The following is a 144,179-nucleotide window of genomic DNA, read 5'->3' on the forward strand; positions in this document are numbered from 1 at the left end:
CACCTGGAAGGAGGAAATGGGAAGAAAAGGACCTGTTCCTCTCTTTGGGACATGACCCATCAGGACTTCTCAAATCACTTCTGCTCACACACTAGTGTCCAGAACATAGGCATAGGGAGATGCTAACAGGAGAGGCAAAGGGAAATATCTTTATCCTGAGTATTTTGGTGTCTAGGCAAAAATTACAAATTCCATTAAGGTATAATAAGATAATAGATACTGTGGGGAAACCATTAGTCTTAGTCAGTCTGCTCCTTTTGTCATTTAATTATCAATGTGCACCGTCTTTTCTACAATAAAAACATTTTCGCTCTCTTTCTAAGAGAGACAAGCACCAAGTCTCATCACCTTAGTGCATCCAGCAAGAAATCCAGGAACCTATAGTGATTCTTCCCTCTGCAAATGTAGCCCTTTGTGGATAATCAATCTATAAATTAAACCTATCTGCTCCCAAAACAAATACAGGATAAGAGTTCATATTTAGAAAGGTGTCATGGCAAGTTGTACATCCCATTGGACAGCAGTAGCAAACATGCTCTTTTCTGCAAGTAGAATCAATTTCTTTATTAGCTACTTGGCAGCTGCAGGTTCCACTTTCTGCAGATAACTCTTTGCCCATTATCTTCCATAGCTATATTTGACATGCACTTTAAAAAGAATGGTATTCTTAAGGGCTTTTACAGGCCACTTACTGCTGGTGCAGGTTTAGGAATCAGACATTGTGTTAAGTCAGGCTTGCAGTGTCATTGGCAAGCAAGTCCCTCAAACACTTGATAGAGTTGAGATTTGTTTCCAGTTAACTCCGTGTGCAAATTACCACAGGCAAAGTTCTCATGTAGCCACAACTTTTTCAACCTCAGAACACGTACTGGCCTCTGTATTGCACTCATTCCACTGCATCTCAACTCTCTTGAGGTTCTCTGAAGGTACAATTATGGATAGTGTTTTAGGCTAGGTCTTCCCTACACCCAACACAGAGCCCAAGATTTTTCTTTGTTCAAGTAGCTTATTGAAGAATCTGTTTGCAAAGTGCGAACATGAGAGGTTGGAAATTGAATAGGGAAGGAAGAAAAGATAGATATACAGAAAGATATAGATGTATATCCTATTAGTTTTATTTCCTTGGAAACAAAGTAAGATTAACACAGAAATTTTCTTTTCTTACACAGAAAATCTTACACAGAAATTTTCACTGTAGCAGAGGCTGGAATCAGAAGTAAAATTAAGAGGAAGTGAAGCACATGCAGAGGTTAGGACTGACAACAGTGGTAAAGTACTATCCTTAATCTGATCTTTGCTGCTGAAGTTGCTCCCATTGTCTTGCCTTACCTTTTAAAGGAAAATGCTTGAAAAAGTCTTTAGGCCAAAGTGATATTTCCTACAAAGACTACAGTTTGTAGCCATGGCATGTAACTGCTTCCACTCCACATAGCAAAACAGTCAGATTTTTGTTCCCTGCATGGTCCTGACTTATCATACTCCCAATCAGTTTCAATTACAGGCTGCAGGCAGATAGTGCCTCCTTTTATCAAAGCAATATTCCCTTTCACCTCTGTTTGCAGGTTGGCTAGCTCTAGCCTGAGTTCATCTCACCACTGAAGAACTTGTTGAAAGCAATAAGAAACAGCAAGACAACAGCATTCTGAAGATTTCCTTCCATATAGGGAATGAGAGTTAAATAGGCCTATTGCTATCCTTTAAAATATGGGAAGCAATAGTTTTACTAACAACTTTGCCACAGAATAACAAATATCATGAACTCTTCAAAACACTGTATGAGTTACATAGGGCAGGACCTCTAGGTAAAGAGAAGAGGTCTAACATTTGGAAGAGGAGAACCAGATGAAGTGATTAATGAAGTCAGAGGGAAACTAAGAGAGAGTGGAATCGAAGTTATAGGTAGCAAGTGCTTCAAGGAGGGAGAAAGTGACTGTGCCAAATGCTCATAACAGGTTGGAAAGTGAGTTCTGAGAGCTACCAGGTTCAGCAATGAGACGGTCATGAGTGACAATAATGGGGAATGCTTCTTATGAAGTAGAATACTAGGCTCCTTGTTTTTTAGTGAGTATTCATTAATCCCATGGAAACTTTCTACACAGTCTCCTGAAATATAACAAAAAGCGTCCTTGCTTTTCAGCATAATTTGAAACAAACACTTCTACTACTAAGATTAGTAAAAAAGAAAATAAAATGGTCAATCTTTAAGCCTAATGGCAAAATTTACTCAAAATATAATTTCAAAAGACTTATATGTGTAAAATAAACTATTGCTAACAAAGACATTCTTTAAATCAAATATTTGCCAATAACAGGAAACAGCATCAAGTTTTAACTCTTAAAATTATAAATCCATTAATATAATCTAAATGAATCCAGTCAATACTTAGAAAATAGAAATTTTAGTGATAATATTAACTTTATGAAGAGTTAAGCAAACATGAACATAAATTCTGACTTTCTAATATTCCTCTAAGTAGCTCGAGAATCTTGTGCTATTTACAATTTTTCCTTTAATCAAAAATTAAAAATAATTATCAGTCAGTAGTTGGAGAGTGGGGAAGGGAAATGTGTCAGGAGACTAATCAAAGAACTGCGGATTGGATTCCTTGTTGACATTGTATACATATATAAATCTATATTGCATTTATGAAATTATACATATTATGAAAAAATGATAGACTTTGAATAGGACCATTAAATTAGTATGATTCAGGCAGTTAGTAGATCCGCCCTACTACATGCAAATAACCCCACTGGTCTCTCTACTCTTTTTATGTAAAGGACAGACCAGTTAGTTTTTCCAAGGGGAATTCTTAAACTCATTAGATATGTGGTATTCATTCTAATTAGTTTCACTTAACACCACAAAAAGGACTTGTTCACAGGCTATTTTACCCTCTTCTTCCTCTCTAGTTGATTAGCTGTGTTCATTTTTAAATGGAAGATATACTCTAGATATTTAAATGTAGGGCATCTCTCCCTTTCAAATCTCAGAAAGAGAGAAAGGCATGCTTCAGTTTCTGTATGGAGAGCTCTGATATCCTGTCTCTCTTGTGAAGGAGGAAGGAATGCTGCTCCCCCTATTCTTCTTTGTCTTCTTCCTTTCATCAGCATTGAGCCTCTCTATGCTTTTTCAGATCAAAAGATAGTTTGTCTCATTCCAGGACATTCAATATTCGTACTTTAAAAAGTAAAAGAAAAAGGTTAATCTTTAATAATAAAAATAGAACAGTGACGGTATTAGTTCTTAAACAGTATAAAACATAGATGCCTTACTACATCAGAAAGCCTTCTTAGGATTTCAGGTTCAATGAATGGCAGTTAACAAAAACATTTTGGCAACTTACTTGACAGTTGTACCAACAGGTTTGGATTCATAATGATGAATCTAGGGCATATATTGGTGCCAGGCATAGAAAATTAAATAATATCAAGACATTTTAAATTGCCTTATTAACAGCTTAAAACTCACCTATAAGGGAAATTATGCTTTTACAATTTATAACAAGAAAATCATGGAAACATGCATATATGCAAAGAAAATGTAATTATAATACCAACTAATGTTAACTAGTCACTTTGTTAATTGCCTGATGCGTACTAAGCACTTATATGCATTTCTTTCATTAAATCTGAATAATACTTCTAACATATCCATTTTATAAATGAACTAATTAAGGCATAGAGAGATAAATGATTCAAACCTAAGGTAACCTTGTAAGGAGCAAAGTTAGACTCAACCCAGATGTCTCTGATTGTAATTCCAATGCTTTTAATCACGATGATACACTGCAGTTGATTAAAGTTATAATTTGAATTTGAAAACTTAGATTCCAATTTCTACTATGACTACATCACCATGCATTTATGTTCCAAGAAAAAAATCTAATATGTACTGACATTAATGACAATATTACATTAGAAGAAATGTTCCAGAGAAAAAGAATACTATCCAAATGTATTTTTAAAGCTTACTTGTTTTTGGTTTGACTGTGTTTCCTAAGTTTCTCACACTAGAATAAAAGGAAAAAAAAAGACTAAACAATTAACAATCGTGGGTCGTGTGTGTGTGTGTATGTGTGTGTGTGTATGCGTGTGTATGCTTACAAATATGAAAATTCAACTTGCAAGAAAAGACAAGATCCAAGTTTGCATTTGTACAAATAGTAAATACCTGGAAAATCAGTAGTCTCCAGTACAATTAACCACCACTTTCTTCTTATCATGAATCAAACTGAGTGTATTTAAAATTTACTGTATTTCAACTGAGGGAAGTAATTCTATGTTAGAATATTTATGAATGTAAAGTATGTTCATTTAGAAAATTTCATAAACATTTAAAAATAAAATAAAAATTATCTCTTAATGTCCACAAAACATGCTATTGACAACATATCATACATATTTATATGTATAAACATACATATACATACTTATACATTATAAATATATTTATATTTTTAGATACTAAAGTTTTATATACCTACACATTTTAAACTCATATTTATTGTGATTTTATCTTATTTTTAGGATATTATTAGATGTGATTATTTTAAATTTCTATGTAAGAAATCACTTTTAGAGATGACTTTTAGTAACTCCTGTATGCAATCTAGTTATGAGCCCTCATGAAGATGTGTTTCAAATGTTAAAAAATAAAGTTTTCTAACTAAATACCTGTTGTATAGATCTGAAGGAAAATAAAATAGTCAGTGGCTCTTGATCCACAGGAGTAAATGCCTAAAGAGCTCTAATTTTTTAGGTTGGTTGAGCCACAGACAATGGTTATCTGTGGGAATAAATTATATGAACACTAAAAATTGCAACACTGGGAGTCCAGTGACTCTTGGTCACTCAATAAGAAATAAGCAAAACTCTGGAAGCTCAATGTGATGCACAAAGATCTGGATCAACAGTGAGGGCTCCATCTGTTGATAGCATTACCTAACTGGTGTGTAAGACCATATGTCTGCAGCTACCAATATGGCATCAATAAGAAGTGACAGGAAGGACCTCATCAGAGTTCATCCTTGTCACAGTTAAGCAAATATTGGCCTGCTAGCCTCTTGAAATGCATAAAGTCCGGAGTTTTGAGATCATTCAGAAGAGAAGGTTTCCATAAGAGAGGAATATTGACATATACAATCTGGCAAATAGGAACCTGAGTTCATTTTAATGTGAAAAACAAAAGATACATGATGGTATTTCCCTCTCAAGTTAATGAACAGTTCAGAAAATTTATCATATAATGCTTTCACTAATATCATTTTTAAGAAAACTTTGGCTACATTTTGATATTAAAAAGTCTACATTTTATTGGTGGCAATGTAAAGTAGCAGAGCCATTATGGAAGACAGTATGGAGATTCCTCAAAAAAGTAAAAATAAAACTACCATTTATCCAGCAATTCCACTGCTGGGCTTAGATCCAAAAGAAAGGAGGCCAGCATATTAAAGAGATACTTGCACACTCATGCTTATTACAGCATGATATTCACAAGAACCAAGGTATGGAATCAACTTAAGTGGCCATCAATAGATGAAAGAATAAAGAAAATGTGGTATATCTACACAATGGAATACCATTCTGCCATTAAAAAAGAATGAAATTATGTCATTTGCAACAACATGGATAGAACTGGAAGACATTATGTTAAGTGAAATAAGCCAGGCACAGAAAGACAAATATTGCATGTTCTTATTCAAATGTGGGAACAGAAAAGATGGTATCCTGGAGGTGGAGAGTAAGAATGTTTACCAGGGTATGGGAAGGGAACAGAAAAGGACGGAATAAAAATAAGTTGGTTAAAGCATACAAAAATACAGTTAAAGAAATATATTCCAGTATTTAATAGTATAGAAGGGAAATTTTAGTTAGTAATTTATTGTATATTTCAAAATAGCTAGAAGTGAAGAACTGTAATGTTTCTGACATGAATAAAAGTTAAATGTTTGAGGTGATAGATATCCCAGTGAGAGGTGACAGCATGCTGGCAGCCCTCACTCGCTCTTGGCGCCTCCTCCTCCTCCGTGTCCACTCTGGCAGGGCTTGAGGAGCCCTTCAGCCCGCCACTGCACTGTGGGAGCCCCTCTCTGGGTTGACTGAGACAAGAGATGGCTCCCTCTGCTTGCAGGGAGGTATGGAGGGAGAGCCCTGGGCAGGAACTCAGGCGGCGCGCGGCACTCACTGGCCAGCGTGAGTTCCGGGTGGGCGTGGACTCGGTGGGCCCTGCACTCGGAGCAGGGGGCCAGCATCCCTGGCCCGGGCAGTGAGGGGCTTAGCACCTGGGGCTAGTAGCTGCAGAGGTTGCGCTGGGTCCAGCACGGGCGGCCCACCTGCACGGCGCCCGAATTCTCCCTGGGCATCAGCCGCCTCCCCGCAGGGTAGGGCTCTGGACCTGCAGCCCACCGTGCCAGAGCCCACCCCACCCCCAGCCCCACAGTGGGCTCCTGCCAGGCCTGAGCCTCCCCAACAGGTGCCACCCCCTGCTCCACGGCCCCAGGTCCCATAGACCACCCAAAGGCTGAGGAGTGCAGGTGCCCGCCTCAGAACTGGTGGGCAGGTCCGCCCCTGGCCCTGGTGCGGGATCCCCTAAGGGAACTAGCTGGTCTCCTGAGTAGGGTGGGGACTTGGAGAACTTTTATGTCTAACTAGAGGATTGTAATTGCACCAATCAGCACTCTGTGTCCAGCTCAAGGTTTGTAAACACACCAATCAGTGTCCTGTGTCTAGCTAATCTAGTGGGGACTTGGAGAACTTTTATGTCTAGCTAGAGGATTGTAAATGCACCAATCAGCCCTCTGTGTCTAGCTCAGGGATTGTAAATGCACCAATCAGCACCCTGTCAAAATGGACCAATCAGCTCCTGTAAAATGGACCAATCAGCAGGATGTGGGTGGGGCCAGATAAGGAAATAAAGCGGGGTGGAGGGGGTGGAGGGGGTGGGGGGGAAGTGGGAAGGGGGAAGGGGGAAGGGGAAATCTGCTCCGGTTTCTTTCCTCGCTGTGGAAGCTTTGTTCTTTTGCTCTTCCCAATAAATCTTTCTGCTGCTCACTGGCTCCACACCACCTTTATGAGCTGTAACACTCACCACAAAGGTCTGCAGCTTCACACCTGAAGCCAGCAAGACCACGAACCCACCAGGAGAGATGAACAACTCCAGACGCGCCGCTTTTAAGAGCTGTAACATTCACCACGGAGTTCTGCAGCTTCACGCCTAAAGCCAGCGAAACCATGATTCCACCAGAAGAAAGAAACTGTGGACACATCTGAACATCTGAAGGAACAAACTCCAGGCACACCATCTTTAAGAACTGTAACACTCACCGTAAGGATCCACAGCTTCATTCTTGAAGTCAGTGAGACCAAGAACCCACAAATTCTGGACACACCAGTTCCTCTGATTTGATCATTGTACATTGTACGCAAGTATCAAAATATCACATATACCCCAAAGTTACGTACAACAAATTACATATCAACCTAAATTTCTACATTTTATTACTTATATGAGTTGCTGTGAAGGACACAAACTGATTAAAGAATGACTGAAGGTGTGGTAACCTATTTCAGAAAAGGTGGCAGCAAAGATCTTTAGGAGGAGGTGACATTAAAGCTGAAACAAAATAAGAAGCAGCAAGATAAAGAGGAGGAATAAGAATATTACATGAAAAAGCTAGCTACTAAAAAAGTCCTGCAATGGAAAATCTTAGAGCATATCTGGGTAAACAATCGAATACCTGCATGAAGGAAATGCAGACAAGATGCACTTGGGAGGATTGATAGGGGCTAAAATCTACAAGGCTAAGGATTTTGATTTTATTTTAGATGCAAGTGAAAGCCATTAAATAGCTTTGAAAAAATAGTTGAAATGATCAGATTTGTATGGTATTTTACATAAAAATTTCTCAAAGTAGAACAAGGAAGAAATTATAGTAGCATAGACTAAGTTAGTGACTATGAAAATGAAGAGAAATAATATATATTTTATATAATATATATACACATGAATACAGATTATAGAGAACTCACTGATGTATTCTATGTTAAAAATGAAAAAAGTAAAGAATAAAGGCTTATTCCTAGGTTTTGCTTTGAGTCAGTATACAAACCGTGATGCCATTCACTGAGAGAAAAAAGATTTGCAGAATATCAAATGATATAGAGTGCCACAATACCTTAAAGGCAAAGTACATTTGAGTATCTACAAATATATCACCTCCCATGTAACAAAAAAGGGAATGTAAGAAAATGCACATATATCTGCTCTTTTGTGCAAAAAGAAATGTAGAAAGGATAAACCAGAAATTAGTGCAATTGATTATCTGCAGGAAGCAGATAGAAACTGGGCAAAAAGAAAAGTAGAATGGGAATGGAGTAGAAGGAATGAGAAGGAATGACATTTCTATGAGTATACCTTTTGGTATAATCCTGACATTAAAACAATGGAAAATCTTACATTTCCAGGTAAATAAATATTTAAAATCAAGCAGTATTTGGAAAGATCTCAACATGGAACATAAACTGTAACAAGTGAGCCTAACTTTATAACAAACAAATAACAAAATTACACTGAAATGCAGAAAAACTAACCTAAACTTTAGGAAACAGTATATTGACCATACAGTTTTGAGCTTACACATACTGTAAGGCTAAAGACAAAAAGAATTGTACACAAATACTGTAATTGTGTGTTAGTTCATTTTCACACTGCTACAAAGAGCAACCTGAGACTGGGTAATTTATGAAGAAAAGAGGATTAATTGACTCACAGTGCCACAGGCTATACAGGAAGCATGCTGGGAGGACTCAGGAAATTTCCAATCATGGCAGAAGGGTGATGAGGAAGCAAGCACCCTCTTCACATGGTGGCAGGAGAGAGAGAGACAGAGAGAGAGCAAGGAAGTGCTATACACCTTTAAACAACAAGATCTCGTGAGAACTCACTATCACAAGAATGGCCAGGGGGAAATCTGCCCATGATCCAATCACCTCCCACAGGCTCCCTCCCCAATACTGAGAATTACAATTCAACATGCAATTTGCATGGGGACACACAGCCAAACCATATCAACTTATTAAATGTATTTTCACAATTCTTAAATTATCATGTGTATTCTAGGACTGAACAAATAAGTAAATAGAATGTGGATCTTGAGAATCAGTTTCTCACTGTTAAAGAAAGAAGTTTGTAAGGTGTAAGGAAGGGCTCCAGTTTCAGTTTTCTGCATATGGCTAGCCAATTCTCCCAACACCATTTATTAAATAGGGAATCCTTTCCCCATTGCTTGTTTTTGTCACGTTTGTTAAAGATCAGATGGTTGTAGATGTGTGGCGTTATTTCTGAGGCCTCTGTTCTGTTTCATTAGTCTATATATCTGTTTTGGTACCAGTACCATGCTGTTTTGGTTAGTGTAGTCTTGTAGTATAGTTTGAAGTCATGTAGCATGATGCCTCCATCTTTGTTCTTTTTGCTTAGGATTGTCTCGGCTATATGGGCTCTTTTTTGTTTCCGTATGAAATTTAAAGTAGTTTTTTCTAATTCTGTGAAGAAAGTCAATGATAGCTTGAAGGGGGGGGATACCATTGAATCTATAAATTATTTTGGGCACTATGGCCATTTTCACGATATTGATTCTTCCTATCCATGAGCATGGAATGTTTTTCCATTTGTTTGTGTCCTCTCTTATTTCCTTGGGCAGTGGTTTGTAGTTCTCCCTGAAGAGGTCCTTCACACCCCTTGTAACTTGTATTCCTAGGTATTTTATTCTCTTTATAGCAATTGTGAATTGGAGTTCACCCATGATTTGGCTGTTTGTCTATTATTGATGTATAGAAATGCCTGTGATTTTTGCACATTGATTCTGTATCCTGACACTTTGCTGAAGTTGCTTATCAGTTTAAGGAGATTTGGGGCTGAGATGATGGAGTTTTCTACGTATACAATAATGTCATCTGCAAACAGAGACAATTTGACTTCCTCTCTTCCTATTTGAATACCCTGTATTTCTTTCTCTTGCCTGATTGCCCCGGCCAGAACTTCCAATACTATGTTGAGTAGGAGTGGTGAGAGAGAGCATCCGTCTTGTGCCAGTTTTCAAAGGGAATGCTTCCAGCTTTTGCACATTCAGTATGATATTGGCTGTGGATTTGTCATAAATAGCTCTTACTATTTTGAGATACGTTCCATCAATGCCTAGTTTATTGAGAGTTTTTAAAAATTAACTCAAGATGGATTAAAACCTAAGACCTAAACCCATAAAAACCCTAGAGGAAAACCAAGGCAATACCATTCAGGACATAGGCATCAGCAAAGACTTCATGATGAAAACACCAAAAGCAATGGCAACAAAAGCCAAAATTGACAAATGGGGTCTAATTAAACTAAAGAGCTTCTGCACAGCAAAAGAAACTATCATCTGAGTGAACAGGCAATCTATGGAATGGGAGAAAATTTTTGCAATCTGTCCATCTAACAAAAGGCTAGTATCTAGAATCTACAAGAAAGGTCAACAAATTTACAAGAAAAAAAACAACTCCATCAAAAAGTGGGCATGGATATGAACAGACACATCTCAAAAGAAGACATTTATGCAGCCAACACACATGTGAAGAAAAGCACATCATCACTGGTCATTAGAGAAATGCAAATCAAAACCATAATGAGATATTATCTCATGCCAGTTACAATGATGATCACTAAAAAGTCAGGAAATAACAGATGCTGGAGAGTATGTGGAGAAATAGGAATGTTTTTACACTGCTGGTGGGAGTATAAATTAGTTCAACCATTGTGGAAGACAGTGTGGTGGTTCCTCAAGGATCTAGAACCAGAAATACCGTTTGACCCAGCGATCCCATTACTGGGTCATTCTACTATAAAGACACATGCACAAGTATGTTTATTGCAGCACTATTCACAATAGCAAAGACTTGCTATCAACCCAAATGCCCATCAGTGATAGACTGGATAGAGAAATGTGGCACATATACACCATGGAATACTATGCAGCCATAAAAAAGGATGAGTTCACGTCTTTTGCAGGGACGCAGATGAAGCTAGAAACCATCATTCTCAGCAAAGTAACACAGGAACAGAAAACCAAACACCACATGTTCTCACTTCTAAGTTATAGTTGAACAATGAGAACATAGGGCCACAGAGAGGAGAACATCACACACCAGGGCCTGTCAGGGGGTGAGGGGCTGGTTAAGCATAGCATTAGAAGAAATACCTAATGTAGATTACAAGGGAAGGATAGCATTAGAAGAAATACCTAATGTAGATGACGGGTTGATGGGTGCAGCAAATATCCATGGCATGTGTATACCTATGTAACAAACCTGCACATTCTGCACGTGTATCCCAGAACTGAAATTAAGAAAAAAAAAAAAAAAGGAAGTTACAAACAGAGAAAGAGTGAGAGAGGAGGGCAAAATAAACCCTGAGTTGGACTGGAATCCAGGTATCCGTTTGAACTCATACTTTTATACAGATAATCATATAGATATCTATATATACACATACGTTCATATAAATTTAAAAACAGATGTTTATGTGTGTATGCTAGTTTTGTCTGCTTATATGGCAATTGGGTAACGTGGGCAGTAATGAATATAACTCTTGCCAAGATGCTGGGGCTACAGGTGTGTTCCACCACACCTAGATTTTTTTTTTTTTTTTGGTGGAGATGGGGTTTTGCCGTATCGCTCAGGCTGGTCTCAAACTCCCAGACTCAAGCAATTTTCCCACTTAGACCTCCAAAAGTGCTGGAATTATAGGCATGATCCACCATGCCCATCCTGTAATTGCTAGTATCTAATTCAAGGAACCAGAACTCCTTGGGGAAATGATGGATTAAGAACTGGGACAGGAAAAGTAAAAGATAGGCCTGGATCATTCTGTGGTGTGAGAAAAGAAAGTACTACTAAAAAAATTGTACGGCCCTGTAAAAAAAAAAAACACAGATGACTTGAGGGAGTCCAGTGATAAAATCTGGAATAAATTGAGCAATGATACAATTAATAATTGTAATTGATTTTAACACAGAGAATAAATATCCATAAGCATACACTGATATAAATAATTAAATAAATTTGCAAATGAGGGGAAAGGAACAGTGCTTCCTTATAGTTAACTTATAATTAATAACTGTTGAAGGAATTGTGGGAATAGAAAATGACCATTTGTGAAACACCAAAGTAACTGGTGGAAGCAGGAATTATTGGCAGTTGCTAAAATTGGTATGGGAGGATGAAATAAGAAATAGAATAATTGAACAATCTAAAATTATCTCCCCAGAAAATGCATATTAAATGGTAAAATAGTAATTTTGCTGCTATCCTTATAAACAAGTCATCAAAGCTAATACCACCCAGTAATGAGACATACGGATTTCTTGTATTCCCTAATATGGCACACTGAGACGGGCATAACATCATTCCTTTGGTGCTCCTGCCAGGTATCGCATAACCTCAGTCTAACCATGAGAACATATGAAACTCAAATTGAAGGAGATTCTACAAAATAACTGTCTACGATTCTCCATAAACTCAAGGTCATGAAAGACTGAAAAACTATCCTAGATTGAAGGAGAATGAGGAGGTATAGCAGATAACTGAGATAAGTGAACCTGGATATGAACCTAGACCGAGAGACAATAGGCAGTACTTGAATATAGTCTGTAAAGCAGTTAACAGAATGGTATCAGTGCAAATTTTCTGACTTCCATAATTGTACTGTGGTTATGTAAAATATAAACACTGAGAAAGCTGAGTAAAGGCTATATGGCAACTCATGACTTTATGTATGAAGTGTTTTGGTACATTAAGCTTAATAATACAGTTAGTAAAAACTTAGTTTGAAAATTTCCTATGAAGAAAAGCATCTTGTTTAGGAATATTACAAATTTTATGTAGAAGATAATATTTACAAAAGATTCATAAGGTGTGGCAGAGGAAACAGGCAGCTTTGAACAATGGCTTTTCAAAACCTTATACAATTAAGTGTCATGATGAGTGGAATGCATGAACTACATAAATTTATGAGGAGTTAGAAAACCATAGAATTTTCTCACTGCAAATGCCCTTAGAATTTACTTTCTCAACTTCTTAGCTTCAACCTCTGCTGAAATATTCAGAGACAGGGAGTTTATAATTTTAAAATGTGGTCTATTTTATTTCTTGAAAGGTTCCAATCATTAAAATGTTCATCCTTTTATGAACTTAAGCCTGGCTCAGTGGTCTAACTTCTTCTGTTTGAAACAGCCTAACCTTTTTTCCACAGGACAATGCTTCAAACATTTTAGAGCTGCCACCAAGTTCCCACCTGGTCTTGTCTCATTTCATCTATTCCCAGTTCCTTTAGCTACTTCTCATTTATTTTAGATTCCAGACACATTATGGCATTGATTCCTCTCTTTAGCATAACAACTCATTTGTCAGATATGGTATTTTAAAACTGGAAGAGGTTGTTTATTGTTATCTGTAGAAAATTCAAACATAGTATCTCCAATCAGGCAGTAATTCTTCACCTAAAATGATTCATATATACCAGCTGACAAATAAAATGAAAAAAATCCCAACGGGTTTTATTCCTAAAGAGTTATAGTGTGCACTTATCTGCAGTGTACGGGTAATGTCAATTTTCTTTCTATGCATCGACAGCATTGCCCTGTCACAAAGGAGAAGGGAACGCCCCATTGATGTTGCCTAACTGTGTTAGTATAAATATCATGCTATGAACTAGAAATTAGATATTAGAAAGGATTCTTTTTTGCCACTATACATGCATAATACAATTTTCCCTATTATTTGAGCATTTCTCATCTTGATTACTCATCTATAAGCCCTTAAGCATGTTCGCTAACCTGCATCATAAACATCAAAGTGGAACACTTTGCTTTGCTTTTTATGAAATTATTATGCTTACTAACCAATATTTGAGTTCTTACTATGGGCAAATCATTCTAGCTAGCAAAGTGCAGAGGTTCAGAGCATAAAGTTCAAAGTGTAACACCTAAGCTCAAGCAAGTAACTTAATCTATCTAAAGTTTCATTTTCTTGTGTGTAAAGTGAGAATAATTGTAATATAAAGTGGATGGTAAAAAACATTTAGGTACTACATAATAAGAGCTTATTTGACTTGTGGCAGTAAGTTTGTATTCACTAGTGCCAGCATGATAACGATGATGATGAAGTTACCAGCAGGTGTACACAATAAGAACTGGTGAATAAACCACATGATTACCTCTGTGTATATTTCCTTCCTCAGGCTAAACTCCTCTGCTTTGTATCCCTTGGCTCTCACTCTTCAACTATTAAACACTTCACAAGGCAGCTCAGCTCTTCTCTTCTGTGATGCTTTCCTTAAGTACTCTTCTAGAATTAACTTAAAATGTGTTGCTTATACTCATATTATGTACAAAATTCTGCAGCAAAATTTATAACACTTTATTGCGATTTGTTCCCCATTGGATTGCAACTATTTTGAGGAAAGAAACTGGGTCTTATTCCTGGAATATAAAATAGTTCCAAGCACATAGTAAGTGATCAATAGATAATGTTTCATAAATAAAATAGTAAATAAAAATTAATGATTGTTTTATGCTACTTCTTGCTCTCTAGGAGCCAAGTCACAAATGCTTAGTTAAGTGCATTAATTTTTTTCTAATATGGAACAGAAAACTATTAATAAAAGGTCAGACTCATTGATGTATGCACAATATCAAGAATGGGATTTCTCATAATTTGTAGAGTTCCATATGCAACCCTAGCAAGTGAAGATTAATCAATTGCGGCCTGCCTTGTATTTATATTTATATAATCTCAAGCTAATTTAAAGAAAGCCATCATATCCTACTAAGTTGAAAAGTTTGAGACTTTTAATGTTTAAATAATGTTGAGACTAGCTCTCTTTTGTCATTCTGTATTCTCATTTTTTAAGATAATTTTAACATTTTAACTTCTTTGAATATCATCATTTCCAAATTCAGTTAGTGGGGGCCTTAACATAATAGCAAATTTGAAAACTAATAGAAGAGAGGTAAATGTCCAACAATTTGAACCTCTTTTGGTTAGTCTCCACATTTCTTTAAAAATAATTCCCGTTTACCACAATATCTACACTTTCAATCTTTTTTCCTACTAAAAACAAGAAAAAAAAAAAAATCATGTTGATGGTTCCGGAATCATCCACAAGGGGGCAAACTTACAACACATGTACAAGGCAGGGAAAATGAGCAATAATAAACTGGATTCATTGGAGAAAAAAAATGGAGTCACTAATGACATTAAGTCCATATTAGAAAGAAAACAATGCTAGTATAGCTCTTTGAGGACAAGATTTGTTATTCAATTTCTACTTTTTATTCCTATTTTCAATGCCAGAGGAAGTATGCATATCTGAAAGTTGGAGTCAGATGTAACAAAATCATGTAAATGTCTATTTAATGATAAGGAAAGGACTTGAAAACACTGTAAGCTCTCTTATACTTATTTCTATTCTGACAGCTTTAAATTTTATTTTTAAAATATATTTCTGAGATTGCTTTATCAAAAATGTATACCTCACCTAAGATGCTATCATTGTCTTAAGAGTCAAGAAATTACAGACAGGAATTCAACTAAAACAAAAATGGAAAATTTCTGTACAACACAGCAAACTGAGTTCTAGTTGTGTTTGCCCTTAACACACCCTGTTATGAGTCAGGGTTTTCAGTCCTTGTGATTCTTAAAGTTAAAATCGAGTATAAGACTATTGCTCACAGTCTAATGCTTACCCAGATCAGAGTCCATGGTTCCTATTAGAATCACTCTGCTGTATTCACTCCGAGCTCTGACGGCCATCACTCTCGGTTGTTTTGGCTGTACAAAATGCCAACCCCAGCAAAACAGAACCCTAGGCCAACTCAGCACCCGCACCAGGCAACTAACCATGGCTGGAGAAAACCCAGCAACTTTGCTAATTTGTCTCGTTTAAATTCATAATGATAAGCCTGAGTGAACTTGCTAGTACTTATTAGAAAACTCAGTGCAAATCAGTTCTCTTTCACTCCCTTCTAGGCAACTGTTTCAAAACTTCTCTTTCCTCACATCTCAAGTACCAATTCATCTTTCTAAATTCTCAGCTGCTTTTTATTTCATTGGGAATGCAGATGAGAGCAAGGCAAAATTCCCTAGAGCTCTGAACATCAAGTTTACCAACCTATCTGGGTCTACTTGAAGCCAAATGCTCTGTCTCCCCTCTCTTTTTGGGGAAGAAATACTTGTCCTCTGATCTAAGGCCAAATCCTCTCTCCTGCACTAGATCCCTTCTGAGTATGTCTTTTTTCCTGCATCATCAGTTACTTGTTCTCTACTAGTTGTTCCCACAGCATACAAAAATGTCCATCTCAAAGAAAAAAAAAATCCTTTTTTATTCCTATATCCTGCTCTAATTATTAGCCATTTCTTGCTTATTTTTATAACAAAACCACTTTTAAAAGGCTGCCTTTTATTTTTTTCACTTCATTTACTCATTTACACTATTTTTTGTTCTTTGATAAGGACACACAAATTCTTCTTATCAAGGAAATTAGGTATCTCCATGTTGCAAATCCTACACTCAATTATCACTTCTCATCTTAATCTACTAGCAGTGTAGGAGCAATAAACCCTCCCTCTTCCTTCTAAACCCTTGTCACTTTGCTTCTGGGGCAGCTTTCCCTATCTCCCTGCTCACTTCTTTTTATACCCTCTGTTAGATCCTCTGGCATGCCCCATGGCTCAGTCATCAAACATCATCTATTCTCTTCCTACACCTACCTCCAAAGTGATTTCATCCAGTCTAAAGACTTTATATATCATGATGACTCATAAATTTTCATCTACAGCAATGATCTCTCTCCCATGAATTTCAGACTAGTACATCCAGTTGTCTACTTCACATCTCCACTAAGATCTGATCAGAAACGCATAGCTACCAAGTCCAAAAACAAAGTCTTAATCCCCTAAATCTCACTGCCTTTTTAGGCTCTAAATGAACATTCACTCACCTACCTTTCTAACCCCATCTCCTAACAATTTGCCCCTTTGATCATTTCACTACAAAGAAACTAACCTTTCAGTCCCTGGAACACGCATGACGTATATGCTCACCTACTTGCACGTGCTAAACCTCTTCAAGTGTTCACACATCTTGCTTCTTTTGCATTGTCTTTAAATCTCTGCCCAAGTGTCCCTTACCACCTTATATAACTACCCCTATACCTGCATTCTTTTTTTTTTTTTTTTTCAGATGGAACCTCAGAGTCTGTTACCCAGGCTGGAGTGCATTGGCACGATCTCCACTCACTGCAACCTCTGCCTCCTGGGTTCAAGCAATTTTCCTGCCTCAGCCTCCCGACTAGCTGGGACTACAGGCATACACCACCATGCCCAGCTAATTTTTGTATTTTTAGTAGAGATGGGGTTTCACCATGTTGGACAGGCTGGTGTCAAATTCCTGACCTCAGGTGATCCACCTGCCTCGGCCGCCCAAAGTGCTGGGATTACAGGCATGAGCCACCACGCCCAGCCCTGCATTCCTACTCTGCTCCTTCATGGCCCTTTCCACCAACTAATATTAGTAAAAACTCTGTCTCCTTTTACTTGGACAAAATATCCACGAAGAAGAGCTTTATTTGTCCATTTTTGTATCTTCAGTGATTAGAACAGTAGTACTAGTACCCTGTACTCCATAAATAATCCACTGAATGAGTGTCAACTTGTCTGATGAACACAGGTCATTGAAGCTTATTTTTTAATGAAACTTAAATTTACCTTTTTAGTAGCCTAAATTGTATATAAGAAATGGATGAAAAAATTTTTCATTCATGAAGTATGACAGAGACATAATTCTTTATTGAAAGTATTTGATAATCTACTAAGTTGTATATGGTAAGAAATTGATGAAGAAATTTATCATTGATGAAGAATAATAGAGACATAATTCTTTATAATTATTATTCGATAGTCTACTCATTGCAGTAGAAAAGTTTTCATTAAACCATACTTTTCTTGAGAGGGGGATTTTATTGGTTTCATCATATTCTTAAAATAAAAGAAGTGAAAAAAAATGTAAAGTATTACCTAAGTAGATTGTTTTATCCTATGCTTTCATAATAATTTTTTAAAGGTTTATTTGAGTATTACTTACACCACAGTATGAAATGTATCATGTGCCATTTACTAGGTATGTCATCTAAGCAAACAGACATTTCACAATTAAATATAGAGTTCTGATTACAGCATAGTAGCTGTGTTACATAGATCTAGAATTTTATGTCAACTCCTTACAAGTATAAACAAAGTGAATTCTTCCTAACGTCAAAACAGTTTCTGTTCTGTTTATAGTCACTTCCCCTTCTTGCATTGTCCTGTTTCTGTTCAATCTGCTGTAACTCTTCAAGATCTAATACCAATCTTCACATAAATGATAGGTTTTTGTTCCCTGTATGATATATCAAAATGTTTTCATATTAGTATAGAAAATTCTTAGCCTACCTATGATTACTTGAATGCAACTCTTTCTATTGCTAGCTTTGCATTACATTTGTATGTATTTTACATGATCCACTTTCTGACCTCATTAAAAGAGTAGATGCTTTGTCATAAAATTGTAAGACTTCTGTAGAGCATGATTAATCAGCCCAAGCCTAGCAGACACAGACACACACACACACACACACACACAGAGTACCATTACCATGGAAATCCTTCTCCTACCCTTTCTCTTAAGTCAAAATTATGTAAAACAATATTGATTATTATTCATTAAGCGCCCAATTCTTTCCTAGTAGACCAAGTTCCCGGTTTCAGGCAGACCCCTACGGAGTGATGAGAACAGGAGACCTGGCAGGCAATGGGGTGACAGATGCTGGGGCCAAATCACCCTGACAACTCCTCTCAATAATAAATCTGAGAATCTAATCTCTGCTAAATTGTTAATGGCTGCAAATGAGATACTCAGTTACTCCTCTTGATAGTGTATTTGCATTTAAATGAGTTCTTTCTGGAAAGACTCCCTTAACCCAAAGGACTGGTTCTAAATGCTGACAGCTCCCAGCACACAGGGCCTCTGGCTCTGGTTTCACATTTTCCCTTGCTGAGACTCATGACATCACTAGGCCATTTGATCTCTAATTTGAGAATATCAGAAAGGAAGCATTACAGACCTCAAAGTCAAGGTCCAAAATTTAGGGTTTTTATTAAAAAATTTGTGCAAAGACAAGCCATAGGTTAAAAAAAAATTACATATCGCTGTATGTCAAGTTCCAAGAAGACAGATTCAAACCCTATATGTTGACATAAGACATTTCCCAATATCTTTCCCCTTTTCTTTCTGGTTTCCTTATGCCTCTTACCATGCTATAGTATCAGAAGCAGTTCAATCCTGCCGTTTAATGTCTTTGACCGTTGTCTTTAACACTATGAACACACTGATTCCTTTCCATGAATAGAAAGTACCTGGTAAGAATACTTTGATAGATGAATGTATCTATATTATCACAAGAAACTATCTTCAGTGAGTCTGGCTTTACAGATGGAAACTACCCTGGGAGATCAAGAAAACATGTTCTGGGACTGTCCCAAGTCGCCACAGTTGCATCCCTACTGCCTCAGGCAACTTGAAGAAAAAGATCAAACATCTTTCACAAACAATTGCTGTCTTCATTTCAGAAACAAGACAAAGTCAGGCTGTGAGTGGTGGGAATCCAGGCCTAAGTCTGTTCAACTACAAAACCTCTAACCTTCACAGTCATCTCAACCTTCTGGTTCTCTTCACCTTCTCAACCTCCTGCCTCTTTACTTTATAAGGACTTTTATCTTCAACATGAGATAACTAGCAAATCCTTCAACTAAATGATAAATTATGAAGGTTGAGCATGTTCTCTCATTCAAGGTATTTAGACTTTCAAAGGAGAAAGGAGACAGAAGCCTGCCCAAGTATGCAAGGATAACACTTATACAGTATCAGCTCCCTGAAGTTCCGCAGTGGCAATTTCACACCATCTCATTATAGCCTCACAGTAACAGTCTACAGTTTGTATCCTAACTTTTTGCCATGGCTTCCTTTGACAATCTGCAGCAACCTACATAACTCTTCTTAAAATAATGCTTTTAAATGCATAAAATATGTAGAATTGCAAAGGAAACTAATTACCAGTTTAAAATACTGTTTTCAAAATATTTAAAAACAAAATTCATGATATACAAAGGTATGGGCATTTAAACTCACTAAACAAAGTATAGGAGAGTTATATGTATTACTATACTTAAAAATTGTGATACTGTGGGAAAGGGTTAATTTTTATACTGCTTTACATGTACACTGAAAATGAACAATTATAGTAGTGAATGGTGGGAGCCATGATTCTCACTATTGGAATAGGAATTTATAGACAAGCAAAGGGAGGAGGCTAGAATGATCTATGTGTTAAAGGATTAAAGTTGGAGACATAAGTATGTGTTCATATTTAGCTTAATACAGATACAGAATGGTCACATATAGAAATACTTATGTATAGAAGCATGGGTAAGTATACACATATATTTCTTCACTGTCTTAGTTGAAAGGTCTAAGCAAAATGACCCGCCAATAATGACCATGTCTAGGGCCCAGGTCTTGATTTGTATTACCATTCTCCAGTAAAAGGAACAAGGGCTCCATGAAGAAATGGCTGATTCTAGGAATGAATCAGGAAGTATACAAGTTGAGACTGGAAGAACTTATAATACTATAAAGTAAGGGATTGTTAACGGCCCCACCGCTCCCACCACACACACACACTCTCACTCACTCATACATCAAAAGTCAAAGGAGCACAGGAACCTACTGAAAGAGCTTCCAATGGGCAAAAGTAGAACAAATTGAACAACAAAATAAAGTAATAATTGATTATTACCAAAAGCATAAAATATAATAAATCTCCATGAGTCTATAATATTGATATCAGTAAGTAATTCAATACTTGGTAGAGAATAGACAGATCTCCTGCGCAGAATTCCAAATACTTTACGTACACACTCTGCCTTCAGGGAGGTAGAGCCAAAGTCCCACTCCTTAGGTTTGGGCTTCATGTAGTTACTTCCTACAAGTACAATATAGAAGGGATGGGCAATAATGTTACAGTGGAGAAACCTGACAAACACTGCCTCAGTCAGACAATCAAGGTCAACATCACCAGTCATAAATCACATCGACACTATGGAACCTTAATATGATGTGAGGAAAATGGGACTTTACCTCTTTCTTTCTCCTGCCAATAGTTTACAACTCCAGTCTTGTCATGAGAAAAGCATCAGACAAATTGCAACAGTGGGGCCTCCTGGAAAATACTTGACCACTAGTCCTCAAAACTGTCAAGGTCATCAAAAACAAGAAAAGGCTGAGAAACTATCACAGCTAAGAGGAGCTTAAGGGAACATGACAACCAAATTTAGCGTGGAATCCTGGATAGATGTCTGGAACAGATTTAAGGATATTCGGTAAAAACCAGGGAAACTCGAATGTAGTTAGACTTTATTTATAGACTAGTTAGTAATAATGTATCAATATAGATTCATTGATTGTAACCAAATGATATGGTTCAGATTTGTGTCCTAACCCAAATCTCATGTCAAATTGTAATCCCCAATTTTGGAGGAGGGGCATGATGGGAGGTGACTTGATCATGGGGGAGGACTTCCCCCTTGCCTTTCTGGTGATAGTCAGTTCTCATGATATCTGTTTAAAAGTGTGGAGGAGCACCTCCCCCTTCTCTTTCTCCTGCTCCAGCCATTAGGGCCTGCCTGCTTCCCCTTTGCCTTCCATCATGATTATAAGTTTCCTGAGACTTCCCCAATCATGCTTCCTGTACAGCCTACAGAACCATGAGCCAGTTAAACTCCTTTTCTTTATAAATTACCCAATCTCAGGTAGTTCTTTATAGCAATGCCAGAACGGACTAATTACACCAAGGTACCATACTAATGTATGACGTTAATAGGAGACACTGGGAATGGGATATATCGGAACTCCCTGTATTATTTCCTCAATTTTTCTGGATACCAAAGCTGAAAAATATAGTCTATTAAATAAAAAATGTATGATAATTTGATTATAACACCAGTGTAGTGATATACTGAGATATCTATAAAAACAGCAATAAGGAATTAGCTATTGTTTCTATTGGTAACAAAGTCACAGGTACTCCTAACATTCTTGTGGTTTGTTGCCTGCATTTATGTTTAAAGGACATGCTAAATGCTAAATTTCAGAGGTTAGTGAAATTAAAAATGAAATTTTCCCATCCAAATTCCACACTCTGGAATTCTATTCATATACCCCTTTTATACAGATTAAGAATCTCCTGCTCTATGATAATATTAATGACCTAATGTTATGAAAGTGAGTCTCAGAGCGATGAATTAAGCTGTTCTAACTTTCAAAGAGCATACATTCTATGGCCAAGAATTCTAAGTTTTGTTGGAAAGCTCTTGGCTACATTACTACCTAACTTTTGGACTGATAGAGGGATAGAAACATTTCATTTAGCAAAGGTGCTTCCCTGGCCTTGTGCAATTGCACTATTTAGGTTGCTGGACAAATCTATAGTGTAAAACTGGCCTGTATCAAGTGATGGTCAATTCGAACAGCAAGGCAAGTTAAAAGAGGGAACTCCATTCCACAGAACCCTAGTGTCAAGGAACCTCCCTGCTGGAAAATTACTCAACAGCTAGGGGGAATCCCTGGCTCAGCTACAAAGAGAGCAAATTTAGGCTCATTTTTCCTTAAACATTCAACCCTCACACCAGAAAAGATTTGGGAAAGAAGCAAAAGTGGAGGGTGGGGGTGGGGGTGGGAGTGGGGGTGGGGGTGGGGGTGGAATGGGGAGAGAGAACAATCTTGTTAATAAGGGCTTATATGAACACATGCTTGTTTCATTCCCAAGGCAAATTTCATAAATCCTTAGGGAAAGAAAGAGATACAGTCATCTGCTAATGTAGATTCTGCATTTTGATTTCCAAATGTTACAGCTGTCACCACAACGGTTTGTCCAATTATGTGGCAGGGAAGGGAGGGGGTCCAGAGCAGAGGGAGTAGGAGGAAGAGATGTTAGAGGGAACATCTGTGCACAAGTGCACCATAAACACAACAAAATCATGGGGCCACCCTGCTGCTTCTTTGAGCACTTTCTCCGGTTGGCCCCACTTCTCCAGTCTTTTGGGAGATTCCCGTTCTATTCCGTAGACGAAAGGTTCTAGCTTTCAAAATTGTGAGTGGTTGGGCTGTGTGTGTACGTGTATGTGTGTGCGTGTGTGCATGTGTGTCTGTTGGGGGGGGGGGCGGGTGATGGAGCCAGCTATGAAGGGCTTAGAAAGCTTAATTACCAATTTAAAATGTTCTTGTAGTGCTTGAATGTTTATTTTAAAAGACATTCCTGCTCTCAAATTCAGCCAAATGAACAATGCTGATAAGGAAGATGAAGAGGGTGGGAAACCCACACTGGCGAATGGAGCAGTCCATGCAGCCGGGGTGATGGGGGAGCGCTCAGAGGAAGGACGCTATGCAGAGAGAGCCCCCCCTGGCTCTTCTCTCTCGGTCCATAATCCAGCAATGCTGCAACTGTAAAAGCATTAACAGAAAACCAACCCACAACCTCGGGGGGCAGCGACCGTTGGGTGCCAGTTTCAGGCTGCCTTCCGTGGGGTCGGGAGCGGCCCCGCTCCCCCTGCGGCTGGCGCGGAATGTGGTGATCCGGCCCGGGGCGGGGATGACTTCATGCGGCCAGAGCTCGGCGGCGGGAGCGACGGCTGCAGCTGGCAGGTGGGGCGCGGGCCGGAGCGAGCGGACCGAGCACTCGGCGGGCGCGGCGGGACTCCGTCCCGTGGCGGCGGGCGCGGGAACCTGCGCTGACTAGGTCCGGGGAAGGTAAGCAGCCCAGCCCCGGTGCTCCCTGGCCACATTGCGTGGAGCTTTCCGCTTGATTAATAATAGGGTTTGCAGCTCGGAGGGAAGAAGGGGAGAACCCCGCTGCTTTCTGCAATGGGAAAAGGAGCAGCAACTAGGATGGAAATGTTAGGCGACCAAGTGCAGAGGTTGGAGGAGCAGTGTTACTGGGCAAACAAAGAAGGCGTTCTTGCCTCTATACACTTTTGAACGTGATCTACCATTTCAGTGCCAGATTCGTGTAGACAGTGAAGAGGACTCAAAATGTAAAATAATTTGAATTACTCTCTTCCTTCTGTGCCCCTCTCAATGTCAAAACACCTGCTTCAAGACTGAACCTTTAGAAAGAGCCTGTATTTGCAGGGGAAACTTCTCTTATCTCCTGGAGTTCAGCTTGGGTTGAGCAGCACTTGACATCGCTTCTCCCTTCATTTGCCATTTTCTCTGTCAATCATTTCATTGATCTTTTTCGGAGATGCTGTGCCCATTCACAGGCCAACTCTTGTCAGCTCTTATCCGCTACCTGGGTTCCATGACTGATTTTGTCAAGGTCCCAAAAAGGGCATTGCCTCACACAGATTTCTTATTCAGTATTCTACCTGTATACTGTTACCTGTGTCCTTCCCCCAAATGCATGGAATGAAATATCCTGTTTGTAGCCCTGTACCAACATGGTAGCCCATTAACTCCGTTCGCTGTAGTCACTGTGGCTACTTGCAAGCTAGAGAGGACACACAGAATCCACTGGAGTGTGAGGGATGTTCCCTATGCATAGGCATAGGTAGAAGTAAAAATGTGAATGCCAGTCCATCCAGTTTTTCTTGAAGCAATTTTAGTCCAGCTGGGTTTTGAGACAGCTAACTGTTAAGATTTGGGACAAATCGTTTCCAAAAGGTAGGGGAGTCCGTTTGCCTCTAGGATTCCTCAATAACCTCAAAAGAGTTTCCAGTGAGGCTTTCCCCGTAGGCAGTCAGAAAGCCAATGGAGCTGCCCAATCTAAGCCCCTGGTTATTTGAGTATCCTCTAGTTTGTCTTGCCATTTGCAGGTTCCTATCCTTCATCCTAGGATTTTCCCTACAGACCCCTTGCTACTGAGCCCAAGTGCCTATCCTTGTTGCCACCTAGAGATGTACATTTGAATAATATGCTGTGAAATGGTTAAGATGGCTGTTATGGGGATTGCAAACGTGCTGCCACTTCACCAACAGAGAACAGTTGCAATAAGCCAGATTGTGGGGTATCTGTGTGCCAATGTTCTATTTAAAAGGAGATCTGTTATCTTTAAACTTGAAATTAGAGAGACTGACTCAACAGCCATGCAATTTTATTTCAGTAAATTAAATTAGAAGATCAATGAAAAAGAGGGGCAGAATTGGTAGCTTTAAAATTTTACCTCTGCTTATTTTCCTCTTTGAATATTATTTTTAAACAAAGATACTAGTATGGAAAATCATGTTAATCATATTATATATCATTCTTGCCTTTCTGATTGCAAATTTCTTTTTTTACAAAATACACTTTCGAAATATTTGAATTTGTTTCTTTGTCTGCATCTTCAGTATATGAGGCATAGGGTGTGTGTGTGGCGAGGGGGGCAAAGCCCACTACTGAGTGACCCACTCCAGGAACCGTCCCTTGGGGTCAGTCAGGTCCCTTTTTTGTTATTATTATGTGTCAAATAGGGTTTTGGTTTGGAATATTAACTTCTTGAGATTCTAGAATTTTTACTCAGTCACATTAAAAGGTAACAAAGAACAAGATCAACAACAAACCCTCTATTCTACCACCTTTCTTCTAGTATTAAAATACTTAACCATATACATCATTATGCTGAAGAAGAATAATAAATATTAATATAGAAGAATAATTTTAATATAATTATTCTAAATAAACCTAAGGTATATGACATGCAGATTAGTACAATTGATCTTAGAAATACAATGCAGTTTCTGTAATGTTGACAGTCACCTTTCTGTTGAAGAGCAAGTGCGTGAGAATATCCTAATGATGGTTAGAAATTCGAAGTGTCTATCATTTACTTTCTGAAGAAACAAAACTCTTTGGCAGGAAATAGTTTCAGGATTAGGAGACTAGTGCTGCCTACGGTGGAATAATACTTGCTAGTGATTTTGCAGGTGAGTTGAACCCAACAATTTATGAATTGGAGTTGGAGAAATCTTGTTAAGAAGAAAACAAGTTAGAAAATTTAATTTTCATTTTAGTACAACTGAGGAAGATAATCAAACTGAAGGGATTTCTGAATTTGGACTTTGTTATGTTTAAACAAGTTTGAGGAAAGTTTCTAAATTTAGAAGCCTAAGCAGGAATGTATGTATGATTTTATGTCTGAAACTGATTTATGACTTTATTTCCTTTCCTTAAAATGTTTCCTAGGGAGAGGAAAAACTAATTGGCTGGTGTTCAGAATTGAAAGAGGAATGAAAAATGGAAGGATGTGCATGATTAGATGCTAAATGACTAGACACTAAATGAACTGCAGGCACTTTTGTGTTTGACAAGATAGAACTGAAGTCAATCTACTGCTTTCCAATTGTGTTAAAAAAAAAAAAAAAAAGTTTAGTCTGCTAGGCAGTGTTACCAGAAATTTAGAGAGTAAAAATTTAGGAGTCAAAGTTGCCCTCTTATAACAAAATATCTTTTTCTGGTGCTGCATTACTGCCATTAGCTACAATTGAAATAGCCTTAAGACTTGAGGCTGAGGCAGGAGGATTGCTTGAGCCCAGGAGTTTGAGGCTACAGTGAGCCATGATGGCACCACTGTACTTCAACCAGGGTAACAGAATGAAACCCTGTCTCAAATTAAAAAATAAAATAAAAACTTTTTTAAAAGTTATGAAATGTTGAAATGGAAAAGGAAAAAGAATAGCAATAATAAAGCTCAAATAGTAATATCATTTCTATTCAACCAGTGACTCCACTGAGAATGGGCAGAAAAAGGACTATTTTGAAAGTTGCCAATGACCTCTAAATTGCCAATATTTCATCCTGTTCATTTTATACATTCTCTTCTATGTTCTTCTTTGATTAAATATTTGTGTTTAAAAGGTATTAAGTACTATGTATCAGGCACTGTGATATCTCTTAATCTAATTTGTCACTAATTCCCTTAAAGTACCCCATGCCCAACCTCAACCAAGTGAATCTTCTTTCCAATTTGTACCCGATGGTGGCATGCCTATGTTTTCATGTATTCTTTTAGCCCATCCTGTTACATGTTGAAACCTTGTTCACCTCAGATACTGACTCATTTATGAAGCCTTCCCCACACCCACCTTCCTTCCCTCATCAGATGTGTCCCTCTCTTCTTTAAATTCCTATAGCACATTCTATTTTGGGTTATCCTTCATGTGAACATGCTTTGTCTGCTCTTCTAAGAAAGCAGGGTCTGGGAATAAGTTTTGATTTCCTGCAGCTCTATGGTGCCTAGCTACATATATGTATTATGGCTGTTCAGCAGTTTGATTTTAGTGAAGAAATAAGTTATTTTCCAGAGTTATAAATCTATCTACCTACCCTTCTCCACCAGCCAAGTTAAGCTCTCAATATATGTGCAAATGCTAATTTGTTTTTTAAAAAAATACTTATAATAATAGTAAATATACTATTCAAATCTTTAAATCTACAAAAGGTATTGTGAGCTTAAACGTCCTTAAATGTATACTAAAAGCATGGTGAGCATAGCAAAACAAATCTTTAATGAAGACGTTGTACCTGCTTTCAATATTATTGCATTCTAAGCAGGAGAAGGCACCTTATCCATATGAGAATTTATCTTGTTTCAAGCCACTCTTCTAGGGACTTGCATCTTTGGTATATCATTTGATGTTTATACTATATGAGAATTTTACACTGAGAAAACCTAGGCTCACAGATGTCACCTGAATGGCAGAGAATTTTTTTCCATATTACCACCCGCTCTTTGAAGTGTAACAGAGTAAGGGAAAGCATTGTAAAAACACAAAGTCAGAGCCATCAGAATAGTTTCAAGTTGTTTTGTGATTAATCTTTCCAGCTTTTTAAACTTTTAGGTTAACATCCCAAACTTTTGATAACTCAGTAAAATTTGTGCATCTTCTCCCCAAGTACAAACAGAAGCATACACATATAATTTTGCATACAAATGCAGGTGTTTGTGGATTCACTAAAGCTGTCTTTACAGAATGGTTAAAGAACATCTATTTGTGCTCCCCTGGACAATATGTGTGTCCTTTGTTAGCCCTTACATTTCCAGTACTTGAGGTTCTCCTTCTATTGTTCTCCCTGCTTTAAGATCTGAAATGACAGCCCTTCACTAACACTGACATGAAGACAACTGATGACTAGGAAGCAAGTGCTAGTGAAAATAGTGACTTGAAGAACCTTGATTCACAGAAAAGGCAGGAAAGGGAGCTCCGAACGTTACACATTCCAAATGACTTAAAGTTTTCCAATCAAAGCCATTTTTACAAAAAAGAAACTGTTCTCAGACTTAAGAGTATCGTACTGCCACGTATGTGGGAAAACATTGCCAGCAGTTCATTGGTGTAGTCCACTTTGGAATATATTCAGTTCTCTTAGGATGGACTTATTAACTGTCTCAATATTAATATTTCTTTATGGTAATGCCATCTGCAGTAATATATTTGTTTTTGCCAAGTTAAGGAAAGAATGATAATTTATGTTCATCCCTCCTAGGTTCTAAAACAAGCACCAGCCTGAAAGAGCTGCATATCATTTTAGATTCATAAAAATGCATTCAGATTCTCAGCTGATACTTAAAGGGACTGGTACTAGCAAGCATGGTTCCTGTCGATGTATTCAAAGAGCATTCCAAGAGGTGTGACAAGAACAACATTAGTCTGGAAAAAAAAAAAAACAGAAATGGAAAGATAGAAAACTCAAAAGGACAACTTAAGCTGTTACTTTCTTTACATTTCCCAAATACCTTCTTTTGTACCAAAATAAGATTATAACTATATAAGCATATAAAATAAGTAAAATGCTATGAAAACTTTATAATATGCTCGATATCAGGTAAGTTTATATTTTATAGATTTTATAATTAAAAATTTATTTCTGGTAAAATATACATAAAAGTTACTGTTTTAGCTATTTTTAACTGTATAATTAACAATGTTGGGCAACCATCACCACTATCAGTTTTCAGAACCTTCTCATTATCACAAACAGAAATTCTATACACATTAAACAATAACTGTTCATTTCCCCAGCGCCTGCTAAACACTGTTACACTCTCTGTGCCTATGAATTTGCATATTCTAGCTACCACAGAAATGGAATCACACAATATTTGTCTTTTTGTCTCAAGCTTTTTTCACTTAGTATAAATGTTTTCAAAGTTCATCCATATTTTGGCATGTATCAAAACTTCATTCCTTTTTAAGGCTGAATACTATTTCATTGTATGTATATAACACATATGGTAATTTTGAATTGCAAAACACTTTCAGTACATTCTTTCTGTTACATTAAACATGGCTAGCATATAACACCACCATATTATCTTCCATAGATGTCAAGTAATATATACTATGAAGGTGCCATAATTTATTTGGTCAAAACCCATTGAAAAACATTTACTTAATTCCAAATTGTTTTGTGACTTCAAGCTATGTGGTAATAAACAAAGTAAATTAATACATATGTCTTTATATGTTGGTACTTTTACTTTTGATCAAAGAATGCTTGGAGTGGTATTGTTGGGTCAAAGATTATGCCCAGATATTTATAGTTTGAATACTCTAAATACTGTAGTACATAGACTATAAAAATCCTAACATTCTGCAACAGATAGTATTACTGAATGTTCTGGAACCCTTTCATACTATCTTAAAAATCAATGCAGATACTATAATGAAATCCACGGAACATGATCCGAGCAAGGAAATATTCTCACTTTTTTCATTTCCAGTTCATGGAGGAAAAATACTATTCACAAGTATTGAGAGAATTAAAGTCTCTCAATCATGCATTTTGTCATCATAGATGACAAAGTGCATCATAGATGTCAGTTAAGTCTTGTAATAACAATGTGGAACAGTAGAAACATCTCCAAATAGTTTTTAGGGATTTTGTTTGTTCGCACCAGCAATAGGTTATTTGTATCAAACCTAATCTAAAATTTGGTCTGGTTTTTTTGTTCAAATTTATGTACCTACATTATGGTAAATCTTTTATTTTCTTAGTTTCTCTTTAATGTATTAATTTTAGTTTATTCTGAAATAGAATAATAAAGCCCAGTGATAAGAGTGCCTTATTTAAGCTAAACTAAAACATATTTGGCATATGTGAAGTATAAACAGAACTGGCAAGACTTTTAACCATCCTCCTCAGCAGAAGACAGTTTCTATTGCATTGGCCAGGAAAGGAGAAGCATAAGGCTTGCTGGAGATTGCATCAGTTTTTAATTAAACACTAAAATGCTAAAAGGGCAAAGATGGAGCAACATGTCTTATATATTTGAGTAGCTACTTAAAATTAAAGGGTTGCAAGAACATTTATTTAGTTGGACAGACACACTCCATAGTGTAGCTGACCCTAGACATGTCACAACTGCATTTTAAAGTATGCTTTTTCTTCGGTTTATTGGGGTGGAGGGAATCATCAATAAACATTTATCCTATGGTTTACCTCTATCTTTATGGTTGTCTGATTAAACCCTCTTTGAAAAACAGATATAAAACAAATCAGCATTCTGATCTTGGCCTGAATAAGCAACACCACGGCCACACCTTCTTAATGCACTGCTGTGGTTACGAGACCAAAGGGTAGAAGCAGCAGTGTTTTGGTCATTGCAATAGTCACAGCAACACAGCCTGCTGCATTCCTCACTTATATACTGCAGAATCTGACCAAATAAACACAGAAAAATTAGTAATGCCTTTAACGCAATTCTTGCACAACTCTCCATGATCTTTCATACTCAGCTTCTCTGATAATTGAAATGTAGGGGAAAATAACCAGAATGTTAAGATCCCTTATCCATTTACAAAATGTAATTTTGCTGGGACTTGCAGAAATAACATTGAATCTGAAATTGGTGGGCATCCAATAGAATCACTAGAAATAATCTGTCAAAATCACTCAAATACAAATTTAGATTTAAAGACCAGAAAATTCTAAAGAGTAACTATGGTAATATATTAACAATTTAGTAAAAGAACATTATATATATATATGAGTTTCTATTTATAAGATATACTCATTGAAGAATAATGGATTTTTAAAAAGGATTTATTCTGAAAAGACTATTTTACCACTTTTTTAAACTAGTGCCATCAAAAATAAATTGTGACAAGTCACTGTCATCCAAGTTAGTCTCTCTCGTGGCTCTCAAGGAAGTGAGTAGTTCTTAGGGAAATGGCTTTCTCAAATTTGTGCTTTTCTGCAGTGAGTCAAGCTGAAATAAAATGAGGCTGCTATTCTTAATTATTTGTTACATGCCCATATTTATAAGAATTACCTAATAATCAGTACAAAAGGGTTTTATGGTAACTAAAAATGTACCTATTGAGACTCTCCATTGATAAAAGTTGGCTAAGATACAGCTGGTGATCCTATAGAAATCTAAATTACATTTTTTTCATCTTCTCCAGATTAGAGAATAACTCAGGATTTCAAAGCAAAGCATGAAAAAGTAGCATTTGACATATTTTATCAATGTTAAGATTTCTGGGGAGCTTATCAGCATCATATACTCTAAGTACTCAATAAATATAAATTGTTATTTCATAAGTAAAATATCAACAGCATAAAAATTTCTGTAACTCAAGTGGCCACTATGGTATAGGGCTTTACTATAGGAGATTACAAAATATTAGTTGAACAACAAAATGAACTAATACCATTTATTTTTGAAAGCTATCCCCTAATACAAAATGATTGGTATTCTACACAAGCTCATTGTGATTCCTTTTGTAGATGTGGTAGGAGTGAATTATAGATAAAACTACCCTCTCCCCTGGTTCTTTTAAAACTATACTCTCGACCGGGCGCGGTGGCTCAAGCCTGTAATCCCAGCACTTTGGGAGGCCAAGGCGGGTGGATCACGAGGTCAGGAGATCGAGACCATCCTGGCTAACATGGTGAAACCCCGTCTCTACTAAAAATACAAAAAACTAGCCGGGCGTGGTGGCGGGCGCCTGTAGTCCCAGCTACTCAGAGGCTGAGGCAGGAGAATGGCATAAACCCGGGAGGCGGAGCTTGCAGTGAGCCGAGATCGCGCCACTGCACTCCAGCCTGGGTGACACAGTGAGACTCCGTCTCAAAAAAAAAAAAAAAAAAAATACTCTCGTCTCTCTGGGGTATTATAAGTTGAAAATTAGAAGTGAATCATATCTTACTGGAATTTTTCTAGTAAGTAGTTCAAGACACTTAACCATACACCTTCTATTTACCCAGGGCAGGAAAACATGACATGCCCCTTTTCAACTACAGCAGATGGGGACTTTTAGAAAACTCAGAATGCAAGACAGAGATTATAATGATAGAATATTAGTCAGCACTTCTTTTGTCTGCATCTCTTTTTCAGTCTCATTTATTGTAAAGAACACAATCATAGTTAAGTACAGTTACTATCAACTGAAAATGTTTTCAACCTGCATACAGGTGTGAGATAGTGGGCCGGTCTGTCACATCTTCAAGAGATGTGCTGGAGTGACATTTCACCACAAAATTCAAACCTGACACTAAAATTATCTGACATTAAACAGTCCATCAAATAAGAGGATGAATGTTGGCATCTCGCTCATCTATTTAGAAAAGAAAAATCGCTAACATTTTTAGGCAATACTTAAATGTTTAAATTTTTTCCTAATAAACAAAATGGAAAATGAAATAAAATGGCATTACGGTGTTATGAAAGCAAAGCAATTAGGTTAATCTCAAAATGTCTGACTGTAAAGTTGTAACAATTTTATTCTCAGAGCTCTCAGGCAACTTTTGATCATTTTCAAGTTCAATCAAGAAGCTCTAACCATTATCATGAATATATTCTGATCACTGGGCTTTCCTCCTCCCTTTTGCTATTTATTTTTAATTTATTTATTTGGGGACATTTTGGCTACCACTTATATCCAGATCATGTCTTTCAGGAAATGAATTTGGGCTTTGAATCATACCTTTACCATTTACTAGCTGTGTGATTTATACATTACTCAACCTCTGTGAGTTGTTTCCTGATATTTAAAACAGGAAAATCACCGAGTTGTGGTGAAGATGAAAGAAGATAACATAAAGGAGAACTTAGTGAAGTGTCTGAAATATACATCGTAAAGGTTAATATTTTCCATTTTTATCGTTTTTATTTCCACTGACAACTTATACAGTCAGACCTCATTACTACATCTTTTCCAAAATGTTCATGAATTATTTTTTCTACCCCTCCCCATGTAAGTTAAACTAAGCCTTGAAATGACCCTGAATCTCACTGGAAAATGTCTTAATGCAGATACTGCCAGTGTCAGGAGAGGTTGTTAGGCTCTGATCAGCAGTGGCTGTGGGAATTAGATCTAGCTTCTATTTTTAACTCTCAAGTAGTTGATTGGATCACCTGGCAAAAGTCAATTGGCTATTAATTCTTCATCTTATTTTCTTTGAATTGTACCACATGTCTAATCACTTGTTTCACTGGCTCATTATCAGAAATGATATTACGGGCATTAAATAAGTGTGCTTATTTCAGAAGCAAAGTGCCATATAAAATAGGAATGTCAAAAGCCTTTGAAGATCCTGCTATTTGGCTAACTCAAATAGTTGTTGTTGTTTCTAATGTGTAACTATTGGAGAAGTTTCATATTATTAAGTTGTCCAAAACCAAAAATTAAACTGTAACTCCATTGTAGGTCATACTCTTGTTGGTCTATAATACATTTCTATTTTATTGAAGCCCAAAGAATTTACAGAGACTGTGCAAACATTATTATTCAGGGACTTATTACTAGGTGCTACTGATTAGATTTGATGAATAGCAAAACTGTTAAACTAAAATTTAAAAAAAAAAAAATAGAGCCTCACTTAATGTGGAACCTTTACTAGGAGAAACACCAGCCTATAAAAGCTGCATTTTTAATGACATACTCACATTAGTATGATGACAATTTTTGTTGGGCTTGCAAAGCACACAATATTACATTTTTTTCTTATATGGCTTTCTGTTATTGATACGGGCCATTTGGGTTTTAAAAAACAAGTACAAAAACTGCCTGGGACCTTACATTTAATATGCCAATCACAGTTATTCACAGGGGAGAATTTTTGTGGTGAGCAAGAACTGCAGCCAAATTTGTTAATAATTTACTGCCATTAGTAGAGTCTCTTCATGTGTTCCTGAAAATAACTTCATTCTTTCAAGTAAAAAGTATAAATCATCAGTATAAGTTTGTCTTAAATCTCCAAGCCAATATTGTTAATCCCTATTTAAATGCTGAATTGATTGGCTGTTTGCCAAAAGCTTGAGGGGTAAATTTGGGGCATAGTCTGATTTTAAGATGAGATGTTGGAAACACTGAAAAATGTATGCTTTAAACATACATGTACATACAAGTACACATATATTTTATATTATAAACTATAATTATGTATATATGTATTTATGTATGTATTCATTAATATTTTCTTCCTATTTCAAGTATTTGATTCCTTGAAAGTCGGATTTGATTTAAAATAGAGACAAGTGCTTGGAAAAGCATATGAAAAATCTTTGTTTCCAGAACCAAGTTCAGCAAGGAAAACTTATTTTTTTCACTGGCAGTTTGTTTTTCAAAGTTACAAGAATATGTTTAAGATTTTTAAAGTGATTTATTTAATAAATGAGTATGACTATGAATTTACCTATTTCAGATTGCTATATTTGTCATATTAATTTTAAAGTTTATATTTATCTAAACTTTTCTGAACTAGATCTTACCAGGTTATAACTACTGTCCAATTATGTGAGAACAATAGCATAGTTGCCTTTCAGCTTGAAAAATGTACCTGTTTCATTTTGTTATTTTTTTAATCCATAAGTTATTTGGCCTTCCATCAGCTTTTCTGTCTTGAGGAATACATTGTCCAATGCATAATAAATTATTTTGTACATCTATGTTTCATGCCATAATTTTTTAGTGTCTCACAAAGTTCTAACTTGGAAGGTTCTCATTTAAATCAAGTTTTTCAGAATATAGACTTGTTCTTTGTGAATTGTCAGATCTGTTTGTTAGGTATTTCTCCCTTTTTATTTTGGAGAATGAGTAGAGAAAGGGAGGAAGGAAACTGTACCATGGGACATTTCAGTTCTTTTTCTATACTTCCTGATAATAACATGCCTTCTCTTAGGAAAGTTAGAAAGCTGAGAACTGCAGTTAAATAGCCCCAAGGTAGGACGTAGGCCAAAAATACTAAAATTTGTTCAAGTACAGTAAGAGAACCAAACTTGGTCTGGCATTTAATTTAGTCTTCCTCACTACCCTAACCCAAGTAGTATACATTTAACTAGATTTTTAAAAAATAGCCATTTGTTGATTAATGGTGCCTATTTTTGATTCTGCTTCATTTTAACTTTGTTTCATAACACTATTATACAGAGGCTTATTTTAACAAATGCCATGAGTTGGATCATTGAGTTTCTCTTCTGCTTTATAACTGATTAGCTCTACAATTCAAAAATGCTTAAAGGCCAGAACTGTCAATTAGAAGATATAAGCACAATAGAAGTGATGTTTCTAAATTTTAACTCTGGAATACATCTCTCTTAATGTTAAATGCTTAAAATATGGGACTGGGTGCAGTGGCTCATGTCAGTAATCTCAGTGCCTCAGGAGGCTGAGGCAGGAGGGTCACTTATGGCCACAAGTTCAAGACCAGCCTGGCCAACATAGTGAGACCCTGTCTCTACAAGAAAAAAAAAAATTACAAGTCCAGGCATGGTGACTCATGCCTGTACTTAGCACTTTGAGTGGTCACGGTGAGGGAGCACTTGAGGCCAAGAGTTAGAGATCAGCTTGTACTGTAGCGAGACCCCATCTGTACAAAAAAAAAGAAATTCCTTCTGGATCATTTCTAGAACACAAATATTTATGACATTTCTTTAGTGTTTTCATTTTTATTAAGTGTTACTCATATTTCATATAAACTTTGTATTAATTTTAATACTAGCTTAGAAATTTTAATTTAGTGTAAATATACCAACTAATGTTGAAATTGCTCCAATTTTAGGGTCAAAATTAATTTAAAGGTTATTGGAGTTACTGTTCTGGTTTCTAGTAATTGGTGTCTCCACTAAATGCATCAGAAAGGCAAAAAGAGCCATGGTTCAGAGTGTCTGCCCTATTAATAATATACTAAGATATAGCTTACAGATATCGATATTAACAAAATGATTTATTTTAGAACATCATTTATAGCCTATAAAATGATTTGCCAACTGATAGACAACCTTTGACAATAAAATATACCTGCTACTTCCTTTTTGCAAATTCATCGTACTACATCAGTGTTATCTCAGTAGTGTGATCAATAGATGACTAATGCTCAGTCATTCTCTGTAATTCTCATCTTACCAATTATTAACAAAATATGGAATGGGCAACAATTCTATAGCATTTAATCAGATTTTCATTTAAACTCAAGTATGATCTATATTCCTATGCTTTTATATCTACCACTTCACTTAAGTAAAAGAAAGCTTTCTAGAGTTTTTATGTCAGTTTTCAAGTGATCAGTCTTTTTAAATATTTTTTATATAAGAATACTAATTAAAATTTGTGCATGGTTAAATATAAATATTGAAATAGTCTATGAAATATATGAAATGATCAAACAAACAAAAGTATGGGAATATCCTTTAAAACATACAAGTTTTGAATATATTTAGATTATTTATGCTAAACTATTCATTTACATAACAGGTCACAAGTGTTACAAGATTCTTAGAGTAGAAAATCACATATAATTAATTTTTTTGTAAAATGTTAAGTGCTAAGACTAGACCATTAAACAATAAATGATGCATACATAGAGGAAAATATTAAAAGGAAATTTAGAAGTCAATTATCAATGGTTAAATCAAGAAGCAGAGAGTCAGTGAGATCACATTTATTTCCAAATTTATTCAATGTGTATATATTACTTGTAGAACTGTGTAAAAAGAAATTCACTTTTGGATGTTCTTTACCATCTAAACATTGCTAAGAGTGTGGCCGAAATGTTCACTTTTTATGTAGATTTCTGGAAAATCTAGGCTGACCTTGAAAATATTAAATATACAAGAAGGTAAGTTTTCTCTCATCCTAAAATTATGATGATAAATTATATTTTTAAGTATCACATAATTTTCAAAGCATTTTTATAACAACTGTCTACTGGACAATACCAACTCTCTAAAGTTGGTAGAACTAGAATTGTCCTTATTTTGCAGACAGTGAATTCGAAGTTCATGAAATTTAGTAATTTGCTCTGTTAAGCAGTATACACAATTACTAAGTGTTAGAGCAAGAATTCAAGCCAGTTTTGTGCCATGGCCAATCTAGTGCTGCCCTCTATCCTATAGCAACTGGTGTGTTTAAGAGTTAAGCACAAACATGGAAATAAACCTGGTCTGCTTCTAGTTACAAATTCACTTACAAACCTCACTGGATCATGAACTAGGAAAATCTGTAAGGGTTATTTACTTTCATCAACCCAAAGACGAACATGTTAAACAGATTCTTAGATTTAATTAAACTTATTTTTTTTCACCATATCTTTGTGTCTAATCAACAGCTCCTTTTGAGTATACCATGGCTTCATTTAAAGAGTTGGATTGCTTAAAAAATAAACATTGACATTGCTGATCACTTACCTGTGGTTAAATATGCCTGTCTGGTTTGCATCGACATAATGCTGACATTCATGAGATTATATCATTTTATTATACACACACACATTTGCTAGGTCTAATTTAAGTAGTAAGTTTTGGTCCTTACTAGAACATGATTTATATAATTGGCAACCTAAGTGTAAGATGCAGTAATATAATCTATTATTTTAAAAGATAAATGAAATTCACAGAATTCTCTCCTATAACTACATTGGGAAGTTTCAATGGATTTCTACCAAGCTTTTGTTAAGGATAAAATTTTTTGAAAACAGGTCACTTATAAGAGCTGCCTTAGATTTATAATGCTTCTGAAATACCACTATAACCTGCTTTTTAAAATAGCCTGACACCTACTAAGTACCCTTTCACCGCCTACAAGAAAGCAAGAAAAAGAAAGGATTTATATTTTTAATTTCAGTGAAGAGTTCTTGATTTAAGAATTAGTCATTTGCTGTCATTTGAATTCCAAGTATGTTTTAAGTACTTGAGGTTCTTTCTGTATGAATTCTCAGTGGAGTTTTTACATTTTTCATCATTAATTTCATCTTTCACTTGGGATCAGCCAAATCAAAGAGTTTATGTTCTACCCTTTCTTAGTTCTCTTCATGGCAAATATTCAGAACCTTCTCAAAAATATCATGGCTTGATACTGTTTACTGACAACCGATAATGCCAGAAATTAGTGATTCTGGTTTTTCAGTTGAAAAAGCCAAATGAGAAACTGAAGAAATAGCATTTTTCCTCCATTTAGCTGACCAATTATTCACATCAGTGATCATTAGCTTTTGAGGCTAAGGATACAAATGTTAATGTTTTGTATATTCACAGAAGTGAAAAATAATATAACAGTTATTGTGCTTACTCTGTGCTAAGCACTGTTCTAAAACCAAATGAATTTCTCCTAACAGCCCTAAAAGGCAGGCATTATTACTAGCTTTTTGACAGATGGGAAAACTGAGGCACAGAACAATTGAGTAAAGTACCTGTAGTCACACAGCTAATAAAGCACACAGATAGGACTTAAACACCAGGTGGTCTGTGGTGAGACTCCACATTCCACCCCTATAGTTATTATAAGGGTTTGGACCCCTGCGCTCTTTGTTGTGTGCCCATTTAATTGCTTTGTGGAAAGAAAGGGAAGGAGGAGAGAGAGGGAGGAAGGCAGGAGAGATGGCAAATTCCTGCTAGCTGGTTGACATGGTGTGCTGTAATTTATAATGAAGCTTGATTTAAGGACTTGTAAAGATTTCAATAGAATAAATAGTCTTAAATGTTCAGTAGTGAAGTATGTGGTAATATTATCAGATGGAGATAGCAAGTGAATTTCAATTTAGTAATAACCATAACTGAAATACAACAGCAGTCTCATATTTGGAACAAATAAAATTCAAGTAACTTTTTAACTTTCAGTTCAGGGGTACATGTGCAAGTTTGTTATATAGGTAAACTTGTGTCATGGGGGTTTGTTGTACAAATTATTTCATCACCCAGGTATTAAGTCTAGTACCTATTATTTTTCCAACTTGAGTAATTTTCACAGCAATAATTCTACCTTTTCTTAAAATTATTATTAGGTATTTTTTCACCCCCAACATTCTCAGCTTATTTAATATTAATAAAAATTTACCTTTTATAAAAGTCCACAAATTCTAGTAAGGTTTTAAATTAGGCTTAAATTATGGGGAAAAAAAAATTTAGAGCTTTTAGCCAAAGGAAAGCACCCTCATCCCACTCCAGCCCACCCCTGCTCATTTCTATCATAACTGTTTCCCTAAGAAGGAAGAAATTTTTCTGATTGGTCAGATTTAATTGAACATTCACTGAGCCATATTTTACTATTGCATAGGGTCACTGTGTACCTAAAGATACAAAGCAGGCTGGATGCAGTGGCTCACACCTATGTAATCCTAGCACTTTGGGAGGCTGAGGCAGGCAGATCACTTAAGACCAGGAATTCAACATGGCCAACATGGTGAAATCCCTTCTCTGCTAAAAATATTAAATACAAAAAATTAGCCAGGCATAGTAGGGTGTGCCTGTAATCCCAGCTACTTGGGAGGCTGAGGCATGAGAACCACTTGAACCTGAGAGGTAGAGGTTGCAGTGAGCCGAGATGGCACCACTGCACTTCTGAGTGACACAGCAACAGAGTGACTCTGTCTCAGAAAAAATAAAAATAACAGAAGTACAAAGCAATGGTGCTCACATTCTTATTTGTCCAGCTCCTGGTCTTTTGAGAGCAAGTGCAGTGAGTATCTTTGAAGCCTGGACCTTCAAGGTCCTCTCCTCTCTTTCAGTCCATGCACCATGGGCTTCATCCAGAAGAACAATGGGTTCATTTCTGTCTTTTGCCTGTTGGTCCCATGCAGATGAGTCAGGTTTCATTTGGAGCCCAGCAAATCTTATATGCCCTCTTCTCAACATCTTCCTTTATACATGTCTCAGTAAATATTAACATGCTCTAAATATGCCCTTGCCATAACTCTGAACTCAGGATTACCAGAAAGTAATTCCAAAGCTGAGACATTTTCAATATCATAATCAGCAGATAATTTGTACTTACATTAACATTGACTTGATTATTCACATGTTCTTTTGCAATTTGAATCTATTTCTGTCTTCAAGTACTTAAAATAGATATAGATTTTAATCAAGATACTTTAGGACTTTTATTACGTATTTATTATGTACCTTATTTCAGGCATTTATTGTAGTAGGTGCTGGCAGTAGAATGTTAAACAGAATGGTATAAAATCTACATTCTAATTTTCAAACAAGGTTGTTATGAAAGTGTACTTAAAATTCAAACAGGAAAAGAGGCTCACATCTGTAATCCCAGCACTTTAGAAGACTGAGATGGAGGAGTGCTTGAAGCCAGTAGTTCGAGACCAGCCAGGACAACATAGCAAGACCCCATCTCTACAAAAAGCACTTAAAAAAAAAAAAAAGCACTTTAAAAAAATTAGCCATGGTGATGCATGCCATAGTCCTAACTACTCTGGAGGCTGAGGTAGGGGTATCACTGGAGCCTAGAAGGTCCAGCCTTGGCAGAGCAAGGCCCTGTATTTAAACAAAAAACAATACAAAGCAAAACGAACAAAAAACAAGAAAAGGGTACAGAAATCATATGCAACAAAACTCAGTTTAATAGGCATGTTTGGCATTTTAGAGATAGAAGATATCTAACACAGAAGCTTTACAAGATTAAAGATGGATTGTCACTTCAGCTGAACTTTGTTTTATTTAAAACAAGTGTTTGTTTATTCAAACCAAGCCACAAAACCAAACAGTAATTATCCAACTTTATAGTTTCTCACTTAAGATAGAATGCTTTTACTTATGACTTGTAGTAATATTAATATTTCAAGAAACTAACCATCAGCATTTTTGAAGTTAGGTTATTCCAGTGATGAAAATTTCAAGAGTTGCCCATCAGTTTTATTTCATGTGTATAAAATTGGATTAAAATGTTACAGTTTTAAGTGAAAAACTATTATATTGACTATTGACTCTGGGGTTCCAAGTTCTATCAGAAGGTAGGTCAGAGAAATCCCCAGCTCAAGAACACACCCAAATTTTAATTATGAAATTATTTTTCTTGGCAGATTACATGTTGATATCCCAACATCTGCAATGCCAAAGGATGTTGTCAAGTTATTATCAGCATTCAGTTCAGCACTAGGTTTTGAGAATTTAGAAGTTTTTTCACTACCTTTTTTCCTCCTACTCCATGACAGATTGCTTCCAACTCTGAAAGTATCTTGACTCATTCATGTACCATACATTCAAGAAATACATACATTTGAGTTACTGATCACATATACTATTCCAGATATGGTACTGGTCACTAAGGCATCAAAGATCACTAAGACACAGACTTGGTTCTCAAAGGGTCCCCAGTGTAGTGAGACTCTGCTTCTTACTCTTCAAGTAGTATCAATTATATGCAACCAGAAATAACAGGGAGTTAAGTAGCATTTGTATCATAATTAAATATAGATTGGGCATGTAATCTCTCAAAAATCAGATTCAGTCAAGGCAAGCATACACTCTTCTTTGGGATTTGCCCTTGATGAGTATCATTATCTATTCTTGAGACATAATAATAGAAGTTAGTGAGCAATTCATCAAATACAGCCCTATGGAAGCCAAAATGAATATTTTCTTCTTTAGTAATTGACTTTCTAGACATTACTAAGGCGTTTAAAGTTTCCCTGCCAAGAAATCTCCAGTAAACAGCAGTGATGGTAGGCGCAGGCTATTTACTGCCATGAGTTGAAAAAAATTTAGTGAGCTACTTTTTGATTGCTTGTCAAGCATTTTGACATGTTAGGACAGAAAGCACTGTTTAAATGTAAAGAGCAGTTTGTGTAGAATTGCTGTAGGTCATCCTAATGAGGAAGTGATCTATCAAGTGAAAGACTGGAGTATAGGAGAACTGCCATGATATAAGATTGATTTCTGCTAAAGAGACCTTAAATTTGGCTGTGTTTTAATTTGTGGTTGCTTCCAATCATTTGTAAATTACCCACAGTAAGTACCCAATATAAAGAGCTATTCAAATTTACTTTCTAGCATACTCACATTGGGGATTTTTTTTCCTTCTTTTCTCCGTTTCTCTCCCAGATCAACAGAGGAGCAGTGGGTCTCAAGGTTTAGGGATGGGGTCCACTTGGAGTGACTGACTCAGTAAGCCTGAGTGCAACCTTGGGCCTTCCAGTTTTAAGAAGTTCCTAGAAAATGCTTTTGCTGCTGGTTTGTGGTTCACATTTGACCAAATCACTGCTGAAACAAAACTATTGGGAGAGGAGGAAGAAAGAACTATGAAGCACTAAGCCAGCTCCGAACTTGCTCACCAAACTGTCCAGGCAGCTGTGAATGTAATCACTGCTGCTCAGGAACCTATTGAAAGTATGTTCAGCCCTCCGAATCTGGGGTTCTGCATCCGTGGATTCACCAGCAGATTGAAAATATTCAAGATCAAAAAATAAAAGATAACTATTACAAATAAAATAATAGAGTATAACAACATTTACATGGCATTTACACTTTGAATTAAGTATTATAAGTAATTTAGAGAGGATTTAGAGTACCCGAGAGGTATGCATCCCTGGATTTTTATATCTGCAGGTTTTGATATGGGAGTGTCCTGGAACCAATCGCCCCGTGCATGCTGCCAGGTGATGACTGTAAATGGTCCTCTGAATCAGTCACTGGCTGAGGGATTCAGAAAGAACAATCCTTACCTTTCTGCTTAAGCTCAGGCTCACAGTTTAATCTTTTAACCTCCCTCTGCTTCAGTCTTTCTAAGTTTCAAATAATGGTAATTTATTTCCTCTGTTATTAAAAAACAAGACTAAAAACACCACAAACAAAACCTTATCAAGACTGGTAGGGTATGACCTTTATATTTTTAGCTTCTTAAATTTGTCCTATTACTATTTAAAATTAAGAGAATATATTTTTCTATTTATAAATATATTTAAGACTGCAAAATGATGCCTATTCCTTGCCCAACATTAGTTATAAAGAAAAAAAGCAATTAAAAACAAAAATAATATTGCAACAAAAACATGAGAAATGTATTTTGTGAAAGAACTACAGCTGCCTCAGACACAATGAGAGGCTATGAAAATAAAGGAAAACCATCTGAGCTCTGGTTAGAGACTCTGGAAGTAGTGAGCACAAATTTCTTTGAAAGAAAAAGAAGAGGAGTCTGATGCAGGTAGACAATCCAATTCTAGTTACTGTCTTTATTTGTGATACTCCATAGTCTAAAAAGGTGCAAATACTATTAACTAGCCTGAGGACAAGGTGGCAACTGCATTTCATTCTGAAATGGAAAAATCTAAGGAAGGCAGAAGAAACAGTTGCATGAGAATTATTACTCAGTCAATTATTTTTCCTCAAAAAGTTGTGTATCTTTTTTTTGAACTTTGGGAAAGCATATATAAGAATTTCTATTGACCCTGAACAGTCCATGTATTTACCCAGAAATATCTGTATATCTTTCTACTGCAGCATGATTACAAAATAGATTATAATTCTACTGTAGAAAGAAAATATGTTTTTATATAATCTATAATTTACCTGGGTAGCTAGAAAACACACACACACACACACACACACACTACATTTTAATCCTGGCATCTCAGTCAACCCCCAAATCTGAGTGGTTCTTTCAAATAGTGCATCTGAGTCTGCAACTGTGCCTTTCCTTCTCTAAGATGTGTCAGGGCATATGGCTGGAGGAACTTAGTACATAGACCTAGATAGACTCAGGGTTTTGTGAATCAGTCATGAAGGGTCTGAGGGATCTATAGGCCACTTCCTTTGATAAAACTCTGTACCAGCTCTTTTCTTACCAAAATTTCCCCCAAATAACAAGGTTTAGGTTTTTTTTAAGCTTCTTACTCATAACCTTCTTTCATGGCATACCCTGATATTTTTTTTTCCAAGGTAGAAAATTATTTGAATGTATCCATCTAATTCTCTGATACAGTAAAAGAGAGCTATAAACTTTTAGCAAAATTTATCTCTATGAAGATTTTAGACTTTGAAGCTTAACTGACTAAATTTTTCCAATACTTGCTCTCTACTGTCTGAAGGGTGGACATTTCCTTGCCTTTAAGAGATGGAAAGTCACAAGGGAACAAGTCCTTAAACAGATCATCTAAAAAGTCCTTTCTAATCTACACCACCTCCACCACCACCAAAAGTCTTCAGTTTTATCCACATATTTGTTTCTGTGTGATAATCAATATATTTTTGAGTTAGTGTATTTCCCAACCCCCTCCCCGCCTCACCCCCGACCGCCAACAACTAGAATGCAAATTCCATGACATCAGGGTCTTGGCTTTTTATCATTTTTTCATTGCAGGACCTACCTACAATAATTACTGGCACATAGGAGCCACTCAGTAAATACTTCTAGAATGAAAGAAAATAAAAAGGTGATATATCCTTACAGATTATCCACTGCAAATTTTGGTTGCTACCAAGCACGCATCTTTTGCTTGAGTGCTACTGCCTCTAATAGGCCTTCTGCTGCAGACATACTTATCTATTGACAGTTCTTTTGAACCACCATTGCTCTTTATGTTTTCTCTCTTTAAATCATGCTGTTGCCACTGCCTAGAAGGTTCACTTCTGAACCTTCTTGTCTTTCACACTCCTACATTTCCTCAAAACATAAATCAGATGTCCTGCTCTCCAAAAGTATTTCATGATAAACTTGTTCTTTCTCTATGTCCCTATGCTGATGTATAACCCCCATACTCTACGCTGGCCCTTCACCCACTCTTTATACTATTCTCTCTGATGGAAACTCATTATGGATTTTGCTAAGGGAGCCATTGAAAGCAGGGACTATTTGCTATTTCTGGCATTAAAAGCAAAATGCCTGGTGCATGACAACTATTCATAAACACTGAGTAAATGAACAACAGCCCACCTTATTTATCTCTCACAGTACTACTCTTTATTGTTTTAAACTTCTATAGTTATCCTGGGGAAATATGAGAGTAATGAGTCTTCTTGAACGTCAGGTGCAAGGGCATTTATGGCAATATCCAGTTTGAAGATGAACTACATCAAAGTTTCAAGACTAACTAGAATAATTCTCAAGGAGAAGGAGAGAGGCATTCAAGCTTATTTTGGAGTAGTAAATAACAGTGATTCTGGTGTCCAAACTGCCACAAAGACAACCACTGCCATATTAAGCTTCTCATACTAAGAACAGTGTCAGGTATATGGTAGCAGATCCTGATAAAACTCTTCAGAAACTGTTTCTGCACTTTATCTCATCTGGCAGCTCTTGGTGTGTGCTGAGGTAATATATTAAATTTATGGTGTAATTAGTTTAGAAATTATTCCCGTAGGGAATAAAGATGGTCAAGAGTCAAAGCTTGATCTAAAGTTGATAGCCTGGGAGACAGGCCGAATTTGGAGTTGTTACAGTAGCATATGTGGCTTAGTATTGAATAGGTCAAAATATTAATGACCCATCCTGCACACAACCCAGAGACAAATGACTGGGCATTGTGAGAGAGAGTGGGTGTCTTGGCAGACAGGCATCACATCTGTTTCTTCCCCATCTATGAGTGAATTGTGCATGCTATGACAAGGAGGCTTTTTTAAATATGAGAAATTTGAGGCAAAAATGATAGACAAAAAAGGTGCAGAGAAACAAGGTGAGTAGTGAAAGGCAGAAGTGGTGTATTGGCAGGCCTGGAAATCAGCTGTAATTTGAGTTAATTAAATGTGGCGTAAAACATTTGGAGGAAAAGGTTGATGAGATCCAATTAATGGGCAAAATAAATAATTTTCTGAACAGTAACATTTGGGCTATATCAAAGATGAAAGTGGTATGTGATCAGAGATTGAGCAAGTGAATACGATAATTCTTTTGTCACATGAGGAAATCTGAGGTGAGACTGAGAACCCTGTCTCAATGTAAGGAAGAGATTATCTTCAGGAAATGGCAGTTGCATAAAACAAAAAGGGAGACTCGGGCATGAGCAAGTGGATAAGAACTAGTCTGATTTATTCATAAATGATCTTACTCCATTTACTTCTATTCCTCAGATTTCTTGGAAATTGATAAGTATATTTTCTCCATAGTACTTCTTGAGATGTAGAACCTCTAACATCAATACTGATTATTGAGTTTTGTTGTTTTTCTCTACCTCAGAGATTTTTATTTTAAAGCAGCAGTAAGCAATCTATAATTCACAGCAGTAAACTATAATCTACAAACCAAACCCATTCTTAGCTAAGAATGCTCTTTACATTTTTAAAAAGTAAAAAAAAGGTAAAAAAAATGAAGAATATGTGATTATGTAGTCCACAAGAACAAAAATATTTATTACCTGCAGGGCTTAAATTTAAAGGTAAACATTAGAGAAATCCTCACATTAGAATTACATGTAATATAATTATATGTAATAAACGTAATCATATTACATATAATGCATGAGCCTCTAATGTAAGAATTTAATTTGAATGTGAAGATTTCTCTAATTGCATATATATAAACATATACATACAGTTTTATATGAGAGAACAATTCTGTCTTACATATTGTATGATTTCACACCTTTGAGGATAGATTGCTAGATAAAAGAGATGGGAATAAACATTTAGCAGTTTCATAGTTCATTGGGGTCAAGAAGAAAGAGGAGTGTGGCAAGTTCATTTTCTTTTTGCAATTACAACATCAGAGAAGAAATGAAAAAAAAAAAGTGAATCAGAAACCTGATTATAGGAGATGCATGGAGAGAATGAACAAGGCAATAAAAGGGTGTAACTCGCTTCCCTACGAGTTCTAATGCTAGGAGGAAAATGAAAAATAATGTATGTCCTGAGGGTGCCAGCTCCACTGCCCCCCGGTCCCTAGCAAGTATTAGGGAGGGTAAGAACTCTATCTGCTAAGCTTTTGCTGACTTCTCAAAAAGAGACATTGTATAGCTAGTCCCTCAAATAGACATAAATATATATCCACATCTATTTTTGATGGTAGCATTGAGCTTCTTATGATTATGTGTATAAAGCACTTCAAGCATGCTGCTCCTAGTCAAATCCCTGCAGGGCCAAACAAATTGGGGCAGATCAAAGCCAAGAGAGGTGGGAGAGGCTGTGGCAAACTGGGAATAGAGTGTGCCCTTTCTAAAAGGATTAAAATTATATTAAATTAACAGTAAAAAAAATAAAGCAGTCAGAAGTCACCAGTTGCAACTCCTGATCTCTTTTTCCTGTGAACCATTCTGATTTTTCAGGTAGAGGGACAGAGAGGGTGAGGCAGGAACTTCTTTCAGTTGTTACCTTCTGGTTTTTCTTTGTTTGCAAATTTTTTTTATTCTTTATGTGTTCATAAAAGTCACACATATGTGCACTCTAGTAACAATGATTCCATCTATAAAAATCTGTATTACATATAATTATATTTTATAATTATTGCATTTGAGAAAAATTTGTTTTCTTCCCAAAGGAGGCCTATGTAACTTTAATCTATTGAAATAAAATTAATTTTGAGTAGCACATTAACCAGATATTTTGCTAGGCTATTTCTGGATAATTTCCAAACTAAATTGGCAAATTTTATTTATTTTTAATTGAAAAATAATTTTATATATATATATATATTTAGAAGGTACATTTACAGATTTTTAAAATAGTTGTTACCTTCTTGAAACTATTTATTCTCATTGTATTCTAATTCAATTCAGTCCAACCTCAACATCTCTGCGTTTCCCCTATGAATCCATCTACTATCATGGTCTACTCTCCAAATTCTTCTTGATAAATATTCTTAGCTGCAATTTTTTAAGCACTTAAATTTATACCACTTACTATTTATCAGTGGCATTTAACTCTCACAAATATTATCCACATTTTACAAATAAAAGTTGCACAGTTGGCAAATGGCAATCTAGAATTCAGACCCAAAGACTTCAAACCAGTGGGTCATGCTCTTAATCATGAAGCTAAACCCACCTCAAAGAAGTTTGAGGGAAATGAGAGGCAGATACTGGATCCCATATATACAACAGCTGTCAGGTGGAAATATCTGACAGAAATGTATTTCCATTGAACTATTTTATTTCTCTAACCATTGAATTAAGCAATAGCACATCCTTATTAAACATGATCTCTCTTTAAATTTTTGATTATTTCATAAATTTACATATATATGGTAACATGAATTAAAACATTGCAAAATACTAGTTGAATTGTATTTCAAATAAATATATCACTTTCTTCAACATTGACTTAATGTGCACTATTGTTCATATACTTCTGGATAGTCCACAATTATTCAAATGGTAATTAAAGTGTCAAAATCATTTTTTAACACTTGTTTTTATTAACTCTAATGTCCATGCTCCTAACAAAACAGGCTTCTTTGTTCTTCACATTTTCTGGCTTCTTCAGCTCAATTGAAATTTGAATTTTTTTTTTTTTTTTTAAGATTCCCTCTACCATCTGCAACAGAAGGTTAGCTTTCTCTTTCAAGAGTATAAGAGCCAGAAGCTTGGTGTGGTGGCTCAGACCTGTAATCCCAACACTTTGGGAGACCAAGGTGGGTGGATTACTTGAGCCCAGGAGTTCAAGACCAGCCTGGACAGCATAGTAAGACCCTATCTCTACAAAAAATATATTTTAAAAAATCAGCTGGGCATGGTGGTGTGCACCTGTAGTCCCATCTACTCAAGTGGATTGCTTGAGCCTGTAAGATAGAAGATGCAGTGGGCCATGATGGCACCACTGCACTTCAGCCTAGGCTACAGAGCGAGACCCTATCTCAAAAAATACAATAAGAAGAGCCATGCCATTCCTTGTATTTATGCCACTTTGTTTTTGCTTCTACTACCATACTGCACTGCCCTACTTTGAACTTAATGTTAGGAAGTACTATGGCCCTCTCTCTGTTCAGACCACTTCCTATTCACCCCAGAACCAGTGGCCATTTGTAGTCAACTACAGTTCACCAAGCTTTCTATTATTTCTTTAGCTCCAACACCTATATTCATCTATCTCATAACTTCATATGTCATCCACATCTCAAAATTCAAGCTTCTAAACTCCACTGAAGCAATAAGAGATCAAATGAGCTTATGTGAGGTGACCAGAAATTAAGATATTGTAAACATAAGAAATATAAAAGGCCAACCACTATCTGTTCTGCAAATTAATATATTGTTAATACTAAAATTTGTAGTCCCAACCAACAAGTTTGCTTTTTTCCAGAATTTGTTATATCTCTATCATATGCTAGGCACTGATTCACTATTTGGTTTCATTTTTCTTCCTATTAGTGAGAATTTTTAAAAAAATTGTTTTCCAGACACAGAGTGACAGCTTGACAAAAAATGTTATGGTGTGTACCAAATACCAAGATGCCCCTCCTACCTGTACTCTCTTTTGTATTCCCAATCATACCACCATAGTTTAGATTCTATTTTTTATTTCAACTTTTACAAAAGTGTCTTATCTGCTTCCTGTCTCTTATCCATCTGTTAATCTTACTGAAGATGCAGTGTTGGGCTGTTCCTTCAGGGGGAGGTTGTCACCACCTGCTGAAGTATGCCCAAGATTTCAGCAACTAGAACTTCCTCCTTCAGAAATAGAGACAACCAACACAGAAGTAGCATGAAGATGTGCCATAGAATTAAAGCAAGGTGATGCTTAATGAATCTTGTAGTGCCCTCTCAGAAATGTACACACAAATATACATGTGCCCAAGATTTTCAGTGTAATTTCAAAGGGATTCTCAGAACTCCATGTGCCTTAAACACTGAGGTCAGAACCCTGGTTCCAGATATTCTAAGATTTGCTTTAAATAATGCAACCCAGAGAGCTGTGTGCTTGGATCAAATTGTTTAGATTCCTTGTAGCATTGCTTCCATCTAATTGTCCCACCCTATGCCTTTGACTTGCATTAATGGGCAAATTTTAAGTTTCTTTTCTGTCTTTTGACAGAGGTCATCATCCATCGTATCCTTCATACATGGGGTCTGTATAAATGCACACAATGTCTTACATATTATTTCACCAGGCTCACAGATACTTGGAGTACAAACTAAAGTTTCAGGGACTCCAGGCTAGCAATTTTCTATAAAGAATAAACTAGCTTTTATAAAACAGACTTTATTTTTCTCATACTCTGTTTTAGTTATTCTCTTATTTTCCCATACATTCTTTAATGTTTCAACTATACCATATGTACTGAAGTGAAATAATGCAACATACTTTTGTTCACAACTAAACCCAGGCATTAGTGTGGAGGCCTAGAGGCTGGCATGGTGGAACTAGTGATAATCAAAACAAGAGAATTCCTAAATGGATGCAGTTTTCCTCCGTCACCTACCTGGAGATTGTTTTTCAATGCTGAAATCAGGCCAGGTTGAATTTTGCTTTAATTAAGAGAATTGGTGTTTTCTTTCATTGCTACTTTGTTTTCTCTAAAATTACGATGTCCTGTTACTACCCATTAAATACATCCAGAGTGTACTCCTTTATCCTGGCACTTCAGGCATTTCTACTGTGCCAACCTTTGGCTACAGCTCCATCATTTCCTATTTCCCTTTACATAGGCCTGTGCTGCTGTCCAACTCCACAAGTTTCAAGTGCTGGGAAGTTTCTGATCTCTGTGGCACTTTTCATGCTATTAACTGTACCAGGAATTTGATGTTCTCACATGCAATACATATTAAAACCCATTTACTGTAATATACTTATATAGCTAATAAATCAGACAAAAATTATTAAATGACACTTAAGGATTGTTATGTTGTTATACAGTGGGTACATGTATACCATATTCTATCTCATGGCAAGCAAGTGCCTTCATGTTTTTGCTCCAGCTTACTTCAACTGCCTCATGTCTTCTAACACTTAACTTTAAATTCTGTATTCTCATAGTACTTAAAATTTCAATGTGCTTTGATCTATATTTTCCAGGCCACTGCATGTGGTACTCTCTTTGCCTGAAGTTCTCTTTTTCCTCCATACTTCACCTGCCTACCACCCTTTCCCCCTTCTGTGGGCCACAATCTGCTTTGGGAAAGGCTGGTTTCTGTCCTTCTCATAGGTTCAACTAACATCCTATTCTGAATCATATTCCAGCACACTGTATTTTGAAACTCCCTGTTCGTTGTCTTACTGCACTGTTCTCGGTGCCTACACTGCACCTAGCACATGGAAAACACTTGAATGAATGTTGCTGACATGAAATATAGGTATTACTGGTTTTGAAGAGCTATTTGATAAAAGTTAAGTGAAAGCCATAAAAATACTTTTCATATCTTAAGCCAGGAATCAAAAACTTAAATGCTTTCAGAGGTCAGGCAGGTCATGTAAATGTCCAATGTAGTACAGGAGATAACAACAGATATAGTATAAGAGATAACAGTCTCTGTTACATTATAGACTATGTAATCATTAATCTGATTACATATCAGACTAATGTACATACCTGATCTAAACACGTTCAGATTCACATTTTTATAATTACTGTCCAAGCGAAACAAATTATAACCCCTGTCTTCAAATAATTTCTTAGAAGGAAAAAAAGATACGTCTATTAAAATGTGACCTGTGGATTTATTTGTAATAGGGAAAAAGTAAATACAAATTAAAAAGCCAGTAATAGAGGCCTGACTAAGCATGGATTATATCCATTATATGGCATATATTCATTATTATTAAAGAATCTCCCAAACGGTAATATATGGAAAGTGCTTTCACTATTGGAAATAGTAAAGAAAAAAGCTAAATTACATGCTTTCTATAATTGCAACTATGTAAAAATATGCTTCCTTATTAAAATGAAAAGACTTGAAAGGATTATGCAGAATGAAAATACCTATATTAGGGTGCTCAAAATATAAATGATTTTTTCAAAATACAACATTTAGTAATGCTATTGTTTTTCCAATCCCAGTCTTTGGAGAAATGTTGGGAATATCTTTTGGAATCTCAGAATTTGACACCTAGCAAGTAAAATCAGGTTACTTTGGGTAAGAGCTGAAGAATATCAGTTGTGGGCTGAAACAGAAATACCATTGTCATGGCAACCACCAAAAATTTCATAGAAAAGGCATAGCTTGGATTTTTTTTTTTTTAATGGAGATGACTAACAAGATCGCTTTTGAAATAGTTCTGATATAGTGTGGGATAATATACAGTAAGTCTGATAAACAATTTTGCTGGAAAAATTGGGATAAAGTGGCATAACCTTAAGATCAGAAGTTAGAATCCCTAGTGTAAGCTTAGCCTATGTTGTATGCTAATTAGCTTTTACTGACATAATACTAATATACCAGTCTGTCTTCCTTGCATATAAAAATTATATATTTAGTAACATTATAATTCTATAATGATAATAATTCTCATTATAAATAAAAGAGCTTGGGTTTTCTTGTCAAGAGAGATTTAAACTATTTTTCTGATTCTTTATGAAGACTCAATTCAGTGTTCCTCTGTGATACTATATATAACCTACTGGAAACAGAGGCTTGTGGAAATACTGATAGCATCAATAGAAATCATCGTGACTCCTTCCTTGGAAAGGGCATGTTTCATCAGTCCCGTTTGCCTCATTTATTAAGCTGAATTGTCATCTTAAGTGACAGGTATTTTCAGTGTCCAAACTTCCTGCAAAGATTTATGTATTTTATCCCATTTTGTTTGAATTTAGATCAAGAATGCTCATTAGATTATTTTGTGAGCCCAGGTTTGCTGGAGTTTACAAAATCTGGCCTAGCTCACTAGCCACCAAGTGGCTATCTTCATACAATGACGGTTTCCTGAAGAGTGAATGAAATCCATAGCTTTGTGGAATACATCAACTAATACATTGAAACTGCTAATTGTGTGATTGTCCTGGGGACACGACTAGTTTATTTGGAAACTACTTGCAAAATTGCTTTGCCTTGCAAAATTGCTTCTTCGCTGGCATATCCAGTGGAGACCTTTTGGTATCCTGCACAACTACTCAGCCTAGATATGGGACTATATAGTTAAGAAGGAAGAGATTGTCAGTAACTACAATTTAAAATTGTAATTACAAAATTGTAATTATTTTAAGGGTGAAATTCTAATTGGCATTTTTTTGTTTTATGTAAGCTTCTGTAGATCTGCATTTATCATAAATAGCCACGTATCAAAAGTATCACATTTCTCATGTCACATACAAACTTTTCACTCTAGTATTCAATGTAACGTTAAAAAAAAAAATCAAATCCTATTACCTCAAAATAAGGGCTGTGTGCCAGGATTGGGAAGCATCATAAAGTGAGTTAAAATTAAATGAGATGTGGAGCTGAGTTTGAAACCTGTGCAGTTCAAACCTCATAATTGAAATTGGCACCTGATTGTTGTTGTAAGTAATTCCTATTCATTCAGCTCTCAAACCAATTAAATAGATACCATAAATATGTTGATTCCCATAACCCATTTAGTCTATTTATTGTTTTCTGAAGCCACCAGTAAAACTAGTCTTTTTAACCAGCTACTGACAACGGATGTCATGTTATAAATCAAATGTAATTATGAACTTCTATTTCCATTTTTAAGCATTTGACCACAAAATTAAACCTTGTATTTCTACATAGGCGCGGTGGCTCAAGCCTGTAATCCCAGCACTTTGGGAGGCCGAGACGGGCGGATCACGAGGTCAGGAGATTGAGACCACCCTGGCTAACACGGTGAAACCGCGTCTCTATTAAGAAATACAAAAAGCTAGCCGGGCGAGGTGGCGGGCGCCTGTAGTCCCAGCTACTCCGGAGGCGGAGAATGGCGTGAACCCGGGAGGCAGAGCTTGCAGTGAGCTGAGATCCGGCCACTGCACTCCAGCCTGGGCGACAGAGCGAGACTCTGTCTCAAAAATAAAATAAAATAAAATAAAATAAAATAAAATAAAATAAAATAAAATAAAATAAAATAAAATAAAATAAAAAAATCCAAGCATTATAATGTGAATGAGATCTGTCCACTTATTCATTCAACACCCACTTACTAAAATGCTATTTCATTTAAAAGACTATTCTGATAAGTTAAAAACTGTTTGATGATCTTACTGTCTAGTTAGTCATACAATTAATCATCACACATACTGAAGGTCTGAATCAGAAAAGAAAAAAGAAAAAAAGAAGAAAATCAGTTTGAGATGGAGTCTTGCTGTGTCGCCAGACTAAGGTGCAGTTGCACCATCTCGGCTCACTGCAACCTCTGCCTCTCAGGTTCAAGCAACTCTCCTGCCTCAGCCTCCCAAGTAGCTGGGATTACAGGCGCATGCCACCACACCTGGCTAATTTTTGTATTTTTAGTAGAGATGGGGTTTCACCATATTGGCCAGGATGGTTTTTGATCTCTTGACCTCGTGATCCACCCACTTCAGCCTCCCAAAGTGATGGGATTACAGGGGTGAGCCACCGCACCTGGCCTTACCAGTATTTTTAAATTTTGCACACAAATAGCCATTAGGAGCACAGGGGTAGGACTTTTTCCATTGAAAAATATGTGACTTCTCTATAATTAATTTATGTATCTTAACCACTTATGTTACAAATGAGGAAAATGTAAATCTACCAAAATCATTCTGTAAAATCATTCCTGCTTTGAGTCATATGAATACTTGTTGCTAATTTGAGGCTTTCTAAATTTAAAGACATAAGATGAGTAGTTAATGACCTTGAAATTTAATTAGGAAAGTGAATGATCACTGGGAGAGAACCAGATAGTATGTTGTTTGCACTAATTTGATTTATATAACCCTTTTCTAGTCAACCTTTTAAAAATCAGCCAGACAGTAGAAATTCTCCACCTCCAAAAATTAGGAGGTTTACTAATTTTTGAATCTGGGTGAAGTTTCCCAGATTAATCCAAATGCAACTAAAATGTGATGAAAGATGAAGCTCATCTTAGTTTTCTTAATCTATGTGACCTACTTTGTCCAGTTACTTAAATTCAGAATATTCATGTTCACAATTTGAACCAGGAGAAATGCCTCTCTAGGTTCACCTTTCTCTAAAATTCTAAGACTAAATAAAATATTAATAAAATGTCTCAATAATTACCTTACAAGCATATTGAGATAAATAGTATGAAATAACTTGTTTTAAAAACATTACAGTAACAGAGATTATTAGAAAATATATCTTAAGAGGGATTAAACTACATAGATACAAGGTTCAATGTATTTTCTTAAAAGATGAGAACTTACTACCAGAAACATGTAATATATGAATACATGGAGGTGAGATTCTCTCTTTAGCAGAAAACAATTAGGGAATATGTGAGTGGTGTTTTATTTTTTATACATTGCCTTTATTATCATACATTTCCAATCATGATCTCCTAGTGTAATTGCATTTAAATTGTGTTAACCATATGTTAATTAAATAAACTCAGTGTAAAGACCCAATCTAACTTTCCTGAGTAATGTAGAGTTAATAAAATTGGCAGCTCATTGGAATCTAGAGTATTACAGGATCTTTGCATACCTAGCTCTTAAACTGATTTGTTTTGGATTCTGGAAAACTTAGCACCTTGGTTAAGTGGCTTTTGAAGAAATTTTGATATATACATCCACCTCACATAGATCTAATAGCTATGTGTTTGGAAAGTGTTGTGTGGAAACAAAGAATTAAACAGCAAGGAAATTTGGATTTCTTTAAGAACACACTGAATTGTATAGAGATAGGGTAATTTCTGGAGACAAATAGGCCTATCAATAAAGGACAAATATATGCAACTCCCTCCTTTTGCTGAAAATCTGTCTGTTATTCCATGTTGACTTAGATATTAAGAGAATATTATACTTTCCAATAATCATATTGTTATAATGCAGGGGATATATTTCCCACCAGTGACTCTACATCTACAATATATGATGAAATAAAAGATATAATTATAAAACACCATACTATCATACTCAATTCATTGAGATAATAAAGTACATTCTAAGCCTTATTTAATGGACAAATACATGCACTATTAGGTGGTTACATGAATCTCCATTATATTTGAAAAAGGCATATGTGTTGACATTAAAAACCACATTTCTACTGTGTCTTAAATTATAACTACATAAAATTAACACACTAACTTTAATTATCACTTATTTACACCAATTAAAGCCTGTTTCCAAACAAGAAAGACATACTGGGTATATGTATATGCAGGTTTATGTGATTTAGATGTCTGGCATATTTTAAAAAACTGTCCAGAGGAGTTTGAAGTAATAATTTTAATGTAGCACGAAAAGATAAAGTCATTCTCCCATATTTCCTTAATGTTCAGATGCTATGTATTATATGACATGATGTATATAATGAAAGTTACTAAAACTTTTTTTGGAAGAGAAAAAGCTAGAATAGCAGATGTGCACACTAAAAGGCAAAAATCTGGTTTTAGAAGTTTTATAATAAAAAAGGTGGCAAGATGAAAGGTTTTTTTTTTTTAAACTTAGAACTAAATTCAAATTTAAGCTTAACTTTTACAGCAATCTTTAGAAAATTTTGCTATGTGGTCTTTCTTGAAGATTATTTGTAATTTTGTATAACTGATTTAGAAATTCCCATCAAATTTTAAAATTCAGAGTTCTAGATAAAACCATCAATTATCTGAAATCCTTTCTCAATCAAGACTGCCCATGAAGCCAAGTGCCTTATTTGATCCTATAATAAGCTTCACTGAAAATCAGCAGAGTCTTTATTCATTTATAAATGATGGGCATGATTATTAGTCTCAAGTTTGCTCACAATTCTGAAGCCTTGAAATTATTGAAATACCAAAAAAAAAAAAAAAGTACGAATAAAGCTGTTCAGAAAAAGCGATTACTTGAGCCTACTCAGTCTCAGTGAAACAAAGGTCCATTTTGTGCATAAGTGTAAAGAAATATACTTTTGAAAAAAAAAATTTACAGTTAGAAAATGATGAACTCTGAGGTTTCATTTATTGCTAGTGAAAGAGTTTAGAGCCATTGTAAATAGTTCCCTGTAGATCGTAATCAGATGGGTTTATTTTAGTCAGCAATTACAATGACAAAATGCTAGGTATCGAGTAGAACATTAGGCCAAGATCCATTTCTTCCCCTTGTATAAAATCTGGATGCATCCTATTAGAGAACAGAATTAAACAGGCAAGCAAAGATGTATTCAAGACTATTTCAATAGGGGAGAAAGACTGAACTCAACTCTGCTGAAATAAAAGGGAGACAAGTTTTTAAATGATGCAGTGAGCTAGTGAAAAATGCTGGAGGATGTTAGGGTAGAGTTTGTCAATGTGATCAGACATCTGTGTTTGCTAATGGGTGCTTAGCCAAGTTAGGGTCCTATCTTTTCATGCAGATTGGGAAATAGGAACATTATTTTTCTTGATTATTACATTTCAAAAAGATAGTTCCCAGGTCTATCAGAAAGACATTCCTGGGTTGTAGAATATTTACAGCTCACAGAGTCAGAGAAAGAATTTACAATTGCAAGTTTTCTAAAGTAAGTGATCTTGAAAAAGGGTGGTTAGAGGCCTAGGGTCCCAGAAGGAATAAACCTGCTGGAAGTTCATCAAGCTACATGGGATCTTTAAGGCTGTCTTGGTCAATCCAAACCTGGAACACAGATTCAGATCTGATTGCCAACGCAAGAAAAAAGCTTGAAAAGACAGAAGCTCCCCTGATCACCCATCCTCCCTTATCTGAGTTAAATATTTCATTTATTTCTATTATTTTTATTTTTTCATAGGTTTTAGGGAGAACAAGTGGTATCTGGTTACATGAGTATATTCTTTGGTGGTGATTTGTGAGATTTCGGTGCACCCATTACCCAAGCAATATACACTGAACCCAATTTGTAACATCTTATCTTTCACCCCCTTCCCACCCTTTCTCCCTCAAGACCCCAAAGTTCATCGTATCATTCTTATGCCTTTGCATCCTCATAGCTTAGCTCCCACTTATGAATGAGAACATACGATGTTTGGTTTATGTGTTACTGTGGAGGCACAGGATTGCCAATGTCACAGATTTTATCTGAATAAATTGCAAGTTTTTGTTTGTTTATTACTCTTAACAAGAGACTATGAAGTTTATGAGGGCAAGAATATTGTGTGTTTGTAATCTCAGGATTTACAGTAATGCCCCTCACCTCATAGTAATTCAATTAATGCTTGTTTAAAAAGATGGAATTTTAAAGATTTCAGGAAACAAGGATGTGGGAATAAGTGTGGATATTACAAAAGAATTAAGAGTATTTAGTTTGGTAATATGAATGCTATAAAGGAATATGATCAGAGACATGTTCCTGGAGGTATGAACTGTTCTAGTAAATCCTAGACAACTAAAAGTGGGCCATACCCAGTGAAGGTAGGAAAAGGAGCTTATGTCTAATGTATGATATATGGCAGACACCATGTTAGCATATCTAATTTAGTCCTTTGGAAGAAGAGTATTAAAGGCTCCACTTCTTAAGTGCAGAAACTGACAGAGTAGCCATATAGCTGCACTCGCCCTCACCTCTATTGCCCCGTTATAAAGCCATTAGACTTTGTAGCTGTAAATTTAAATTGTAATTGTTTAATTTTTAGGGAATAGAAAAAATAGAAGTTTTAACTTTACATATTACATGACACCCCCAAGAAAGGATCATCCACAAAATATAGATAGAATCTATGCAGTATTAGACATACATTTAAATGCTAGAGACAGGGAAGAATAAAAATGGGTAATGTTTTGGGTATCTTCCAAAACGTTTGAAGGGAGTGTCAACACAAGGAGAATCTGTTTCTTGGCAGAACCATCAGCAACTAAATTCTGGTTTGGATGGTCATTGAGATGGAAGTTAGTGGGGCTCTTCCCGGTATTTAAAACATTCTCCATGATTCTTTGCTAATGAAGCATCTCTTTGTTTCCTTGGTTTTATTATCACAGGAAAGATGTTTAAGGGAACAATCTTTCTGTGTTTTCAGATGTGCATTAAGAATGCTATTTAGGCCGGGCGCGGTGGCTCACGCCTGTAATCACAGCACTTTGGGAGGCCGAGACGGGCGGATCACGAGGTCAGGAGATCGAGACCATCCTGACTAACATGGTGAAACCCCGTCTCTACTAAAAATACAAAAATTAGCCGGGCGCGGTGGCGGGCGCCTGCAGTCCCAGCTACTCGGGAGGCTGAGGCAGGAGAATGGCGTGAACCCGGGAGGCGGAGCTTGCAGTGAGTGAGTGGAGATCGCGCCACTGCACTCCAGCCTGGGCGACAGAGTGAGACTCCCTCTCAAAAATAAATAAATAAATAAAAAAGCTATTTAATTCTTATTATGTGCTGGAGAGGTATTGATAATTCCTGTATATGTCTCTGTATGTCAGGACAAGAAATATTAAAGCTGCTTGATGCCAGTCCCATCTGGTTAAACATTATAAAGGAAGATATTCCTGAACTGAGGGGAGATGTCTGGGACAACAGCAAGCAAAGTGGAGAGAATTTAATTAAAAATTTAGTTAAATCTGAAAGTCCCATAAAATTCAAATACCCATGTTGGGCTGATATGATACTTATTTTCAAAATAATATATGGCTTGAAAGTTTTTCTAAAGAATTTGTGGTGAGAAAAAAGCTAATGGTCATTTAGTGTATAAAAGAAATATCTATTTTCCTCACAATTCTTTGAAATCCTTGACTTGTCATTCGACCGATTTTATCATTTTCTCAAAAAAAAGAAAAAAAGAAAAGAAAATTGCATACTGGAAGGAAGTCTTAGTGCTTTTCTGGTGCACTGTTGGCATTCTTCCAATCCTTCTGGAAAACATCATTCTATCATTTATGCTCCTGTGAGTCAAAATGAAAAAGTCTGTATAGCCTTTTAGACAGAAGTATCAGGATATTCTTAAAGGGGCCATATCCAAACAGGCGTATTTAAAATAGTTATTAATTTATCATTATGCCCCAACAAGACTGCAAAGTTGCTTAGCAACAGAATTAGGCACCCTTAGCAGGAACATGCATGGGAACAATGGTGAAACATAATTGAGCCTTAAAAAGGCAAATTCTTTGAATTAAATCGTGAAAGGACAATGTGTCATGGGGAAAACGAGTATTTTAACCTAGGACTTGTTTTCTGAGCATTATTTTATAGCTAAACATAAGTGTCTTTCTATAGAATAAATAGAATAATAATACTTTTAGTCTTCATATAATTTAAGGCACTTAAAAAAGATTGTTTATCCAGGTTAGCTCAACAATGCATAATATCTCCATTTTGACCCATTAATTGTCTTCAACATTGTAGATACATAAAGAAAGGAAGCCTCTTACAAAAATAAAAACTACAAAATATCTGATGAACTGCAAGGGTTTTATTTTGATGTTATGTATAATTTAAACTATCAGAAACTCAAAAATTTTACTTTTATATTTTAAATTTGAATTTACATTTACATATGCACACATAACATATCTAATTCCCATTTGCAGAAAACAAAACAAAACAAAAAAACAAAAAAAAAAACACTGTCTCTTTGAAAGTTCTTTTGACTAGTTTGACATTGGCTGACTTTATACTCCAATACCCGTAAAAACACTGTCTTGCTTCATTTAGTAATAATGGAAACAAATCTGGTGCATGTGGGCTATCTTGATATAATGCATAAACATCTAAAAACTTCAGTCAAGGAATAAACGCAGGGTCCCGCTGCGGAGGCAGAGAATCCCAGCTTGGATCCTAGTCCTGTTTCTGGCTTTGTCAAATCACTTACCCACTCTAGACCTCATACTCCTCATCTATAAAATGAGACTGCTAAGATCCCTTTCAAATCTAATAATTCTGAGTCTATGTCCATCAACTCTTAAGTGGTGTCATTCTTTTTTTCTCGTGGAAGAATTGTTAGTTATATTGAATTGGTTATTTGACTGCTGTCTCTTTGTAAATACTAGAAGTAGTAGGTCTATTTACCAACACTGTTAGACTATCAGGCAGAAAAATGTCCCTACTGGCTTCTTTTTGGCTTTCTTTTATGTCTGATTATATGTTGCACTGTTGGTTTTTGGTCCCTGAAAGTTGAAAATGTGCAGATGCAGATGTAATATACTGCAGCGTTTTATATCAAGCCACTGTTTTAAAACAACTGTTTTTTTTTGTTTGTTTGTTTTTTTGTGTTTTTTTTTTTTTTTTTTTTTTTTTTCAGTCTTTAGAAGAGGGTTAGATGACCAAATCTGTTTTCCTTTTCTTGAGAGTTTTATAACATCACAAAAGGTCATCCTTAAACAGTCAGATAAGATTAACAACAAAATCTTGGAAAACAGCCAATGCATCAACAAAACAAACCCAGTGGACTGTTTACAAATGTTAAGTTTAAATAAGCAGCAGAACATGGGATGGGGAGGAGAGGAGAAACACATCATAGACATAGCAAAGAAATAATTTCCAGAGATGACCCATGACACTGCACTGTTGGGAACCAATATCAACAAACAAATTTAGCACCCAGCAATATGTAGAGTGCATTTATAAAAATGTTAGAAGGAGCAAGTCACAGAAGCAGAATCACATGCCATTCCCATACTGGGTTCTTCATGTCATTTTTAATGAAAAGATAAATTGGTAGAAATATTTTAATTGCAAAGAAGTGAAAAAGTGATTTTTAATGCCACCAGTTGATGCCAGGCCAGGGTTTTCACTATGCAACCTAGCATGTAGCCCTAAAGTCCTGGCAGCTAAATAGTAGTGAAGACACTGTTCTCTTCCTTGCAAATACCACTTCCTTTACTAAGGATTCTAAAGGAAGAGAAAGCCTTTAACAGAACACCTGAGAGTGTTTAAATCCAGGAACTTAATATTTAAATCCAAGAACTTAATATTGACCTAAGAAGCAAGTAGACTTAGGAAAAGAACAAGCTACAGAAATTGTTGAAGGCCTTGCACATTTCATTGAAATTTTTAAAATTCTCAATAGAAACAGAGAATTCTCTGCAAATTGTATTTTATTCATGATTGGGATGTGGCCTATTATTAGAAGTTTACCAGGATGAAAAAGTAACCTGCTGAGGATTGCAGATGACACTAATACAGAAACAGTAAAAAGCAGAGACTGATATTTGTAACAAAGGATTTCACCAGCTTTCTAAGAAAGGCTTTCATGGTTGACACAAGAATTAGATTGTAGTTATACCTGATATGAATTTTAGATTATGCAATACATAAAGATGCATTTAGGAGACATAATAAATTGCATATCATATATTGCAGTAGTAAATGTTACATTCTTTTTAATGAATAACTTTACAATATTTTGTGGTTTAAGGAGCCTAATTAAAAAAAATATTGTTTTAAATTTGAGAAATGAGCAAGTTAAAATAAGATGAACCAGATTTCTACAATCCACTTTCCAATGCTCAAAGTGGAGAGGCTACAAAATGGTGCATGACTGAGGCTATGGGAATCTGTGTTTTCTGCACTGTGTGAATCATATTATATATTCCATAATATGAAGGGGTACAAGGCACTTACAGGTTGCACTTTTCAAACTTTTACAAAGGAATAGTAGTCACCTTCAGATACTTCTCTTCTAACTAATTAGACCTTAAACAAAAGTATATTTGCATAAATTTCATCAAGCTGCACTTTCTGAATTTCTTTCTTCTTTGAGTCTATTTATTACTCTATTCACTCTGTTATCTAATACCCTTTACAGTAACTGTATGCCCTGACATTCTCTTCCCTCCTCCACATCATCAAAACTTGCTTTGAGATCATTCAGGCTGAGGTTAAAAAAAAAAAAAAAAAAAAAAAAAAACAATGACTAAGATCTTAAAGTAAAGATATTTGAATTTCAATGGAAAAGAAAGGCAAAAGGATTGAGGTTCTCAGGCAAAGAGACAAGAGTCTGCCAGGCAACAGAACTTCTCGGCTCCTCCCAATTATAAGACCTGTCTTATAAGCCATATAGCTGGAGAGACGTGTCATTCAAAAGGCTCAAAATACAGGAAAACAAAAACAAACGTCACTTCTCCTTAGTTCATAAATACAATGTAGGTTTATTGAAGAGAACATTAAAATTGATCCCTGTTTTCTGATCTCAAACTGACTAACAGTGAAAAGGAGTTGAATAAAGTGCCTTGGTGTTGGTGAATGCAAGAAGAATTGAGTGTATAATTACAAAAGGAAAGTGATTGTCAGTGTGTGTGAGAGAGAGTTTGTATAGAAACCACTCCAGAAAAAGACATTTAAAACTGCTAAAGTTATTAATGCACTGAAAAGAAACTACTAACTTCAAAATCATTCTGTTGCTGCATTAAGTCATATTTGAGGTACAAATCAATAGCAATGACTTTCTTGAAATGTCTCCCAATGCTATGATTTTGTTCTATGGCACTGGTGGGTAAAGGGGTTTGGTCTGAAAGGACACAAACAGGTAATACCATCAGTTAAGAATGTTGGCAGTACTTGAGCAAAAAACCAAAATATGATAGAAAGCACAGTTATTTTTTGTCTCATACACAAAAGTCTAAATGTTATGTTTAGCAGTTATGTAAATTAAACTGATCTTACTACCTATTATTTTTATTCAGTTACCAAAAGAACATTTGCTTTGAATGAATATGGATGCATTTTTCTTTTAACAGAATCAGGCAGCCAAACATGACTCCCTGTTATTTACATGAGTCAATATCTACTTGCCCATGTAAGCTTGCTCCACGAACTTTATAGTCAGATAATTCTTGTTATGATCAGGGAAAAAGCAAGCAAGAATGAATGTGATGCCAATTCATATAACTACGAATTAGTATTTAGTAGTAGTTATTGATCATTTTACATGGAAAGTAAAAAAATCAATTATCTAACATTCCATTGTTTACTATTATTTTTAACAAAAATGGGATTTTGTTTTTTTTTTTATAAGATGTTCTGTTCTTTGTTAAGGAGTGAGGAAAAAAGCACTTACTGATCCTAAGCAAGTCAGCTCCTCAATTTGCCTGATGATGAATATGAATACAGGCTTTCTCTCCGGTACAGTAGCTCTTCATCAAAAACAGGCTGGCTCTAACATATTTTGCAAACAGAGAAAAGTGTGCCCAGACACAGTCAGCAATTCTTTTCAATTTTTTGAGATTTAAAATATTACTGTACTTTGTATGAATTTTACATTTCTCATGGATAATTTTACTGTGAAATTTATGATGCTATAAAACTGTATTTATGAAGATACTATAGTAGGCTGTACATATCTCCATATCTTATATTGGTAACATTTAAATTTGAATACTACATCTTTATCCTTTCATAAACTAGGAGATAATTGTTCTGATGACTAGCAGAAGAAGCTGGCAGGAATGATAGATTTGCCACTCTTTGCTTTCTGTTATTTGTGAGTCTATTACTCTAGTTGGTCAATTAATGACAACACATGACAAAATCTTCCTACTGACTCTAATTTCACTATTTTTTGTTATGCTGAAGCTTCCTCTAAGTTTGTGTGTACATATGTTACCCTACTTGTCATTTTTTTTTTCCTCCCAACCTTCCTTATCAGAAAGCCCATCTCACTAACTTTACAATCAGATAATTCTTGTTATGATCAGGAAAAGAGCAAACAAGAATGAGTGTGATGCCAATTAATATAATTACTACTTGGAAGCCACATTTTGAGGGCACTAAAACAGAAGAAGAGTAGAAATGATAATAACTTCGTTTTAGGGAAGCTGTAACATATAAATAAAACCCAAAATGGCACCACTGTTAGTTTTCCAGGGACTTAATATTTCTGACACTCCCTCAATTTGTGCCCATGGATAAGATTTACTATTATAGGGGAATCAAAGAGTTACATATTTGGAAAAATCAGGTTATCAAAAAGAAGTAATGACATTGTTTAAACAATAACGCATTAAGATTTGTTTATTATGCTAGAAATTGTATGAGATTATCTGAGTAAAAGCATTTCAATTACTTCAGCATTGTGGGACATGAAGTGTAAAAGAACTCAGGACACGGAAAAAAAGAAAACAGGAAAAAGAAGAAAGGGCTGAAACATTAATTACTTGGCTGTCAGCTGCTAGGGAGTTTATTTATGTTCTCTTAATATTCACAAAGCTCTTGTCAAAATGGTATTATTAAATACCTGTTTTATAGAAAAGGGACTGAGGCTGTTCAACTGCAGTTTATTTGATGGGTATTTCTGCCTGTGATGGGGACAATTATGTCAGGAACTTCAATCCCATTTAAAGTGAAACCTAGCAGAGACATAGTTTTGATCCAAATTTAGACAATAGTACAATGTCGCTTGTCCTTCTCCAGGATGGTAGTCTGTGTTTCAATAACTACAGTTCTTTCCCCTATTTTTTCTGAGTTGTTTGTACCAACTCTTTGGTTTTGTAAATGTTTGTGACACTTTGTTTTAAACTAACTATAAAGTGTAAATTAGACAAATGCTAAGATGTCTTTTTTCCACTAACTGATTGGTTTTGTAGTAGCAAAAATCTGAAATTACATGCAAAATGCTGTTTACAGTTGTATATTTTTAGTAAGGGGATGCAGAGCAGTGAGTTGTCAGATTCTCAAAACAAAATCAAATTATCTAATTTTTACATTAAATCAGGTAATGAATATCACTTCCGGATCCAAACATTGGTTTAATTATTTATAACCTTTGTAGTGTCCCTAAAATATCTATTATCTCCAATTAACAGTAAGGAAACTGAGGCATAGAGAGGTCCAAGTAAGTGGCAGGGATGGAATTCAAACACAGGTCAGTTTCAGGCTTGAACTACACTAATTCTATACCTTTCACTGCCTGTCTCACTGTAGATAGTTGTATTAGTCTGTTTTCATGCTGCTGATAAAGATATACCCGAGTCTGGGAAGAAAAAGAGGTTTAATTGGACTTACAATTCTACATGGCTGGGGAGGCCTCAGAATCATGGCGGAAGGCAAAAGGCGCTTCTTACACAGCAGTGGCAAGAGAAAACAAGGAAGAAGCAAAAGCAGAAACTCCTGATAAACCCATCAGATCTCGTGAGACATATTCACTATCACGAGAATAGCGTGGCAAGACCGCCCCTCCCGCCCCCGCACCATGATTCAATTACCTCCACCTGGGTCCCTCCTAGGACATGTGGGAATTCTGGGAGATACAATTTAAGTTGAGATTTGGTGGGGCCACAGCCCAATCATATTAATAATCAACAAATGTTCACTTATTTCCTTTACACCAGGTGAAGTAAAAGAACAGGTGTGTGAAAGAAACAATCATTAAGCGATACTTACACCAGTGCAGATTAGTTTTAATGTAAATGTTATAATAATAATGCTAGTCAGCAGTTACTGGATATTCATATTATGTTAGAAACTGTGTATTTAGTACATTGTGGGTTGGTTTGTTTGTTTGTTTTGAGACGGAGCCTTTCTCTGTTGCTCAGGTGAGTGCAATGGCACCATCTCAGCTCACTGCAGCCTCTGCCTCCTGGGTTCAAGAGATTCTCCTGCCTCAGCCTCCCAAGTAGCCGGAATTATAGGCATAGGCCACAACGCCTGCCTAATTGTATTTTTAGTAGAGACGGGGTTTCATCATGTTGGCCAGGGTGGTCTCAAACTCCTGACCTCAGGTGATCCACCCGCCTCAGCCTCCCAAAGTGCTAGGATTACAGGTGTGAGCCACTACACCCAACCTTTATGGGTATTTTTAAAGTTAAATCTCACATATATACTACCGACTCTAGGAAGTAGCTAGGGTGATCAAAACATCAACATGATCAGGTGCCAGCAATTAAGTGGAACGGGGTTCCTGGGGGATGGTTTTGATCAAGACATTAAGCAGAGAAGAGATGGGCAGTGGTGGGAATACTGAGAAGCTATTTATAGCAGGGAGATAGCACTACTGTAAGCATGCATTGCTTGCCTAACAACTGTGGACCCTGATAACCTAAAAAGTGTGGTTTTGATGAAAACTTAAGAGTGATACCTTTATGTGGTTTGAAAAAAAAAAAAAAAAAGGCTTATGTCTATCCCTCCCTTCATGTTTGAACATAACTGGTTTGGAGATGTGTTGAAATGACTGGTCACAAGTTCTCTTTCAAATCTGAACTAAATGTCTGTGTGATGGAGATAGAGGCTATGGAGCTGCTTTCCCGAGGTCATAGATTCAGCCTCCTCACTTTCACCAGTGTTTTCCATTCTGGCAAACCAGCATAGTTCTTTTTATCTGTAGTTATTATACATCTAGTTGATAAAATGCAATTTGATCTATTTATACCAAAGTATAAATGAAATCTGAATTCATCTGATTAGTTCTTTCTGTAAAATTGTGTTCATTTCTATCATATATGTTGTAACATAAAAATTTTTGGTGAGATCATAGTCCCAAAGTGATAACCTAGATCATCTGAGTCTACATTCTCCATAGGAATAAACCACATGAATCTCTCTGAAGTAATGTTATAATTCCCAAAGGTAATTTATGATTATATATATGCTACTTTCATGCATATTTGATATCATTTTGACTTTCACTATTCATTTATCATGTTTGCAAGCCTTTTGTTAAAAATAGCTGGTACACAAATCATTTCCTGATTGCCACATCTGGAACCCTGATTATATTTGCATTTCAGAGTCGTTAGCCTTTAAAACTAGAGCAGAATCTGGGAATTTGCAGACAAAACAGTGCTTCCTTCTGGCAGTTGCATAAAAAGACATTTTTAAATCTGCATTTCTGTTTAAAGAAAACTGATTTACTTTCATTCTAAATTTATATGACACTTTCTTTAAACTAATCATAAAATGTAAATTAGGCTAACTCTAAGCTGTCTCTTTCCCCACCAGAACAAATGACAGTAACATTTTGTACAAAAAAAAAAAAAAAAAATGTTTTTCTATTCACACCTTGAATCATTGCTCTCCCCATCTTTGAAAGTTAATTCTGATTAAGATATACTGGTATCTCACTGAAATCTTTGACAAAGCCAGCTTAGCTATTCTCTTGAGTAATGATTTATCTTACATTAAAATATCTTAAACATATGAACATTAATAACTAAAGTGATGATTATTACTAATATTGGGACTCAATTCATCAAGGCGAATACTTTGGGGAGGCAGATGGACTGTGAAGGGACAGGGATAATTTTTAACTGTGGCCTTGATATTTAGACCAATGGCCAAGGAAAACCATGAAGAACATGAGAATGGACTTCATTCATGTCAAGGAAGCAGAGTATTTGCTGATGGCTTAACGTTTACTAGGCATGTCCTAACAGTATAGCCTGGAAGGATATATAACATTTTATCTGAATCATTTAATTTAACCACATCCCTCTGTGTTAGTGTTATCTCTATTGGTAGACAGACACCAGGCTCAGGAAGATTAAGAATGTTACCTAATTCTAGTAAGCTGCAAAACATAAACTGATTTAATTCCAGAGCAAAGATCTTTCCACCTTATCAGCATGGGTCTTTATCTCTTTGACAATATATGAGCTCTATGAGCCTTCTTCCAGAAAAATGCATAAATAAACAACATGAGACTTGGCATATCAGTACAAATCTCACTAAATGATTGCTGTGTTTGGACTTGCATCTGCTGGTAGATCTTTTGCAAAATTGCCTTCCTCTGAGATAGTGGACTTTAAGTATTTTTTCTGAAGATATTCCCAAATTACACATATAAGAAACTATTTTCCTTTCAGGCTAAAGATAAATTAAAATGTATTTAACTACACATAGGTGCCATATAGGTGCTGGTCTAACACTCTACATATACCAGGATACAAACTAAGATGGATCCAAAAACTGTCCATTATACTGTGATTTGTTTCTGATATTGTGACGTAGATATAATTTAATCAATTATAAGACAAGAAAAAAGAAAGAAATGCTCCTTCTTCCTCCTCAACATCATGTAATTAGCCTACCCTACTGCCCTAGGCTAGGCTGAGTAGTTTTTTTTTCCCCCTCCTAGTACAGGGAGCATATCTTAGTGACCCTCTGTCACAATCTTCTCCATTTCAAGTACATCTCACATAAATCTAGCCCATCCCACAGAGTTTGTGCCAGGCAATCTTAGAGTCAGTTGTACCCATGTATGTATGATTTTGAACTTCTCAAGTAGGACCATCGTAGTCAGTAGAACACAATGATTGGCACTGATGTCAAACTTTCTGAGTCCAAATACTGCTTCCATCTCTGACTAGCTATGTAACCTTAGACAAACGTTAAGTGTAACATTTATGAAAAACATCTGTTTTCTCAGGAAAAGAGGATAATAAATACACCTACCTCACAGGGTTAATGTGTAAATTCATGTAACATGGGATAATGCATGTTAAGCATTGCACAGTACCTGCCTCTTGTTGGTAATAGCTGCTCTATTATTAATTATCCTCTTTGTATCCCCCATTCTTAGCTCCCTTCTAATATATTATAGTTCTTCAGCAAATATTTACTGGATTGAGTTAGTTCTAAAACTTAGGCAATGCACCAACAACAGAGTAATTGCTCTCAACTATCACTTCTCCCACTAAAAGGGAGAATAGACAGAAGCCAATTGTCTACCCTTTTTCTACACAAAACGTCTCATCCAGCCTCCAGTTAATAAAATAATAGTTCTGAAACTCAAAAATATTAGCAAGTGTTAAAATCATGCTAGTTTGAAAGTAGTTGAGTTTTCCTAATGAAGTATGTCTCAGGACTCCAGGGTCACCAAGCTTATATTAATATAGTCTAGTTGGGACTAATGGTAATAATCAGTGAACTAGTCATTTCTGAGCTTCTTGGGCTCTTAAAAAATTTGTTAGCATTAAGCCCACACTTCATAGAGGTACAGCTATTTTATTTTTATAGGAGACTCAACAGTCAAAGTAATCTCTTTAAAAGCACAAAGTATATGATATCATTGCCCTGCTTAAAACTTCTAAAGGTTATATATTGGGAAGAGACTAAAACATAAACCACTTAATAGCACTTATAGGCCTCCAGTGCTCTGGCCCCCTTCAGCATCTCTTCTAGACCTTCATGGGTTCCAGGTATGTTTGCCGTTTTCAAGCCCTCGGATGTAGCAAGCTTGTAGCCATCACATGGCTTTGCATTTACTGATCCTTCTACTTAGATCAGTTTTCCTGTAATCATTTCAGTCTCATTTCAGATGCCAGCTCTACCACCTTGGCCAGAGAGACGAGCCTCCTCTGTGTCTGTCTATCCCATTAATCAGTTTAATTTATCAATTTGTTTACTTATGTACTCTACCACCTACCCCCCTGCCCCCAACAACTAGAGCTTTTGCTTAAGAGCAAGGACTTTGTGCTCATTCACCACCAAATCTTCCAAGGCTTTCAACAGAGACTGGTATGTGGTAGACGCTCAAGAAATGAGTGTTGAATTAATGAATGAATATGTGAAGGAATGAAAAAAAATTGAAAGAATGTAACAAGGAAAAAAAATCTTCATTCAATTAAAATCAATCACACAACGTTACTAACATCACTTAGTAGTTCACATGCAGTGCAAAATGTTTCTCTACTCTCTGGTTCTATCCGTGTAATTAACTAAATTTTGCTGACTCTAAGGCCAATCTGTGAGACATTATTTAACTTCCCTACTCTAAAATTTCAGCATTAACTTGGCAAGAGGCATCATCAGTTAGCAGTCATCTGACCTTGCATAAATTGTAATTAACCTTTCAATGCCTCAGTTTTCTCATTTGTAATGTGGGAATTATACAAGATGTATAAGTTTATAAGAATAATCACATTAATAAAGCTCTTAGAATAGTGTCTTGCATCTGCCAAACAATATAGAAGTCTTGACTACTGTTACTAGTATTATTATGAGAATTAAATGTGGAGAATAATCCTTCATACAGTTGTATGTTCCATTGAATGTAAATGGAACTAACAAAATATTTTGAAATCAGATTAAAGTTGGCGCAGTAAAATATACCAAGCTAGAAGATTATGCGGGTATAAAAGCATAACAATATTTTTGTCTTTTGTTTTACTTTATTTTTTAAAGAAGGAAAGAATCTAGAAATAAAAAGACAAAAACTCTCCATTGACTGTGGTGACATGGAGATCACTGGTGTCCTTCATAAGTGAAATTTCAGAGCAGTGGACAAAGGTGTTGGAGTGAGGGAAGCCAGATCAAAGTAAACTAGGTCGGGCGGGGTGGCTCACACCTGTAATCCTAGCACTTTGGGAGGCCGAGGTGGGCGGATTGTGAGGTCAGGAGATCGAGACTATCCTGGCTAACATGGTGAAACCCCGTCTCTACTAAAAATACAAAAAATTAGCCGGGCGTGGTGGCGAGCACCTGTAGTCCCAGCTACTCGGGAGGCTGAGGCAGGAGAATGGCGTGAACGCGGGAGGCGGAGCTTGCAGTGAGCCGAGATTGCGCCACTGCACTCCAGCCTGGGCGACAGGGTGAGACTCCAAAAAAAAAAAAAAAGGAAACTAATGAGTAAATAGGACTTGAGGAGTGGGAAAAAAAATGTATACAGATAACAATTTTGAGAAGGACAGATGTGAATGACATAAAGAAGATATTCGATGACCAAGGAAGATTTCATGTTGCATATATACTTTTTACTATTTTAAATAGGAGTTAGTGGTCTAGAATATGTTTGAATTTTTATGACAATAATCTATAAGGAGTAGGTCGGCTGTGGAAGACTCAGTGCTGTGAAGTTCTTGATCAGATGAGGAAAAATGGAATAACCACTACAAGCAGTGTGAATGGCCTTTCACATTAACTCTAACAAAAGGGGAATACAAATATCAGTGAAGATGCTAATGGATAAATGGATTTGACAGTGGGCCATTTACTGGCTTCTATTTTCTTAATGAGATATAAAGCAACACATCAGCTGAGAGAGGAAAGTAAAGAAGAAAGGGGGAAATTTGAGGAGAGTGGGGAAGGCTTATTAAAAAAAACAAAAAGAAGAAGAATGGTCCTTAAGTAGAATAAGAAAGAATTTACTGGTTAGTCAGAACAATATTCCCAGTCTTGGAAGCCCATTTGAGGTTGGTGTTCATTAATTTATTGGAATACAGTTGTGCCCTGTCACGTGATTTTTCTCCAGTTACCTAGGAATAGGTTTTGAAGAGACAGAAAAGAGTGAGAGAAGACAATTAAAAGAAAATACATTCGTATTTTAAATATGTATGTGATGTTAGACTTTAATAGTTATCAAAAAATTTAGAGGAATGGAACATGAGGGTCCAGTTTATTAATTTATCAAAATCAGTAATCACATATAACAGTATCTTATTTTGGTAACATGCTTCATCTAATTTGGTTCAATAACTTGAAAAGTAATTTGGCAATGTCTGGTAAGATAAAAGTGGTCATAGATTTTTACCCAGTAATTTTAATTCTGGAAATTTACTAAAATAATTTATATTTAGAGAATCATTATATAAAGGTGTTCATTGTCCTGTCATGTGTAATAACAAAAAAAGTAAACATATTTAATTTCAACAATAAGAAAATGATTGAGTAAAGCAAATTATATCCAATTAGTAGAAAATTACGCAGTCATTAAAATTATAATTATGAGACTATGCAGCAAAATAGAATAATGCTTACTGAAGAGAGCTGATTTCAAATTTGTCTGCCTTGTGATAACTATGTAAACCTATGACTATTAAAAATCAAACAACAATAAAAATTTAAAAGCTCTGCAACAGTAAAGGGAATTTTTACTTTTGTTTTAAAATATTTTTAGTATGGTTCTTTTTTATAATTTTGCTCTTTAAGAGGAGTGTTAAAGGAAATTTTTTTTGGCCTCCTTTTTGAAGACTTTCTGATTATTATGTCTCACATTTTCAAATAAATAATTATTTTACGAGAAAAGGTCAGACTTATTTGACTGATTAGACTTCCACATTATTTGGTAGAAAAAGAAGAAATATCACTTTTAAGTGTTTTGAGAAAAAATTTCAATATTTTTTTTCCTTTCTTGCTGTATTTTTCCTGGAATAGAGATTAAGCAAACTGCCTAAAATTCTAGTCATTATTTTTCATTATTTTCATTTTTATTCATTATCCTGCCCTTCACAGGAACAGTAATGAATCTGCAGGTTGTATCTGCCAATTTCTTGCCTCTTATCCACATGATGAAGCCATGCTGATATGAACACATTCACTATTTTAAAAACTCTTCAGTTATTGAATTATAATTTGGTCTTCTGTTATAAGGATTTTATGTAAGTGTAAAATTTGGACTCAACTTCTGGAAGCCTTTTGTTTTCTTAGTCTAAACCTGAAAGATCCTGAATATTCACCCATATGAGAAATAATTATGCATAGTTAGAAGCTCCTAAATTATTTATTAAGGATACCTGGCAGTGCTCTTGCTATTTCTCAGAAGCCCTTTATTGAAGCTTCTCTCTCCTGCTTTCTCTTACACCTACACACACAACCCTAAAGTAATTAGGGTTTTTTAAATGAGAATTGCGGGTATAATGTTTATAGTTTCTTTTACAGGGCCAGATACAAAGCAGGCACTCATTGCATGGTTAGTAATGTTATCACTTTTCTGTTATTATTTAGGTCTTCATTTTCCTGACTGTGAGTTCCCATAAGGAAATACAATTTCCACTACATAGAGTAATACCTGTTATCTGGAGAGATTTTAATTGAGCTCATTACTCAAAAACAAAACAAAACAAAACAAAAAAAAACCAACAGATCAGTTGTTTGCCTTTTGTGTATGCCTTACATCAGTGTTCAATAAAGACTTAATTATTTAGTTATGAAGTTCTACTTTTTGAGAAAGTAGAACAAATTGATATGGTAAAAGAGATGAGAGAATTGTCCATGGAAAAAAAGGATCAACTCACTTATGTGTTCAAAGTCCACCTTAGGAGAACTGCTGTTTTGAAAAACACAAAGAAAAAGTGTAAAAATGTATTGAGTAAGTTATAGTAATCATTTTTAAGAGCTAAGCACAAAATTTCCTGTTGATTTACATATTTGGTACCAACAAAAATCATATGAAATTAGTCATATTAAGATAGAATCTTGAGCTACAAACACATAGTCTAATTTATGAAACATGTCTTTGTTGACTGATAAAAAGTAAGATGGTGAGTGATCTCTGAGTAGCAGAAGGCAAAGAGAAAAATAGCTTTTTCTACATTATATTGTACTTCTGGGTAAAATGTTTCATAAATCTAGCTACAAAGCTATATGTTATATAGCTTTTAGGTACCTGCTGTGTCAAAGACTTCCCCTGTGGAGATCAGATTGTGCCAAGGAAGGGATTTGTAAAAGTAATACATATGCCAATATCATTGGCAACCACGAGTGCTAGCAAAGGAGCCTTCAATTCACATTGATGAGCATACTATCCTGTAGTATCATTTCCTTGTGAGTTTTCTGTTTTGGAAAAGGTGAGCAAAAAATGTGTTTTTAAAAAGGCTTTATAGACAGAAATAACAATACATCATTTTGAAAACATAAAATACTTTAGCTAAAGTTAATACAGCATCTTGCATTAATATTTCACCGTACATTAGACATTGCCTACCGCCAATGTTTATGATAATCGTTGCCCTCTGAAGTGGAATCATGCCCATGGCAAACATTAATCTTAAAGAAGATTAAACACAGAAAAGAAATTTAGCATTTAAAGACAGTCTGCTTTGATTTACCCAGTGAGTTCTTCCAAAAACATGTTACCAAGAATTATTGCTTATTGAATTGGAATTACCAACCATTTTAGAGTTATTTAGTTTTTTTCTTCGACATCAATATCGATGAGGTAAAGCAAACTCAAATATTTATTGGGGACTGCAGAAACATAATCATGAAACAAGAAAACACTTGACTTTTTAAATAGACTTTATATTTTAAAACAGTTTTAATTCAGAAAATTTGCAAGTATAGTATAGAGATTTCTCATATATACTATGCCCATTTTTCTCTATTATTAACAACTTATATTAGTATGTTACTTTTGTTTCAACTAATGAACAAATATTGATATATTATCATTAACTGAAGTTCATACTTTCGTCATGATTCCTGGATTTTTACTTGATCATGTCACATTTGTGTTCCAAGATTCCATCAGGATACTGTATTACATTTAGTTGTCATGTTTCCTTAGGATCCTTAGTTGTGACAATTTCTCATACTTTGCTTATTTTTGAAGACTTTGACAATTTTGGATAATACTGGTCAGGTATTTTGTACGATGCCCCACTGCTAAAATGTGTCTTATGCTTCTCTCAAGATTGGGAGTGTGCTTTTAAGGAAGACCACAGAGGTAAAGAGCCATTTCATCAACATGACTTCTGACTGCTGATGTCAACCTTGATCACATGGCTGAGGTAGTGGTCATCAGGTTTCTTCACTGTAATGTTTCTCTTTTTTTCTCTTTCTGTATTATACTCTGGAAGGAAATCACTATGCTAAGCCAACAATAAGAAGCAGAGTTATGCTCCCCCTCCTTAGGGTAGAATAGCTACATAAGCTATTTGGAAGTTTTCTGCACTGGAGACTTATCTATCCCGCAGCCATTTATTTATTTAATCACTTGTTTATACCAGTAAGCATCTGTGGACATTAATTTTATACCTGGGGTTATATACCACTTTATTTTGTTGCTCAAATTGTTCCATCTTAACCATTATGAACTCTTTCAGTGGTTCCTGGGCTTCTTTGACATGGCTCAATCATTGTGGGTTTTAAAAATCACTTCCTTAATTTCTCACACTACAAGAAGGTCTATTTCCATCTTTTATATTTCTTGCCCTGGTTCTAGAATTGGTCCTTTCTCCAGGAAGCTCTAGTTCCTTTACTGGGGAGTGGTATTAGCACCAAGATCTGGGTGCTACGTTTACTCATTGTTACTTTACTGGGGTGTCATTCTTTCTAGGTTGTCTTAGCTGACTGGGTGAAGAGATATGTGTATGTATACTAACAATGTGTATACACATATCTATACTTTTTTATGTGTGTTTCTATGCATATGTACATTAAGCTAAGGATGAGTTTATATTAATGTCTCCAACCCTAATCTATTACCTCATGAATCAGTCTAGCCTTCCTTATCTATAAATTTCACCTTCGACAGAACACTTTACTTCTACAAGTGTGAAAATCAAATCGTAATAACTTTGTTAACCCTTGGGAAGCCATTTGTCTAGCAGAATAATTCCTAAAGGGCATGGTGTATATTGTCAAACTTCAATTTATAGCCAGCAGCAGTTTTTAACATTAATAGACCTCCATAATTCTGGTTGTGATAAGATGGAGTAGCTGCATTTCTCCCAGGTCTTTTCATTTACCACTAAAACCCTGAAATGAATACAATATATAAACATAGGAGGCACTGAATAGTGAAAATTGGAAGGCAGACTTACTTTTGACTTAAGAAATGACATGGCAATTAGTTCCCTGTTTTCTTATTGCCTCTCACATAGCTCAGACAGGGCACCACAGGAGCCTCCAATCTATAACCAATAGACACAGACAAAAAAAGCTCCAAGAAAACTCTGTGCTTCTTAGCCAAAGTATGAGAAAATAGATTTCCAACAACAGAAAACCTTTCTGGCAGTATGTACACTTCTCCAGCCAAACACTAATGAAACTATAGGTCATAGTTACACCCATGACCCATGACTTTTATTTCAGAGGGACCAGGTAAAGAGTTGATTGTGCATACCACCCTAATCTTGCCCTTCACAAGCAGGCAGCACTCTGGTGTGGTTCAGTGGAGAGCTGAGCCTCCACCCCACCCATCAGGAAGGAGACTTAAGGAGATCATGCCAGACAGAGCTAATTACAAATGGACTCCCTGCACACAGCCATGGGGTCCAGTGGGGAACTAAGCCCCCACCTCTACTTGCCATCAGCAACAGGATGTTGCAAGTTGGGGGTAGGAAGCACTGTACTTTCCTTCAAAACCTGGGGTCAGGGGAGACCAGTGAGGAACTAAGCCTCTACATACACCTAACACCAATAGGATAGAATTAAGGTAGTGTAAAAAAAGAGAGCTGATACTTCATTTCCCTCTGCCATGGTCCAGGGGGCCTGTTACAGTGCTGAGCCTCCATTCCCATTTGGAGGCAACAACGTGATATGAGTGGTCCCATTCTCCTTGGGAAGGTGTCAGCAAGGCCAAAGACGGAGCTAAACTTCTACCTCACCTGTCTGCAGTAAGGCCGTGTGAGTCAGCGTTCCTCTGTTGCCAGTGTGGTATCAGCAGGGCCCAGTGGAACCTGTACGTTCCCACCCTTGTACTTTTCATGCTACACCCTGATATAGGGGAACTTCCTGCTAAAGTTAATAATAAGTTAAAATAAGATCGAGAGTCATATAACACTCATAATGTTCACAATACAATTGAAAACTACTCATTATACCAAGAACCAGGGAATCACAAAATGAATGAAAAAAAATTATGGTCAGCACACACTAACACCGAGATAAATCAGTTGTTGAAATTATCTGACAGGGATTTTAAATAAGATATCACATAAATGTTTCAAAAACCAATTATGTATTTCTTGAAATAAATGAAAAAATAGAAAGTATAAGCAACAAAATAGATGTTATAAAATAAAAACCAAGTAAAAAAAAATAGAGCTGACAAATACAATAACCAAAATAAAAACCTTTGTTGGGCAGGCTCAGGAGTAGAGTGGAGATGACAAAGCATAATATCAGTGACCTCAAGATCAGATCAATAGAATTTACTAAACCTGAAAACCAGAGAGGAAAACATAGGCTTAGTGAAGAAGTGGGCAGGATCTCAGGAACCTGTGAACAAAAAATAAAAAAATAACATCCATATCATTAAACTCCCAGAATGAAAACAGAGAGCCAGTGAGATGGAAAAATTATCTGAAGAAATAATGACAGAACAGTTCCCCAAACTGGCAAAAGACATAAACGTACAGATTCAAGAACCTAAGCAAAACTCAAATAGGGTAGACACAAAGATATTCATGCCAAGGCACATCATAATTGAACTTCTGAAATGTAAAGAGAAGGGAAAAAAGTCTGAAAAGCAGACAGAGAGAAACAATGCATTACTTGCAGAGAAACACCAATTCAAGTGACGGCAGATTTCAGATCTGAAACTATGGATGTCAGAAGTATTGGCATAACATTCCTCCAGTACTGAAAGCAAAAAACTGCCATGCACGAACTTCATATCCAGTTTCTTCTTTGGCTTATATTAATGGACTATTAACTAATCTTTCTGTGTCTAGGATAGCAACTACCCTTCTCCAATAATCAAGCCCCAGTATTTCCAAAGTGACCTGTCTAAAACAAACATCTGATCATGTTATACAAGTAAACCTTTCTATCTTCTTCTAACTTGAACTTTTCTGTTAAAAATCATTCAGTGGCTTTCTATCTTCCTTAGAATTAAATTCCACATCCTTTTCATACATACACAAACCATTCTTTATCTGGCTGCTACCATGCTCTCTGTTTTCTTCTTTTTTTACACCCCTATAAGCACTATTTATACCAGTTGTATATGGCATTTATTTCTATTCTGTTCCTTAACCAGTCTCTTTCTTTCTACTGTGAATTTGTCTTCTCTTTGACTCAAAAATTTACCTCTACTTCACATTACACATCCATCTCCAGTACTGCCTTCTACAGGAAGACCTGCAAATAACACTCACTTATTATTGGTCCACAGAATGAATTAACACTCTTCTCTCCTTTCCATTGCACTATGTAATAATTTGTACTATCTGGATGCCCCAATGAAGTAAATCATTGATGGTAAGATAATGATTTTAATAAAGGTTACACTGATGTCTAACTTAATCCTTGGTATACATTAGGTGCTCAGTGAGTGTTAAATGAGTGATGAATTAATGGTCAACTTGAAATCTTAATTTTTCCTTTTTCTTTTACCTAGGACTGTATCAAAGATACAAAATTTTTCAGGAGATTAGAGACTTAGGAACTTTGATTTGATTTAATAGAGGAAAATGTTATCAATGCATTAGTACTTAATTACCTCAAAAGAAAACTGTCAACCCAGGAACTAAAGTTTATCCACTTGGACTTACAAGATAACCTTTAATACCCCACTGCCACTGTATCTGATGCTGTCAGAGGCCACCTATATCTCCCCCTACACTCAGCATTCTAGTGCATACTGATAGAATTGTGCCATCACCTGCAAACATCTCTTTAGGGCAGGCCAGAAGTATGCAGGAGATAACATATCTGGTTGAAACTTTCAATCCATGACAGAGTAGATTTGGAATATAAACACTTCGGCTTTTTCACCCACTGGTGGGGATAACCCTGAGGAATGTTCTGCAGAGTTTCACAGGACTCCTCTGAGGGACTTGTAACAGTTCCCCGCAAGAGTAATCTCTTCAATGCTGTGCCTCTCTTGGCTTTCTTTCATGCCTCTATTCTCAATTCCCACTCTACTCTTGAGTTTCCTTGCTCACTTCCCAGGAATAGTTTGAATTCAAATTCTTTTCTCAGGCTCTGCTTCTGAGGGAGATCAGTCTCAGACAATCCCAAATCACTTCTAGTCTCTTAATAGCCCAATGTTCCTTTCAGGGCCAACACTGGTACAGATGCTGAAGGCTGGCTCATGGTCTGTCTCTCCTAGATCCTAATGTTTTCAAACAGATGGAAAAGAATATGACATTAAAGATAGAAAAAGTGTATATGATAATGGCTAAGAAGTGGAGAGAATGAGAGATCGTGTCATTTGTTTTCCATAAATGATGAATGACAGTATAGAATTTGTGAACAGATGGTCTATAACAGGTATGAGTATAATTTGAGAAGGTTACTCCTTAGTCACCCAGAAGTCTGCTATTATTGTTTCAGAATCACAGTGTTGGAACTTATTGCATAATTTGATTCACTTTACCCTAATATCCATCTTTCTAAATCTGTCCATCTTTCTAAATCTCTAAGTAGTAGTCAACAGATTTGTTCTCTCCCACCATCTCATCACAAGAAAAGCTACACACACACACAATTTTGTGTGTGATGGCAAAGCTTGAACAGACATTAAAATCTCTGTAAAATATCCTTCAACAAATTCCAATGTTTATGAATAATTAAGTTTAGTCAGATTAATTTTTTGAAGATCTAAGTGAAGATGGAAGAGAAATCTAGATGAAGACTGAAGAACGGAAGTGAATATTTTAAAACGACAGAAAACTTGCCTTTTTTGCCCTCTACATCACTGACTAGTAGTCAACAGATTTATTCTTTCCCCACCACCCCATCACAAAAAAGCTACACACAGACATACACACACACACACAACACACACACAATTAATTAACAAAGACTAACCAGGACTCTTTTGAAGACTCCTTGACTTGAAATCCCAAAATGCAACTTACACTCGCATCACGTGTTTGTCTTGTGAGAATTCATACTTGTAAACCATAAAATTTCCTGAAGTTATGATACTGTTCAAAAGATGGATGCTTGAACATTTGCTTAAAATTTTTAAAAAGTGAAACTTATATGTACAGATAATTTCCCTTTCTCTTGCTATCTCCATTTCAGTTTCCTGACTTTCTGAGAAGCTCTGGTTTCCCCAAAGAAGCGATTTCTGATAGAAATCTGAAGGTCATCTCCGAGAAAAAAGAGATCTAGTATAGTCAATGAATTAAAGACAGGAAGGTTTCCAATCAGGTAGGAACACTAATTTTCAAACATTTAATTACCTTAATAGAAGTATGCTGAGAACTGGCTATGGTATGACTATCTGAAAAAATAGGTATCTAACCTACACTGCAAGGAACCTGTTCACAATCCCCTCGGTGGTTGTGATGTTTATCTGACAAAACCTTGGAGGGAAACTCATACAATAACAGCAGGATGCTTTTTTCTATTTTTAGCTTGTTGTTACTAAGTACACTTAGTGAGCTCCATGCCTGTGGTTTAATCCCAGGAGGTTAGGCCTGTGGCCCAGCAGATTAACCCTTTCAGTGTTTTCTTTTAAAACAAATCATTTTCATAGGTTGTCTCCGTGATCCCCTATGAAGGTCATGAAAATTATGGATCATGATGGCATTTAGTTCTGTAAGAGGAGCAATCCTAATGAATGATGTGAGGAAGTTGTCTTGGTTCCTATGGGGCACTTCTCATCTTGGTCTTGGGACAATCAAAGTGAGCGCATATAGAGAGTTGGCAGGGAGGTGAATGGAGCATGCGAAAGGGGAGCTCTGTTTTCATTTATCTATGCACGTCAGCATCCCACTGAGAATTTTCTTTTCATTTGCAATTTAAGACCAACACTTGGGGCAAAAGAACATCCCATTTTATAGAAACAAAAGAAAAAGACAGCAGTAACATCATAATCAGTGGCTCATCTTCTCATTTGCAGTTATATTAATATACACTTACTAATGTATGTATATTTAGCACTTGATCCCTAGTCAGTACTCAAAATGAAGATACATAATGAATAGTGGATGAATGAAGGAAAAAAGTTTGTCCTTGTATTGCTTTGTGTGTTGGCTTCTGTAGTCTCAGAACCCAGCGCTATAACTAACACATAAAATGTGGACCATAAAACTTTTTGAATGAATGAATAAGTCCCCATGATTCTAAGGACAATTATAAGACCAACACAAAACACATATTTGCCAAGGACTATGACAGAAGTATCTGTGACATGAAAGCCTGAATCTGAGTCTGCTGATATAGCTGACCATTTTTCTAGTTCTGAGACTGCTTTTTAATAATTTACATGTTATCCTTTACATTTAGGCATAGTACCTTCATTAGATTTACTAGTCAATGATTTGGTCTTAGGGAGAAAATCCATCAGATAAATTTCTTAACTATATTACTTGCAAACTTCTTTTTTTAAAATTTATAACTGATACAGTAATTGTACATATTTATGGGGTATAGTGTGATGTTTAATGCATGTATACATTGTATAATGATCAAATCAGCGTAATTGGCATATCCATCATTTTAAGTATTTATTATTTCTTTGTGGGGATAACATTCAGAATCTTCTCTTCTAGCTATCTTGAAATACACAATGCATTGTTATTTGCTATAGTCAACCACTGTAAAACATATTTGTTAGAGCATTTTTATAATGACACAGTTAAGGGCAATTTCAGAATCACTAGCTGCTAAAATTGTTATGTATACTTTTCCATGGGTAGTACAGCTGCAGCAGCTATTTCTCTACATTCTGCTGTTGCTATCTCCTGCATTTCCAAGAGAGAACAAAATCCATTTCATTAAAGAAGGAAATGTAAAATTTAGCATAATCCAGTTACCACAAAACCAAAACACTCACACACACTCTCCCAGGTGTGAAAGTGAACTAGTGATCTAAAATAGCACCCTGAAACTCCTTTCAAAATTAGAGGACATTTACTCATATTTGATTATTTTATTCTTTTATTAATTATGATATTCAGATATACTTACTAATAACAATTCTGTATTGTTAGATGGAGCATTAACTATGTACCATTTTTGTCTTCGTATGTACTTATCAGTGAGCTATGAGATTGCCACCCACACCTTATTCTTTTCCTGCATTCTCTTGGGAACAGGAGAAGTAGCTATCAGTTGTTTTTAAAATTTCTACACAGCTGAAAGACTAGTATCACTTAAATAAAGATAGAAAATTGCCCCAAAGTAGGGAGCTTCATTAAGTAGCATAAAGTTCTCATGTGAGAAAGGAAGAATTTCTTTTCTCATCTGAAAGGTCTCTGAGTACAAAATATTCATAAATAAATATATCTGTGGTTTTGGATTAGATCTCCATCTCTACAATTAATGTCTAAGGGTTATCTTCGGTGACCAGGAAATTTTTATTTTAAAAACATTATTATATAGTATTTGATACATGCAAAGTAATGCATGCAGATCTATTACATGTAAGTTATGAAATGTAATAAAAACAAACTCTTGCAAACACACCACCAAAACTGAGAACTAGAATCAATACTGCTGAATCTTTCTTTGTGCTTTTCTCTGGTTCTTTTTTTTTTTTTTTCTGTCATAAATAGCGTATTTCTGCTCTTGGTTTTATATTAACATTCATTTAATTTTTATGTATTTTTTACTAAGTATGGTATGTTTTGTGTTTTATAAAATTGGCATCATACTTTATGTAACTTTGCTTTTTTTCACTCAACATTATTATGTTTCTAAGGTATACCTATTTTGTTTTAGCTAGTATTTATTCGTTGTTACCATTGTATAATACTATGTTGTATAAATGTAAAAAATGTGTATATTATCCTGTTGATGTTATTTGAGTGGTTTTGGATCTATTATTAACAATATTTTATGAGCATATATTTTAATGTCTCTTGTTACACATGTGCAAGATTTATCTTAACATGTGTAACTAAGATTAGAACTGCTGGATAATTGGGAATTTGAATATTCAGCTTTAAAAGATAATGCCAAAATGTTTTTCAAAGTTACTGAATGAAGTTGCAGTCCTATGATTCTACAGCCTCACCAGTTAGATCAGCCAATCTAGTTAGCATAAAACCTCAATTGATCTTTGTGCTGGTTTGCTAGGGCTTCCATAACAAAATACCACAGAGTCTGTGGATTCAATAACAGACTGTATTTTTATACAGGTCTGGAGGTTAGAAGTCCAGAAAGGTGTTGACAGGTTTAGTTTCTCCTGAGGCCTCTCTCCTTTACTTGGAGACTACCGCCTTCCTGCTATGTCATTGCGTGGCTTTCTCCCTGTTTGCACGCATCCCTGGAGTCTTTTTCTTCTTATAAGGAATCCAGTCATATTGGATTAGAGCCTCACGCTTAAGACCTTATTTAACCTAAATGACTTCTTTAAAGAGCCTATCTCCAAATGCGGTCAACTGAGGACTGAGGCTTCAACATATGAATATCTGGGGAACATAATTCAGTCTCTAATAGTTTTAGTTTGCATTTCTTTAATTACCAATAGGTTGAAAATCTTTTCATCTGTTTAATAGTCACTATGTTTCCTATTCTGGAAAATTGTGAAGAATATCTTCTTTTCATTTTCTATTTATCTTTTCATACTTATTTCTCATTGTTATCAAGTTAAATAGGTTTTTGGAGTTTGAGCTTATATCTACCAACATGCTAATGTTACCTGTTAATAAGAGTCAATTTTCTTAACAAAGAAGAATAAATGTAAAAAGGTTTTAAATGTTGTAGGTCAGCTCTGTTCCATAGAAGTTTCTGTGATAATGGGAATGTTCTCAGTGCTGTCTAACACTGTGTCCATTAGCTTTGTGTGTTTTTGAAAAAATAAATGTAAATTAAATTAAATTAAATTAAATTAAAATTTCAGCACCTGGGTCAAACTAGGCTACATTTTAAGGGTTCAGAAGCCACATGTGGCTAATGAGTGAACTGTGCAGCTTTAGATGGTTAGATAATGGACCTCTACTGTCCCAGGATTTTGTCTTTGACAGTGGCGTAGTGAGATATTCTATGTAACAGTTATTCTGGCATTAAAAAGAAAAGTTAACTACCATTAGACTCAGCAATCACATTGCTGGTTATGTACCTAGTGGAATATAAATCATTCTATTATAAAGACACGTGCATGCAAATGTTCTTTGCAGCACCATTCACAATAGCAAAAACATGGAATCAACCTAACTGCCCATCAATGATAGACTGGACAAAGAAAATACGGTACATATACACCATGGAATACTATGTAGGCATAAAAAAGAATGAGATAATGTCTTTTGTGGGGACATGGATGGAGCTGGAGGCCATCATCCTTAGCAGACTAATTCAAAAGGAGAAAACCAAATACCATATGTTCTCACTTATAAGTGGAAGCTAAATGATGAGAATTCCTGAACACAAAGAAGGGAACAATAGACACTGGGGCCTTTTGAGGGCAGAGCGTGGAAGGAGGGGGAGGAGCAGAAAAGATAACTATTGGGTACTACGCTTAGTACCTGGGTGGCAAAATAATCTATGAAACAAACCCCTGTGACATGAGTTTACCTATATAACAACCTGCACATGTACCACTGAACCTACAATAAAAGTTTAAAAAGTTAACTAAAATGTAAAAAAAAAAAAAAAAGGATAAAGGAAAGTTAGTTATTTCTAACTTTTCAAAGTAACCTATACGACTACAATTTATATCCTAAACTACTTCTTGACATAAATGTTCACTTTATAGTGAGGTTCATTGTCCCAAAATGGCACATAGCAAAGTATCAAGAGGTATCCTTATTCCTAATATGCTGTAATAGAATGAAGACCTTATCTGGTCTTTAGTGTAATTGGATATTGATCTGTATCAGTCTTCATATTCAAACATATTCAAAATTATCTGCTAGTCCCATGATGGTTGTCTTTGTTTCGTTAAGCTAATATCAACATGTATAAATAAAGTTTTGATTTTTTTCTCCTAAAATCTCCTATCTGTCCATGTGGAAATGCATCTCTTACTTTTTCCCCCTCTTATAAGCTCTTCTTACAATTTAATATTCTTGAGTCTTATTTCTCCTACCTCTAATTACTTAGAATTTTATTTTAAAAAGTAAGATATCACTGATAAGCTCCTTTTTAGTCTTTTTATAGACGACTTATAGATGATTGAAAGATATTCCAGACAGTGTGTTAAAGTAATAAATAATACTCAGTACTCAGAAAACCCGAGTCTTAGTCTTCACCTATAAAAATGAACCATGTGAATTCAAGTAAGTCATTTTATATGTAAACTTTATTCTGATTCTAAAATTGTTATGATCGTTTATAAAATTCTGTTTCACTTATGACAAGTCACAAGCCTATAAAGGTTTTAAAATCTATTTTAAAATTATGAAGAGTCAAATATTTTCCCCTGAATTTGATATTAAACTGTAATCATTCATCTTCACTTACAGCATGCTGTAGCTGCAGTTAATAGAAAGACAAAATATTATGTCTTAACATTGTGTACTTGTATGTTAAATGAACACTTTTCTTTAAAATCATGTTCTACCTAAATTCTTGATGCCTTTTTCACATTTCCAGTTCCTATGTTGTTACAATCAATCACTTGTAACAGAAAAAAAAAAAAAAAAAGAACCAGTCTTTTTTTTCTGTTTGCTAAAAGCTCTCTTTGGAATATCAAGTTTTAAGTTATTAATACAACAAACTTTGGAAAATAAGCTCTCATAATTTCCAACATTAATGCTTTGTTTGACTGGCTTTTAGAACACCATACTCTCACAGTTTTCTTCCTTTTTCACTTCACATTTCTTCCTGGTCTCCTTTGTGATGCCTCCATTTCTTAGTGTTTATTGCTAGAGTGCCCTAAAACTCATTCCTGGCCCTCTACAGTTTTCTGTCTGTGCACATGAGTTTTATTCTGCCATTGCTTCAATAGGCAGATGACTCTGACTCCCAAATTCATACCTCTAGCCTTCACCACTCACTCAAACTTGAGACTCATAATTTCCATTTTCTACTAAATATCTCTACTTTATATATGACAGACACTTCAGAATTAGCAAATACTATGAAATAGTTTACTTTTTTCTATCACTTTCACTCCAACTGTTTCCATCTCCATAACTCATCCATTTGCTCAAGTCAAAAGCTTTGGATTCATCCTTAAACTTGCACTTTCCCACAGTTTCTACATCTAGTCCATGAGAAACTCTTCCACCTCTAACTTTAAAATCTATCCTGAATCCCTCTACCTCTCACCGTCTTCACCCTACTGCAAGCCATCATTGCTTGCCTTACCTAGTGCAACAAGCAGTCTCTTACAGGATCTTCCTCCTTCCCCTCTTGCCACAGCCCTTCTAGTTTATAACCAGTACAATAGCCAGAATAATCTTCCAAAGAAATTTAAACCGGTAACATTACTGTCCAAAACCCCGGCTCCCATCACTTTTAAAATAAAAATTAAACTGCCTTCTTTGACCTACATGGCCTTAGTCAATGTTCATTCTGCCTTACTGTCCAAACTTATTTACCACTTTCCCCCTCACACACTCACCTCTAGAATGTTTTTCGCTAAAAGACTTTTCCAGCATCAGGACCTTTGCACTTGTTATTTTCTGAACCTGGAAGACCTGTAAGATTCCTCAAAATAAGATCTCAGAAGATAGTTGCATTTCATTTTGTGGAGACATTTGGTGAGAGACATTTTGCAAAAGATAGATATATTTTACTTTGGAGGGTATTTACACATTTAGCCATGAGCAAGTTTATTGAATAACAAATACAAAAATGATAGAGTGAAAGTGTGTATTTTAAAGACAGAAATCTGAGGAATTGTAGACATGTGAGTTACACCATAGCCTCAATATTTAATGCATGAGAATCACCCGAGGTGAGTTCCAGACAACCATTTCCACCCATAAAGATTCTGAACAGGAAATCAAGAAGGCCTGGGGACCTGCCTTTTGCCAAGGTCTTCAGGTGATTCTGCTGCATATGGTTTTACAGACAACCCTTTGAGAAATACCAAGCTGGTATATTTGTTCAGATAAACATGGGCTGGTGCAGAGCACCAATGGTATGCAATTGACCAGCACATTATATGAATCCTGAGTGGCCAAAGATGAAGAGGATCCAATAAAGACCACTACAGATACTATCCCAAGCACTCTTGGCATGGAGACTTGAAAATCCATTCACAGACATGAACTGTTAATCATTGAATTATGCTATATAATTTTTTAAGTTGTGAGGTATTAAAATATTTAGATAAATATTATAAATTTTGTCACATATGTTATTGCTATAAATGATGCATACATATGTCATAATTATAAAGATACAGAGCATATAGATATAGATATGTAAAGAATATGTAATCTAGGCTTAATTATTTAGCTGATACTGCATATTGTCTTTATAACTTCCTAAAGAACCACTTGTAATATTTTTAGGAAAAAATATTGTTTTTCTCCATTCTTTACCACTTTCCTTTCCTCATCCTCTTCCTTGTCCTTTCCCTTCTTAAACAATTTAGTTCAAAAGCCATTCGATGAGGCCTAGTAAGCCTTTGACACCATGGGCAGGGTGGGTATACAGGGGATTGCAATGGTTGGGCATTGGCTATTAAAGCCCAAGAAGTAGAAGGAGGGTGTCTGCATGGAGAAGCCTAGTGTGAGATATTGAAAGTTATTGGAGGGAGAGGGGCATCTACATGGGGGAGTGGCCACAGCAACCACTCAATACAGATAGTTATAGTCTGTGCTAGGTGGGGAGAATGTTGTATGGAGTAAAAAAGTGGTAGCAACAATAATTTGTTAAAATACAGGGAGACTGATCTAGTAAGTGAGAATATTAAAGACGAAGGTAATCAGTATTTCTCATTGTCTGAGGAGGAAGTTAAAGTATAATATAGGCAAAAGCTAGAATGAACTCTGGTGCTGGATGAAAATGGGGGAATGAAAGTGCTGGTTTTCAATATGTATAGCAAATATAGAATTAAATATAGATGTAAAGTATATATGTGTGTGACTATAATGTAGATGAAGGTGTTTTCACATGTAGGTATGTATGTCTACATACACATAAATCCCATAGCTCAGTCTATTGCAAAGGCCTGGGGCAGCTATTCCCCAATAGCAATGAGCACACCTAGCGTCCAGATCTTGGTGTCTTGATACAATTCTCCTATTGAAGGAACCAGAGCTTTCTGGAGAAATGTCTGATTCAGAGCAGAGAAAGCATAAGATGACCCTAGAACATACTGTTCCAAGAATTAAGAAACATAGCAAAGAATGATGGAGAGATGTCAAAGGACACATTGGCCAAATTGAAGGAATTTCCCCTGGGCAAATCTTGAATAGTCTGAGCGTCAAAATAAGCACTAATAGAAACTCGTTATAGTTAATTTAATAAAATGGTCAGTGAGTTTATATCAATATAAATAAATTGAATACATTATGTTTGGTGAGAAATAGGATATTTACGTAAGCACAAAGTATCTTGCCACAAAATGTATTAATATTAAAAAAGAAATAAATAACTTTACAGTGGAGAGGACTGGCACCTTTTAATCAAATGAGTGAAATTAGTATCCCAATAAGGGTACAAATTAAAAGTTTGCCCAAGTTGTCTATTGATAGAATGTGGTGAAAATAGAGCTTCACTGACTTTCCTGCCAAAGAACTCATCTTCTGAATCTAATCATGAGACAAACACAAACAGCTGAATCCTACAAAATAACTAGTCTGTATCTTTAAAGGTTTTAAGGGTATGAATTTCAAGGGAAATCCAAGAAAAATTACCAGATAAAAGAAATTAAGAGAGGACAACTCAATGAAACGTGATTTCAGGCTAATCCTTTTGTTACTGAGGGCATTATTGAGATAATTGACAAAATTTCAACAAGTCTGAGGTTTAGACAGTACTATAGTAATGTATCAGTGTTAATTGTCAGATTTTCTTGTTAATAGTTGGATATGTTAGTAGGAAGTGTTTGGGGTTGACAGCTTACTCTCAAATGGCTTGAGAAATAAGCCATTTTTACTGTATTTTTTACTGTCATTTCAACGTTTCTGTGTGAGATTGTATTTAAAAAATTATGAACAAAAGACAAGTCATCCCTGAGTCAGATAATCTTTCTTCAGGCAGCTAGTATAGTTAAAAGCTGTTTACAATGCTAGTCAGCTTCTAGTCTACTGGTACTAATCTCTCTTGCTAATACCATGTAATTCCAGAAATCAATCTTTCTTTCTTTCTTTCTTTCTTTCTTTCTTTCTTTCTTTCTTTCTCTCTCTCTCTCTCTCTCTCTCTCTCTCTCTCTCTCTTTCTTTTTGAGGCTTTGGGATTTTTTTCCTAATGATGTTTGTATTAGTCCATTCTCACGCTGCTATAAGGACATACCCAGGACTGGGTAATTTATGAAGGAAAGGGGTTTAATTGAGTCACAGTTTCACATTGCTGGGGAGGCCTCGGGAAACTTAAAATCATGGTGGAAGGCACCTCTTCACAGGGTGGCAGGAGAGAGAATGAGTGCAAGCAGGGGAAATGCTCAACACTTTTTCAAACCATCAGATCTTGTGAGTACTCACCATTACAAGAACAGCATGGGGGGAACCACCCCCACAATTCAGTTACCTCCCTCTTGGTCCCTCCCACAACACGTGAGGATTATGGGATCACAATTCAAGATGTGATTTGGGTGGGGACACAAAGCCAAACTGTGTCAATGTTTTTTACTCTACAACTATCTATAAAATTAGTAAAGTTCTCTGTATTACAATAAAATCAATAAGATTCATAAGAATGAAAATAAGTTCTTCAAGAATTTTATATATTTCTACCTGCATTCAAATTGGAATAAGTGGGCATGAAATTCATAAGAAAAACAAACCATAAGAAGCATTCACACTCACAAACTCAAAACAGTTGAACATGTTTACCCTGTAAGAGGGCGATGGTAAAACAGCAGGGTAACAACTATATGTCCAAACAGAAATGCGACCTTTTAAATCATCCATGTCAGGCCAGGTAACAACTGGGCAATTCAGCAAACAAATTTTTAAAAATTCCTGTATTCAATGATTTCTTAAATCCACACTTAGAAAAATGAAAAACTTGTCTTTAACTCTCAGAATCCTGGGCACTTATTAGTTAAAGCAAAGCTGTTGTCCTATTGGCCTATACCTGGTTATAAATAGCAGCAAGACATGAGAACACCCAGGGACACTGAATGGGCTTTCTAAATATAGCTTTTTCTTACTTCAAAGGCCTTTTAGAAGAATACCACACTTCATGAAAACTTGCCTTTTATGAAGGGCACACAGACACTAAGGTCAGCAATTTTTAGACCTCAAAAAGTTTTGAAATATTTCTTTAGTTTGAGAATCCACATTTTGGAGGCATGAAAACTGAAGTGCAGAGAAATTAATATTTTTCCCAGCATCAGATGGCAAGCAAGTACTGTAAAAATTATGGCATTGAATCCCCTGTCTTCTAATCAATTGAATGCCGCTTGTAACAGGTTGCAGTAACTGCTTATTTTCATTGCCCTCAACACCACGTTCCTTCTATGCCTCATCTATCTTGCTTTTGTGAGAGGGATGATAGTATTACCTGCAAGTATTAGCTGTGAGAAATATTTTTCAATTTTACTTTTTTGTAACTCACTCTTGAAATGCTTTTTCTGTGTTAAAAATTTGTGAGAACATTTTCCTTTCTTCTTTAAATGACTCTGCTTGCATTTGCACTTACAGGTGAATTACTGTATAACACTAAGTATAAAAACACATTTTAGTAGAAGAGATTATAGTTGGAGACAATAAGGTGGGGACTGGAGTTGTCATACCTTAGAGGGAGATGGCAGAGAGAGACAATGTTGGCTGGACCTAATCTATTCTAGCCTTCCTTAACCTATTTATGCCTAGTGTTCCATTATTGGAACGCTAAACTTGTGGGAGTCATTTACATCCCACTGCTCAAGGTCGTCACCAAAGTCTGACTTTTCACAAAAGAAATTTGCAACCTCCGGCATCAATGGGTTAATTGAAGTCCCAGAGTGATTTCTGTTGTTTGCATTGCCACAGGCGAGGGAATACAGAAAGCAACAAGATTTTCGTGTTTTCCCATTTCATATTAATTTCCTAAGGATTTCTATAAGACTTTAAATATATATGTAAAACAGCTTATTTTTAATTTTCCCCTACTCATTTGCATTTTAACATGTTGATAAGTAGCATTTAAACTCAATAGTTATGCTTAACCCTGTTCTATAATTTCTAAAAGTACTAGGAAGAGTGAGAGAGTGTGTGTGTGTGTGTGTGTGTGTGTGCTGCCTTTGCAACCAATAAAATAAAGCTCAGTTGAAAAACAATTATTTACATGTAGATAATAATCAGATTTGATAGTGGGGCCAGCAATTGGTAAGTTTAAAAGTCACCCTAGGTGACTTATATATGCAGCTGGATTGAACACCTCTATTCAGATGAAGCACTTAGTTGGAAGTATAGCCAAGCAAGGCTATAATTTCACATTTGAAAACTGTTTTATCCTGAGTTATTTGCATAGTGCTTATTCTATGTGTTTATAGTGTCTTTGGTTGTGTTATAAGATATTAAAAGTTGGTGTGAATTAAAGAAGTAACATGCAATGATTAAAGCCTAGAAGATAAGCACCAGATCTTCTAATTATCACTCAAATGAGTTTGGTTGACACAAAATATTATGGGAATTAGACACAAACATTGTTAATGCATAATGCTGAAATAAAAAGTCTTACAGTTATGTAAATATGAAAGACATTCTAATTTGTACCACAAGGTAATGAATTCAAGCATTTTTATTTTTAAGTATTTACTTTGTGCCCTGAATTGTTCATAAAACACTTTCCTAAAATTTAGAGTGCAAACTAGAAAATATAAATCTCAAGTAGTTTATATTGTAGTCAAAGGAAAGATTTTGAGATCCTTTAATGTGTCAGTTCACAGAAACCTCTTCATCAGATGGATTGGTATTTATTTGTTAAAATTAATGTTTACCATTTTAAATAGTTTCTTGAATATTCCTGGTAATGGAATAGAGTCAGAATAACAATTTCTAGTCTTGATAATAGAGTCAATAGTAGAGCTGCTCATATTGATCGTAATTTTGATAATATACAACGTGTCATGATTTTTCCAGATAACAACTTGTCTCTTGGCCAAAATAAATACACATATTGTTTATCTTGTTACCTTATAAATTTTTTTATTTTGTTAATATTGTGATTTGATCACATCTTTTCACTAATATTTAAAAATAGTTCAGTGGATAATCTCATTTTGAAGTGTCTATTGATTGCTATATTCATTATATATTTTATATGCATGGGTATATTTCTCATTAGCCAAATGAATACTTTCTTATTTACACTTACATTTAAATCACATTTCTGTTCTTCAGTATTTTCTTTTCTCTAGAGCCTATTCTACTGACTTAAAATAGCCTGAAAAATTTGAAAATTATATTTAAAACAAGTGTATGGAAAATCCTTGAAATAACTTATAACAGTGTCAGAGAAAAAGAGGATTACACATTGTACTGAAAAGCATTCCATTAATAAAAAGATTAACAAAAAATTCTAACAACATTCAGACAGGTAATAGCAATGAAAAACATTAATTATGATACTGAACAATTACATTTGCAAAAAATGCTATATAGGAAATTAGCATCTGCAGAGAAGATATTATAAATTGGCAGTGATTATGTGTAGATTTAAAATATGTTGAAACATGGTCATGGCAACTGTTTTTCTTTTTGGCTGAAAAGAGGCATATTGAAGTGTTTAAGCACTTTTTCAGTTGGAGTAGATATTTAGACACTACAGAAAATGCTTGCAGAATAGCAGATATTAACATGTGTATGAAATATGTGTTTTTAATTTATGCATTGTCATTCATTCAGAAAAGATCACCGAGTTTAACTTAAATATAGCATTGTGACATATTAAAATGGCATTCTTAGACTTTCCATGTTGCTGTTCCTTTTGCCTTCACTAAACAGCACTGGCCTCTCATTTATCCAAGTTAGAAATCTAGACGCAATTCTAAAATTGTCAACCTAGAATCCCCTACCTTCATGCTTCCCATTCAATAAATCACTAATTTCTGACTTTCCTATTTCACCAGGCAGTCTTCTCCACTGTACCCCTGTTCTCTTATTCTCATGGCCTAGCGTCTCTGCCTCAACCTGCCAATCGAAGTCACTTCTAGTTCATTATGAGCAGGGTCATTTTTAAGCTTTCCCCCATCCTGGGCAATTGCACTTTTGGAAGCTCCACACTACATTTTATCAAATATATTAAAATGTACCAAATCACATATTTAATATAATTTATTACATAACTAAGTAGGAGATGCATTTTATGAGTTGTAATATTAGTGCTGATAATATTAAATAAACATACTTTTAATCTCAATTTTGCATTTTAAAAAGTACTTTGGAAGCCTTTTTTTAGGTGTCAATATTTTTCTAGGTCTTTCTCAAGAGAGTGTGCTTTTACTATCACAAGGCAAAACAGCCCTGACAGTGAGGCAACTGAATATGAGGACCATCATCTGGATAATTAAACCAGATTTGTGGGAGATGGAATAGGAAGTCTTTGTAGAACAAATACAGAAGTGAAGAAAAAGATGGTGGTGTCATTAATACTCTGCATAGCAGATCATAATATTCAAAACCCAGATACTGTTGAGATATCAATAGACTGTCACCCTATGGAGTAATACTTCAAGACATAATGTAAACTACTTACATATTTAAAAAGAAATATTGATGGCAAACCATTAACAGAAAATGAAGTAAGTTTATACCCCAATGCAAATATTGGAAAATGGTAACTGTAAATGGTTGAATCACCTACTAGTTTCATGACTTAAGATTTCTAAACCTTTATTATTTAATCTTTAAAAGTTAAATAATGAGAATACTATTTTGAGAGAGTTCTTAAGAAATTTAAGTTATATACTCCATATACAAAGAGTGTGATATCTGGCACATATGTGATATTTATTTTTGTTATTGCTATTATTCATGAGGCACTATTAAATCGTAGCAGTTTTGTTATTCTTATGGTCAGTATTATGCCTTGGAACAGACCAGAAAATATTACTGAGCTTGACTATATCCTTTTTGTGATTTTAAAGATGAAAAGTTAATATAAGTTATTTTGAGAACTGTGTCAGTGTTCTAAAATCCTTTGAAAATCTAAATATTTATTTAACATAGGAGGAAAAGTCATAGATAAATGAGAGGTTATAGATTTTAAAAGTATCTTTCTTCCTTGGACTCTTACAGAGCCAGTCAAGGAAAAGATAAAATAAATAATTTGGCAAGTGTTATATAACAAAGAACACCACCAGCCCCAGGCCCTTAATGCGTTTGTGATTTTGATATGAATAAACCCTGCTCCCCTTTCTGACGTCAGTACTGCTGCTGACTGGGTAAGACATTGGTCAAGTCGATTAACCTCTCGCTGCTTTTGTTTCTTCTTTTGTAATGTGCAAGTAATATTACTTGTCACTTGCCAACCAGCAGTACTTCTGCAGCTAATTGACTGTCTCAGCAGGGGTATTGCAAAGATTAGCAGATAAATGATTTATAATCCCTTTGAAATATTAAATAAATGAATAAATGATATAAAAAGTCGTAACAAGAGAACAGAACAAATTATTCTATGCTTTAATTTGCTACTTTCATCTTATATATTTGATGAAAAACTTAAAAGAGGGAGCCATCAACAAAGTGAAAATAGGTTAGATTACTTGGGACTCTAGATGCTTTCTATTGCTGTTATATTAAAAAGTATTTTGTTATCATTGTGAATATAAGAAAAGAAAGTGCTAGAGATCATAATTGCATTTATCTTCTTAAGTTTATAAAAAATATTTTATTAGACAGGAAAATGAACTGGGTAAGAATAAGGACACAAGCTCTCTTAGCCTAGTTTTACTATGAACAACTGTATGACCTCGATCAAGTTACTTACACAAGGAGGATCTTGAGTAAGATAATCAAGAACAATCTACACAATACGTTTTGTGGATTTAGGAGCAAAATACAAAACTCTGTGCCATATGTTGCAGTGGATTTGAAAATCAAAGACCCAGAAATATAATATAAAGAGGTCAACGTGAAAATAATAAATTCTCATATAAGACAGAATTAAATCAACACAATAACAAAGTTATGTATTCTACCTGGAGATGGAGAAAGAGTGTAACTGGAAAGATGAAAAAGGTTGAGAAGACCAACAGGAGAATACCAAGAGTATTACATGTGCTGCTGTGATTGGACCTTATTATGAACAGGAGGGATACTGTGAGAAACGAGGCTAGTAAAGCAGATTGGCTTCAAACTCTTAAGGGCCATCAAAAAATTGAACTATGTTTTGTGGGTTCCTAGGAACAACTGAAGATTTTTGAGCACTATTTATGTTTTATAAAGTTAATTCTGCTGACCCTTTAAAGGGTAAATTGGAGAAGAGATTTAGATAAGTTGAGTTGTTAGACTACAGTTGCAACAGTCAAGAAAGAGATGATGAAGGTTGTTGCCAGAAGAATGGAATGAAGAATATTTAAGAGAGATTGAATAGATGGAATTAACTACTGAGTTTTGAGAAATTATTGGATGTGAAGAATTAGTGAGAGGGAGTAATTGAATACAATTCTGAGATTTCTATTATTGATACCTGAGAAAAAAGTGGAGATACAAACAAAATAATAGAAAGAATTAACAGTTTTGTGAGCAGAGGTGGAGATGAAGAAAGCAAGAGATCCCATTTTGAACATACTGAATTTGAGATTTTAAAGACATCCATAGTGGAGTATTTAACAGTCAGTAGAAATTCTCTAGTGAAGCTTTAAAAAAATATCAGGCCCCAGAATTATAGATTTGAATAGCATCAATTCACAGGTGGCAGTTAAGGTTATTAGGGTAAATGGGATTACCAGAAAGAGCATAAAAAACAAAAAGGAGAATAAAGATTTATTTTAAGAGATAAGTAGTGGGAAAAGCAAGAAGTACAGGAAGATTATAAAGCAGCCAAAAGACTACAGTAACTACAGCAGCCAAGGGAGAAGAACATTTCAAAAAGAAAAAAAAGACCAGGTGCGGTGGCTGACACATGTAATCCCAACACTTTGGAAGGCCGAGGTGGGTGGATCACCTGAGGTCGGGAGTTCGAGGCCAGCCTGACCAACATGGAGCAACCTCATCTCTACTAAAAAAACAAAATTAGTTGGGCATGGTGGTGCATGCCTGTAATCCAAGCTACTCAGGAGGCTGAGGCAGGAGACTCGCTTGAACCCGGGAGGCAGAGGTAGTGGTGAGCCAAGATTGTGCCACGGCACTCCAGCCTGGGCAACAAGAGCAAAATTGCAACAACAACAACAACAAAAAGAACAATAAAAAAACTGCCGTGTAAAATGCTATATACAATTTGATATGAATGACTATTGTGAAAAGACTTGCATTTGGTGAATAATCTGTAGTGATAGTTCCTGAGAAAACAGTTCTCCTTAGATATATGTGTAAAATTACAAGGGGAATTAAAAATAAAGCAGTGTAGAGGAAGCAGGGAAAACTAATATCTACCTCTTTTCCTATATGGGAGTAAATGAAATAAAAAGAGATGAATCTCTTAAAGAACATACAGGATTGATTGTTCCATTGCACTCCAACCTGGGCAACAAAGCGAGACCCTGTCTCAAAAAGAAAGAGAAAAAAAAGAAAGAAAGAGAAAAAAATACAGAGCTGAAAGATAGAAGATTTTAACAGGGAAGATGTAAGCAATTTGAAAGATGTTAAAGAAGTAGCTGAAGTAGGCCGGGCGCGGTGGCTCAAGCCTGTAATCCCAGCACTTTGGGAGGCCGAGACGGGCGGATCACGAGGCCAGGAGATCGAGACCATCCTGGCTATCACGGTGAAACCCCGTCTCTACTAAAAATACAAAAAATTAGCCGGGCGCGGTGGGGGGCGCCTGTGGTCCCAGCTACTCGGGAGGCTGAGGCAGGAGAATGGCGTGAACCCGGGAGGCGGAGCTTGCAGTGAGCCGAGATCACGCCACCGCACTCCAGCCTGGGCGACAGAGCGAGACTCCGTCTCAAAAAAAAAAAAAAAAAAAAAGTAGCTGAAGTAAAATCGTGACTCCAGAAGCAAGAGGCAGAATTGAAGGAATGATAATGGAGGAGAAGATAGAATCAAGAGCACCAGTCAGGTATTAATAATGGTGGGCAAAAGGACTCTTGAATAAAGAGATAGACGACTTTAAATGTGACAATAAAGAAAATTGAAGATGAATGATGACCTTGGTCTCCACAAAGTTATTAGGTAAGATTTGCTATGGGGAGTAAGAAAGCAAGATGCCAATAAAATTTAAAGAGCATAGAAAAAAAAAATTGTTTTTATTAGGGATAGTATAGGGGTAAACCAGAAATTAGTATAAGGATTTATGAGTAGCTTTGAGGTCACTCATTGCCCAATTATAAAAATATTTTCTAAAGAAAGATAATACTTCTAACATTTTAAACATTTACAGGTGAAGTTTCTCATTTTAAAGTTTTTATGTGTTAAACATTGTAGGGGGAAAATGTATTTGAGTCTGATCTAAAGAAAGTTTGAGAGGAGAAATGAAGTAATGTTGCCATTCGGGGAGGGGGGGAAAGGCTGACATTTGCAGGAATTATGCAAAAGCAAGGCGGGGGTGGGCAGGGAACTGCTGGCACTTTTGCACTAAGCAAGTCAGCGGCACCAAACTCTCCTAGTGATCTATGTATTATGCACCCCTACACACTCACAACTAGTATTTTTTTTAGTGCCAGGCTTACCTAAGAATGTACTTGATGAAGCAGTAAAAAAAAAAAAAAATTCATTTTCTTGAATCTTGACCTTTGAGTACACATCTTTTTAATATTCATGTGATGAAATGGGACATCTCATGAAGCACTTCTGTTGTGCATCAAACACATGGTTATCACAAGTAAAGCACCTTGTGCAACTGTGGGTTGAGAGCTGAGCTAGACACTATTTTCTTGGATCACCATTTTTACTTGAAAGAAGTGACAGGCAAACTGCAGTTGTACAAACTTGGACATTTGGCAGAGATTTTCTTGAAAATGAACAAAGTGACCTTGTCACTTCTAGGAAAGCAAAATCTAACAGTATCTTTTGACAGTGAAAAAATCTGAACTTTCAAACAAAAGTTATAATTTTGGAAAACTTATTATCTGCCCCTGTGAATTTGTCAGTTTCCCAATTCTTAAAGACTTTTCAGATGAGATAGGTGGTATTGCTAACAAACGTGATATTGTATAATTAAATGTGCTACCATTTGGGAAATTTACATAACCCAGTATACCAATATTTTCCAGATGACCAATGTCTGATAGTTTAAAAAAAAAAAAAGGAAAAAAATGTGTGGACAAAAGACCATTTCAAACTGCAAGAAAGACAATGGGAACTTTCTAAAGGCAGAGTATGGAAAGCATATTCATATGACTTTAGATTCCACATTGAAAAAAAGCCACAATTATCTGAAAAAGCTATTAAAATTCTCCTCACTTTTCCAGCTAAAATAATAATATCTCTGTTAAGCCAGATTCTCTTATATACTTCAACTAAAACAACATATTAAGAGAGACTGAATGCAGAAGCAAATATGAGAAGCCAGATATCTTTTATTAAACCAGACATTTGCAAAATTAAGCCAGAGAGTTACAAATGTAAGTCAATGCCACGCTTGTCACTATTTATTTATTTTTTTGCTTTGGAGAATATATTTTATTGTCGTTAAATATTTATATAAAGTGTAATGGGTTTATTAATAGTATTTGAGGTGAATTAGTAATTATTTAATTTTTTCAATTTTTCTAATTTCCGATATGTTAAATATTGGTAGATTTATCCCTGGCAAATGAAAGCTAAGTGGAGTTCTTCATAATTTTTGAGCATGTAATAGGTATCTGAGACCAAAACAATTCAGAAATACTAATGTAGACCAAGCATTAAACACGTAGTAAACTACTCAAGGGCTTTAAACATGCTTCCCATGATTTCACAAAGTCAAAGTTGAGAAGTTGTATAATTGCATTTTGTAACAGTGGAATAAGGGGAATTTTCTTTCTTTTTTTTTCTTTCTTTCTTACTTAAATCATAGTATTCAGATTAAAGAGAAGTCTTCAGTGCATGCTAATGACATTCTCTCCATTCTTTCCTCCAAGTCTGTGAGTCTCATTTCATGTGTCCCATTTACAGGAGTAAAATTAGCATGTTATCCAGTCACCATTTGGCTCATGACTCAATGTCACTATAAAAATCATTTTAGCAACATCATAGTCCCAACTTCTAGAATCCATCGATGTGGAACACTTCAGTTTGTTTAACGTAGGAGACGTAAGTACATGCTTTTCATAGCCTCTTGAAATCTATCTAAATCGATAAATTCTACTATAGTAATACCTTTTGCTTTATTCACTCAAAAAATTTGTGTGTATGGAATTTTAAAAAGATAGCATAAAAAAGGAAAACACAGATCATGAGTCTCAGTTTTGAAATCCATTATATAAAGAATTTGTAGAGCAGCAATATTGCTTCTGTTGCTAAAGAGTAAGAGAGTGAGGCTGTTTTAAGAATGGGGAAAAGAAAGAGCAAGCTTATTTCTAATTCATAGATTTTGATTGAATTTTTAGATGTCAGGTTTTAGAGATTTATGCTTTAAAATTTAATACAACTTTAAATAGTTCAGTATTTAAATAATAAAGTGTCCATTTCCCTCTTTTCCCTATCCCATAGGGCTGAATATTAGTATAATTGGATCTTTGGTATAACTGGATACAAAAAAGTAACACCATATTACCTTGTCTGTATTCAATACTATCATTTGGTTATGTCTAGAAAATTCCAATTATAGCAACATAGACAGGAAACTCTAGTAAAGAGTCAAAGTCTACTTTTAATAAGTTTTCCAGATTTTTTCCTGATTATTTTTATAAAGTCAGAATATGTGCTACTTGCTGGTCTATTACACTTCCATCTGCTGCTGACATTTATCTGGCTTTTTTTGAATTTTGTAATTTTGGGGGGTGAATATCTGTCAACCATAATTTTTATGGCTGTTCTCCAGAATTTCAAAGCAGAAGATAAAGTCATCTATACAGGTATACTTGACATAAAAGATATTTATCTCTTGGAGTCATATCACTAAATTAGCAGTGTCTAAATGCTTGACTGAAAAAAAAAAAACCATAACCACCATGCAGGTAAAAATATCTATTTTTGAGCACTTAAGGGGAATTCACTAAAAGCACTATAATCATAGAGAAAATCTGGAGTATACAATATATATTTTGTTTAAAAATGTAATTGTATGCTTTCTTTCATTCACATATTTGGTGTGTGTTGTTTGTTAGCTATTGTTCTTTTATTGGAAAATAGACCTATTTAGAGAAAGAAAACATAATAAGCAATGAAATATTACTTTTATAGCAATAGCTATTTGTATTATAATAATTATATTGGCTAGTGTAATTGGATATCCATTACTTAGTTTCCATGTTACTTTAAAGATGCAGAATTGGATGCCCATTGAACTAAAAATATATTTCAACTTTACAGGAATAACCTCTTCTCACAATTGTCCACATTGTCTTTCATTCAATTGAAATGAAAGCTATATATGAAGATTTTAAAAGTAAGCACAATATACTTTTATGTCTCTCATAACCTCATTTCTTCCTTCCTGTGTTCATTACTTGGGAGTGGACTAAATAAAAATTCAGAGTAAGTTGTTGGTTACCCTCGTACAAGTACGATTGCCACCAGGATCTTTTAAAATTCCCAAATAGATAAATCATAATACAAGACACTTTCTTTTAATATATACCTTCCCATGGAAATTTTTACCACTTTCTCTGCCTCATTTTTGGTATTTCAAATCTTTTAAAAACTATTTTCAGCAAGGAGAATTAGATATAAAACCCTACAAGGGTATGTATTATTATGGCAGTTAGAAATGATAATGGCAAAAAACAGGGACCTTTATTGCAAAGTACACCACCCTTTACAGAAAACCCAAAGACATATACCCATAGTTTAAGTCATGGTAATATGTATGATTTCATGGTTACTTAAAATCTCTGAGACTTATTTTCTTCATCTGAAAAATGAGGATTTGTTTTCCTATTTTACAGCATTGTTATCAGATCAGAAATAATAGCACTTGTGCTTTTTTAAGCCTATTTGTTTCTTTATTTGTTTTTTTGAGATGATGTCTCTCTCTGTCACCCAGGCTGAAGTGCAGTAGCCCAATCTTGGCTCACTGCAACCTCCGCCTCCTGGGTTCAAGTGATTCTCCTGCCTTGGCCCCCTGTATAGCTGAGATTACAGACGTGCGCCACTACGCCCAGCTAATTTTTGTATTTTTAGTAGAGACAAGGTTTCACCATATTGGTCAGACTGGTCTCGAACTCCTGACCTCGTGATCTGCCTGCCTTAGCCTCCCAATGTGCTGGGATTACAGGCATGAGCCACCATGCCTGGCCTAAGCCTATGTTTTTAAAAGCTATAAAAAGAGACTAAGATTGAAAATTATTGTGAAAAGAGCTTGAATATATCTTGTGACTCCACCTCTCCTTAAATATTTATAAGATGTTTTTGCTAAGTTGATGTGCATGTTCAGTTCTAAACCTTTGAAGTAATGTAGAAACCAAACACTGTGTTGGTTAATGGTAATGCAGATAATGAAAATATCTTTACCACTAATAACACTGAATTATTCCAAGGTCCAAAAACTTTATTTAAACTCTGACTTACTCATAGACAGGCTGCCTGGTAAAGTAAAAAGTGTGGGCAGGAACTTTGCAGACTTAAGTTCCAAGTACTTAATTCATTAACTATGTGAATATGGGCAGATTAAATTATTAACTATGTGAATATGGTCAGATCACTTGAATTATCTGGTCCTCAGGTTCTTCATCTATAAAACTTCTAGACTGAAGTAGATGAATTTTTAGGATTTAGTAATTTAGTACAATCAGGGAGCAGGAAAGTTTTCTGTGGTCACCGATAAAAGGTGATTAATATATTTCTTCCTCATTGGCCAGTTCTATTTAACATATTCATATTTAACACTAGCAAACAACTCTGCTAGAAATTGTATGTGATTAAAATATTAACAAAATGCAGTTTCTGCCTTATTAGAATCTGTAATGGATATCAAGGGAAAGAAATGAGGGAAAATATATTCTCCAACATGTGTCATGTTAATGGGCAGTGGGTAATGACATTAGAGGTGGAAGGAAATAAAATCAATAGCATGTCGTAGAAAGACAGGTCAATTCATCCAAAAAAGAAAGAATGGTGATTATACTGAGAAATGTTGTTTGAAAAAGGAAGAATTTTTAGAGAATTTGTAACAGATGTCCTGTATCTTCTCAGAGGAAGATGCAGAGTCATCTCTTAAGGTAGGTGGTGTCTGGTGTGTAGACTGGAAAGGCTTTGGAATCCTTCCCAAAGAGAATAGCATAAGGAAGAGTCAACTAGAGGTGAACCGAAGAATTTCTGGGCAACTCCATCCAAGTGTATACTAATAATAGAGCCAGAAATTTCTAGTTGAGCCAATTGGCACAATTTTGTGACTTTTTCTGGTAACACTCAACCACCCAGTACTGAGATCAGAGAAAATATACTATAGTGTTTTCCCAGCAGTGAAGTGTAGGTACAGAAGTAAAGATAACAATAGATCAAAGGAACTTCTTGATGCTAATAAAAAAAACTACATAAAGTAGTGCGTAACTGATGCAAGTAGGGCTGGACCTAGAGGAAACTAAAAAGTGATTCAAGGAATTAAAGACAGCATCAGTATAAAGAATTGGTTCATTGAGTATAAGAGAAAAGAGAAAGAAAAGGTGGCTGTGATGAGAGGAGAGAATTTCCAAATTCAGAATTTTACAAATGAGGTGGTTTTGGTTTATTTTTGTTTGTTTTGCTTCCAACTTTTATTTTAGGTTCAAGGGGTACATATGCAGGTTTGTTACATGGGTAAATTGTATATTTAGGGGGGTTGGTGTGCAGATTATTTTATTACCCAGGTAATAAGCATAGTACCCTATAGTTTTTTGATCCTCACCCTCCTCCCACCTTCCATCCTCAGATAGGCCCTGGTGTCTATTGTTCCCTTCTTTTGTCCATTTGTACTCAGTTTTTACCACTTATATGTGAGAATGTGCAGTGTTTGGTTTCCTGTTCCTGCATTAATTTACTTAGGATAATGGCCTTCAGCTCCATCCATGTTGCTGCAACAGACATGATCTCATCCACTGTTGATGGGCATTTAGGTGGATTCCATGTCTTTGTTATTGTGAAAAGTGCTGATGAACATACGTGTGCATGTGTCTTTATGGAAGAATGATTTATATTCCTTTGGGTATATACCCAGTAATATGATTGCTGGGTCTAATGGTAGTTCTAAGTTCACGGAGAAATCTTTAAAATGCTTTCCAGAGTGGCTGAGCTAGTTTATATTCCCATCAGTAGTGTAAAAGTGTTCTCTTTTCTCTGCAACTTCACCAGCATCTGTTAATTTTTGAATTAATTAGTAATAGCCACTCTAACTGGTGTGAGGTGGTATCTCATTGTAGTTTTGATTTGCATTTTTCTAATGATTAGGTTGGCCAGTTTTTCGTATGCTTGTTGGCCATGTGTGTATCTTCTTTTGAGAAGTGTCTGTTCATATCCATTGCCTATTTTTAATGGAGCTGTTTGGTTTTTGCTTTTATTTATTTATTTATCTATCTATTTATTTATTTATTTATTTCGAGATGAAGTTTCACTCTCTCCACCCAGGCTGGAGTGCAGTGGGCGTGATCTCAGCTCACTGTGACCTCTGCTTCCCAGGTTCAAGTGATTCTCCTGTTTCAGCCTCCTAAGTAGCTGGGATTACGGGCACCCAACACCAGACCTGGCTAATTTTTGTATTTTTAGTAGAGACGAAGTTTCACCATTTTGGTCAGGCCGGTCTCGGACTCCTGACCTCAGGTGATCCACCCACCTTGTCCTCCCAAAGTGCTGGGATTACAGACGTGAACCACCGCTTGTTGATTTGTTTAAGTTCCTTTTCAGTTCTGGATATTAGAATTTTTTCAGATGCATAATTTGAGACTATTTTCTGCCATTCTGTGGTTTATCTGTTTACTCCGTTGATAGTTTCTTTTGCTGTGCAGAAGCTCTTTAGTTTAATTGTGTCCCCTTTGTCAATTTTTGCTTTTGTGGCAATTCTTTTTGGAGTCTTTGACATAAATTCTTTGCAAGGGCCTATGTCCAGAATTGTATTCCCTATGTTTTCTTCTAGAGTTTTTACAGTTTTAGGTTTTACATTTAAGTCTTTAATCAATTGAAATTGACTTAGTCTTTGAATTGATTTTTGTACATGGTGAAAGGATAAGGTCCAGTTTCAATCTACATGTGGCTAGCCAGGTATCCCAGCACCATTTACTGGAGAGTCCTTTCCCCATTGCTTGTTTTTGTCAATTTTGTTGAAGATCAGATGGCTTTAAGTGTGGCTTTATTTCTGGGTTCTCTAACCTGTTTCATTGGTCTCTTTGTCTGTTTTTGTACCAGTGTCATGCTGTTTTAGGTTACTGTAGCCTTGTAGTACAGCTTAGAATTGGGTAGTGTGATGCTTCTGGTTTTTTATTTTTTTTTTTCTTAGGGTTGCTTTGGCCATTTGGGCTCTTTTTTGGTTCTTTATGAATTTTAGAATGATTTTTTCTAATTCTGTGGAAAGCATCATTGGTAGTTTGCTAGGAATAGCATTGAATCTGTAAATTGTTTTGGGGAGTATGGCCATTTTAATGATAGAAATGAGAGGGTTTTGAGTAATCAGTTTTTATACCTTTTTACATTTTATTTCCAAGATTTAATCAAGAGTATATGTTACTCCTCTCAAGTAATGACTTACTGAGGGGAGCGTAGGGGCTGTTTTTCTGGACTGAGAGCAGTACTTGATCACTGAAAATATTTAGAATTGCTGGTGCATGGTGCATAGTGGTAATAAAAAGCAAACTGAATTTTGGTCCATTTCATTAACAAATTGTACAGACAATGCTCTCACTTACTGCTTATCCCTAGGATGAACTACTTTTCACTCAACGCCCCCCACTCTCTCTGGAGTTGAAGAATGACTAAAATGGTATTAGAGAAAGATAATTTTATAATGTAAACTAAATGTCAACAAACAATGGCATGTAGGCTAAATCTAGCCCATTCCCTATTTTTGTTAATAAAGTTTGTTTATTACATTTTTTTTACGTATTGGCTGTGGCTGCTTTTTTACTGTAAGGACAAAGTTGAGTAGTTGGAATAGAGATCATGTGACCCTAAATATGTACTACCAGGCCCTGTACATTAAAGGTTCCCAGACCTTTGATTTAAATATTTAGGATCAGAAAAGGCATTACTTGTTTTGTGAACCTGCAAACAGGACAGTTGTTTCACATTCATATACTAAGTTGGTAGTTTAACAGTTGTCTTTGTTAAATGTTTAGCATTGACTACCATTATATTTACCTATTAATTTTACTTTCTTTTGTAGTCCCTGCTATGTGGATATTTGGTAGCAATGACTGATGTGGAAACTACGTATGCAGATTTTATTGCCTCAGGAAGAACAGGTAGAAGAAATGCAATACATGATATCCTGGTTTCCTCTGCAAGTGGCAACAGCAATGAATTAGCCTTGAAATTAGCAGGTCTTGATATCAACAAGACAGGTAAGTCATCTGGCACACATTTCTCTGTAAGCATGGAATGATTTGCAGCATTTTACTAAGTGGGATTGAGGCACTAAAGTCATCTTTGAAAGTAATCTAATATAAAGAGTTTTAAACAATCTAAGGCAAGATGAAAGTCTGAGACTAATCTCTTAATCAATCCTGCTCTATTTTCAGTGATGTCTCTTTAGAAGGCTTCTCACTTAAATGCAGAGTCCTTAATCTGATTTTATTAATGCAATCAATAAAACACATGGTGTGTTTTTTTAAAGCCTAATTTCTACAAAAGCTGAAATTGCTTATGTACAGCATTTAACTAAGTTGGAGCGCCTACCTTTGACAATATTGGCCACCTCTAACATTTACTAGATAGATATTTAACAAGATTCACAGGTAATTCTGATAGACTTCAATTCTAAGAACAATTTTAGAAAAAAAGAGTCTCCAGGGCTAATTTTATTAAGAATGGAAGTAAAATGATCTGTTACATTAGTAAGTCTTAGGTAAAAGGGTCTTTGATTTCCTATTCCAGATAGAATGGGTTTGTGAAAAATGTGTCTCCTTACTGGGCCTTGAATTCTTACCCAAGGAGTCTATCTTCATTAATGAAAAAGAAAAACAAGTTTGATGGATTAAAATACTTGACAGTTTTACTTCTGAGTATTAGAATAAGTTCCCTGACAGTTCCTCCACCTGTAGCTTTTGCAGATATCAAAGCTGAATGTGTTTCCCTGAGAAGACTTGTGTAAAAATAACCTTTAAAAGTGAAAAGAATTCACAATTAGGGAACCCTGATATTATGTGCATGGAAAGCACTTATCACAATTTCTGGCTCTTAATTATTCAATATGTCTTCGCTGTTAGAATTTTTAAGGTAAAACATTTAGATTATTAGAGGCCGGGCGCGGTGGCTCAAGCCTGTAATCCCAGCACTTTGGGAGGCCGAGACGGGCGGATCACGAGGTCAGGAGATCGAGACCATCCTGGCTAACACGGTGAAACCCCGTCTCTACTAAAAAATACAAAAAAAACTAGCCGGGCGAGGTGGCGGGCGCCTGTAGTCCCGGCTACTCGGGAGGCTGAGGCAGGAGAATGGCGGGAACCCGGGAGGCGGAGCTTGCAGTGAGCTGAGATCGGGCCACAGCACTCCAGCCTGGGTGACAGAGCGAGACTCCGTCTCAAAAAAAAAAATAAATAAAAAAATAAAAATAGATTATTAGAAAACGGAGTCAGAGTATATGCATATATAGATTAATGAAATAGCTCAGCAACATTACTTTTAAATACATAAGGACGTATTTTATTCAATAGCTAAAGCTCAGTACTTCTCAGACTGGTCTTTTCAAATTCGGATTAATAATAAAACTTTAACGTTACCACTTTGGAATACACAGACCTGTGTGTATCTTAGGTTTCATTGTTGTGCTATTATTGCTACCAGTAGTTACTTCCCAGAACAGCTCTGAGAAAGACGGTATAGGAAATTATTCCAATTTGGTAACATGAGATGGATAAATACATTTTTGCTGTAGTCTTGCATAATATTTATATTTTGTTTTTCTTACACATATGCTATTTTAAAGAGTCTGCATTAATTTTAGCCACTCTTAATATTAGGACATTTTTATTCATAGTGTAATTTAATTTCTTCTTTTTCTATTTTTCCTGAAGTTGAGAATTGTTAGTCCTAAGACCATTTTATTTTCCTGAAAACATATTAAATTATTATAAATTATTGAAATAATAAATTGAAATTTTATATTAATAAATGTAAATAAAATAATTTATATTCATTATATTATAATTAATTTAAATTATCTTTATACTTCCAAATGTCTTCTTTTCTAAATATTTTTGCATGCTAATTGCAATTCACTAGGCTCTTGCAACATTTGCTGCTTCTCTTAAAATTATGAAGTCCAAAACCAGGAACAGTATACAAAGCAATAACTTTGTTTATTCTAAGTACAATAACTAATAACTGCATAACATGAAGATCTAAAATATAAAAAAAGACAAATATATAATGACAAATTCAATGTCACTAAGAATTGTGGAGAATTTCCTTTCTAATTCATAAATGTTTCAGCTTCATTTTAGTTTATACTCAACAATATTGTTGCTTCATGTTTACTTTTATTTGTTAATAAGCATCTGTTTAGCAACAGTCTCCATGTTTGCAGCATAATGCTAAGCCCTGAGAAGTGTCCCCAGACACCTAGAAGGTCCCAAGCCCCATGGGAGTCAAGTTCCTCATCTTGTATTTATACAATCACTTTCATCCTGAAATATTCTACTGTCTTAGAGATGCCCTAATTTGACTTCATTTCTTTGGTTACCAAAAGTTTCTCCTGTTTATCAAGTTCTTGTTGCATGCTAATTTACACATCTCAGAACCAGGCCATCTGTGCATCATGGGAGCCTCTCATAATAAAATAGTGCATGAAAATGACATATAATGTCTGGTCATACCCTTGGTACTGCTTTACAAGAAAATATTTTTATGTAGAAGAATTGATTTTAATTTTCCTAAAGATTTAATGTTGTTGGAGTATGGTGAGGTGCTTCATGTGTACTTGCTAAGAGTAGAGGAGAAACTGCCTTATAACATTATGGTCCAAAGAATAGAGCAGCCCACTTACCTGCCTTTATTTGAATTATAACAAACCCTTAGCAAATATTGATTCGTTTATATTATTGCAACACCTGAAAACATTTTGTCCAGCAAGTCATATTGGCTGCCTGATAACCAAATATCTCATGCAGATATTTGAATCTTTGAGTCTGAAATTGCCAACAGCTTGTACTTATATAACGTGACCTAATATGGAGTGAAAGCATTGAAATGTTTGCTATACCACTGGCTAAGATTGCTACTGAGGGTGCAGTTATGAGGCTGGTTTTATTAGAATTGTGCACATGTTCTCTAAGGGCAAACCAGAGGCCATTATAACTATTTGACAAGGGACTGGCCAGCTGACATAGTGTCCTTTCATTTTCCACTATTGCTTTTACTTTGAACTAATAGAACCTCTGAGAAATTAGCTGGGTTATCATCAAGTGCTATAAAAAAGAGAAAATACAGTTTTAAAATATTTCTTCAAATAAGACAATCAGGCATAAAAAGGTAAACATGCTCTCACTTCTGATTTCTACTTAAAGACATTTCTGATTTCTGCAGCCTGTGAAACTATATCTCAGTGACATGACCTGGTCATGAGATTTCTGAGCTATTTATCCGAAGCTTAGCTGATCACTAACTACTCTGAACATTTGAATATTATTTTGTTTTTGAGCCATGCTGTCCCAAGTTCACAGAATTGATCAGTCCTTGAAAACTCCAGTGGCGAACTGACTACCAAGAAAATATACTTTTCCCTTCAAGGGTTTTGGACCTCTTTAGTATTTCTGAAGTTACCAATATGACATACTGAGAGTTGGAAATAAAAGCAATCATTTTTATTTTGCCTGTATTCCGTTTTTGTTTTTCTTTTGCAGAAGGTGAAGAAGATGCACAACGAAGTTCTACAGAACAAAGTGGGGAAGCCCAGGGAGAAGCAGCAAAATCTGAAAGCTAACACCCCACTTTGACCCTCGACCACACCTGACAATGTCTCAAATCTCCAGGAGTGTCTGGAATGCATTTGTTTCCATGAGTGAAAAGAGGAAAAAGAAAATGGCTGTGCTGCATTGCAGGAACCTGCTCATTATCATGTTAAAAATGAGGGCAGAGGCTGTGGCTGCAGGCAGACTTTTCCCTACCTCTGTCATTAGCAATGGTTGAAATCATGTGGCTTGTGTTTGGGCGTCATTTTTGTATGGATCCTTTCACTTGATCATGTGACGAAATGCTTATAGAGAGTAGCACCGACCTAGATGATGATTCTTCCTGTAGCATCTGGCCCCTCACAATGTCAGAGGATTTAATTGTGTCTAATTGCGAAGGGTTGATTGAACCCCAGAGTTTAAATATCTCTGGCTCAAGTGTTCACCCAGTAAAAGAAAGATCCAGAAAGCACTGTTTTTAGCATTATGTATCTGTGTGTTACTGCTGTGTTATTTACACTGTTTTGTATTGTACAATATAGATGCTCAGCACTGCCCCCTTCTCTGATTGCTTATGAAAAACAAAATGATGTGCATTACTGTGAATTTTTATACCACTCATTTTTAAAAGGGCTGTCTTTTTATTTTAGTTTTCCATACTGTGGTGGTGTACACAGGATAGAACACCCTTTTTTAAAACACAGTCTTTCCCCTTGCTCATTATATGTTGATGAGTTGATTAAGTCTAACAGATTCATCAAGACTCCATTGCTTTATTATACAGACATTTGAAAATATCCATTAATGTGAATATCACCTGAATTCAGTCTGTTTGGTGTCTGCACAGACTGGTATTCAATCTATCAAGTTTGTTTTATTCTCAAGTGGAGAACTTCTCCCACCTAATATATATATATATATATATATATTTGAGAATTTTGGACAATTGGAAAGGTAGAAAAGAAAAGCCAAGATTATACTAAGGACTGGAAATAATTTGTTCTATGGAATCAAATTTCTCACAATGCTGTATGATACTATTTAAATTTGGAGGACAACTTATCTTCACTAAGCTGAATAAGGTGGAGAAAGTAATCTCCTTGCAATCATGTAGACACCAATCACAAAAGTAAAGCCCTGGTGTTGTGTTTTCATGTCTTTTTTCAGCCCTCTCAGATCCAAATGTTATTATGCACTTTTTAATGTTTGTAAACTTTTACTAATAATTAGTGTGAATTGCATTCTGATACAATAATGATTATCATTAGAAGCTAACAAAATTCTCATTAATACTGTGTTTGATGGCCTCTGCTGTGTTTTAACATCGTGCTTCTTATATGGAAAGTTTTTGTGAGCTGTGTAATCCCTCTGGTCAGTATTATGAAATCATTTGTCAGTGGTAATAAATAAGGAACCAGTAATATGCCAGTGGTTCATGAATTACTGGACAAATAGCAGACAATGGGAGTCCCTTTACAGTAACAAGCCCACTTAGCTGTCCTTGAGGTCTTAGATACCATTCCACATGAAGTAGTTAGAGCAGCATTTCAATAGGTAATTTGTGTGGTTGTGCCAGAAACTCAGCCCTCCTATGTAATTACATACAGGATAAAAGGTAAGTCTGCTCACATCTCCTTCTACAGAACATTTCAACTGACTGGAATAAGGGCATGGGTTGCATTTAGTACTCAATCAGATATTACTAGAAAAAAAGTTAATAATGTGAGCCTTTCCGAGAGCAGAAAGAGGAAAGATTAAATTTTGGAATGCTTCCTTCTGTCTAATCCATCAGGGGCCAAAATGCCCAGTAAAATTCAAACACATCACCTATTAATAGACTCACAAGTGAGAAAAGAGGTTCCTAGGGTTACTTTAGGCAATCCCTGGTAAACTGTTTAAACCATCAAACCCCTACAGTCAGTTTTCAGTATCTTCATTTAATATTTTAATAAGTTTCTTGTGAATTTAAACTTCTCTTCTTTCTTAAGGTTGTGAAATTCCAAACTGATTTTATGTGATTTCGAAAAGTTTAAAACCAGTGCTGAGTGTATGTGGAGAGTTTATATTCCTATGTGATATACTATTATTAATGCATGTGGTGCCATGCTTGTCTTTAAATATATAAATAGTGCTAAATTGCAAAGTTATATGGAGCTTTGGATTTAGTTTGACTTCTTACTACTGCTTTGTCTGCTATATTCAAAACCAAAGGTATTCCCAAGCTAGGGAGATACAAATTATTTTTCCAAAATGTGCACATCCTATACATTTTGCTTATTCATGGTATCTTTCAAATTTTATTTTAGTTTCCTTTATTTGCAAGTCAAGAATACACATGGATCTGAATTTTTAAAGAGCGAAGAAAAGGGTAGGAAACCAAGGCCTTGGGTTTGGTAATAAGCATTGGATGCCTATTAACCAACTATTCCTATGCTAATGGCTTTGCAGCTCGTCTTCTCCCATTTGATCCTCAAACAATTCTATTAGAGTGGTATTTTTATCCAGTTTCACAGATTAAAATATAAGCACTCGATAAAATATAACCTTTAGAGCTTAAAGAGCTGGTAAGTGATGAATTTAGGATTAGTACCCACGTTTGTCAACAATGAGCTTTCCAGTGCACATGTCATAAAGTTAGAGCCAACTGCAGAGCTGTAAGGGAACTTTTAGAGATGAACTTCTTCAGCCGCCATATTTTACAGAAGGAAACTGAATCCCAGAAGGAGAAATTGCCTTTCTCAAAGCTCCCTGGATGGATAATAACACAGATATGAGTAGGTCACACAAAGTATATCTTTTTTTAAAAAAAGAAATTCAATTACGTCTTATTTGGGGGGTATGTTTCCCAGAAGTTATTTTTCTGGCATGTGGTCTGTAAAAACAGCATGATTCATATTTTTTATATTTCATGCTACTCATTTTGTTTAATTACCAACAAACCTGGGGACTTTGGCTTTTTGACTTATTTGCAACAAGCATGAAATTGTTAAATTTACCTTTTATCAATTGTAATCATCCTATGCCAACATATTGTTATCATAAATTCATAGAAATATTTTTCCAATAAATAACAGACATTGAAATTTTATTCTTAGATAATACTCCCAGAACAGTCAATGGTAAATGCCCTATACTTGAGTCTTACTTAGATACAGTGGCAATGCACCATTTTAGAAGATGAATGATACTGCTATTTCTCTTCACGGAAACAATAATGGATAAAGAAATGTAACTGCCGGGCAGCAAAGCTTCTAAGTGAAACCTGTAGTAGCAGTAGTAGTAGGGAGAAAATGTGTAGTCATCAAGTGAAAATAGGAAAGGATCTATAAATCATGATGTCTTAATAGACCCTAAATTGTTCTTTAATTACAAGAGTGGCAGTCTCTGAAGTCATTTGTGAGCTTGTATGACTCTTGTATTTAGCAATGTTGCATGCTCACATAATTGGTAATTAAAAGTAACACATTTTTCTGAAATGTACACAGTCTATTAAGAGTATTTATTGAATTCACACTATGTATTTGGTGCTAGAGAGTGCTGCAGGTGATAAAGGAGAAATTCTATACCTCAGTCATCTTGCAGTGGACAAACCCAGGACTCCAGCTTCACTCTTTCCTGGTCTTTATTCTAATCATTTTCAACTCCATTCCACTCGAGTAGTCCACTTCCTGGTCTTTGTCATCTGCCAGAACCATCCCACCTCCTAGATCTTAACCCCCAATACCATGCCTATGGTTCTTACTTGCTCATCTGTAGGGAGATGACTTTCAGTCAGGAGAAAGACAGGTGTTTATCAGAATTCTTGGAAAGTTTTTACAGCACCCACCCTCTACCCACCCCCCACATGGATACATTCATACACAAACACTCTTTCTCTTAAAATAACTTTCTACATGACTCTGATACCTTTCTTCCACCCACCTCACCCCCAACACTTTAGAATCAGTGATCTAGAAGTTCAAGGATTCCTGATATACCCACCCTGCCCACTCCACCGCAAGGCTTTGAAATGAGTCAAGAACAAAATGCAATCCTCACAGACACCCATGGTTTTACTGCACTAAGGGTAATATTTTAGGGTAAAGAAGCAAAGAGAGCTCTTCTTTTATCTTAGTGTTTCTCTCTTTCCATCATTTTATTTTTGTCAAACACAGGCAGTAATGACCAAACAGAGACCAAGGTGGAGCTCGGGAGAAAGTAGGCATCAAACAGCACTCAACCTGAATCCAGGCAAGTTCTTCAGTCCAAAGAGCAAAGGAGATGTAAAGATTTAAGTTCATCTTACTCAGCTCACAAGGATAAAACACCACATAGGGATTTGGGACCAACAAAATACTAGCCAGTAAAATAAGTTGTAGAGCCTCTAGTGTCGCTACTCAGTGTATATTTCTTGTGTCTGTCTAATTCAAGTGTGGGGATTCAGGATCTTTTTCATCTTTAATACTAAAGTCAAAATTAGCAAAATTATATGACTATAACCTATTAACTTTCTAATTTGCACCGCATCTTTCTGATTGGGTTAACATGGATGCTTCCTCAGCAACCTTCCTGCTGGTCTGGACTCCATTGTTCATCCTTCTCCTAGATGCTCCTCAGATTCCACATTTTCTTGCCTTTCTACCATCTCTGCCCCATCAAAATCAATCAGGCCATCTCGCTTCTCTTTACTTGTCTTCTGGATGACTGTAAAAAGTTAAAGCAATGCTTATTCATTGTTTGCAATCTCAGTCTAGACATAAGTGCTGCACAGCTCTCTCTTTTCATGTCCCTGGGCACAGAGGAATCGTCCCACTTTCTGGCTAAGATTTATTCCTTCATTTGATGTTTTTAAACAATTTTATTGTGACTCTAATAGGATGTCTATTAATTATCCCTTTTTCTTTACTGACTTTACCCTTTTTCACAAATGTGCTCAAGTTTTCAATTTCCTGTTTGCTTCATTACTTATGATTCTCAAAATAGTAATGTATACTCCTTATTTTCATGCTGCTTCTCCTCCTTATTTCTTATTCTTTTGCAATTTGGCTTCCAGTAAAATTTTTCTCATTATCAATGACATTTAGTAGCTCATCGTCTCTGTCATTGTCATTGAATTTCTGACCAATGTGGAAATTAACAGATGATGATGATTCAGAGGACTTAGATTAACCTAAAATAAAACTTAACGTTTTTATATTTTCAGTTGATAATAGTATGATAGGGTATCACTGCATAATAAAGTCTTTTTCAACTATATAGAATCGACATATATCAAGAAAAAGTCAGCTTTCTCTCTAGGATAGAACTTCCATAATGTATGGATATGTCCTTACTCTATGACCACAATCTCCCCATAATGTTTGCTTGCTATGTGCTCAAATCCTATAGTGCTCATTACTTTACAGGAGTGGTTGTCACATATCTGGTCACCAACACAGAGCCTAGACATTCATAGATGAATAAGATTATCTTGTGATGTTGTAAAGTTCTGTGTTCCGTTCTACTCTTGGATACATGTTAATGATATCACTTGTTTCTCTCAACAGCAGCCATATGTGTGTAAAATCCCAGTCTTGCTCTAGTTCTCTGAATTATACCTAAACACATGTATCTACTCCAAATAGAGTGGATCATTTTTGTATGTTTTATTAGCTTACTCAATGACATTTAATCTGGTTCACCATGGAATGTTTTTGAAATGCTTCATTTGCCTTGCTTTTTCTTCCAGGTGTTTTTATTTAGTGATTTCTTGCTGTTTTCTGTCTGACACCTCCTCACTCATCTAAGACTGGGTCCTCCTTGTCTACCTCCTAAATTTCGTGGCTCCCTGGGTTCCCATTCTCATTCCTCTTCTCTAATCTCTCTCTCCAGATGACTTCCTCCATTCCCACATCAGCAACTACATTCCTATGGTGAATTTCATATCTTGATCTCTAGCCCAGGAGTCACTCTTCATTACCTGACCTATTGGACAGTTGAACATGGATTGCTCAAAGAATCTTAAAATTCAATGTTCTAATATTACATCCAGTGCATGATCCCATTTTCAAACCCGCTTTTCCTCATATGCTGCAGATTTCAGATCACGGTAGCACTGATTTTCCACTGACCTTAAATCAAAATTCTTGGAGCCCTTTTAGCTCTTACCTCTTCCCCTGATTTGTGTGTTTGTTGGTTTTTTGGTCAATCAATTCTAATTCTTCACTATTGAAACTGCTCACTTCTTTTTATCTGCACTCCAACCCTTTAAATCCTTACTTACCTATTATAATGCAAAGACCTGCTCAGCATGACCTGCCTCATCCAGCACTCTTTCTAGCCATCTTGCCACCAGATGTATTGCTCTGATACATGATTTTGATCATGTATCTCTCCTAATTAAAAAATCCTTCAAAATTTTACAGTATAAGTATCACAACATATTTGTGTATAACTTCTTGCTCTGTGTTGCTTGTATCCTGTTCCTAAAATGTGCTTCATGCTTGTGGGCAAAGTCTCATTGGTCCTTTCAGACTAAGCCTCATTTCATCCTTTTTGGTAGAGTCTTTCTGACCCATCTCCATTCCCAAGTGCTACCCTAGGAAATCAGCTGCTGTATACTCCTTGCTCTCTAACAATTTATCCGCAAATGGATCTCTATATCATAGCTGTTTGTTTGCATGCATATCTCTTCATCTCAAGTGTGAGCTTTCTGAGGGCATCAACCCCCTTTTATTCATCTTTGTATCCTTATTGTTTATCTATATTTATCTATATAGGTTACTGCTAATCAGTAAAAACATAAGCAGATGTTTGTAAATAAATAATATCTGCCCTCTTGAAGCTCATACATAATGAAGTTAAGAGACAGAATCTACACAGATCAATTAGGGAAAATGCAATTCAGAGAAAAAATTGATGGTTGAAAATAGTGAAGTCTCAAGAATATTGCATTGCAGAGGATAAAAACTTAATTCCTGTCACCTTTTTTTTTAGTTTATACAAGAGTAACTTTTAAAATTTGTATCACAAACTAGTGTGCTGCATTTATACATACATACACATACACACACACATACACACACACAAAAAGATTTGATAAGACATAAATAAATGAGATGACCAGTAGGACAACACATAACTAGATGGGCAAATTAAGGTAAGCCATCCAGCTAAATAATGTTTTTGGTAAAGGTATTTCTGGGAATTTTGTGGCAGGAATTATCTTCAGTTTGCTGGAATTAAGATGAGCCAAAAGGGGGTTATATCTTACTCTCTTGGCCTAAGCAGTACTTTGTTCAGAGAGGAAGATCTCCAGGAAGGATCTTGCAGGCCTTGAACAAAAGTTCACTGGAGTTTCTGAGAATATGATTTACAGAAATGCACTCAAACAGCCTAAAGAAATGAGAGTTCTAACAACAATATAATAAACCTCAGTGTCAGAAATTCACAGAAAAAAAGGGGAAACAATAGTAGAAAGGGATTAAGAAACACATTTTTATATATTCAAGAAAGAAAGCTCACTGATATACATGTATAGAACCTTAAAGACTTTTTCCTGAATAGTGTTATCTTTTAAAAAAACACTGGTAATAAAATTAACTTTGGAGATCTTACAAGACTAAAGAAGTACTGTGAACTTTGGACTCTGAAACTAAGAAAAAGATTGACAAAGGTGATGATGTAGGTTACTACTAATAGAAAATGTTTAAACTTTGGCTGCCATGATTCATTTTACACATTGCTTGAGTAGGATGGTGTGACTATTATGACTGTCCTGTTGAATTTCTGAGATTTTCTTTATCCCACATCCTCTTTGAAATTCACAAGCCAATATATAACCATGAAGTTTTAAGTGTAAAAAAAAAAAAATAGCTATAGCTAAAGAATGACAACTTAAACTGATTCTGCCTTCTCAGATGGTCCTAAATACAATTCAACAAATCATCAAATTTGTCTAGGAAATAAAATTTGAGCATTTACTAAGTTTAAGTCTTTTTTTATTAGGTCCAATAAGAGTGAAATTTTTTAAAGACCACAGAATCCAATAGACCAATAAAAACTGAAATAATAATGGGGACCATAGTTTTTTCTACCAGTATTTCCAGTCTTCCTCCATCTTCCTTTTAAGAACATATTATTCAATTCTACTATCTAATGAGAATTTAGTTTTTTTCTCAGCTGATTCCTAGGCCTTTTGCAACACAGAATTGGGAGAATAGATATACAAGTTAGAGTGATAAGAGGAAAAAGAAGATTCTTAGATAAACAATTCTAGAAGTTTCCTTGTTGAGAACAAACCAGGTAATGATCGAAACAGATTTTTTAAAAGTTGTTTAACATTAACATGTTTAAGTAGACATGCGTAATTTAGAATAAAGAATTACAAGGAGGATTTTTAAAGCAGTGAAATGGGTTTTAAAATAAGCTTGAGAGGTTTGGCAAGTAAGACATTTAAATGAAAACACAGAATGAAACACAATTGGGAAGGAGAGAAAAGGGCCTTTTATAGGTTCTGAATTAGATCTTCTTTAATATCCTAAAGGTATATAAGTAAACATTGGAAATTCTTTTCAATTATTTCTAGTTTTCAGATGAAACTTTTTTGAATTAGGCTCTATACAAAAAGGAGGCCCCAGGGGACCCAAAAATTTGTTAAAGGATAATCATTTAATAGAAATTGTAACAGAAGCACATACGTATCTATGATAAATGTCTGAAACTGCTAAATAGTAACAAATGAACATGGAACATTCTACACAGATCTGTGAAAGAAACTGCACATGACAGGATATATTATGAAGGAATCACTGAAATTATCTATTGGAATATGTATTTCACTGAAGAAAAAATAATTAGGCATTCTGTGTAGAAAAACTGACATAAACTAAGGTACACAGATAGGAAAACAGGATCATATAATTTAAAAATAATCCCTATTAACCAGAGCACAGTGTGTGGATGCTAAGTCTGAGGAGAGACACTAGGCTAGGTGGAGAAGAAATATGAGACTATGGAGAAGGACTTGGAAGCCCTCAAAGCTGATGAAAGTCAGTGAGGATTCGAGGGTGTGCCTGAAATAGTTCAAACGTGGCTGGCAGGCCAGCTTCCAGACCACTCAGAGAGAAAAGTGTAAACATCAAGGCATGTCCCACATACAAGGACCCTGAGCCACAGAATAAGGCTTGTGGTGAGGAGCCTAACACAGAAATGAAAGAATTCTGAAAGTGAGAGTTACATTTTTGAAGGTAAGCTAACGGCTAGAGATGAAAGTAGACATAGGACTTATTCAAAGGTTAATAATCTGGTAGCTGGAAAAGCTGAAGTGATGTCAGAGGGTAAATGAGAAGCAGCAGAGGTGTATACAATGAAGCACAGACGGAGTTCTTTCTGGCAAAGCAGCTGCTGCTGTCCTTCATCCATACTGTCTCCTACTCATGCCCTGATTCACTCTTCAGTTTTTAAAGACACCCTGTGTCTCCACTCCCAACATGCAGTTCAAGTATAAAAGAAAGATGTCTTTTTATATTGCACCATAGGAAGGGGATAGAAGACTTTTCTTAGAGTAATAGTAACTATTGTGTTCTGAATATATTTCAGATGCTTTATTATATCACCTCTTTCTCACAGTTACTCTGAAATATGAATATATTTATTTCCTTATAAATGAGCAGTCTAAGACTCAGATAACTTAAGAGCCTTGAGCCTTGTCTAAGGCCATGTAGGTTTTGTGTTGCAAAGGCAGGACTGAAAATTATGTCCATTTTCTCAGATGACAATTCTCATGCTCTTTCAAGTACATGTGAGCTACCCAATAGAACAATAATACGAGCTGAACATGCAGTTTTACATTTTCCAGTAGCCATATTAAAAAATAGAAAGAAAGCAGTAAAATAACCCAATATATCCAAAATATGACTGTTCAGTATATAACCAATATAAAAATTATTGACACATTCTTTATTTTGTACCAATTCTTCAAAATCCAGTGTCTGTTTTGACTGATCTCAATCCAGACCAGCCAAATTTCAAATGTCTTGCCTACCATATTATACAGCACAGAACTCTATACCATATTCTGCTTTCTGGCAATTAAGCAAGGAGAGGATTCACTTTTGCAGGATAGAGGTGTACAGTGTACACGTGTGTGTATAGTTCTTTCTCAGGGATGCTCGACTCTGGCTTCCTACCCATATCAGCTAGAATACTTTTTAAAGATTAGGAACTCAGCCAAATTTCCACAGATTTTGATTTTATTGTAAGGAGAAGTTCAGACATTGGTATTTTTTAGCTTTGTATTAAAGTATAATAAATATTTAAAAGTACCCATAAATGTGCAATTTGATGGATTTTTCTAAAATGAACACTCAGGTAACTAACATCCAGATAAGGATCCAAATATCATAACATCCTGGAAGTTCCTGTCATGTTCCCCTCTAGTCATCACTCACTAGAAAGAACTGTATCCTCTGAGACTGGTGATGCTAAATCTTCATCTGTCCCTCCAGAGTAGGTTCCAAAGTTTGGCCCAGAATGGTCACCTAATGCATTAAGGAAGGCTCATTGCAAGTCACCCTTCTGTAGAGTTCTATTGTCATGTTTCTCAGGGCAACCTGAAGCTCCCAAAATCATAACTCACCTGAAAACCTATTCATATTTTAGAAGTGTTTATCCAAGAAAGCACAGGTCCTTCAAACCACTGTATCCCCTGGTCCATGCAGATCCAATCTCCATTCAGTTCTGAACCATCAAGATGGCTCCACCTCTGTTCCGCTCTTCTTAGCTGCATGATCCCAGGGATTTGGTCCTGTCCTTGCCTTTCCTAAACTATCCATCTATTTTTTCACCTGAGTTTCCCCTCCCTCATTATCAAAAGATCAGATGGATGACAACTTTGTGAAGCCAGTATCACAGATTTCAGTTCCCTGCTGAACAGGTTATAAGTCTCGGGCTTACTCCCCTTTTCTTGGTACATAATTTCCCAACATTTTGCTATAGCCCATCTCATTACTACACAGATCCTCTGGTCCCATAAGCTAATTTCTATAGAAACAGTATTTGTTCTTCCTGTTGGTCATTAACCTCCTTCAGATTTAAGTAATTTAAAATATGTTTACTATGAAAACTCAAAATTGTTATCTTTAATACAACAGCATTCCCTCACTGACATAATCAGAAAATAATCGTCAATTAAAATATTTCCTAACTCTAGCCAATCTGAAAAGCATAAAAGGGGATTGAATCCTTAGGCTCTATGATTCAATAACTCCTGAGTAAACAGCTTCTAGATGTATTAAACACCCAGCAACATTTGGCCTGTCATTTACTGGAATTACAGTTGCTTCACAGTGTCACTTTTTTTCTGTGCTCTCAGAACAATGCCTTGTTGTACTTCCAGTGCATACAAGAATATTTTGAATGAGTCTGACTTTGCAAAGACAGCACTTGTAGTTGATAAAGGGAAAACATGACCATCTGTTCTCTCCCTTCATGGCTCAATCTGACAGTATCCTAATACAGCTGTCTTCCTTCTTGACTCCATCCTACTCGGCCCACCTGCCTGCTTCTGCCAGTTTCCTACTTGAGCTTCCTCACATACATTGTGTCTCTCCACATTCCTCTCCTCCTACTCACATATCACTATTCTCCTTCATTTTATCTCTTCATGATTTTTATAATTCTCAAGAATGCCTAATCAGTTGCTCTCCATTCTGCATCCTCCCAGCCTCAGCTTTCTTCCTCAATCTTCTGCCCAGCACTTCCTGCACACCTCTCAGTCACTACCCGCCTTTATGTGGGAGGAAGGGAAAAAAAGGAAATTAGCTCCAGACTCTGGCTGCTAGATATGATTCAGTCTAAAGTTTGTTGGAAGTATGGAGCCCCTTGGTATTAGTGAGGAACAGGTGGTACAAGGCAAAGTAGCAGAGGAGGGATGTATAAATAACGCTGGTGGTAAGAGTAGTCTTCACCTCTATTATTCATCAACTGAATGACACCTCTGAGTCATTCATCAACTAGGAGAGAGGTGGTGGGTGGTACCCAGTTCCACTAACCGCTGCCACCACGAGAATCAGAACTTTTATGAGTTCCCCAAATATCAGAGAGACACCTTGATTTGTCATCTGTCCATCCAGTGTCATTCCAAATGACTGACAATTTTAGAAAACACTTGGAAAAAACATATATGAAAAGCTTATTTTAATCACAATAGCCTCAGAATCTATACTCCTCATTGCATGTATGATTTTGGACAATTTACTTAACCATTCCCGGTCTCAGTTTCCTATATGTAAAAGGAAATAATATAGCATCTCTTAGGAATGTTGACTAATAGCTCCTAAGAAGAATGTTAAAAGGTTGAGATTAATCAATAAATGTAAAGTAATGGGAACAGTGCCTGACACTTTGTGTAAATAAATATTAGCTTCTAATGTAGTGGTTGTTTTGTCATTATATGAGATATGTTGATTATAGTCTTAAATGACTCAGAGATCAGTCAAATGGCTTTTAGCTCTTACGATTAGTGCCCTCAGCTGCACAGAGATTTTATTCATTTATTTACAGAACAGATATGAAGGAGTTCCCACCTAATATGTGTCAGATATTTTCAAGATGCTTGCTATCCAATGACTTTACCACAGTCATAAAACTCAGTTTAATTGCATCCCAGCAAACCAAATATTTATGTTACAAGATTTCCTCTAGTTTAGTTTAGAAAAGCCAAATTTGGTGGAGCAAAGTGTTATTAACTATTCGAATCAAGAGTTATGAGATGAAGAGAGAGAAATGCAGAGACAGGAGACAGAGACAAAGAAAAAGACAGAGAGAGAAAGAGAGAGAGACTACGTCGGGACTATCTTCAAGTCAACATAAGAAGTTCAGTCCTAACTTTTTCTTAACAACTGTTCCCTTTGCAGTTTCACAGTGTCACTGGATAGTAAAAGGGGACATAAATACTCTTAATTATACAAAATATAAAGCCTTCAGAGATTGGCACTGGAAGGACAGTAAGAAGCATCGATAGACTTAGTCATTTGATGACATTTCCTTTGGCACCTCTGACAGCTGCTTTCTTGATAATTTTCTGATTTAAGTGCAGATAAAATCCCATTCTCTTGGCTCTCTTAGTAAAACTGAGACCAGGCAGAGTCTGGTAAACATTGAGGAAGAACAAAAAGAAGAAAAACAGAGAGTATAGATTCACCAGCTGACTAAAGGAAGATTTCTCTTTTTAATTTTTTTTTTTAATTTTTATAATCTAGTTAACCTCAGCCCAGGATCTCCAGGCCTTCATATTGTGCATGAGATCCTCCAAAGAAAGATTAAGTACTGTCTACAAAATTTCCCCTTCTTAGCTGTAGGCTCTTCCTCCCATTCCAGTTTCTAGCCTAAGAGAGACTCGTCTTCTGCTAGTTAGATGTATCATGAAAACTATCTTTAAATAAATACCTACTTTCACATATAGTATTAATTATGTGATTAACGTAACATTGACATGTTATTCATACACACTGATGAAGTATTTTCTGGCTGATTTAAAAACAGATAGTCTTGAAACTCACATATTCTTAACAAGATATATAGGGGCTATGATGATTGTCAATCTATTTACTCAACTAGAATAGCTAACTTTTAAAATTAGTCACACAAGAGTAAAATAAAAAAGTATTTTCCTTCCATATCTAAGAAAACTCCACATAACAGACATTCTGGGTAATCAAATTTTACTATAAGTGTCTTTGAATAAACATCTGTGTTTAATAAAAAATACTTCTCAATCAGATAGGAAAGCCAGATTACTTAACAATAATTAAACCAGTCTTTCATATACCACAAGTAAAAGATAAAGGTATATCTTTATGTATTTCTGTGTTTTTCTATGTTTCTGTGTTTCTATTCTATAATCTTTATTTCTATAAATATGACAAATAATAAGTAATAGATATCTGCCTCCTGGTGGCCATATGCAGTTCCAAGAGGGAAAAAAAAGTACCCTGTGTCTCTTAAAGCACAACAAAAGGATTTTGTTTTAGAAAACTGCTTATTCAGAAAAGCAATGTAGGTTGGCTTGATGCCAATCAGGGAACAAGTCAACAGTGGTAGCCAATATGACTGTCTTCCAAGAACACTGTGGAATACAACAGGTCCCCTTTTCACTCAGTCGACTTGTGAGCCATTAATATATGCACATGAGCTTCAAAATATGCTTAGGAAAACCAATTTGAAATGAGTTAAAATGTTTGCCTGGCAATTCTAATATATTTATCAAGAATATCTTCCCTAAAACTCCAAGACCTTACAGTACAGTTTGCCTTTGTTATCTTTAGCTAACCAGAATATGCTTCATGTGAGTTTCCCTGATCTAAAATCTCCTTGGTCAATCAGATATGGCCAAAAAAAATACATGCTTTTTTGTTTGCTTAAATGTCTTTACCTGGCAACGTAATAAACCTCTTGGGAAGTACCAAACATGCCTTGACAGAAACATAGAACTGGAACTACCTAATAGAAATGTAGGAGGCTTTGCCAAAACAATAATTAACTGAAGCAACTTTTTAAACTATAAATTATCAAAAATCTTAGTTTTTGAAGCATCGCCTTAGTAGAACGAAACAGTGAAATATATTGCATTTCAAGTAAGTAATAAATATTTGACTTAAGTACTTACAAACTTTATGATACAGAATATTTTGAACACAAGAAACACATTTCAATAGACATTAAGAGCAGTTAAGATTATCACGTAATTTTTAAATGATTAGATAAACTAACCTAAGACTAATTAAGTACTTAAATCACTTTTTATTGAAATATGAAGATGCTGTTGGGAAAGTGATACAGAACATATTTATGTTTTATTCCAAACACGTTAGTGATTAGCGCTGGTCTGCAGATGAAAGAGGATTGAATGGTTATCATTTTAACATAAGTAACAAACATAACAAACAAGTTAACTGAACCCATGCTGCTGAACATACAGGTATACAAGATATTTATTTAAACTCTATCAGAAATATTTTCTTTCTCCGTTTTTAAAAATTATTTTTGAGAAATATAGCACAGTTATATTATCATAAATGAATGCTTGCTTAAACAACTGAAGAAACAATTCACAAGAAGAAATAATATATTTGATTATTAAGGACAAACACTCTTTATAGTTCTCTAATATGAATTATAATTTTTAAAAATACTGATAGAAAATATGCATATATCAAGTAAAAAGTAGTGTAATGAACTTTCATGTAGCCATTATACAGCTCCAATCCAGCTCCAACATTCTTGGAAAATCTTTTTTGTCTATGTTCCCACAGGAAGTATAACCCACTGGATTACTTTGGGGACAATCCAAACATCCCATCATTTTAGTTTTAAATACTTCAGTTTGCATCTCTGAAATAGTATTTTACACATAATCATAATAGCATTGTTATAACTTAAAGAAAGAGCAATGCCTTATTATCAAATAGTCACCCTTCCAGTTTACAATTGTCTCGTAAAGGACTATATAGTTAGTTGGTTTAAATCTGTAAATTTAAATCAAATTTAAATTTAAATTTAAATTTAAATCAGTAAATTACATATACTGTAATTATTGTTAAGTCCCTTAAAACTCTTTTTATTATTAGGTTGGTGCAAAAGTAATTGCAGCTTTTGGCCTTAAAATTAATGGCAAAAACCACATTACTTTTGCACCAACCCGATGATAGGTTTTATTAGTTAGAACAGTTTTAGATTTGCAGATTAATTGAGCATACATTACAGAAAGTTCCCATATAAACCTTGCACACAGTTCCTCCAGTTATTGGCATCTTACATTAGTATGGTTAATTTATTAGAACTGATGAACCACGCCTGTAATCCCAGCACTTCGGGAAGCTGAGGCAGGCAGATCACTTGAGGTCAGGAGTTTGAGACCAGCCTGGCCAGCATGGTGAAACCCTGTCTCTACCAAAAATTAGCCAGGTGTGGTTGGGGGCACCTGTAATCACAGCTACTCGGCAGGCTGAGGCAGAAGAATAGCTTGAACCCAGGAGGCGGAGACTGCAGTGAGCCAAGAGAGCACCACTACACTCCAGCCTGGGCCACAGAGCAAGACTGTCTCAATAGATAGATAGATAGATAGATAGATAGATAATTATTAGCTTAAGTTCATATGTTATTCAGATTTTCTTGTTTTCACCTAATGTCTTTTCTCTATTCTAGGATCTTACTCAGGTTACCACATTGTGTATATATCTTGTCATAGCTCTTTAGGCTCTTCTTGCCTGTGGCAATTTTTCAGACTTTCCTTCTTTTTAACTACTTGATGGTTTTGATGAGTATTGAGTCAGATGTTTTGTAGGTTGTCCCTCAATTTAAATGTGTTTGATGTTTTTATCATGATTAGACTGAGGTTATGGGTTTGGGGGAAGGAGACTGTGAAGGCAAAGTGCCATTTTTGTTATGTCATATTAAGGATACGTATTATCACCCTGACTTATCACTGTTGATGTTGACCTTAATTACCCAGGAGAAGGCATTTTTGTCAGGTTTCTCCCTTGTAAAGTAATTCTTTTAATTTCCCTCTTTGCTATACCATACCTTTGAGAAAGAAGACATGATTTGAAGCTCACACTAAGTTGTGGGGACTCATGCAACTTCCTTTGGGGTGGGGTTTCTGCATAATTTCTTCGGGGTTCTTCTGCATGGGAGATTTATCTCTTCTCTCCCATAAACTAATTTATTCAGTTCTTATAGATTCCGATATTTATGTTATGTTTTAGATTATAATAAAGTGCTTCTCTATTTATTACTTAAATAGTTTCAGCTGTGGTCATTGGAAACTCTTTCAGTGAGCTCCTGTGCCCCTTTGACATATCCCAATCACAAACCAGTGTAAGCTATTTTGGGTGTTTCGTTTTGGCTTTTGTTTTGGTTTTGGTAATTGAATACTTTCTTACTTTCTGGCACTACAAGATGATTTAGGCTCATCTTGACTATTTCTGCCTAGTTCTAGAATCAGCCATTTTCTCCAAGGAGTCCTGATTCTTTAATTAGAGAACTCCCATTGCTACGAGAGTCTCATTTCTTTTAGGCCATCTCATCTGACACACGAAATAAATACATATGTGTGTACCAAGCTACGTATATAAGCACAGAAGTTGAGCATCCCTTATCTGAAATTCTTGAGACCAAAAGAATTTTGAATTTTGGAATTTTGGGGGGATTTTGGAATATTTGCATATACAAAAATAGATATCTCTGAGATGTGACCTAATTCTAAACATGAAATTTATGTTTCTTGTATAACTTATACACATAGCCTGAAGGTAATTTTGTATAATTTTTTTTTTTTTTTTTTTGAGACAGAGTTTCGCTTTGTTGCAAGGCTGGAGTGCAGTGGAGCAATCTCAGCTCACTGCAACCTCCACCTCCCGAGTTAAAGCGATTCTCCTCATTCAGCTTCTCTACTAGCTGGGACTGCAGGTGGGTGCCACCATGCCCAGCTAATTTTTTGTATTTTTAGTAGAGACAGGGTTTCACCATGTTAGCCAGGATGGTGTCGATCTCCTGACCTTGTAATCCGCCCTCCTCAGCCTCCCAAAGTACTGGGATTACAGGCATGAACCACTGTGCCCGGCCTTCATATAATATTTTTAAATATTTCTGTGTATGAAACAAAGTGTTAATTGTGTTTTGACTGTGACCTGTCACATGAGGTCAAGTGGGGAATTTTCTACTTGTGGCATCGGTGCTCAGAAAGTTTGGGTTTTCAGAGCAGTTTGGGTTTTAGATTTTCAGGTGAAGGATGCTCAACTTGTACCTATAAATATTTCTAGATGTTATCATCTGTATCTATATTACATTTGACATAAGTTCATACTAATGTCTCCAACTCTAACCCATTATGACTTGAATCATTTTAGCCTTTTCCCCTTATTTATATAAAAATTCCCATTTCAGCAATAAGAAAATTGGCTCCCACACTCCAACATCCATTTATTTATTATCCCATTCCAGTTTACATGTGTAAGTATGTCACAGTTGCTAGCCTATGCCTACCTGGTAAACAAATTTATCAACTACAGTACAACACTTACGCATGCTGTTATTTTTGCCTTTAATCATACAATCTCCATTTATTTCTAAAGTTACTAAAGTAGACACCACTATACTAAGTGAGATTGTCCTATGCATTTTTAATTCAGTTAGATGGTCTTGTGACAGCCTGCATTCTTTCCTGGGATCCTCTGACTCCCTAAATATGTATGTATATGTGCGTGTGTGTGTGTGTGTGTGTGTGTGTGTGGTGTATATATCTATATAAACACATATATATTTGTGTAGAGGTGTTTATAGTATTCTCTGATGGTATAGTATTCTCTGTGAGATCATTGGTGATATCCCCTTTATATTGCATTTATTTGATTCTTCTCTCTTTTCTTCTTTATTAGTCTATCAGTTTTGTTGATCTTTTCAAAAAACCAGCTCCTGGATTCATTGATTTTTATGAAGGTTATTTTGTGTCTCTATCTCCTTCAGTTCTGCTCTGATCTTAGTTATTTCTTGCTTTCTGCTAGCTTTTGAATGTGTTTGCTCTTGTTTCTCTAGTTCTTTTCATTGTGATGTTAGGGTGTCAATTTTGATCTTTCCTGCTTTCTCTTGTGGGCATTTAGTGCTATGAATTTCCCTCTACACACTGCTTTAAATGTGTCTCATGTAGTTAAGCAGTTTTGAGTGAGTTTCTTAATCTTGAGCTCTAGTTTGATTGCACTGTGGTCTGAGAGACAGTTTGTTATAATTTCTGTTCTTTTACATTTGCTGAGGAGTGCTTTACTTCCAACTATGTAGTCAATTTTGGAAAAGTGTGCTGAGAAGAATGTATATTCTGTTGATTTGGGGTGGAGAGTTCTGTAGATGTCTATTAGGTCCGCTTGGTGCAGAGTTGAGTTCAATTCCTGGATATCCTTGTTAACTTTCTGTCTCCTGGATCTGTCTAATGTTGACAGTGGGGTGTTAAAGTCTCCCATTATTATTGTGTGGGAGTCTAAGTCTCTTTGTAGGTCTCTAAGGACTTGCTTTATGAATCTGCGTGTTCCTGTATTGGGTGCATATATATTCAGGATAGTTAGCTCTTGCTGTTGAATTGATCCCTTTACCATTATGTAATGGCCTTCTTTGTCTCTTTTGATCTTTGTTGGTTTAAAGTCTGTTTTATCAGAGAGTAGGATTGCAACCCCTGCTTTTTTGTTGTTTCCCATTTGCTTAGTAGATCTTCCTCCATCCCTTTATTTTGAGCCTATGTGTATTTCTGCATATGAGATGGGTCTCCTGAATACAGCACACTGATGGGTCTTGACTTTTTATCCAATTTGCCAGTCTGTGTCTTTTAATTGGACCATTTAGCCCATTTACATTTAAGGTTAATATTGTTATGTGTGAATTTGATCTTGTCATTATGATGATAGCTGGTTATTTTGCTCGTTAGTTGATGCAGTTTCTTCCTAGTATTGATGATCTTTACAATTTGGCATGTTTTTGCAGTGGCTGGTACCAGTTGTTCCTTTCCATGTTTAGTGCTTCCTTTAGGGTGTCTTGTAAGGCAGGCCTGGTGGTGACAAAATCTCTCAGTATTTGTTTGTCTGTAAAGGATTTTATTTATCCTTGCTTATGAAGCTTAGTTTGGCTGGATATGAAATTCTGGGTTGAAAATTCTTTTCTTTAAGAATGATTGAATATTGGCCCTCACTCTCTTCTGGCTGGTAGAGTTTCTGCCGAGAGATCTACTGTTAGTCTGATGGGCTTCCCTTTGTGGGTAAGCCAACTTTTCTCTTTGGCTGCCCTTAACATTTTTTCCTTCATTTCAACTTTGGTGAATCTGAAAATTATGTGTCTTGGAGTTTCTCTTCTCAAGGAGTATCTTTGTGGCATTCTCCGTATTTCCTGAATTTGAATGTTAGCCTGCCTTGTTAGGTTAGGGAAGTTTTCCTGGATAATATGCTGAAGAGTGTTTTCCAACTTGGTTCCATTCTCCCTATCACTTTCAGGTACACCAATCAGACACAGAATTGGTCTTTTCACATAGTCCCATATTTCTTGGACACTTTGTTCATTTGTTTTTACTCTTTTTTCTCTAAACTTCTCTTCTCACTTCATTTCATTCATTTGATCTTCAATCACTGATACCCCTTCTTCCAGTTGATTAAATCGGCTACTGAAGCTTTTACATGCATCACGTAGTTCTCATGCCATGGTTTTCAGCTCCATCAGGTCATTTAAGGACTTCTCTACACTGTTTATTCTAGTTAGCCATTCATCTACTCTTTTTTCAAGGGTTTTAGCTTCTTTGCAATGGGTTTGAATATCCTCCTTTAGCTTGGAGAAGTTTGTTATTACCAATCGTCTAATAAGAGAAGAAGCCTTCTTCTCTCAACTGTCAAAGTCATTCTCCATCCAGCTTTGTTCTGTAGCTGGCAAGGAGCTGTGTTCCTTTGGAGGAGAAGAGGTACTCTGATTTTTAGAATTTTCAGCTTTTCTGCTCTGGTTTCTCCCCATCTCTGTGGTTTTATCTACCTTTGGTCTTTGATGATGGTGACGTACAGATGGGGTTTTGGTATGGATGTCCTTTCTGTTTGTTAGTTTTCCTTCTAACAGTCAGGACCCTCAGCTGCAGGTCTGTTGGAGTTTGCTGGAGGTCCACTCCAACCCTGTTTGCCTGGGTATCACCAGCGGAGGCTGCAGAACAGCAAATATTGCAGAACAGCAGATGTTGCTGCCTGATCCTTCCTCTGGAAGCTTCATCTCAGAGGGGCACTCAGCTGTATGAGGTGTCAGTCGGCCCCTACTAGGAGGTGTCTCCCAGTTAGGCTACTCAGGGGTCAGGGACCCACTTGCGGAGGCAGTCTGTCCATTCTCAGATCTCAAACTCTGTGCTGGGAGAACCACTGCTCTCTTCAAAACTGTCAGACAGGCACTTTTAAGTCTGCAGAAGTTTCTGCTGCCTTTTTTTCAGCTATGCCCTGCCCCCAGAGGTGGAGTCTATAGGGGCAGGCAGGCTCCTTGACCTGCGTTGGACTCCACCCAGTTCGAGCTTCCTGGCTGCTTTGTTTACCTACTCAAGCCTCAGCAATGGCGGACGCCCCTACCCCAGCCTTGTAGTTCGATCTCAGGCTGCTGTGCTAGCAGTGAGAGAGGCTCCATGAGCATGGGACCCTCCAAGCCAGGTGCAGGATATAATCTCCTGCTCTGCCATTTGCTAAGGCCATTGGAAAAGCACAGTATTAGGGTAGGAGTGTCCCAATTTTCCAGGTACTGTCTGTCAAGTCTTCCCTTTGCTAGGAAAGGGAATTCCCTGACCCCTTGTGCTTCCTGGGTGAAGCGATGCCCCATCTTGCTCCGTGGGCTGCACCCACTATCTGAAAAGCCCCAGTGAGATGAACCCGGTACGTCAGTTGGAAATGCAGAAATCACCCATCTTCTGCATCGCTAATGCTGGGAGGTGCAGACTGGAGCTATTCCTATTCGGCCATCTAGGAACCTCTATCTATAATCTTCCATTTTACATTTAAGTTTCTGATTAATTTGGAATTTGTCATGACAGAACAGATGCAATTTATCTTATGTTATATGGATTTCCAATACTACTATTAAAATGTCTGTCTTGACTTCATAAATTTGAAAAGCCACTGTCGTATTTTAAATATTCATATGCAGTTGGGTGTATTTCTGGAGTTTGTTTTCTGTTCTATTTTTGGTATGTCCAGTCAAGGAAGCACACTATACCCTTTTAATTATAGAGAAAAAATATAAGATGCTTTAATATCTGCTAAGGACAGTAGTTTATCACCTACGCTATTGTACACCCTCTCCAAGGTTTTTCTTAACCATTCGTTGTTTATTTATTCTTTCAAATGAACTTTATAATCAAATTTTCATCTCCAGAAAAAAAATTATTGTGGTATGGTTATTGGCATTATTTAAAATTTTTAAATTAACCTAGAAGGGGTTGACATCACTTTGATGCTGTTTTTCTCTTCAGGAATATAAGTTGTTTTCTATTTATTTAATTCAACTTTTGCACCTTACAGGAGTATTTTATACTTTTTGTCACATAGGTTTGGGGCATTTCTTTTTATGCTTATGCAAAGTTGGGAAATTTTTTTGTATTTTTGTTTAGTTGACTATGTTTTGTTTTTTGCTACATAAATGGGATTTCTTTTTATTCCATTAAATTTTCTAACTGGTTTTGTTTACCCATATGTAGACAATTTATTGTTATATATTGAGCAATTATTTGTTGTATTTTTGCATTGATACATTTTTAGTTTTTCTGACATACGATTGTATAATCTGTGAATAAAAATAGTATTAACTCTTCAAAAGTGTTGTCACTAAGTGCTTTTGTTCTCTATTTTATTGGCTACTATTTACAAGTTAATGTGAAATAACAGTGAAGCTAACAGGCATCCTTGTACAGTTCATTGTACTAGAGAATCTCTGCTACTTTACAGTTAAGATACTTGCTCTTGAGCTACTGTATATGTAAAGTATGTTAAATAGGAGTCCATCAATTTCTATTTATTTGAGTTTTTAAACATGAATTTGCATTTTAGGCCTTTCTATACCTAAGAAGAGGCCAGTATTATTTTATTACTACACCCTTTTGAATTGATAGGTTTCAATTTATAGTTTTCTAATATTGAATATTCCTTAGATTCCTATAATAAATACCACTTTGTCATGTTTATTTCCCTTTAGTTTTTTTTTACTTTTAATTTTTGTGAATATCTAACACTTAAATATTTGTGGGTATATGTGACATTTTGATGCAAGCATATAATGCGTAATGATCCAATCAAGATAATTTGGATAACCATCACCTCATGCATTTATCATTTCTTTATGGTGGAAATATTCCAATTTCACTCTTCTACTTATTTTGAAATATACAATAAATTATTGTTAACTATAGTCCCCATACTGTGCTACTAAATGCTTAAGCTTATTCGTTCTGTTTAGAGGTTTTGTGCCCACTAATCATTCTGCCTTTACCCTCCCTCTGCACTACCCTTCCAAGCCTCTGATAACCATTATTCTGCTCTCTATCTCCTGAGTTCTAATATTTTTGCTTCCACATATGAAGGAGAACACATATCTCTCTTTATCTACCTGGTTTATTTCACTAAACATAATGTCCTCCAGTTTCATTCATGTTGTTGGAAATGACAGAATTTCATTTTTGTGGCTGAATAATATTCCACTGTATAGATATACCATATTTTTTATCCATTCATCCACTGATAGATACTTAGGTTGATTCTGTATCTTGGCTATTGCAAAAAGTGCTGCAATAAACATGGAAGTGGAGATATATCTTTGATATACTGATTTTCTTTTTTTGGGATATATATCCAGCAGTAAGATTGCTGGATCATATGGTAGTTCTGTTTTCAGGTTTTTGAGAAACCTTCATATTGTTCTCCATAGTTACTGTACTACTTTACTTTCTCACACAGAGTGTACAATGATTCCCCTCTCCCTGCATCCTTGCCAGTGTCAGTTATGGTCTGTCTTCTTGAGAAAAAGCCACTTTAATTGGAATGAGGTGGCATCTCATTGTATTTTTGATACGTATTTCTCTGATGGCTGGTAATATCAAGTATTCTTTTTCATATCCATTTTGGCCATTTGTAGGTCTTATTTTGAAAAATGTCTAATCAGATATTTTCCCCATTTTTGCTGTTGAGTTGTTTGAGCTTCTTATATATTTTGGATATTAATCCCTTGTCAAATGAGCAATTTAGAAGTATTTTCCTCCAATGCCTAAAAATAAATTTAATCAAAGAAGTGAAATATTTCTGCAAGGAATACTATAAAACATTGATAAAATAAATTTAAGAGGACACAATAAAATGAAAAGATATTCCATGTTCACATACTGGAAGAATCAATATTATTAAAAAGTCAATACTCTCCAAAGCAATCTATAGATTCAATGCAATACTATCAAAATACCAACGACATTATTCACAGAAATGGGGGGAAAAGGCTTAAAATTTGTATAGAACCGCAAAATATCCAGAATAGCTAAAGCAATACTAAGCACAAAGAACATCACATTACCTGACCTCAAATTATATCACAAAGCTATAGTGGCTACAGTAGCTGAAACAGCATGGTACTGGTATAAAAACAGACACAAAAACCAGTGGAACAGGGTAGAGAACCCAGAAATAAGTCCATGCATTTACAGTCAACTCATTTTTGGCAAAGTCACCAAGAATATACATTGGGAAAAGGACAGGCTAATAAATGGTACTGAGAAAATTGATATTCACATACAGAAGAATGAAACTAGATCGCTATCTCTTGTTACATGGAAAAATAAACTCAAAATGGATTTTCTAAAACCTCTTGAAGAAAACGTTGGAGAAGCACTCTAGGACACTGGACTGGGCAAAGATTTCCTGAGTAAGACTTAAAAGTCCAGGCAACCAAAACAAAAATAGACAAATGGAACCACATCAAGCTAAAAACCTTCTGCATAGCAAGGGATGCACTCAACAAAGTGATGAGACAACAGACAGAATGCTTTGTTATTTTTAAATATGGTGATAGATTTTGTTTGCTAATATTTCATTTAGTATTTTTTGAATTAATATGTGTAAGTGAGATTGGTTTGTTGTAAAATTTTCTTATTTTTCTACCAAGTCTGGTAAGGTTTTTATTAAATTTTAGAAAATCCACATTTATCCATGTGTTAGTCTACACAAGTTATCTGAAGAACATTTTTTGCCTCCTTCAGCTGGACCTGGAACGTATCTCAGTGGAGAAGTGGAAAACCTCCTCCTCTAAGGTGGAGAAAGAAGCCAATGTCCAGACTTTGCTTCCAGGAGTCCTGGTTTTAGATGACTATAAGTACCATTTAAAACTCTAAAGAATATTGATATTTTACATTTCAGGAAGTATAAATAAGAATACATTGTGATTCAGCATTTGATAAAGTCTTCCTTGGAAAAACAAGTTGTATGAGAGATACAGCTTTATGAACTCACTGAAATAGTACCTCCTTGTGACCTAAAATCTTTGGCTCTTGGTGAGATTAAATGCTCAATATGCAATACACTGGAACCACATTATTACAATCTCCCATTTCAAAAATGCCTTCTCGATGTTAAGATTGTCTTTCAACTCTCAGCATTGGTGAAAGTATAAAAATCATCCACTATAAAAATGTTTCTGCATTTTTACTGAAAGTCATAGTTGAAAATATTGAGCAATGTCCCTGGCCTATAGAAAAAATGTATCCTAAAGTTAATGTAAGGTCAGAAAGAATGCATCTTTTAAAGACATTAAATATGCTATGTGCTTCCTAGAAAATCCAGACTGAGAGATATGTGAGACATAGATTTTGAATAAAACAAAACTAACAAATCAGGAATTCATCCATAACTAAAGAAAATTATGGAACTCAAGGGACCTCTTTGACAAGCAGCACCTCATTGACTCCAACATAAAAACAACTTCTTTCCCTAATAGGGTTCCACAGTACAATGTTATAACTAGCGACTACCATCAACCTTAACCCTAACAAAACTGAATTTAAGTTGCTGGGCACATCTTAGGCACTCAGCAAACTGTTATCTTATCTTTACTACCAATTTTACCTCCATATTCCACTTGATTTTTCACTGGGCACCATTTTTGCTCAGGCAGACAACATACATATAGTTCACAGCCACAGCCCTTGAATGACCAAACTATTTCCACAGTCACAGACTTGGAAAGGTTCACATTTGTGGAGAACTATGGACCTGTATGAAGAATTTTAATCTGAAATTCATAAGTTGTCTACATTCTAGTGTTTTAATAGAAGGGATAGTATTTCTTGATTGTTCTCTTCTACTATTTCTGCTGAGTTTAAGAAAAATAACAGGTAATCATGAGTTCTCTTCTCTACATCTACCATACTATATTTTTGCTCACTTGAAAGTGAACACTGCGGTACTACTGAAACAGTTTCTTCTTTTCAAGTGCCAGGGTAAACTCTGGCTGATCTGAATTTTCAAGCCTTGCACATGTCAGCATTCCAGTGAAAAACAAGCACAGAAGGGAGTTATTTCCATTCACCCAAAAAATCCACAGACTTGAGTTGACTTGTCTTGTATGCCTAAGGAAACCACAAGTGGTGTCATACTGCTGTGAACTAAAATATTTCCTGCTATTCTTAACAGGATTTAAATCTGTCCTCTGGCTGCCCTGCAGTTGTCTTTGTCTGTTAAACAAGACACCAAATGGCCCCTTTATGTCCCAGGTTGCCTGTTAGGACTGTGTATTTGCTTTTGGGATGGAAACAGCTTAATTTAAAGAGAAACATAATTATTATGCTTTCCTAACTTTAGTTGAGAATGCCATATTCGTTTCATTAAAAAAAAAATCATTGAAAATAAGTGGAGTTTAGTAAGGAAGATTTTATTACAAATGCCACAGATAACATTCCCCCACAGGAAATAAACTAGTGTCTACAGTTGCCTTAAACGATATACTGTTCTGAGGATATGGGAAAAAATAATACATCTCTGTGGTAATTATTTTGATTCCAATTATGGTTGAATCTACTCTGTCACATTGCTCTGAAATTGTCATAGACTAAATATTTCGCATGTTTTATGGACTACAAAATTTGACTATAAGAAGAGTCATCTACTAAGTGTTTTTGGACAAACTATGTTGTATATTCTCCTTTTCAGTCCCTACAATTGTGCAGATAAAATTAGTCTAAAACGAAATATCAAGGACAACCTTAAGAGAATAATTGTGTTACAAATGAATAATTTAGAAAGTCAGGAAGCAGGGGAGGGGTCAATGTGTGTTAAAAGGTCTTCTTTGCACCTGGTCCTCATAGCAACCTTGGATGTTGAATGCTTGTATCCCCTTTTATATAAGAGGATACGCAGATGTAAAGAAATTAGTTCATTTTCCCAAAGCCATCAACTATGAACGGCTTATTACATATTCAAATTTGATTATGAATGACCTATAGCATATGCAAATAGAAAGAATCTTCCATGCTCCACAGAAAGGAATCGAACAGCTACTTTTACTCTTGGTATAATGGTTGTATAAGCATCAGGTGTATATTTAGAAGCTACTGTTACCATCATCTCTCCAACTCAATTCGAACTCCATGCCTCCAAAACAGGCCCTGGTCCTATAACAAAGGGCAGAGGAGGACACTTAAATATGCTATAATAAAACGATAATTCTTGCAATAGGATACTATTATGAAATCCAATTGTAATCTCTCTCTAATTAATAAAGGATTCAGATAGTTGTAGTAGATGTGTCTTGCTTTAACAATCTAAAGCATATTCAGACCCCTCTACTTCCCACTGTCAGTCTGTGTGTATTGCTTTTTGTACTGGTGTATACATTCATCTTCCAAATTATAAGTTCCTTTGAGGGCAGCTATTGTAACATGAAATTCTATTTTCCTTCTGCTGCAAAAATCATCTCTTAACATACTCTTTGACATACATATATACACACACACACACGATATATTTAATATTCATTGTTCTAATTTTATTAAATAAGACTATAATAGGAGCCCTCTTGTAAGAAGCTAACAGGATTTAGTTATTTTAATTCCTGTCACTTCAAAAGTTCTAATATTCAGCTTTATATCTGCTTTGTTGTGTATAACATGTGGGCTGAAGTAAGAAAGCTTTTTACTAATTTTGATGTCCTCTCTGGTCTCTGGCCAATTTGTAACATCATGTTTATTTTTAAGATTTGACAGAGGAAGGCTGAACATTTTTGTTTGTGTAAATGAGAATCTAAATACGATCCTTGGCCTGTATTCACCACTAATGAGTGATAAACCCAGAAAGAGATTGTATTTTAGGGGCACAGCTATTTCTGCCTAAAGAGCACAAATATATTCTGTAAAATTAAAAACAGTTAATTTAACATGAACAGAAAGTGAATATGGTTAACACTTCCTGTGTATTTTGAGTTAGTCTTGAATTTGTAGCATGATCAGTGAAGCATAGTAACAAACTTTGAGAGAGATGTTGGAAGCCAATATTCATTCATGGGTAGAATGATAAATGATGCAGCATTATGAATAAACACATTGCCAGATTTTTAAAATTGTACTTGGGAAGCATAGTGGTAATAACTTCGTTTTTAAATTGTTTGAAAATTGAAACAGTTTTCAAAGAGGCATGGCATTGTAGTAACAGCTACCTTTTTATTGTGATGGGAGGTATGACTTTAATCAAGCATGACACATTTGGCAATAAAGAACATGAAGACATTGTTCTGTAACATGAACAGGAAGAAATGGGGGACTGGATACTGCAAAGGTTATTCACATGCAATAACTGTACATTAAACACACAAATGAGGGCACCTTCACTACCTGTTATTCTAAATCTAAATAAATAAATCTCTGTCACATGGACCCATGAAATTTGCTATGCAGTTTTTAAAAATGAGTTGTTAACATAGACCTCATTTTTGACCAAGGTAGAGGAAGCAACGGGAACTAGATTAATCCTCATATTTTGTACATAATGACAAAGTATACTGGCTATTTTAATCTAAGAATATCATAGATAGAACAAAATATAAAGAGATACACAATTGAATACAACTTGGCATTATCACCCTTATCACACTCTCCTCTCCTACAAGGCATACTCTGTTCTCTTTTCCTTTCTATGGCAACATAACCCTCATTTTTTTTGTTTCTTTCTCTTGCTTAGGCTTTTCAGTGTCAAACCTTTCAGACTCACTCAATTCTTCTGATATTTTTCAGAATTAAGGTTCCTGAAAGTGTCCTCACAGCTATGCTTATGGCATGTATGATTAAGAGCGGAAAAACTCCAGGAGGTAGGAAAAGCTCTACATCTTTCATGTCATTCTAAAAGATACTACCGGTTTTCTTCCACGCGCCAGAAAAATGAAATTCTGAAAGTATTATTAGGATTGTTATGTTTTAACTTTTAACACAGAACTTCGGCTATCCGTATATCAAGCTATTTTCCTCTCTGAATGCAAATATTACTGCTGGTTCCAGTGTTTCCTAAAAAATTTGGATTAACTTGCTTTTCTTAGACACTTTTGGATTATTCCAGGAACAATCATAGGCTCAAACAAACAACATAGGCTCAGCTACCCCTGTTTTCAGAGATAGAAATGGCCTTCTTGTTATACATTTCTTTCTTTTTTTTTTTTTTTTTTTTTTGAGACAGAGTCTCTCTCTGTCGCCCAGGCTGGAGTGCAGTGGCCGGATCTCAGCTCACTGCAAGCTCCGCCTCCCGGGTTTACGCCATTCTCCTGCCTCAGCCTCCCGAGTAGCTGGGACTGCAGGCGCCCACCACCTCGCCCGGCTAGTTTTTCGTATTTTTTGGTAGAGACGGGGTTTCACGGTGTTAGCCAGATGGTCTTGATCTCCTGACCTCGTGATCCGCCCGTCTCGGCCTCCCAAAGTGCTGGGATTACAGGCTTGAGCCACCGCGCCCGGCCTATACATTTCTATCAAGTAGAACTTCTTTCTTTCTTTTTTTTTTTTTTTTGTTTGTTTTTTGAGATGGAGTCTCGCTCTGTCGCCCAGGCTGGAGTGCAGTGGCGCGATCTCAGCTCACTGCAAGCTTAGTCTCCCGGGTTCACGCCATTCTCCTGCCTCAGCCTCCCGAGTGGCTGGGACTACAGGCGCCGCCACCACGCCCGGCGAGTTTTTTGTATTTTGTAGTAGAGACGGGGTTTGGCAGTGTTCACCAGGATGGTCTCGATCTCCGACCTCGTGATCCGCCCGCCTCGGCCTCCCAAAGTGCTGGGATTACAGGCGTGAGCCGCCGTGCCCGGCCAGAACTTTAAAAATATATAATCAAAAGGTTTAACAGATTCAAAATTTGATTTTCAAAATAATTTCACCACAAGGAAAAAAATAAACATAGATGGAAGTTAATTATGCTTTCTAGTTCTGTAGAGTGGTACTAACCATAGGCAGAAATTGGAGAAGTTCAGAGGGGAGATTTGGGGGGCGGGGACGGGGGGAGAATTGTGGTGCATTTAATTTTCAATTATTTTCTTTAGGATTATGAACAGATATTTAAAATAAAGTATCCTCCAGATTATGGGAAATGGGAATGCCTAGAGTTCTGTTATTTTGGTAACTATGTTGGCATTATCGCTACTCTTTACCTAATTCCAAGAACTAGGCATATGTCATTGCAGAAGTTTTAAAGATTACACTCCTTAAATGGTTTCTGTACCACCAGTGGATTTCTGTACTATGGATAAAGTACAGAAATATACTTCTAAGATTGATCTAGATTCCTTTTAGTCCCAGGTTCCTGTTTTCTTGTTCTAAACAATAATGAATAAAATAATGTTCTACCTGTGACATCTACATCACTTTCCCACTTTCCTTCTCTTATTACAACTGTTGGCAAAGGTGACAAACTACAGTATTTCTAATGCCCTCTCCAAACATCTACAATATTTCATCCTTCCTTTAAATATTATATTTTACCAATTTATATTTTACAGAAAATCCTCACATTTTAGAGCAACAGAGAAGTTTTACAAACCTTGGAAACTGTAAATCATGGCAGACGGGACACAAGTTGTCCACTTTATATGTATATTTCATAACTCTTTATCAGCATAGGTTAAGCAATGCTAATTTAAAATAAATATAAAAAATTAAATAATTCTAAAGAACAAAACAAATTCCTTTGTTTGAAAAGAAAACAAAAACCGTAAACTCATGCTAATGTGAATAGAAATGCATTCAGGAAAAATCCTAAAATTATCTTTTCTCACTTGGTAAGAGATATATTATACTATTTGCTTCTCAGAAGATATACATTTCTGCCTTGCAGATGAGAACACAGGCATAGATAAATATATTATTGTTATTTGCTTCAAATCATATTAGTAAACAGCCATAACAGGATTCAATAACCAGATTTACAGGTTTTACTTACTTTCCAAATTTTAAGAATTTATTTTAGCCATGCTTTATACCTGATCAGAATCAAACAAAATTTAGGAAATGTGAAATTTAAATATACATATATACAATGGCACTGACAATTATGTATTTATGAAAAACACTATTTTTAAGACCTAGAAAATAACACTATGAACTCTGATTACATTATTAAAATGTAAATACATAATTTTTAAATATGTTAATTTTAAATAAGAAAAATAAAATGAATGGAACATTCTCTAATAATCATAAGTATAGAGTAAGATTATCCCTTCTCCACGTTTTATTTCTTTAAACAGCTATTAAACATGTTTTCTTTCCTTTATTTAAAAGAAAAAACAAGTTAACTTTTGACAAAACAGTGTAAAGTTATTAACTATTTCTACAGTGGTTTACTTACATCCTAGAAAGTGATGAAGTTTAAATGTAAGCAACTAAGCCCCAATAACTATAACTATTTCAATAAAAGAAATTTTGCAGATGTTTTCTTTTTGTGTGGTTCTCATACTACTGCAGTTTCCCCTAGCTAATAGCTAATGAAAAGCCACTAGAGGGTGACCAAGCCTCATTTTCTTTTCTTCTCTTGCTCTGATTACTAATATTATTTAGGTTATATTAACATTGTATATATCTCTTAATGTAAATTATTTCATACGTATTCTTGAAGATTTTTCATTACTAGAATTGTTTGAACAAAAAATGAATTCAATACCAATTAGTCACAATAAGTTTAATTATTTCTAACTCTCTTATTTCACTTGGTCTTAAATAAAAGATATGATGAAGCATTTGCAATCCTCTTAAAGTTTAAATAAAGGTCAAATGAGAATTATGAAAGTTTTACCCCACAAGAACTGTATTAGTCAGAATTCTCCAGAGAAACAGAACCAAAGGATATGCATTTTGAAAGAAATTTATTATAAGAAATTGGTTCATGCTAACTCTTTTATTAATAGAGGCAATTATGGAAGTTGAGCAATTCTACAATCTACCCTCTGCAACCTGGAGATCCAGGAGAGCTGGCAGTATAATTCAGTCCAAGTCCAAAGTCCTGAGAACTAGGAGTTCCAGTGCCAAGGCTGGTGAATATAGATGTTCCAGCTCAAACAATCGGGCAGAAGGGAAAAGTGGTGAATTCCTTCTGCTGCTGCTTTTTTATTTTTATTTTTTTTCAGTCTTTTCAGGTACTCAGTGAAGTGGAGTATGCCCAGGCACACGGAAGAGTACCATCTACTTTACTGGTTCCACCTACTCAATACTAATCTTATTTGGAAACATCCTCACAGACAGACCAAAAATAACGTTTAATCTGGGCACTCCTTGGCACAGCCAAATTGAAACATAAAATTAGTCATTGCAAGAAGTAAATTTTTATTCCCTCTGGACTAAGCACAATTATATAAATTAACCACAATTTTGAAAATAAAATATGTAATTCTACAAACAATGTCTTAGCATTTCTTAGCCTTTGAAAAATTATTTGATAACATAATAATTATAAGCAGCAGGTATATTTTGAGAAAATCAATCAATTTCTTGTCATACAATTAAATTTTTGTTTTCTTCTATTTTTTCCTGAAGTATATCCTAAGAAGTCTTATTAAAATATATATTAATAATTATAAATAAAAATTATAATAGTATACTTTTATAGTATAATTATAATACAGATTTAAAAAGAAGTAGTTTTAATCCCAAGGGTCTGAAGTATATTAAGAAACTTGAGAAAATACAAATTATTGACTGACATTTCTAGAACAATGATCAACTATACAATAAATAAATTTTATTTACAAAAATTGAATGAATATTTATTATTTAAATCAAAGACAACAGAAAGAGAAGTAGTTTAAAAAATAAGTAATTACCTGTCAATTCTCCTGGTCTTCAGACCATGAAGCAGGCTCTTATTAATAAGGAAGTCAATACTTCCTTGTTTTTCAGACATGAACTACTGAGCTTTGTTTGAATCTGAGCTCTGTCATTTGCTAATTATGTGACCTTGAGAAAACTAGTTAACCTCTTTAAGCCACAGTTATCTCACCCCTAAAATTGGGAGAATAAATAGTTACTATCTTAGGGGATTGCTCAGTGGATTTGCTAAGATAATGTGTGTGATGCATTATGCAGCATGCCCGGCACAGAACTCCTACTCAATAAATGTAAATTGTATTAATGATGAGCTTTGCATCTTGATGAGTAGGTTGGGCAAAAGATATCATCTTCATATCACTTCTAGCATTGGTTTGCAGACAGATTGGTTACTGCTATAAACTCTTCTTTCCTCTCTTAGCTTTCAAGTTCTCCTTCACAGATTCCTCAAATTACCCATTTAAGGATTTTGGATTTTAATTTAGTTTAACAAATATTTATGAAATCATATATAATAATTGCAATGCTTATAAACCCTTGCTTAGGGCCTGATACTATGGTAGATTCAATGAGGGATTGAAAACAAGATATAAAACGGTAGTCTATCACAAAAGGTGAGAGGAGAGTGAGCTGGAGTAGTTGAGGGAAGGAGAAGGGAGAGAAATGAAGGGAGGATGAGAGAGATTGAGAGAGGAGGGCAGGGGAGGGGAGGGGCCGGGAACTAAGTTTCCCCACTCAGGCAATGCAAAGAGGCCTTAAGATTATAATCATGTTCAACATATGATAGCACTACCTATCATAGCACTCTATATTATATTTCATCACCTGCTTAATGGCTGTGTTCACTAAGGGATCTGAGGTCTGTTAAGGTAAGATCCCTGACTGTTCCTTACCTCTGTATCTTTGGTCTCTAGCCTGGCTCCTGCCACTTGGAAAGGATACAAAAATATTATTAAACTAATAAATGAAAACTATCTTATCTCCTGCAGGTGATATTTTTGATAAATTTTATCTTTAGCACAGTTCAAATTTGCAAAACATTTGGGAAGATAGTACAGAATGTCTCCATATACCCCCCATTGTTTCCCCTATTACTAACATCTTCCATTCATGTGGTACATTTGTTACAATTAATGAACCAATATTAATACATTATTTTTAACTAAAGTCTATATATTTTTAAAGATTTATTTAGTTTTTACCTGATGTCCTTTCTCTGTTCCGGAATTTCATCCAGTAAACCATATACTATTTAGTCACTCTGTCTTTTTTTATCTCTATTTCATGTGACACTCTCTCAGATTTTCCTTGTTTTTGAC

The 144,179-nt window shown here is 35.6% G+C and overlaps 1 protein-coding gene across 5 annotated transcripts; it reads left to right on the forward strand.

Annotated features, from left to right (window-relative positions):
* Window positions 1-22,923: 22,923 nt before the first annotated feature.
* PKIA (cAMP-dependent protein kinase inhibitor alpha) lies at window positions 22,924-113,519 on the forward strand. 5 transcript variants are annotated; one of them, XM_009213239.4, is made up of 6 exons: window positions 23,609-23,932; window positions 80,813-80,941; window positions 99,982-100,119; window positions 101,341-101,416; window positions 106,316-106,493; window positions 109,992-113,519. In XM_009213239.4, exons 4-6 carry the CDS (start codon window positions 101,402-101,404, stop codon window positions 110,069-110,071), a joined length of 273 nt encoding a protein of 90 aa, XP_009211503.1. In that variant the 5' UTR covers window positions 23,609-23,932; window positions 80,813-80,941; window positions 99,982-100,119; window positions 101,341-101,401; the 3' UTR covers window positions 110,072-113,519. The 5 variants fall into 5 exon arrangements, with proteins under 5 accessions (XP_031525503.1, XP_003902937.1, XP_009211503.1 ...); XM_009213240.4 differs by lacking the exon at window positions 101,341-101,416; XM_003902887.5 differs by lacking the exons at window positions 99,982-100,119; window positions 101,341-101,416.
* Window positions 113,520-144,179: the final 30,660 nt, after the last annotated feature.

The sequence above is a fragment of the Papio anubis genome, chromosome 8 (assembly GCF_008728515.1).
Source record: "Papio anubis isolate 15944 chromosome 8, Panubis1.0, whole genome shotgun sequence".
Lineage (NCBI taxonomy): Eukaryota > Metazoa > Chordata > Mammalia > Primates > Cercopithecidae > Papio > Papio anubis.

What these genes read in the sequence shown, in the direction of transcription:
- PKIA (XM_031669643.1), top strand. Translation starts at nt 23,568, where the DNA reads ATGCAGAGAGAGCCCCCCCTGGCTCTTCTCTCTCGGTCCATAATCCAG.